At 44.1% G+C, this 141,818-nt stretch overlaps 6 protein-coding genes and 2 non-coding genes across 12 annotated transcripts; 4 read left to right on the top strand and 4 right to left on the bottom strand.

Moving 5' to 3' along the window:
* Positions 1-10,195: 10,195 nt before the first annotated feature.
* On the bottom strand, positions 10,196-28,503 carry PNLDC1 (PARN like ribonuclease domain containing exonuclease 1). Its single transcript, XM_044761366.2, has 19 exons — positions 28,191-28,503; positions 27,712-27,769; positions 27,342-27,415; positions 25,812-25,851; positions 25,142-25,265; positions 24,869-24,957; positions 22,935-23,035; positions 20,697-20,773; positions 20,362-20,505; positions 19,757-19,826; positions 17,732-17,817; positions 16,230-16,285; positions 14,979-15,043; positions 14,408-14,461; positions 14,179-14,221; positions 12,655-12,754; positions 12,159-12,334; positions 11,943-12,041; positions 10,196-10,453 (listed from the first exon to the last, which is right to left on the bottom strand). Exons 1-19 carry the CDS (start codon positions 28,264-28,266, stop codon positions 10,390-10,392), a joined length of 1,596 nt encoding a protein of 531 aa, XP_044617301.1. The 5' UTR covers positions 28,267-28,503; the 3' UTR covers positions 10,196-10,389.
* Positions 28,504-29,800: 1,297 nt separating this feature from the next.
* On the bottom strand, positions 29,801-34,662 carry MRPL18 (mitochondrial ribosomal protein L18). 2 transcript variants are annotated; one of them, XM_014858351.3, is made up of 4 exons: positions 34,330-34,662; positions 33,833-34,019; positions 30,695-30,926; positions 29,801-30,176 (listed from the first exon to the last, which is right to left on the bottom strand). In XM_014858351.3, exons 1-4 carry the CDS (start codon positions 34,379-34,381, stop codon positions 30,072-30,074), a joined length of 576 nt encoding a protein of 191 aa, XP_014713837.2. In that variant the 5' UTR covers positions 34,382-34,662; the 3' UTR covers positions 29,801-30,071. The 2 variants fall into 2 exon arrangements, with proteins under 2 accessions (XP_014713837.2, XP_044617310.2); XM_044761375.2 differs by having other exon boundaries at positions 29,967-30,176; positions 30,844-30,926; positions 34,330-34,503.
* Positions 34,663-35,126: 464 nt separating this feature from the next.
* TCP1 (t-complex 1) lies at positions 35,127-45,060 on the top strand. The gene is made up of 12 exons (XM_014858349.3): positions 35,127-35,572; positions 36,787-36,872; positions 37,081-37,209; positions 38,253-38,350; positions 38,726-38,836; positions 39,075-39,256; positions 39,649-39,775; positions 42,795-42,970; positions 43,339-43,462; positions 43,768-43,960; positions 44,114-44,277; positions 44,758-45,060. The coding sequence occupies exons 1-12, from the start codon at positions 35,509-35,511 to the stop codon at positions 44,972-44,974; spliced, it is 1,671 nt and encodes a 556-aa protein (XP_014713835.1). The 5' UTR covers positions 35,127-35,508; the 3' UTR covers positions 44,975-45,060.
* LOC123281913 (small nucleolar RNA SNORA29) lies at positions 38,507-38,644 on the top strand. The gene has a single exon (XR_006521709.1). It is a non-coding gene; the product is annotated as a small nucleolar RNA SNORA29 (small nucleolar RNA).
* Positions 43,522-43,651, top strand: LOC123281910 (small nucleolar RNA SNORA20). Its single transcript, XR_006521706.1, has one exon. It is a non-coding gene; the product is annotated as a small nucleolar RNA SNORA20 (small nucleolar RNA).
* ACAT2 (acetyl-CoA acetyltransferase 2) lies at positions 44,964-56,604 on the bottom strand. Its single transcript, XM_014858350.3, has 9 exons — positions 56,422-56,604; positions 55,628-55,762; positions 53,421-53,602; positions 51,978-52,095; positions 48,502-48,645; positions 47,594-47,716; positions 46,858-47,012; positions 45,784-45,894; positions 44,964-45,364 (listed from the first exon to the last, which is right to left on the bottom strand). The coding sequence occupies exons 1-9, from the start codon at positions 56,474-56,476 to the stop codon at positions 45,194-45,196; spliced, it is 1,194 nt and encodes a 397-aa protein (XP_014713836.1). The 5' UTR covers positions 56,477-56,604; the 3' UTR covers positions 44,964-45,193.
* Positions 56,605-62,923: 6,319 nt separating this feature from the next.
* On the bottom strand, positions 62,924-88,546 carry WTAP (WT1 associated protein). Of its 4 annotated transcripts, none has more exons than XM_070482358.1 (9): positions 88,342-88,504; positions 81,298-81,335; positions 79,040-79,095; positions 76,241-76,299; positions 74,496-74,623; positions 70,344-70,522; positions 65,367-65,521; positions 63,981-64,172; positions 62,924-63,857 (listed from the first exon to the last, which is right to left on the bottom strand). In XM_070482358.1, exons 2-9 carry the CDS (start codon positions 81,325-81,327, stop codon positions 63,589-63,591), a joined length of 1,068 nt encoding a protein of 355 aa, XP_070338459.1. In that variant the 5' UTR covers positions 81,328-81,335; positions 88,342-88,504; the 3' UTR covers positions 62,924-63,588. The 4 variants fall into 4 exon arrangements, with proteins under 4 accessions (XP_070338459.1, XP_044617307.1, XP_044617304.1 ...); XM_044761372.2 differs by lacking the exon at positions 88,342-88,504 and adding an exon at positions 88,076-88,216; XM_044761369.2 differs by having other exon boundaries at positions 62,924-64,172; positions 88,342-88,546.
* Positions 88,547-109,742: 21,196 nt separating this feature from the next.
* SOD2 (superoxide dismutase 2) lies at positions 109,743-119,383 on the top strand. Its single transcript, XM_014858346.3, has 5 exons — positions 109,743-110,104; positions 110,462-110,664; positions 114,152-114,268; positions 115,841-116,020; positions 118,242-119,383. The coding sequence occupies exons 1-5, from the start codon at positions 110,082-110,084 to the stop codon at positions 118,385-118,387; spliced, it is 669 nt and encodes a 222-aa protein (XP_014713832.1). The 5' UTR covers positions 109,743-110,081; the 3' UTR covers positions 118,388-119,383.
* Positions 119,384-141,818: the final 22,435 nt, after the last annotated feature.

Below are 141,818 nucleotides of genomic sequence, written 5' to 3' on the forward strand. Positions count from 1 at the left end.
GGACCTCCTGCTATTAAGGGTTGTGTGAGCCTGGGTCTTCCCAGAGGCAAACCCCAAGGCAGGATCAATGTGCAAGGCCAATATTTGGGGAACAGCTGTGCGAGAGAAAATGGGAAGAGGGCAGCAGACCAGGAGACTTCCCAGACTGCAGTGCAAGTCTGACTATGCGGGAAGGGGAGGGAAGGATGGCTGGTGGACATGCCTCGGCCTGCCTGAGAGATGCAGGAAGGTTCAGCAAGGCCGATGGGGCACCCTGGAGCCCAAGGTGGCTGTCAGGGGATTCCCTTTGCTCCGGCATTCTGTAGGCAGCCTTGGCTGGGAGCGGCCCCTGAGAAGCGCAGCCTGGGGCACAGGCAGAGGTGGATTCTATGCTGCTGACGCAGCCCCCCTCTCCAAGCTGTCACCTGATTTGCCAGTCTGTGCAGCACCCTCCACCTGGCTCTGGGACATCTCCTTGCTCCATCCCACCTCCATCCCCAGCACTAATGTAAGTGCTTGTTCTCAGTCTCCACAGTGAGGCAGGCCGTCATCCAGGCTGCTGTGCGCCATGCCACTGCACCCGCCTTCCTCACCACAGCCACCCCCTGCTACGTGCAGGACGCCCCAGGCCCCCCACCCAGGGCCCCAGGCAGGAAGCCCACAGAAGTTGGAGCTCGCTGTCAAGAGTCCCACATTCTAGGCCTCTCTCCTCCCCGGGCCCCACACCCAGCTCTGCGAGGGACTTCACGGCAGGCATCAGCCCCAGAATGTCCACAGTCCGTCTTAAATTAGACACTCCAGGTTTCAGTCCTCCAGGCCAGACCCACTGACATTTACAGCCTGGCCTTCACGTCCCCCGGGAACCTCTCCTTGTTTGTCTCAGCAATCAGGTCTTAAACTCCGGCTGGGCAGTGATGTCTGTCCCAGGCACGGGAGAGGGAGTCAGGGGCAACAAGCTCTCTGGAGAACAAAAATACAGCAAAACATATTTCCAAAATAACACCGCTCCCTCACATTTGGGGGGAAATGGAGTTTTAAATGACTTCACCAGACAGCGGGGAGAAGCCCTTCTGCGTTTCTTATTTTTTGGTGCCATCAAGTGGTGATTTAGGTTTTCACAAGATGGAAATCATTCTAATGATGCCTTTTACTCTTTTGTTTCCCTGCTTCTACAGGAAGTTGGATTTTTATCTCTTGAATTGTTACTTAAGGGGCATTTTTCCCAAAGGACAAGGGAAGATCCCTTTACCTTAGCAGACTCCAAATTAGTTATTAAAAAGTCAGTGAGGGGCTGGCCTGGTGGCAAAGTGGTTAAGTTCATGTGCTCCACTTCAGCGGCCTGGGGTTCAGAGGTTCAGATCCAGGTACAGACCTACACAGCACTCATCAAGCCATGCTGTGGCAGTGCCCCACATATGAAATAGAGGAAGATTGGCACAGATGTTAGTTCAGTGACAATCTTCTCAAGCAAAAAGAGGAAGATTGGCAATGGATGTTAGCTCAGGGCCAATCATCCTCACCAAAAAAAAAAAAAAAAAAAAAGTGAGTGAGATATTGCAAATTGCTAAGAGGCAGCCCTCAAAAGGGATTTAATGAAGTCCCTTCATTTTCTGCTCAAGACAACATTACGATATTCAGATATCACCCACACTGCTTCCCTCGCCCTCTCTCATTGATGTTTCTCCTGGTAACTGATCCAAAGAGCCAAGTAGAGATGGGTGCACTGCCCCTGCTTACAAGGGTGGACAAAGGCTGACCAGCCCATCCACTGCTCCTCTCCTACCAGGTGACCTGTCTCCCTCTCTTATGCCCCAAGATGACTGACAACAGTGCCATCCAGTTACAAGCGTCCCTCTCTCCTTGTGGGGCACTGAGAGGCGGGCTCATTGTACGGCATGGATAGAGACCTGACAAAATGGCATGCACGCTGAAGTTATCATGACGCAGAGAAAGCTCTAAAGACTGAGGAAGAGCTTCCGTTCTTGTTCCGGTTCGTGAGTAGAGCTCCCGAGGGTGACCTCCAGAGTACGGCACAGCCCAGGCCTTGCTGGGCCCAGCTCTCCCTGGAGGAGAGAACAAGGAGGAGGTTCCGTCCAGTGACCCATGAAGCCCCAGCTTGCTTCTGTCCAGGGTCCCTGGAACATCCGGGGCGACGGAAAAATTCAGAATGATCCTGATTAAAATTTTCACACCCAAAAACCAAACTTCTTACATTTATCTTTATTGCATTTCTCAGGCAGAAAACACAAAAGCAGAGCATCTGGGTCAAAAGTAGCCACAGGGCAGTCTGAAAGGGGAGACCATCCCAGTTTCTTCCAGGGGTGGGGAGGCAGAGCCTTCGGGCCTGGGGCAGTCAGGACTCCACATGGCCAAACCAGCCCAGGGGCCTGGGTGGGCGTGTCCATTAGTCCCCTGCCTTCTCTTCCCCCCTCATCGCAGGGACTCCCTTTGGCCCAGACCCATAGGAATCTTAGACCTGTTCCCATCACAGTTATATTACTGCAAGCAACAGAAAGGGGCAGCCAGTCAAGCCTAAAGACATGCAAGGAATGTCCTTCCATAAATATTTGTTTACTACCTTGTTTTTATCCGTCTTAATCACACAGGACATTTGGGATGACTTATAGGAATGCTTACAATAAATGATGTAGATGAAATTAAGATCTTAGAATGTGGTCAACAAATATTTGATAAGGGAGCCAAGAACACCCAATGGGGAACGGAGAGTTTCTTCAACAAATGGTGCTGGGAAAACCGGATAAACACACGCAAAACAATGAAATTGGACCCCTATCTTATACCACTCACAAAAATTAACTCGAAATGGATCAAAGACTTAAACATAAGATCTGAACCCATAAAACTTCTAGAAAAAAACATAGGGAAGGAGCTCCTCAACACTGGTCTTGGCAACAATTTTTTGGATATGACACTGAAAGCACAAACAACAAAAGAAAAAAATCAACAAGTGGGACTATATCAATCTTAAAAGCTTCTGCACCGCAAAAGAGACAATCAACAAAATGAAAAGGAAACCTATGGAATGGGGGAAAATATTTGCAAACTGTGTATCGAATAAGAGGTTAATGTTCAAAATATATAAAGAACTGATATAACTCAATAACAAAAACCCAAACAATTGATTAAAAAATGGGCAGAGGAATTGAATAGACATTTTTTCCAAAGAAGACATACAAATGGCCAATGGTACAAGAAAAGATGCTCAATATCACTAATCATCAGGAAATGCAAATCAAAACCACAAAGAGATATCACCTCATGCCTGTTAGAATGGCTATTATCAAAAAGACAAGAGATAACAAGTGTGGGCGAGGATGTGGAGAAAAGGGAACCCTTGTGCACTGTTGGTGGGAATGTAAATTGGTGCAGCCACTATGGAAACCAGCATGGAGGTTCCCCAAAGAATTAAAATGGAACTACCCTATGATCCAGCAACTCTACTTCTGGGTATATATCCAAAGGAAATGAAAACAGGTTATTGAAGAGTTATATACACTCCCATATTTATTGCAGCATTATTCACGATAGCCAACATATGGACAACGTTAAGGGTCCATCAACGGATGAGTGGATAAAGAAGATGTGGTATATGGATACAATGGAATACTATTCAGCCATGAAAAAAAAATGAAATCCTGCCATTTGCAACAACACGGATGGAGCCTGAGGACATTATGCCGAGTGAGATAAGCCAGACAGAGGAAGACAAAGACTGTGTGACATCTCTTAAATATGGAATCTAAAAAAACTGAACTGGAAAAAACAGAGAGTGGAATGGTGGTTACCAGGGGCTGGGGGCGGGGAATCGAGACATATTGTTTAAGGGGACATGCTTGCAACTAGGAGATAAATTAGTCCTGGAGATCTAACATACAGGGCACTGATTACAAACAACAAAACTGTACTGTGAACATTAAACTTGATGAGAGACTAGATCTGAACTGTTCTCACACTAGAAGAGATGATAATTATGTGATGCAATAGATGTATTAGCTAACACTACAGTGGCAATCATAGTGCAATATAAGTGTATGAAATCAATCTTATACACTTTAAACTTATAAAATGATATACATCAATTATATCTCAATTTTTAAAAAGATAAGTTCAGGTAAGATGAGAGATTTAGTTGAAAGGAAAAATTAAAGTGTAGATATCCAGACTGTAGTCCCACAGAAATTAATATGAATTAATATTTACATATTTTGATCTGAGCTTCCAGGTGGTCAAAGCAAAAAGGGAAATATGGTAGGGTACATGATTTGCATTCTACAAAAGAAAATATAGTAATGTTTCTTAGTTCTCCTTGCACTTGGATCTGAATAAAATTTCTCCCACGGTCTTCTTTGGAATAAGTTATGAATGATTTTGTAGCATAAAAATACTATAGTACATATTTACAAGCTACTTATCCGACAAAGGATTAATATCCATAATATACAAAGAACTCACACAGCTTAACAACAAAAAAACAAACAACCCGATCAAAAAATGGGCAGAGGACATGAACAGACATTTCTCCAAAGAAGATATAAATATGGCCAATACACACATGAAAAGATGCTCATCATCACTAATCATCTGGGAAATGCAAATCAAAACTACACTAAGATATCACCTTACACCCGTTAGATTGGCAAAAATATCCAAAACCAAAAGTGACAAATGTTGGAGAGGTTGTGGAGAAAAAGGAACCCTCATACACTGTTGGTGGGAATGCAAACTAGTGCAGCCACTATGGAAAACAGTATGGAGATTTCTCAAAAAGTTAAGATTAGAAATACCCTATGACCCAGCTATCCCACTACTGGGTATCTATCCTAAGAACCTGAAATCAGCAATTCCAAAAGTTCCATGCACCCCTATGTTCATCGCAGCATTATTTACAATAGCCAAGACGTGGAACCAACCTAAATGCCCAGAAACTGACGACTAGATAAAGAAGATATGGTATATATACACAATGGAATACTACTCAGCCATAAAAAAGGACCAAATTGTTCCATTTGCATCAACATGGATGGACCTTGAGGGTATTATGTTAAGCGAAATAAGCCAGTCAGAGAAAGACGAACTCTATATGACCCCACTTATAGGTGGAAGTTAGTATATTGATAAGGAGATCTGATCGGTGGTTACCAGGGAAAAGGAGGGGTCGGGGGAGGGCACAAAGGGTGAAGTGGTATACCCACAACATAACTAACAATAATGTACCACTGAAATCTCACAAGGTTGTAATCTATCATAATCTTAATAAAAAAAATACTATAGTACAAGAACGCAGCTTTTTAGAGGTCTATGTTGCAACATGGATAAAACCTACATTATCCAAGAACACACTGACTGACAGCCTTCAAAATATATTCCATAAATATAGATTTTTCAAGATAGGTTTCTGGTAAAAGTTGATCATTTTCCAGTAGACCAAGTTTCGGATGACATGAAACACAGCTTACATGAAATCTATCGCCTTCTAAATTTACAATTTTAAGTTTTTGTTTCATGCTTAGAAAGGCCTTCCTCATCTTCAGACTAAATATCTTTCATTTCCTTCTATTATTTATATGGTTTATCTTTTTTCAGCCTTAAAATCTAGTGCATATCTTCAACGTATTTTGATATAAGGACTAAAGTGAGGATCGACTTTATTTTTAAATGGCTAACTCCTCCAAATTGTCCAATTCATCTTCGCCCCAGATTTAATATGCCACCATTATTGTAGCAAGTTTTCCATGTGTACTCAGTGTACCTCTGTACCAATTTCTGTCTACTACTGTGCCAGTACCGCTACGCATGAATTATAGCTTTACGATGCCGTTGTGCCATCACCTCTGACACGCAATTACAAGACGCACCACTTTGTGTACATTAAGAAAAACGCTGCCAGTTAAAGGATGACACACCATTGATTGTGAGTGTCCCCATCTTAACGTGAAGACGATAAAAAGGGCACAGCTCCCATCAATGCACTCAAATATGGCAGGGAGGGGAAGTCACCCTGGTGATTATTCTTTCTCAGAAGTTTCTGGATTATTACCCATTTATTTTTTCCAAGTGAATTTTTTTAATTTGGCGAGTCATCACCATCAACCCCCCCCCCACCACCACCACTTGGAGGTTTTAATTAGATCGTACAGGATTTTCAGACAAACTTATGGAAAATTACACCAAGGATGCTTAATGGTTAGAAAGTAACAGGCTTTATTTTTCCCCTTGTCAGAAAGGATTTCAAAGTTTATCATCTCCACCACATTTTGCTCAAGAAAACTACTATTGCTGTCTTACCTAACGTGCTATAAAGACTACGGAGAAAGACGAAAGCTCTTCACAGACCCAATGAATGACTCTTATCTCTCGTACAGCAAAGGAAGTGTAGTTGGGGATATCAAGGGAAAGACCGGCTCATTTTAAGATGATCATGTTAAGACTGCTATTTCCAGTCATCCTCTTTCTCACCCTCAAAATCTCATGGAAATAGTTTAAACTACAAACACGCAGCATTCAAAGTTCTAAGAGCAAGGACTGGAGTCTCATCACCTCTCAATGGTCAGGACCCAGAGGGCCAGGAAGAACCGTGGGTGGGGAGATTCCCGGCTGCCACGTGTCCCTTCCCCCTGCTGCAGAGGCAGGACCACGCCAATCACGCAAAATGATGAGACTCGCCCCATCTTTCAGGTGCCTCAGTGAGCAGCACCGAAGAATTCAAACCCCAGTCCATGTAGCACTTGGTGTTCTAACAGGGGCAGGATGCCCGATCCCCGCTGGGGGCATCGGGGGGCAGTGACGATCCAGAAGCTGGAGGAGAGGCCAGGTGAACTGAGTTCCAGGCGAGCGGAGTGAGTCAGGTGGAGGGAAGAAGAAGAAGAAGAGAATGGTACTCAGTATGGCCATCACCCTGGAGCAAGCAGAAAGGGGATTTAGGTACCAAATCCACATGAGGACCTTGGGCAGGAGAGATGACCAGATGGGCCTTACGTCCCTCTTACATCTGTGAGGACCACAGGAGAGAGGGGTAAGAAAGAGGCAGGCAGGGCCACCAGAAGGCTCTGCTCTCATCCCAGCTGGTGTGAGGGGGTCGGGACAAGGGAAGCAGCAGCGAGACGGCAAGGAGGGCTGGGTGGAGGGAGAGGTTGAGGGTGGGTGACCAGTTGGAGCTGGGGTGGTGAGCTGGGAACTCTGGGAGCTGGAGCTGCCAGGGGGGCAACTGGAGGGACAGTCACTGCCTGCCTTCATCGAGGGAGGCCACCTGGGAGCAGACACAGGTCCATTCTGCCCCCGTCAAGTCTGGGGCACAGGTGACCTGACCCAGAGAGACGTCAGCTGGAGAACAAACTTCATCACCCCAGCCCACTGACCGTGCACAGCCCTTCAACACGGACAGAAGAGGAGCCTCGAGGGGTGTTTGGGGGGACAGGGAGGGGGCGGAGGCCAAGCTGCATGGTCTACGAGCGAGTCAACGGAGAAGGAAAACATGGCTGGAACGTGGGGAGCAGGGCCAGAGGCACCGGGGAGGGGGGAGTGAGGGGAGACGGGCAGAGGGCCCAGCTTCTCTGTCTTTTGCTTTGGTGTTTTCATGTAATGACAGGAGAACGAACTGCATGAAGAGAGCTGATGTGAAGAACGAGACCAGATGAGAGGGCAGGAGGCAGGGACAGAAAAAGGCCCGACGAGGGACTCAGCAGCCACCAGCGCCCAGGGCTCTCCCTCCAGGGACACAGGGAGCAGGGCACTGGCCCCACTCAGCACTTCCAAGCGTGCACACAGATAAAGAACCCATGGTGAATTTAGTAAACGGAGTCCCGCCTTGGCCACGGGCTTTCAGGTGCCACCGCCCTGTCATGCCTCCCCCAGGGAGGCAGTATGGGCCGTACGGGGCCATGTGGTCAGCTGGAGTTCCCACGACGGGCGGCAGGATGTGACCAACAGCACGGACACCCCACCGAAGGCCCACACAGCAGGGGCTCGAGAAAGATAAGAGTTAAATGAACAAGGTCCGATCAAGTCCCTGCAGGCTCTCCCTCACTCAGAGCCACACAGAACGGCCTGCAGTGCTGGGGGCCTGCTCCAGCCCGGGAAGTCAAAACGGGCACTCAGCGCCCTCAGCTGGGAAGTTTGTGGTCACTTTTCAGATTTGTTTACTCAATGCAGGGCTCATCTAAGCGTGTTTAGGCCCCAAAAGCCCACTAAAGAAAAGGCATTCTTGGGCCGGCCCTGTGGCTGAGTGGTAAAGTTCGTGCCTGCTCCGCTTTGGCAGCCCAGGGTTTCGCCGGTTCAGATCCTGGGCACGGACATGGCACCGCTCATCAGGCCATGCTGAGGCAGTGTCCCACATGCCACAACTAGAAGGACCCACAAGTGAAAAAAGAAAATATAGGGGCTGGCCCGGTGGTGCAGCAGTTAAGTGCACACGTTCTGCTTCAGCTGCCCGGGGTTCGCCGGTTCGGATCCCAGGAGCAGACATGGCACCGCTTGGCAAGCCATGCTGTGGTAGGTGTCCCACATATAAAGTAGAGGAAGATGGGCAGGGATGTTAGCTCAGGGCCAGTCTTCCTCAGCAAAAAGAGGAGGATTAGCAGCAGTTAGCTCAGGGCTAATCTTCCTCAAAAAATAAAAAAAAGAAAATATACAACTATGTACTGGGGGCTTTGGGGAAAAAAAAAGGAACAATAAAATCTTTAAAGAAAAGAAAAGGAATTCTCAGTGTATACAGGTACACCCAATGAAAATACAGACAGTCTCACTAGGACGCTGTTTGGGCAAACGGGTAAAACCTCCCACCCCACCACCTGAGAACCTGGTGTCACCAGTCTGACCACGAGCTTCCCCAAATCTCCTAGGGACAGCATCCCATTGGTCACTGTGCCACTCACATCCCCCAGGACAGGGATGAGACTTCCAGAATGGCAGCTCCCAAACTCTCCATCTGGATGGCTGCCACCACTAAAGCTTCTGTTTTTACAGAGAGAAAACCTCCCCACTGAACTTAAGGCTTCGCTGAATCCTTAGGCTCAAGGCTGAGCGAACAGTCAAGTTCAGCTGCCGATGAAGCCAAGTGAAGTGCGGATGCTGCAGAGGAAACGACACAATGTGATCACACCTCGGCTTTCAAGGTAGACACCTATGGTATGGGTCATTATTTTTGTTTCTAAAGTGAATATTAATGTTTTATGGTTTATATTACTTATGGAAAACATCAGCGATGCAACACCTCCTTCAGACTGATCTCAAGTCAAGACAATGGTTTTTTGGAATTGACACCAAAAGCACAGGCAACAAAAGCAAAAATAAGCCAATGAAACTAAATCAAACTAAAAAAGTTTCTGCGCAGCAAAGGAACCAATGAAAAATACAGCAACCAACAGAAGGGAGAAAATTGCAAACTATATATCCAATAAGGGGTTAATATCCAAAATATATAAGGAACTCTTACACAACTCACTAGCAAAAAAAAACAAATAAGAAATAGATAAATGACCTGAATATTTTTTCCAAGAAGACAAACAAATGGCCAAGAGGTACATGAAAAGATGCTCAACATCACAAATTGTCAGGGAAATGCAAATCAAAACCACGATGAGATCGCCTCACACCTGCTGGAATGGCTGTTATCAAAAAGACAAGAGATAAGTGTTGGCGAGGATGTGGAGAAAGGGGACTTCTACGCACCGTTAGCGGGAATGTAAAACGGTGCAGCCACTCTGGAAACCAGGATGCAGGTTCCTCAAAACATTAAACATAGAACCGCCACATGATCCAGCAAGCCCACTTCTGTGTCTGTATCCAAAGGACATGAAATCACTATCTCGTCTAAGAGAGATATGTACCCATGTTCATTGCAGCATTGTTCACAACAGCCAAGACACGGAAACAACCTCAACGTCCATCGCTGGAGGAGTGAACAAAGAAAATGCGATGTGTTATAAAAAAACAAAACACACGTCACCAACGCACATGCGCATTTAGCTTCCCTTTTCTCCTTTCCTAAACTTAGAAAGGCTATTTTTCAGGCCTAAATCCCTACCAGCCAATTAGCCATTAATGTCTCTCCAAGAAATGACGTGGCCTTTTGTCCACTTCGTGTCCAGATCCCATCCTGTCGGTTCATAAGGCACTCCGGAAGACGAGCTGAGGTCCCCAGAGGTGGCGACTTCTCCCGTGTCATTTATAGACAGAAAAGCTTAGGCCACAAAGAAATCCTTGGATATGGTAACTTTATTATCGACAGTATTTACAGAATTTCACATTCAAGACATAACAAAAGTCCTGGTAAGGACCACACAGATCCACCTGCAAGTAGAATAGGATTCACACAAACAAAATCCAGGCTGGCCGTTGGAGAGAGATGCAGAGATGGACAGAAGGACAGAGGCTGTGGGCGGCCTGCTGCGTTCAGGGGCCAGGCCTCCCGAGGAGGAACGCGAGAAGGGCCCAGGTGGTGACCACGCCACAGACTCTGAAAGACAATGACACAGGTCAGTGGGCACGGGCGTGGGTAGGCTGCATGTGTGATCTGTGACACGGGCCAGCGGCCAGAGTGTGGGCAGGCTGCGTGTGACCTATGACACGGGTCAGCGGGCCCGGATGCAGCAGGCTGTGTGACCCGGCAGGTCTAAAGCACTGACCCACAGGGTCGCCCTCCTATCGTCCTGGCTTTGTTCCCCCAATGTTATTTTCTTTCCCTCGTTCTCCCAGTGCCAACATGGAACTCCTGCCTCTGTGGGTTAGAATAGCTCTGGGACGCAGACAAGTCATATTTCCCAGTGATCAACATCAGAAGTTGACACAAGGAAAAAGGACTGCCTAGTTGACGTTTTTCTTCAAAAATGCTGTTTTCTGTTGACATGGCTCCTAAAAAGCAAGCCAAAACCTTTATAAAGTCCGATTAATAGCAACTCCACCTTTCTCGCTGCCCAGGCCCAGAAACTCTGGCCTGCTCCAGGCTGTCAGTGATGCCACCTTGACCACCCCCACTCTGCCACCAAGGAGCCCAAGCCACAACCGAACTGTGACTGCTGACTCGCTGGCTTGCCGACTCCCCCCCTCCCCGCCCTCTGTGGCCTCCACAGCCGGCCTCACCACAGACAGGACACACGTGGTCCCTCCTCGGCTGAAACCCCTGGCCGGTCTGTGTCTCCGCCGCAGTCCTGACCCCCAGCCCTCCACTCGGGCGGGACCTGCCTGCTCCTCGAGCCTTGTCTCCATGCTCGTTTGTTCCATCAGGGGCCTTCTCTCTGTCCCTCGACACACCAGGCACCTCCCACTCGAGGGCCTCTGCCCTGCTGCCCCTCTGCCTGGACGCTGTCCCCCGATCCCTCTGCCTGGCTCACTCCCTTACCTCCTTGGGGTCTTTAACGAGGGCCCCCCATCTTCTCCTTTGGCTGGCAACCTCCCCTCAGGTCCCCCAGCTCCACCTCCTGACCTGCTCGTTTTTAATCAACACTTACCACCTAATGTATCACCCACTACACCTGTCTATTTATTGTTACCTCCCACTGGAATGGGAGCCCTGAGAGCTGGGATTTTTTTGGAAATTTTTCTTTTGGTGAGGAAGATTGGCCCTGAGCTAACATCTGTGCCAACCTTCCTCTATTTTATGTGGGATGCCGCCACAGTGTGGCCTGATGAGTGGTGCTAGGTCCATGCCTGGGATCTGAACCTGTGAACCCCGGGCCTACTGAAGCAGAGAGTGTGAACTTAACCACTACACCACTGGGCCAGCCCCCAGGGATTTTTTTTTAGTTACAGACGAAGCCCCAGACCCTCTGACAGTGCCCAATACAGCAGATGCTCAATAAATAGTTGAGTGTTACTGAATCAGGTTCAGTTTGCCATACATGTCAACGACTCCTTTCCAACACACACCAGCTAGTGGCCTGTGCTCGACTCAGACCAAACTGGGAGCACAGGACGGGCAGACGGACAGCCTCAGGCGGGTCACTTACTGTAACACACAGTTGACGCTCGGGGAGTGTCTCCAGTGCCGGTAGAGGGAGACCTGCAGGGTAGGGTGGCCCCGGTACTCCCTCAAGATGGTGCGAGCACTGCCAAAACAAGTTCTCAGGTCAGACCTGCGGCTCCAAGGCGGCTCAAGGCGGCCACGCGCAAGGAGGCGGGGTGGCTGCAGGGAAGAGGGGACAGCTGGGAGCCAAGGCACCTACTCCTTAAACTTGTTGGTCAGCAGCAGGAACTGGCTCCGCGTGAGCCGCCTGACGTCGAATTTGCAGAGATTCTGAAACTCCCGGTAGACTTGCTGCTCGCTGAGCCCAGGCCACCTCCTGACACGGAGGATGAGGATGGGAGGGCGGATACTCGGGTAATCGGGACCAGAAAAATTCTAGAAGACAGGGAGGAGAGCAGCAGAGATTTTCCACGATTCCTACTGACAACCTACCAGTGTGAAAACTCTGAGAGAGACACTAGGAAAGGCTCTGTCTGGGGTGGGGGTAGGCAGGGGAGAAGGAAGGACCGAGCAAGTCCACATTGGTTCTGGCAGGAAGACATAAGAAAAAAAGAACAAGCTTAGTGGGGCACGAGCATCCTCTCCAAGTCTGATCTTGGTTATGGTCAGGATCCCTCTGAGATCTCCCAGAGAACCCAGCTGCTCCCCAGCCCAAGCCTCTGAATAGGAGCAAGAAACAGAAGGAAGGTACTCACAATCTTAGGGACGCCAGCTCGGATAAGATTCACCTGGTTCACATAAGGGGCCAGCACATCAAGGTACAGAGGGAAGGAGAGCTCCGGGATGGAACTGGCACTACACGGACAGAGAAAACCCCAAAGGACTCAGACACACAGGCGGTTATGCACATGTCCCCGGCCAGAGCTCAGGGCCTGGGGACAGAACAGTGGCAGCGGCTGCCTCAGACAACTCTCCCTCCCTGCACAAGTCTTGCGGCCTGTGTCTGTGTACTTCCCCCAATTGACCCATCCCCAAGAGCTCTCTCCACGGCCCAAGCCAAAGCAGGGCTTCCAGGTGGCCACCTCTGTTGGCGAGTTTGAAGACGCCGCCGCTGAGAAATGTCAGCAGGAGGCTCAGAATCAGTGAGAGGCCACCGCTCAGAGGAAGGGCCAATCTGTCACCCCTTGACAGGACATCACTCGTGATTCTGGATGGCTGTCCCCGCTCCCACAGCCTCGTTCTACCACCAGCCCCGCCTCCGTCCAGATACTGCCACGCACCTGAGCGCAGGCCTGTGAGAAAGCACAGGCCTCTGAGTCAGGCAGATCTGGGTCACTGTGAACTTCTCTAAATCCCAGAGGGTTTGGAGGTCATGAGGATTAACAGAAAGAAAGGCTTAAAGGCCCAGTCTCGGGGCATTAAGGGGCTCCCCCACTGTCAGCCGCCTTCACGGTCCGGCACATGTGTACCACCCGGCGGGCACTTAGATGCTTCAAAGCACAGGAAAAATGGAGACAGGGCGGCAGACCTCTTATTTAAGTTATAAGCCTCACATCAACATGTCACAGACTGTTTCCATGCATGACATCCAGTACCAAAATGGACAAATATAGGCAGTACCCAATTCAACAGATTACAGTCCAAAAACGTTTCCAAGTCAGCCCCAAAGAACCCACTGCAATTTGATTAGCTCCTTCGCCTGGCTTGCTGAATCCTATTTAACAAAGTGTACACCAAGGACGGTGCTACAGAATGCACATCTCAGGTGTGGAGTTGGTGCCCAGGAGCCCAGCGCTGTCAGCATCAAGGACCATGGGGCAGTGCATTCAAGATTCCAATGTGGGGTTCTAAGAATCTGCCCCTGTGTGCCTTATTCCAAGTCACTACCCTTCTCCCCAGCCTGACTGAGGATCCCGAGGATGCGTCATTTGTCCATCTGAACGCTTTATCCCCCTACCCCGCTGTTATTTACATGGTTACGAGAAAACAGGTGGTAACACGGCATGGATGTGGGTGGTGGAACCTAAGCCTGACCCCACTGCCTCAGCCTCCTGACATGTGAGTTCTCCCAGTGCTAAGGGGCTGGGACCAGCACAGGGGGCCCAGGCAGGGGCGGCAAGGAGGCTGCGGCCCCATCAGGGACCGTCTTTACACACCGACACTCTGCATCCCCCCTTCTTTGGGAGAGCCGCAGGCGCCCAGAGGTCTGGGCTTACAGCGAGGACCTGACAGATCCCGGCCACAGATGGAATCACAGGACGGAAAGAGAGAACACTCACCCATGCACCCTCCACAGGAGCAAGTGTGCCACTTTCAAGAGAACTGGAAAAAAGAAGCTGGAAATGTAACAGACGTTGAGGCGCCAGCGGATCGCCTCCTCAAAATACGCAAACTCATGCTTGATTTCCGTTAGGAGCCACCCGCCTGGAGAAAGACGGACAGCCTAGGGATGGGGGGCGGTCATCACGAGTAAGACGTGAGTCTCCTTCAAAGGACACCGAGCCTCACCTGAGCCGCAGAGGAAGGCATCGTATGCTGCTTCGTGGGGGTACTTGGTCTCAACTGAAGCATTGTTCCAGAAGCAGGAGAGAGTCAGGCAGCAATGAGAACACGGTCCTGGAAAGGAGTCTCTCCCCCTACCTGGCTCCATACCCTCTGGCCATGCCGAGACCACCATCCCGCCCCTGCTTCCACATCCGCGTCGGCTGCGTGTACACACAGCCACCAAATATTCCTCCAGAGATGTGCTCCCTCCTCCCCACCCACACCCCATTGTCACTCGGTCCTCCCCACGGTGGCATGAGACCCCCAGGAGGAGGGAGCACAGAGCCGAGAGCTTCCCGACAGCTTCCCGACAGCCTGACCACCACGTCAAGGGGGAGCAGACGGCCCCCCGGGACTGCCAACACATGCTGGGATTACCCCTTTTGAGGGAGGCGGTACACGGAGCATGGCACAGGAAGAGGATGGAGGAAACCCCCACGGTCCTCTCCCAACACCTGCCACACGGGCAGCCCAGGCCTCGGCTCTGGCACGTTGGTGCTCCGCCAGCTGAGCAGGAGTGCTCACGGGGACGTACCGTATTTTTCACACTTGCTTGCATGAATAATCACAGGCCCAGAATTCTTGCTGGGATTCAAGTCACTATCAGAGAAGAGGAACAAGATAAAGAACGTTCACGGGAAACACTCCCTTCTCAGTCTCCCCTCATCCTCTTAAGTTAACACTAATAAAAATGTCCTCAGTACCAAGATCCCTTAAAAAAAACAAAAAAAGCCCAGATCCATGCATGGGCATATGACGTCGTGGTGACCAGGCCATAGGACAGCTGAGAGAACAGTAGCGCAAGAGGCTCCAACCAGGCCATTTCGAGCATCTATCAAATGCTGAACCTGAGCCTTGGGACCAGGATAAACTCGATGCCGGCTCTGCCCTCGGAGCCTGCTGTCCAGGGGCCTGAAGGACAAACACAGAGATGCTCACGCCTGCATCCTAGACACGCAATGCCCGAGGCGTGAGCAGTGCACTCCCGGATACAGGCTGCAGGCATTTGGGAGGGAAGGCTTCCCGGAGGAGGTGGCACTACAGGCGAGTCCTGAACCACAGAACTCACTTGGCTGACATCACATGGGGTGGTGTCAGGCATTTCAAGCTGAGAGTAGAGCATGCAAAGACAGCGAGGGACAGAGAGCAAGGCTGACCCGGTGCTTCTGAGAAGCGACACATGGCTGAAGCCCCCATGTGAAGTGCAGGGGCCGATGAAAGAGCTCGTGTGACATGTGGGGGCTTCAGGAACACCAGGAAGACTGACCAGACAAGTGGCCCAGGCAGTTCCCATTTTAAAAGACCCGTGAAGGGGCAGTAGGGAAATGAGGCGGGACAAGCCACCAGGGTACCAGGTAGGGGCTCCCACAATCACTGGCATGAAAACTTAAGGCCTGGATGAAGGCAATGATCATGGGGGTGCAGAGAAAGAATCAATTTTAAGTACATTTAGGGAGTAAAACCAACAGGACTTGGCCACCTAGAAGATGCGTGTGGCTCGGTACACGGTCCCAGCCTATGAGGGAAGCAGGAGCTGCTCTTCCTACAGGAAGATCAAGGACTGACTGAGACATCAGGATCACTCATTCGTGCAAATGTGCAGTGGACTGCTGGAGGCCCACGAGAAACCTCAGGGTCTGAGAGAATAAGACCCTGCTCCCGTGGAGGCTATCACTCCAGCAATCAGAAACAGATCAAAAGAAACCAAAATGTGTCCTGCGGAGTGAAATCGCCCCGACTGAGAAGCCCTGCTCCATAAGCAGCACCAAAGCGATGCCTGCCTTACCTGTTGAGGACTTCATACACTTCGGAGAGATTTGAAACCCTTGGGAAATTCAGTTCCTATAATTACGGGAAACAAATCAGTGACAATAAGATACTTGTGCTCGTGTGTGTTATCTGTGTCAGGTATCACCAAATGGCCATTAAAACGACCTAGAAAACGCTAACTCCTACAACCTCCCCTTTCTCTTCAAACATACAGCCTTATTCCTTAATTATGACATCAGGTTACCTAGAATCCTTGGGTTTCCAAAAAAGGACCCAATAACCCAGGCTAGAAAAAAGTGCCACAAACACAACTCATACCACCTTCCTTCAAAGGCCAGTGTTTGAAGGGTTTTGGAAATACAGGGACTCCATGGTACCAGACTGTGGCCCAGGACACATCTGCAAGGGGCCAAGCATCCTAAGGACCCAAGGGCCTTGGGCAATCCCAGGTCACGGAGTCTTAGAGCTTGTCTCGTCCTGTGAGGGAAGGAGCACACACTGGTCCCCTGGATCAGCACCGGGTCCTTCCCACTCCATCTGAGGACTCATGGAGACCAGCAGCATCACAGGATGCCATCAGAGCGAGAAACATGTGAAGTACAACAATAAAGGCGTCTCTGGACAAAGATGCACCAAGTAACCCAGTCCCACTTCTGTGCTCCCTTCTCGAATACAGTCACGCACTGCATAACAGCATCAGTCATTGACAGGCCACACAGCTGACGGTGGTCCCATAAGATCCGTCCCATAGAGCCTGGTGTGTAGCAGGCTGTATAAGTCGTGTAAGTTCACTGTGATGGTTGCACAGTGACAAAAATCACCTAATGACGTGCTTCTCAGAACAGATCCCCCTTGTTAAGCGGCACACAACTATAATTAACTCTGAGTGATCAGCTTAAGCCTTTAAAACATTGATCCGACGCCTCTTTCTGTTCTTCAGTTTAACTTCTAAGCAGCATTTAAACCAGTTGGCTGCTTCTCTTCTCCATGTGTCGTGTACAACAGAAGTCACTGGGAGCTTTAGAAATACCACCTGTGGCCCCTTAACCAGAGGAGAAGCTGCCGGGGGAGCCCAGGGCTCAGTATTTAGCTTCCCAGGTGACTCTGATATGCTGTCCGGGTTGAAACCCCATGACTTTAAGGTTCAGGAGAAATGTTTTCAAGGTTTTTCAAGAGGGGACCCCACCCCCTACTCTCACCCCCCACCCTAACCCTGACGCTGTAAACATTTACTAGGTATGTATCAAGCTGTGAGACAAGTTTTCTGTTGTCCCATCTACATAAAGACACGAACTACACACAAATACGTCAAAACATGGGAACTTGAACGAGGAAAGGAGAAAAAAAAAAATCACATATGAGCTGATATGATGCCCCAGGGGCGCTAAGGAAACAACAGATGCTGGTTGTAAAACATGAGAAAAGGGTTCAAGGAAAAATTTTTTTGAGAGAGAGAGAAAGCTAAGTGTCACTGGGACAGATAAAGCATGTCTTAACCCAAAGTGATATCCTCAGTACCTTCCAGATATCCTTCGTCACGTTCTTGGTATCAATGAGAACAGGAAACAGGTTGTGGACGTTCAGCTTAAACTGCTCGTAGCTTTCTGCAGGGAAAACCCAGAGCGTCAGAAGTGAGTTTGTTGGTAAAAACGGGAAGGAAAGTTCTCCAACCCAGCTTGTGACCAAAACTGGTTAACCAACAAAGCAAACAAAATAAAATGGGAATTGAAAACATCCCTACTCCTAACCATTGAGGACTTCTAAGTCTCAAACCATCCTGCCATCACCATTTGTAACAGTAAAAGCCAAATGGGGTCTCATCAAATTGAGGACACTACTGCCAATATTAGTTAATGTAGTTTGCAAAGTGCTAGCTGATAGAAAAAGGAGAAAGAGGTATTACTGGAATGGGAGATATGAAGTCACTTGTAAACTACTGCTCAGAGAAAAATCTAAGAAAAATCAACTAAATATCACTATAATGAAAGTAAAGACCTCTGACAAGAGAAAAAAATGGGAACTATTAATTGGGATGTTTATCAAAATTACGCCTGCATGTAGTTTAAAGAGGTTTATTGCAAAACCAATCAACCAACCAAAAAAAAACCCCTGTAATCCTCTTCTCACCAGCCTCCCACTTCCTACTCCCCAAAGGCAACTACTTTCAGGTGCGTTTTTTTTTTTTGGTGTTTAATCCCATTTCTCTAAACAGCATCTTTATGTTGCTGGTGATTTCCCCAGTTTAGGCATTTAACTCTTGACTCCTCCCAGGTAAGATGATAATCACCTCTCTCCTTCCACCTCATCGTTACAGCCACCTGCACGTCACTCACCAAGGAAGGGCTCTGCCATGTCCTCCAATGACTTTCCTTCTTGCACAGCTTTTGTTCTCCCAGCAATTTTTGCTTTGCTGTTTTTTCAGTTTTTTGGTGAGTGATTACTATTACTTTGACCTCTAATTCTCCCCCAGTTCTCTCAATATGCTCAAACTAAGGTTTTATCAATTCATCTCTTGGGGAAATCTCTCCAGAACCTTCTCACCCCTTTTAGTCTAGACTAGTGTTCTCTGTACATTAGTTCATTTAATCCTCAAACAACTCCACATTATTGGTACCATGACCTCCCATTTTACAGGCACGGAAAAGGAGAATAGCTATGTTAAAGGAACTTGCTTGTGATCACACGTATAACAAGGAGAGAAAGGAGGACCCAAGCATGGCTTTCCGGTCCATGCTCTGAACTGCTACATGACACTGCTGGACATCCAACAACGGCAACAGTCAAGGGAAAGATGGTACAGCCATAAGACAAGGCCACACGGCCCTTAGAATGATGTTAGGTTAATGACATAAATAAGTGCTTTCAGTAAGTGAAAAAAAGCCCACATGTAAAATGAAACACTGGGGCCAGCCTCGTGGTGTAATGGCTAAGTTTGTGAGCTCAGCTTCAGCTGCCCAGGGTTTGCAAGTTTGGACCCCAGGCACAGACCTACACACTGCTAATCAAGCCAAGCTGTGGTGACATCCCACATACAAAATAGAGGAAGACTGGCACAGATGTTAGCTCAGAAACAATCTTCCTCAAGCAAAAAGAGGAAGATAGGTAACAGATGTTAGCTCAGGGCCAATCTTCCTCAGCAAAAAAAACCCCAAAAAACCAAAAACGAAACATAGTGTATTCGAAGATGTAAACACAACAGAGGAAAAGCAAAAAGTGCTGCTGATTATGGCTGGGTTAAAGAAGGCTTGTCTCCTGCCCACATTTCTGATTTTGCTAAGTTTTATACAATGAAACCAAACAACTTCTACAATGGGGGAGGGGTATCAATGCAACTGTTTAAGTTTTTCTCCCTGAGAAAGTCCCCTGATCTTCCACTCCTGGAAAATGATAACAGGCACAGAGCTTCCTGATCTCTCCGGAAACATGCAGACCCTGGGGAGGGGTGTACATGGAGGGGACACCCCGGGAGCACGACCCTGGAGCAATCCCCCTGCCAGATGGCAAACCGAGATCAGAGGAAGGGGAAGGCGGGGCTGGCCCTACCTGGGAGGGGTCTGAAGAACTTCTCATGCAGATGCAGCAGATCCATCATCATATTATGTCCCACTAAGGGCTACTTGGAGGAAACCGACAGGTGAGAGAAATGAGTTTTTAAAACTAAGAACAGACACCATCGACCCAGAGCAGGCTCTCGCCAAGCCTGCAGCTTTAGAGCCACCGCAATTCTGATGCCGCGGTAACTCCACCCCAGCCCTCGTTCCTCCCCGATGACAGCAGCCCAACTGCTGAAAGGCCAACGAAGAAGACAAGCAGCGAGCAGAGCAGGAGGGCCTTGAGGCCGGGCCCACCCTGGGACTCTCAATACTGAAGCAAATACACATTCTCCCCCAGGAATTTCAGGTCAACTAGTACTGAAGTGCTCGTGTGCCTGAAGGAGCAAGGAAACAGTAACGATTCAGACGGATGGTCTTTCTCCAGGCTAATCTATCAGGATTTGGTGAAAGTCAGGTTAGAGCCACAAAGCCCGTTGTCAACAAGGCATCACTTATTTTAAGGCATCATCTTACACTCTGGAAGGGGCCATCAGTATCTGTGGCCAGAAAGACAAACGACTGCTAAAGACCAAGAAGACAGAGATTTTCTAGTACCTTCTGGGCTTTCACCAGCATCTGGAAAAACACAGAGAAACCCCTGGCAGAGAGAAGAATCTTCTCCTTCCAACAGCTCTCTCGATCCCCAGACGTGTTCTCAAGGTACCAGCGATGCTGTTTACTCACTTTCTTCACTACCACCTGAAACGAGAAGTAGAGACAGGCTCCCTGAACCCTGGGCTCCCGGGATGAAGCCGAGAAGTCGTTCTTCATGTCGAGAGGGAAGGAGGGTAGGAAGGAGACAGAGAAGCCATTCACAGAGGTCAGATTCAGGTGAACGCGGGAGAAATGATGGAGCTGCTGAGGATGCCCCATCCCAGGGGAGAACTCACCCCTTGGTCTCTGAGCACCGTCCAGATGTCGGGGAGGGCCTGCCTCAGCACCAGCTGGACCTCAAAGGCCTGGAAGCCTGCAGCAAGGAGAAACAGGGCTTACATGGGACCACCGAGACCCTGGAGTGGCAGTCCACCTTCCCCTCAAGAGAAGCCCAAGAGATGGATGAACCAAACGGGAAAGCGGCTCTTGGGTGAGACTAAGCCCTCAAGGCCATGTGACAGGGATGGTATGGCCTGTCATGGCATGATCTAGGGCGGCATTCTCTTAAGTTTTTGACCTCAGGGACCACTCTTAAATTGAGGTCCCCCAAGAGACTTTTTGTGTGTGGGTTATAGCTCTTGATGTCCATGTTAGAAATTAAAACCATAAATTAAAACTTGTAAAAGTCTCTTTTAAAATAAACTCATTATACATTAACATTTTTACCAAAACATGTTTAAAATAACATTTATGAAAAGTAACTATTTTCCAAAACAGAAAACTTCAGTGAGAAGAGTGACACTGTTTTACATTTTTGCAAATCTCTTTAATGTCTGGTTGGGATCAGATAACCGCTTCTGCATTCAATCTGTTGTGATATTTTGTTGTTGAAGCACAGGAAAAAATCCACACTCAAACAGATAGGCAGATGGAAAGGAGAAAAGAATTACTAGCCTTATCAGATGATTCTGGATAGCTTTCTTCAAGACTATGCCGAAATTCAACGAGTGGTAGTTTCTTAAAGATCAGTTGCAACGTGGGATCGGAAACTGTTGTTAATGAGCTTTCTTGTACCAGCACAGTAAAATCCACTGGACTACCTTCCCCCTTTGAATGGATCTTTTGCCTGTGATTTTGTAATACCATGCCTCGGTTTTTTGGAAAACACTGGTTTGCTGGGTTAAGCAGATCATCCAAACGCTCACACGTTTCATTATACAACACCAATAAAAGACACTAGGAAATGTGGCCACTGATGTCAGCAGAAAGGTCTCAGCATTGGGAAGCTGTCAAGCTTATGGTGGCAGACACAAGTTTTCCAAAATTCCAGTCTGCGACTGAAAGCTCGAATTTGATCACTAGCAAACACTGAGTTACACTCCTTGAAGTGACAGGCTTACTTTTTTCACTTGGAAAAGATTGAAAACACCCAAGATGAAATAACCACAGTCAGTTCCTTCAGGTAAAAATGCTATTCCATGAAGGAAAAAAAAAAAGCAGCTAATTCAGCTCTCAGCTCAAAAGCTTGCACAAGCGCTCTTCCTCAAGACACCACCAGCTTCGGCCAGCAGCAGCAACAATGTCTTATGTATGCTTATATATATATTTTTTTAAAGATTTTATTTTTTCCTTTTTTTCTCCCCAAAGCCCCCGGTACATAGTTGTATATTCTTCGTTGTGGGTCCTTCTAGTTGTGGCATGTGGGACGCTGCCTCAGCGTGGTTTGATGAGCAGTGCCATGTCCGTGCCCAGGATTCGAACCAACGAAACACTAGGCTGCCTGCAGCGGAGCGCATGAACTTAACCACTCGGCCACGGGGCCAGCCCCTGTATGCTTATATTTTTGCATACTTATTTTGACACATCAATATTTAAAAAGATGAGCGAAGGTTGAGAGTGAGCAAAATGAAGGATTACTGCTTCTTCACCAAGTAGGTTCGTAAGGAAAACTGGACTGCTTTCAACTGAGCGTAAGCGGTAACAAAGAATACGATTACCAGCGTGGTTGACCCTCCACCTTACCCTGCAATCTGTGCTGAGGTGCTGGCGGGCTCACCCACCAGTGCTTCAGTACCGGCAGTGCAAATGGCACAATGACAATGGCGAGTGGTAGCCTGACAATAGTTTTGAACTTGTGGATCCCTTGGAAGGGGTCCCAGAGATGCCCAGGGTCCACTGACCAGGGCTGAGAACCACTAATCTCGAGATGTTCATTGTGATGCCAGCTTGCACCATCGGGGAGCAATCCAGAGATTAACAAAAGCAACTAAGAGAGGAGTACGTGGGGCACTCAGGATTGGGACGAAAATGATGGCTTTGAATGGAACTTTGCTTCCTCAGCCTTAACATTAAAAGTAGGTTGAAAAGCCTTCAACTTCCGAATTGAGGTCAGAGCTTTATCTAACCACAAGGACCACATGTCTGTTGAGCCAATGCCCAGGATCCACAGGAAGAAGACAGTATGCCCCCACCCCCTGGGAGGGGACAGTGACCACCTCCAACACTCCCAGGTAGGGGGGCAGCCTTCTGCTTACCAGCAATACCAGGGAGAGTCATCCAGTCACCTTCGGCTGCCAGGTCCAGCCACCGCGTCACCTCATCAATCACCACCTTGATTTGGTCTTTATCCGGAGAACTGGAAATGGGCACGTGAAAGTAGAAGCATTAGAGGACACCACCAGAACCGCAGGACGACGGTAACGGGGGAGGGGTTTCTGAGGCCACCAGTTTTAACACTGATCTAAGCAAGAAAAGGGACCCCAGGGGCTGGCCCGGTGGCACAGCGGTTAAGTTTGCACGTTCCACTTCGGCAGCCCGGGGTTCGCCGGTTTGGATCCCAGGTGCAGACATGGCACCGCTTGGCAAACCATGCTGCTGTGGTAGGCATCCCACATATAAAGTAGAGGAAGATGGGCACTGATGTTAGCTCAGGGCCAGTCTTCCTCAGCAAAAAGAGGAGGATTGGCAGCAGTTAGCTCAGGGCTAATCTTCCTCCAAAAAAAAAAAAAAAAAAAAGCGACCCCAAAAAGACCAGTAATTTTCCAAGTCTTGTTCTGTAATAAGAAGTCAAACACCTGGCCCATATTCTCCCACACGCTCACAGGAACGCACCATCCCTTTCTGTTTCACAAGGACGCTGAGGGAAGAGGTACCAGGAGCTAGCCTACACTGAGCACTACTGCCGGCCTGGCTTCTGAACTCAGCTTTCAGAGGTGACGAAGCACCAGCTGGTGAAATAAGGAAAAGACAGCACCTTGGTAAGCGTGTCTCCTCCCGTGTTAGAAACAGAAGAGCAGGATGTTATTTTGAGATAAGGAAAGACTTTTCTCCAACATTCGAAAATAACAGAAGATTAAGAATTCAAATTGCTTTTCCCTTACAAAAAGCTACATTTTTAAAGGCCAGCCTAGTGGCATAATGATTAAGTTCATGCCTTCCACTTTGGCGGCCCACGGTTTGCCAGTTCAGGTCCCGGATGTGGACCTATGCACCGCTTATCAAGCCGTGTTGTGGCAGGTGTCCCACATATACAGTAGAGAAAGATGGGCACGGATGTTAGCTCAGGGCCAGTATTCCTCAGCAAAAAGAGGAGGATTGGTGGCAGATGTTAGCTCAGGGCTAATCTTCCTCCAAAAAAACAGAAACAAAACAAAGACAACTCCAATATTACATAAGATAATTATGTGGACCAGATAATTATAACATTCCAGTGTTAAAACCTGTCTCATTTAACCCCCTTCCTGATAAAGCCGAAGAATGTACAGGCCAAAGAGCTTAAATGACTTGTTCAAACGATGCAACTAGCTGACAGCAGGGCCTGCCTGGCACCGGGTGGCCTGCTCCTTCCACCACACAACACTGCCACTCACTCCATCACTCCTGTCGCCAGCTCTACAGCAGTTCCAGGTTTTAAGTATGAGGACAGGCACTGGAGGGCAGAGAAAAAAGGCAGAGCCCCTGCCCTCGGGGAACACAGCAGGATCAAGCACGGGGGGCTATGTGTCCAAGCCAAGGTGTGTGACTGCACGGTCATGGTTACCCATGATTCACCCCTGAAAAACCCCTAAGATCACATTGAAAGCCAACATGACATCTCACGATAAGTCCAACAGAGCAATTTTCCTCCTCCAGCACTGGAGTGGAGTTCCTGCTTCGAGTACCTTTTCCTTTTTCCCCTCCACTTTTAAACACTAAAATCACACTCAACACAGTGACAGGCTTTTCTGCTCAGTCACAGGAATGGAATCACCAGCACTTCGAGCTGCTGCCCCGGGCTGAGCGCATGCCACGGAAGCCACCCCAGCTAAAGCTGACAGCCTGGGGTCACTGTGCATGCGCTCAGCCACCCCAGCTGAAGGTAACAGCATGAGGTCACCACGCTCTGGAGACAGCACGCCTACCCATGGGAAACGCAGAAAAACACCAGTGACAGAGAAACCTGCAAAGCCCCCAGAGCTATAGGCCTCACCTGTGAACGCTCCAGTTCCCAGTGAGGATGTTGTGTTTAATTTTCTTCTCCTGTTCTTCATTCATATACGGGATTCCGTTTTTGAGAAACTAAAGACGGGAACAGACAAGGAGACTAGTCAGAGGCATCCTCTGTGCTGGGTAGCAGAGTGAAAAGAAATCTTCCTTGTCTGGTTTCACGTGGAGAAGGAAGAAAGGGACAGGAAAGAGGACTCAGACCAGAGGGACCAGATGACCTCTCAGACCTCCCCGCTTCCCCACTCCGATGCTGTACCTTGTTGTAGTCGAAGCCGTACTGATTCAAAAACTGAACACTGGAAGCCTGGAAAGAGAATTCCGAATCCAAAATCCCAAACGTTGTAGGGAAGAGAAAGAAGTTACATGAATGGGCTACATACCTATTAAAAAAAGATAACCAGAAAAAGCCAAAATCGTTTTTAAAACTCTGGCTCATACAGCAGACTTCAGCGTGGGCTCCTCCTTTCACTGTAGGAGGATGTGAACGTCGGCGTTTCCTGTACCATGATTGGCACCGGGGGCAACGAAGAAAGGCAAAGATCCCGTCCTCGGGAGCAGAGCCTACCCCCCATCCTGAGCCCAGGAGCCTGCCTGTCGGTGTCTGGGAGATACGGCACCCTCACTGTAGCACTGTGTTAACTGCCACCCCGAAGGCAGTAACAGAAATGGGGAAAAGACACCTAAGATTCAGGGCAGGGGTGTCGGGGAAGGCCCCCGAAAAGGTGCTGCTTTGAGAGAGACTTCAAGGACAAGCAGGAATCTGGGCCAGAGGGCAGCAGTGGAAGGGCACAGAAGCAGGAGAGCATAGGGAATAGCCAGGGCCAAGGGGGTCAGAATTTGGAGCCTGAAGCAGAATTCGGAAGGAAGCAGGTGGAGAAGACAAATGGGCACAAGCCGGGTGTTTTGCAAAAGGTCTTCATACATACTTGTTTGACTCTCCTTCAATACTGGAGAAGACAGACAATCCTGGAAGAAAGACAGTGGAGGCAATGAAGACCAAGATTAGCTACCAGCGGTTAACTACAAAAACAAAACATTTTAGACAGTATTTTGCATCCAAAGACAATGTGTAGGCTTTAGAATAGGATAACCTCTTTGAACAAAACAAACAAAAAAACAAAGAGACAGATCCGAAACATGAGCACTGTCAACTGTAATTCACACTTACATTACTAAATGTGGCTGTGAATGGTTCTTCAAACATAGAAATATTGACATTTTTGTAGTTTTAAAACTAAGCCAAGGAAGTAGTAAAAACCATGAAGATTTATATATTTAATGGCTTTAAAGTGTCTGTACTGCTAAAAAGACCACACCCCAAGTGAAAAAGACTTCAGAGTAGGGGGAGAACAACAGAAACATACCTGAGTGCTGTTTCCCATATTTTTCAAAGAGGTCTTACAATAGGAAAAACAGAAAAATAGCAAAAGACAAGGATAGAGAGTAAAACACACACACACACTCACCATCATTCATAGGAAAAGCAAGGGTCAGTAAAATTTCTCTCACGACCTGTTTTTGGAAAGTTTTATTGGAATACAGCCATGCTCTTTCACTTATCATCTATGGCTGATTCCCTATTAACGGCAGAATTGAGTAGTTGTGGCAGAGACCACATGGCCGGCAAAACCTAAAATATTTACTGTCTAGCCCTTTACAGAAAGTTTGTTGACCTTGTATTACAGATGTAAATCAGTAATGATTAGATTGTTTTCCCTCTACCAGGTGGGCAAAAAATTTAAGACTGACTGACGACGCCCTGAGTGAGTGAAGGAGACAGGCACCTTCACGGCTGTTAGTGAGTCACACAACTCCGTGGATGGTTGGTAGGGAGAGGAAGAGTTTGGCAACACAAACCACTATTGTAATGCACACCGTCTTTTAACTCCACAGTTCCACTGCTAGAAGTATATCAAACACACACACTCACAAAAGGACCATAATATATAAGTATCGAGAGAGTCAATGCAACCTTGTTTTATTACACATAGGAGTAACCAAAGAATGCATCATTAAGCGACTGAATCAACAGGTACATTCACAGTCTGGACTACAACACAACTGTTAAAAATGAAGAAATCTGTATGTGTTGATAGAGAAAGATCTCTAAACCCCATTAGTGAAAAAAAACAAGATGCAGGACAAATTGTTTATAGGATGATCTTGTTTGTATAAGTTTTCTTTAAACACAAATCACACACACGTTTCCTTGAAAGATGGTACAGGTTCCTTAAGGCGATTTATTCTGGCATAGGAACAACACTGGAAAATTGGGTTTCTGCTTGTTCCGAAGTGTTAGGCCCCATAGGCATAACATGGCCAAAACCAAACAGGCACATAAAATGACAGCCAACATCCTTGAAAGGTGTCAAGGCTGTTTTAAGAGTAAGAATCATAAAGACAATAAAAATACCTCCTTCAGTTACTGATGACAAACGGCTGAAGATTACACTCACCGATCTGACAGATGGTGAACTGCTGAACGCTCTGGCGCGTCTTTAGATACCACTCGGATGGCAAGTCAAAAAGACTGTGGACAAACAGGCATCTCATCCTAGAGGCAATGAGACGGCACCCAGGCGCCACCCCCTCCACGCTGGATCAGGACCTTTCAACCAGGGGCAGCATTTTCCCTTGTTACAACAAGGAGGGAACCCTACCAGCATTCAGCGACAAAGGCCAGGTCCCCAGCCCCCATACAAAACGTTGTCCTGCCCGCCCGTGCTAACAGAGTGCCTGCTGAAAAGCAACGCTGGGTGGCCAGGATGCTCGGCAGAGCAGCCCCGGTGAGGGCGTCCAGCTGGGCTCAAGGCAGCTTCGCTTTACCTGATCTGCTGGGGTCGAGACAGGTTGGAACGAAGGCCGGTGAACTCTATGTCCAGACCTGTGGGGGAGGCAAAGAGGACAAGAGTCCCCTGCTGCAGACCATCACCACTGCTCTTCAAGCTGTAAATGCTGCAGGTGGCACACGGATCCGGCTCGCCTTCTTGGTGCTCAAGAGCCCAGGGTAGGTGAGAAAGGGAAAACGCAGGGAGCCACGGCAAGGACCAGCCAGGCCACCTCGTTCCTTCCACCCGGCTCTTAGTGAGGTCAAAGGGGTAATTGCTGCTTAACGTCCCACGGCCCAGGCCCGGGAAGGACTGTCCTCGTCCCTCGGAGGGGCCCCCTTTGAGCCTCCCGCGGCCTGGCGACCGTCCTGCCGGGCCTCGCCCCGCCGCCCCACCCATCCCACCCGCGCCACCCCCGCCCCAGGCTCGACCGGGCCTGGGGCTCCGGCCACAGGGCCCGCGATGCCGGCGCCTCACCCACGAAGTCCGCGCCCAGGACAAGCTCCTGCAGCAGCGGCAGGCTCTGCTCGAACTCGTCGGCGCCCACGTCCATGGCCACGTCGCTCGGCCGAGGCGCCCGGTGCGGCCACGCGCTTCCGCCGCGCCGCCGCCTTAAAGGGCTCGCGCGGGAAACCGGCCGCCCCCGCGCCCGCCAGCCCCGGGCGCGGCCACCTGCTCGCACGCCCACCCGCAGGTGCTGGATTTTACACCTTGCCCGCTGGGGCGAAGGGATGCTGAGGCTCCGGCTTTGCAGTCGGAGCCTATTGACCTCGCTTGGCACTGATTTCTTTGCAGTCCCTATATAAGATAAGAAGGTTATTTATGTAGACCTAGAATGTTAAGGTGCATGGTAAGACAAAGTAGACCGGTAAACAGCACCTGAAGGAGGCACAGCGAGTAGGGGATGGAGGAAGCATGGCTTGTTTTCTAAATCGGCACTTCCCAACTTCGCCATCATTGCCAATGTTGGTCTGTCCCCATCCCTCCCCGACAGCCCATCTTGTTCCCCACTTTATCAGCATCATTGCTGTCTACACAACACTTTGTATCAAACTTGCCACACAAAGCCTCCAGAATTGCCCATCAAACTGAGAGTCCTTGGTGCACACAGCTGATCTAGCACAATCATATTCTTTGCAGAACAGATTCCTACTTACAGCATCACTTACACGTGCATGCTATTTTTGACAATTTCCAAAGCCACTATTCCAGTCTTCTTTATATCCTCCCTTGAATTCTAGACTTGTTTGAACAGACTTCTAGTGCCGTGGTCCTCAAAGCAAGATGCTCCAACTAATCTTTAAGATGAGGGAAGAAAACAGAACTATAATATCCATTTTTATATGTCTCCACTGGGGTATTTATTGATCAAAAGGGGATTACTACACCATTGCATTCCAAAGGCCTCTCAGAATCAATCCTACCTTTTAAAAATGTTGGTGCATACATATTTATCTTTTAAAAATAATGTATTGAATACTCAGATTGACAGTAGTGGTGTTATTTCACATCTACGTAAATATATAATTGGGTACACATTTAAAAATGGAAGGGAAAATGCTCTGGAAGCCACCTTAACTGCTTACAGGTTCTTCCGCCCCAGATTCGTCTTAATTGCCAGAAAGAGTTAACACCTTACTTTGATTTAATCAACTCCTTTAAGAGAACTGCCCTGATTCCCACCTACCCCAGCTTCAATTTTAGATCAACTTCAATGCCCCTCAACCTCCACCTCTTATCTAAGAAATTTTCACTTCGTGGCAAATTTAGTATCCACTAACTCTGTCTGTCTCCACCTCCATTCTCAGTTCCTCACTGCTCCCTTGCAAATCTGGTTCTGTCTCGTAGGATCCAGGAGCCCAACTGAGGTCAGGATTTGCCCCTTTTATCTTCACATTACTGTTTATAATAAATTGATTGATGGTGACGTTGCCTATCAAAAAACCACCTGTAACCCTGAGCAGCAACAGCATCATTTATTGAGAGCACCCAGAACGAGGCCAACACGGTAACAAGTGCTTTGCATCAGCCTCATGCTTGTGTTACAGTGAGCTCAAAGGTGGAGAAAATTCCATGTAACCAGAAGATGAGTTCATAATGTGCCTTTATTCTTTAACTTATAAACAATGTTTAATTTGTTCTTCAAAAGTTAATTATAATTGGTGACAGCTTTTCTCAGAAACATGTCTCATGTCCAAGAGAGGGGAAAAATTTAGCCCTTGATTTAAAAAAACCACAAGGCGAGGACGGGATAACCTTAACTACTAATAACATTCCACCATCACATTATCGTCTAAAACTTCCAAGCCGGGTGTTCCTCCAGATGCTCTCTTCCGATGGACGTAAGAGCCAACAGCTTTACAGTGACCCGTTCCCAGCACTGCTTGAATTTCCTTCATAGATTCTCCGAGGCTCCTGCAGCACCACGCCGCCTTCTGTCATAGCACTCTGCAGTCGTTTCAGCTGGTTTTAAAGAGCAGGAAAAAGGAAAAGATCAAGTCAGCACCACCAGTGAGCTGCCGATCAACAGTTCACTTCCCCAGAGGAAGAAAAATAACAAGGAGCAAATGCTCCGTGGCACCACCTCAGGCTACATCAGTTTTTCAGAAAGAGATCTCAATGTCACAGATATGAAAAGAGAATGTAGAGATGTCAAGGATTAGCAGCATTTAAAAATATGATATAGACAAGACATGAATATACGACAGCGAAGTAGAGTGGTTGACACCGTGGCTATAGAGTCAGTCACCCTGTGACTCTGGGCATGCCAGCCTCAGGGTACTTCCATACAGAACAGAGAACACCAGTCCTGACCCATGGGCTGCTGTGAGGATGAAACGACAGAATGCAGGTCAGGATACTCACCTCAGGCTCTGACACACAGAAAGAACTTGATAAACAGAACTACTATTATTATGTGAGTATCTGATGTCGCAAACTCACACACCACCTTTTACACAAGTACATGAAAACTAAAATACCGAGTCTGAGGCTGCCTCCCAGGGAGTTGGTTGGTAGACCATGAAGTTGATTCCTGCCTCCAAGCATCGCTCTGCCAGCACTCGTCCTATACTCTCACAGGCCACCACATTTTTGGTTCGATAAAGGTGCTTTTTAATAGCCCATTCGCGCGTGGATGCTGAAACCACAACCTTGCCACTGCGATGCTCAACAAGTGCCTCTATGTGATGCTGAGTCTTTATGACTCGCAACCTAAAGGAGGTGAGAAAAGAATAAAGTCAGAAAAGAATCCTAAAGATAAATGACCTCAGGTGAATAAGCCTAAATCTTTCTCAAGACTGTAACCTTTGGTTCATTTACTTCAACATACTTAACCTGGATTTTACAGGAAAGGGTGTTTTTCCTCTGCATTTACGAGGACAGCCTCAATAATAATAAACCAAACATTTCCACCTCACCTCAAAAATCCAGGAGAAATTCGGTATTTCTGAAAGCTGAGATTTGTTTATACAGCATCTACTTCCCAAAGCATTTGAGGAGGCAGAGCTAAGTTGCTGATGCTTCGATGCGTAAGGATGTACTTACTCTATGCTTTTACTTCCCAGCTAACACCAAAATAAACATACGACGGATCAAAAGTTTAAATGTAAAAACTGAAATCGTAAGAATACGAGAAGCTGACGTGGGAGAATTTTTTGAGAGTTTCAAAGTAAGGCAAGCCTATTTAAATATGACAACAAACCATGTCATATGGCTGTTGTAAAAGAAAAGATTGACAAAGTTTTCTGCATGATAAAAGACAAAAAAACCAACAGTAAAATCAAGTCAAAAGGCAAGCAATAAAACAAAAATTTTAAACATATATTGTTCAAAGGATTAATTTCCAAAATATGTAAAAAACCTCCGACAATCAATAAGAAAGTGACAAATAATAGAATAGGCAAACGATTTGAACTGACTATTCATAGAAAAGGAGAATATTAATGACACAAACCCATGAAAATATACCTAATCTTACTGATCAAATGCATGGACAAGACAATTCATTGCAACACTGTTTGGAATCATAAAAGATGACCATCAATAGGGAGCCAGTTAACCAAACCATCCACGCAATGGTATTCAACAGTTTCTAAAAAGAATGAAGTAGCACTTTATGACTATGATGATGGTAACATTTATTGAGGACTTACTGTGCCAGGCACTGTCCTAACTATTTATAGGTATAGCTCATGTTTCAAAATGATCCCTTATTATTTTCAATTTTTTTTAGGCTGCAGAAACTGACAGAGAAAGGTTAAGTAACTTTAGCAAGATGACAACCAATGGTAAGTAATGGAGCTGGGATTGAAGTCCAGGGGTCTGGCTCCAGAGCCAATGTCCCTAACCAACACAAAGGACGTCCAAGACGTATTTTTATGGGGGATGCAGAACAGTATACGTGTGCTAAGATTTATGATTTAAAAACTACAATTTATACTTATGTGCATAGATTATCCCTAGAAGAGCATATAAGAAACAGTATTCCTTTGGATTTTATAACACGTGTATATATTACACATTTAAAAATTAAGCTCAATTAAAAAAAACACTGGAATTAGAGATTACACTAAGATTCTTAGTGTGAAATAGGAAAAAGAGCATTAGATTTAGAAATGTGGGTTCTACTCCTGGTCTTGCCAGGATCCCTAGTAAAAATCACAATTTCTTAAACTAAAGGATCAACAAAGTGTTTCTGTGAAGGGTCAGAGAGTAAAGATTTTGGGCTTTGTGGGCCATCTGGTCTCTGTCGCGACTGCTCCACTCAGTTACAGCAGCACTACAACAGCCAGGTGACAACGAGTGTGTTCTAGTACAACTTGCTTTGTGGATAATGAAATTTGAACTTGATGTAATTTTCACATGGCACAAAATATTATTCTTTAGATTGTTTTCAACCTTTTAAAGAAAACGTAAAAATGTTTAGCTTGCAAGCCAGCATTGGCCCATGGGCCATAGTTTGCTGATCCTTGACTTAAACCATTTGTTAAAAAAAGGGGACGGACTCATCACCTCTAAGGTCACTTGGTACTGTAAATGCCAAAATTCTATACTGATAATACTGTCAATAAGGCAGATAGGAAAAAAAAAGGGGGAAATAGTTTTCTAATTATTTAAATGATTCAAATATTAGGTAAAAGTAATAGGTTAAGTGTGGGAAAGAATTTTAGACTTAAAAGCTAGATTATTTAGAACTGAACTGCCTACTCCTTTCTTTGACTCCTCTCTGTACTCACTAAGTAAACACGCATCAGAGTGACTGTCACACTTGATTATCCCTATTCCGTCTTCCACTACAAAACTGTTAAAACTTTTGCTGACGGGCTGACATGACATCTACTTCATCTTTGCATCGCTTGCATCGAGCACAATGCCCATGAGCTGATATTGGCCTAATGTTTGCTGAACAAATCTGTCACACTTATATGATTTTTAACTTGTCCTCATATGGGGAAAATTATTGTACCTGCTACATAAAGTAGTTTTAAGAATCAAATGAGAAAAAACACATAAAGCAACTAGCATAGCGCCTGGCAAACAGAAAGTGTTCAATAACGAACAGACTCCTGACTGGTCTTCCTACTTCTACTCTTGCCCCCTTAAACTTCTCCCCAAGGCAATCACAATGATCTTGCATTCAGGCTTAAACTTCAAATCCTCTCCTAAAATCCCACTGCAGTGAAAGTGAAGTCTGTAATGCCTACTTCCCTTACAGCGCTAACGATGTGTCTCCTACCTCCCTCTCCATTTCCATCTTACACCCTTCGCCCCTTTGCCCACTGGGCTCCAAGTACGCAGGCCTTTTAGTTCCCAAACACACCAAGCTCATTCCCACCCTAGCTGTTTCCTCTGCTGGGAAGGCTCTTCTTGGCAGATAGTCTGGCTTCTTCCTATCTTTCAGGGGGCCTTAGTAGGCAACACAGTCAGCCCCCCATTCTACATCATCCCCTTTAGATTTTCTCCGTGACACCTATTTATTTCTTGCTTGCCCCCCTGCCCTCCGCAGTCGTGCTCCTCAGAGTTCCCAGCAGCATCTGGCCCGTGCGCCGAACGAACCGATGAGAACTCCGCAGGGCACCACGCACCGCTGTCCATCACTGAAGAGCAGCCTGCGTTACCTGTGCCAGAACTCGCGGGAGGGCCACACTGTCCCCCAGCCCCGCTCTTTCCTGGCTACAGCCAAGAGCTCCAGATTGCGGGGGTTCCGATTGGTGAACTCGGGGGCAACCGCTTCGTTGTCCAGAGGGTCCCTGTGAGGCTTCACGGCCGGCGTGGGTCTGGTGGAGAGCGCCGCGACCCCGCACCCTGCGGACGGAAACCACCGCACGGATCTTAAGGAACGACGAATAAGGACAGCGCGGGAATACGATCTATTACCCAAACCCACCCACCCCCAATCTCCGCGCCGGGAAGGGGGACAGAAGGGACGTTCGGTCACAGGCTGTAGTCCTCGCTCGCAGACCTTGGTCCTTAGCTCTCTGAGATGATCATCCTAATGCGGCTACCCCGTTTACTTTTCGGTGGGTATCCCGAACACAAAATACGACCTAATATGCATTTATTGTGCAGACGCTGGGGGGTCATCTGAGAGTTTAAGTGAAGCAAGATTCATTACCGGGGTTCCTGCAAACCGGCAACAACTCCCACAACCGCAACCGAAGCGCCATCGCTGGGGAGATCGCGGGCAAAGTCTCGGAAAAACCTCGCCTCCCCTCCTCACCAGGGTCCCTGCGACTCGCCGGCCGCAGCCATGTTAACTCAGGGAAGGTCTGCGGATCGCAGAGAGCATCGGCGCCGCGACCAGGGACGAACAAGCCCCCTGCTGCTGAGTGGCTGAGAGGGCAATCTGTTACCTCCGCTCCTCCAATCACCGCTTACGCTGGGGGCACGCAGACGCTGGGGGCAACCAACCAACTCGCAGTAACGCACTTGCGGGTGGGGCGCGACCCGTTAGTTTGAGCAGCGGCCTTCCCGGAGTTCGGCATGTAAGATGCTCGTTAACTTCCCTTTACGATTGTTTTTGGGCCATCTGGTCACAAAGCCTAGACCGACCATTGTCGGGCCCACGCACACCCCAGATGGGCACTGGGAGGAAACGGGGCAGCGCACGATGCACAGTTTTCAGACACGCCGGTTGTCTTCCCGTATGGCCCGTGGGAAACCCTGGCGTGTCCCACCCCGGTTGAGGCCTCAAGTTTATACTCGAGAGCCCAGAACAGAGCCTGCGACTTGCCGCGCGCTCTCCACCAAGCTGCGACATTGAAGGAGAACAAGGAGAACCCGCCCACGCTAGACTCAGAGGCTCAGCTCAACCTGAGAGCTCAACCCCTCCTGTCACACCCCAACTCCAAGCCCCGCCCTACCCACCACCTTTTCTAGAAGGCACTAGAATGCGCAAAGGCGCACGCGCAACCCATGCCTGGGGAGAAGCCTCAGCCCAGTGCCTCCTTCCTGCAGCGGCCCCAGATCCTGACTTCCGTTCTCCTCCCTTCGCGCCCTCCTCATCCGCTCTCTTATTGGGCGAAAGTGCTGGACCCGCCCTCTTCCGGCTGCTGACTTCCTGCCCACTCTCTCTTCTCACCCCGCCCCCTGTCCTTTCTTTCCCGCCCTGCCCTGCGGCGGGCCCGTGGAGCGGGGAGCGGTGTTCCCAGCAGTCCCCGCGGCGTCGCTCGGGCCCGTTCCACGCTGCCGCCGCTGCCGCCGCTGCCGCCGCTGCCACCGCCGCCCGGCCTCGGGACCGAGCCGCTCGTTGCCTGCGGTGTGAGCGAAGCTCGACGTGTGCCCTGCGGCGAAGATGGAGGGGCCGCTGTCCGTGTTTGGGGACCGCAGCACCGGGGAGGCCATCCGCTCCCAGAACGGTAAGGGCGGGCGAGGCCTGAGTGGGCCGGCGGCGGTGTGGGCCACCAGCCCGCCCTGCTGGGCCTGTGGCTGCCGGGCTTTCAGTTTCCTTCTCTTTCCTCAAAAAGGCCTCCTCCCGGGGCGGGGGCTCTCCGACCCCCGCCGGTCTGGCCACCTCGAGGGGGCGCGGCGGCCCGTAGGGGAGGGATGCCCGTGGGCACTCCACGTTTGGGGAGCTGCGCGGGTGGCGGGGTCGGCCGTGCAGGTCCGGGCCCTGGTGTGGGAAGAGCGCTTCCGGCCTGGAGAGCGAGTCCCGCGCCCCGGCACGTGCCGGCCACGCCGGGAGGCCCCCGCGGTCCAGTGCCTGTGCCCCTTCTGTTCCCCTTCTAAGCGGGTGGAGCGCGTGTCCCGGCCACGGGGCCTCGTTTTAGGGCCATTCACCGGAAAAGGCTGGGTTCAACTGCTCGTTTCCCTGGTGGGCAAATGGCCGCCAAGAGATGACTTGCCCGTTGCCCGCCTTCCACTCATCCCCGCCCTCCCCCGGGATCATCTGCAGTGGATGCGGGTCCACATCCAGTTCTCACCCCACTTGTCGCTGGCAGCTTTTTGTACTTAGCTGCCCAGATTTTAGTTGCATGTTAGCGTGAGCGGTGCTTGAGATGGATTTGTCGACGTAAACCTTAATACGAACTAAGGCATTTGTGGTGGTTGAGCCTCTCGAGAGCGTTTACCCGTTGAAGTCATGGATGCCTGTCGATCTTACCGTTGTTTGATAGGTTCTTAATTTTTGTCTTGGGCGAATTTGAAGTAAGTTAGAACCTTTGGATGGCCGATTTTTTGGTTCACAAAGACCATGTTGATTTTAACAGTGTAAAGGAAATAACTGTCAAAATCTGAAGGGAAAGGCTGATATGGATCTTTTTTCTTTTGCGTGGAGGAGTAGCTGGACCCGGAATTATAAGCAGTAGATGACTTTTATTCTATGGGGCAATGAAGTGGATACTTTTATATTAAAACACTTGGCATCCCATTACAGATGAATTCCAATGGAATTTTGCTAGTCTTTCCCTACCCATATTGGACTTTCAGTAGGTAATTTTTAAGTAATTAGGGTAGACTTGTAGATTTGGAAAACTCACAAGCTGTTGGATGTCGTTTACTTTCTTTAGGCCAAAACGGTGGCCTTTTGGAGTAGTGGATTTTTCTAATTTCATTTCTTTTTTTATTTGTACAGTTATGGCTGCAGCTTCTATTGCCAATATTGTAAAAAGTTCTCTTGGTCCAGTTGGCTTGGATAAAATGTTGGTGGATGATATTGGTGTAAGTACACCTAGATGTTTGTTACTTTAAAGAAAAAAGGTAGTTTTTAAAATATTTTGCTGTCAGATTATTTGTTTTTGTCAGAATTCTGGTGTGGGAAAGTGTAGTAGAAATGAATCTGTATCGTAATGGGGCTGTGTTAATGTAGAGGATGTCTTGTTTTTCCAGATGACTGTTGTCTTTCTTTCCTCCTCTGCAAATTTTTTAGGATGTAACCATTACTAATGATGGTGCAACCATCCTGAAGTTGCTGGAGGTAGAGCATCCTGCAGCTAAAGTTCTTTGTGAGCTAGCTGACCTGCAAGACAAAGAAGTGGGAGATGGAACTACCTCCGTGGTAGGTAGTCGCCGAGTGGGAGAGGGTAAAGCCTAGTGGTTGTCCTAGAATTGAACTTTCAGAAAGGGAAACTGAAGTCAGTCGTTTGCTTCTGTGTCAGAAATAAGTTCCATCCTTGAGAGGCAGGAAATTTAAGTTGTTGCTTGGGTAATGATTCAGAAACAAAACTTGAAAGGTGATGGTTATAGCTAGGTTGCACAAGTTAGGTAAAAAAAATAAAATGAAGAGAGAACAGTTCCCTCATTTTAAATGTTGATTTTCACAAGTTTTATGAGTTTTTTCCCCCTTCAGCTATGACAATATTCATAGATCACGCAAAGGTTTTTTTTTTTTTTAATAGTCTCTTTTTTATGTTTTGTTTTCTCATCCCCCTTTATGACCTGAGGCCTGGAAGTTTCTAAAGCCTTGTGTTTACAATTATCTAGAGAAAAAAATGTTACCAGTTTTTTAAAAAAAAAAACAAAGGTGTTTTTATATTTTAAATGCTGACAGGCAGTCTCATGAGTTCAGAATGGGATTGCAAGAAAGTCAGTGAACATGGGATCAATAACATGATATAAACTCTTTAAAGATCATCCATAACACCGATGTAGTAGAAACACTGTTATTTGGTAAAGAACACATAATTTGCTCTAAAGAAACAAGCAATGGTTTGTGGGGAAAATATTTTTTAGTGTCCTTAGGAGGATGATTTTTTAAAATAAACCAAGTAATAACTTAAAATAGTACAGGTCTTTGAGTACTCAGACTTTTCATTGAGCTTCTCTTGAGTGTTTAATCTTTAAAGGTGATGGATGTCTAGTCGTCTGTTGTACTGCAGAACTGGCTTTATTAGAGCATTTTTTTGGCTCCATCTAGTTTTGGCCATTTGTGTGTAAAACTGCAAAGAGTTTCCTTTTTTTTGTTTTCTGATAACCAGTTATTCGTTTCACCACCATCACCGTTCTGGTTAATAACATCTGAATCATTTTAGTATTCTTACATATGCGTTGCACATGTTGAATGTCAGAGTAACATTAGAGCAATGGATGTTTTCTCCACAGGTTATTATTGCAGCAGAACTTCTAAAAAATGCCGATGAACTCGTCAAACAGAAAATTCATCCCACATCAGTTATTAGTGGCTATCGACTTGCTTGCAAGTAAGATTCTTTGCATTCAGCGAGAATTTTATATTATTTGATATCAACAGTGTGTTCTTTAAATGTTTTGATTAATGACTAAATTTTGTTTTGAAAGAGTGTGTTTTATCACTCAGGTAGTAATATTTGAAGTAAGAAGTGGGACCAGTATCCTTTTTTCCCAGTTGACTACCACATTTTCTCCTAAATAGATTTTAGTGGCTATGCTTATGGGATAGACTAAAATTGCCATGATCTGAAGAGGGAGGATTTGTTTGTGTCCTCCTCCTATATGAAATGGCTGGACAAAGTTGGTGCCTGTGACATTTTGACACTGACTTAAGAAAAGTTTGAGTAGTGGATTTTTAAGTGTTTTCTCTCCCACATGTTAAACAGGGAAGCAGTGCGTTATATCAGTGAGAATCTAATTATTAACACAGATGAACTTGGAAGAGATTGCCTCATTAATGCTGCTAAGACGTCCATGTCTTCCAAAATCATTGGAATGTATCCTTGTGATGGTCCGGTCAAGTTTAGGCTATAAAGTTAGGGGAAGGGTGATATAAAGTGTGGGTAAAAGTCATATGTGTTATAAATAGTGATAAATAGGACTCTAGCATTTTGATGGTGTAAATAATGCTAGTTTCTTTGATGAGATTGCTAAGAGGAACTGCCTTTGAATTAACCTTGATTTTCATGTGCATCCATTGTCCAAGTTTCTTGTTCTCCTTAACTCTTGGCTTAGAAATGGTGATTTCTTCGCTAATATGGTAGTAGATGCTGTGCTTGCTATTAAATACACAGATATAAGAGGCCAGCCTCGCTATCCAGTCAATTCTATTAACGTCCTGAAAGCCCATGGGAGGAGTCAGATGGAGAGTATGCTCGTCAATGGCTATGCGCTCAACTGTGTGGTGGGAGCCCAGGGTAAGGCTTGGGATTGGGTCGCGTAACAGGAGTACGAAAGGTTAAAATTTGCTCTCTGTGGACTGCGTACTGTACATCTTCAGATGAAGTATTCAAGACGTGCTCCTGCTGTTCTTTAATGAAGCCCAGGGGGGAAAGGAAATTGTTTATTGCCTTGTCAGTTTCTCTTTTGTAGCTTAAGTGCATATAACTTAGGAAAAATGCAAGTTAAAAGAAAGTACATGCATTTAATGCCATAAAAATTTGTTTCTAAGGTTAAAAGTAAAATCTAAATTTGTATATTTACATATTACATGGTTTTTCTGTGCTGCTATTTATTATGCTTTGAGTTGTTTTATAAAATGTAGTCTTATAGTTGCTGTAAAGGAACTTAATATTATGTTTAATTATAGGCATGCCCAAGAGAATAGTTAATGCAAAAATTGCTTGCCTTGACTTCAGCCTGCAGAAAACAAAAATGAAGCTTGGTGTACAGGTGGTTATTACAGACCCTGAAAAACTGGACCAGATTAGACAGAGGTATGTTGAGAGATTATTTTTGGCCTTTGAAAGGGGTGTTTGTAAATCACCCTTCTGTTAGAACAGGTGACAGTTAACTGGAAAGAATGAGTGCTATATCTCATAGATGATGGCAGGTAACCAACCAGTCACTAGGTGGCAGAGTATGGTGATTATGCAACTGGGTTTTTTTAAGTGTGAATGTCTTGGAGGATTTCAAAAATTCACGTTTTTAACCAAACTATTTTCCGTAAATTTCCGGGAAAATTAGAAAATGTGATGGTGTTTAAAGAGATTTGGAGTGATAGAACTTACATGAAAATTGGGCTTTTTGTGGAATTTTGGTTTTATGGGTGGATTGATATTACAGATATATCCAGGAATGTGCTTCCTCCAATAAGCCTTACAGGAACCCAGCAGTGCAGTGTTGACTGACACCTGCTGCCCGCCAGGTCCTAGGGGCACAGACGGTGCGATTCATTGGTTGGCACGCCAGAGAGCTGGTGTGCACACGGTCGGCTACCACTCTGCACTTTGCCTAACACTTGACCCGTACCATTCAAATAGCTTTTTAAATGGTTAGTTGGTTAGTTTAAAAAAATGAACAGTGACTGAACTAAATCTACGGGAAATCTTTGCCAAGAGTCAGGAATGTTGTCATCTTTTAAATCTATCTGTATGTGTATACTTTCCTTCCCTCCTTCCTGATGTAACAAAGTGTCCTTCCAACAAAGGCCCATCCCTCTAGAATAGGCCAATCCTCTTGCCTCCTGCCTTGAAGTCTTGTTTCATGGATTGTTCTTTCTCAGCTTCTCAAGTGCATCTTCAGCTACTAATTCTCCTCTTCATTCCTTTCTAGCTTCCACTTGTAGCTCTCTTATCTTTCAGTAGAAGCCTCTTGCTCACATATCCTGCTCCAGTTACTCTGCGTCCTTCTCCAACTCTTATAGCCAGGTGTCCCGAGTGATTTACACAAAAACTTCCCTGGTGCTTTACTTTTTCTTATCCTCTTTTCTGTTCTGCTCTCCAATGGAAGGTCACTTGTTAAGGTCACTTGTGACCGCTTAGTGTTCACTACACACTTTCAGCTTTCACTTGACCTTTATCAGACCCTTGACTACTTGTTGAAAGACTTTTGGAGGGAGGAACGACTTTGTGATGCTGCCTTGTCAGTATTCCTATGCCTGGGCGGCCACCATCTCATTCTGCTCTCCCCAGGATAACTCATCATTCCCATGACTTCAGATACTGTCTCTATGCTGGAAACTCTAAAATCTAGTTCTCTGAGCTCCAAACATACCTGTGATTGTCTAATTGAGTGCTGCTTAAGCATCTCAAAATTAGCGTGTCTGGAACTGAACTTGTGCTGATACCCCCGCATCTGCTTTTTGCCCTGTTAGTGATGAGGACCCCTCTACTCAGGGAGAAAACTAGGAAATAGCCCTAACTCCTCTGTTTACCTAATACCCTTTTCCCTTCTCATCTGTCACCAAGATCACTTGATCTCTGTCTTCAAATTAAATCTCAAAATCACCTGTTTTCCCTTTCCATTCTCTCGCTCACGCTATTGCAGAGTCACCCAAACTGGGCATCTGGGTTTCACTCTTGTCCCCTCCCAGGCGGTCTTCCACACAGCAGCCAAGTTGATCTCATCACTTCCAGGGCCCTTAGAAGGTTTCCCATTGCCCTGGGATAGATTTTTTAATTCCTTACGTATTCTTTTCACTGTGGTCCAGCCACAACTGGGACTGGGGTCCTCCAAACTTCCTCCACGGGCCCCTAGGAAAGTTCCTGCCTCTGCCTTTAACATACTCTCTGCCTACTTGTTGACTGGTTAATTTTTTACTTACTCTTTAGGTGATCAGTCTCTCAAAGCAGCTTTTCTTTCTCCTTCCATCTAAATTATACTCTGCCGGGACTCCTATACTCCACCTTCCATTGGCTGCCTGCGGTCTCTAACCCTGTGTCTGTGTGGCTTTGACTGTAAGTGCTAAAGGTAGACTGATTCCCCTGATTTTGTAGTCCTGTCCTTAGAGTGTCTGGCACACAGTCTTTGTCAGTATATACAGAGAGGTTTATTTGGAGGTTCATCTTTAATTCGTTTCACTTTAAAAATTCTTTGATCTCATTGCTCTTCTTTGATAAGTGAAATGGCTTTAATTCTCTATATATTGACTATTTTTCAAATCTGTGTCTCTTCCGTCAGCTTTCTGGTGATTTCCATGCTCTATATGAGTGCCCCTTGGCAGCTTCACAGACTAACGCAGGGACCAAACTCATGTTGTCGAAAACTGAACTGTACTTTCTCATCCTGCCTCTAACCTGTTAGTATTTATTTCACTCCAGGAGTCAGTGGCTGAACCTCCCAGCTACCCAAGCCGTAAACGTTGACTTCTCTGTTCAGGCCATCTGTTCTCAGCGCAAACATTCCTGTCTCTCTAATTATTGCCTCCTTGCCTTTAGTCCTTCATCTTTGCAGTGAGGTTTCCACATTAACATTGGGATCCTTTTGAAACACAGATTCGATACCACTACTACTCCTATTTAAAAATATTAAACTTCTTACCAGTCCAGACTCTTTGACATCCCTACAAGGTTCTTCATTTTCTGGTACTACTGGGAATTTCAACTCTTGGCCCCTCTCTCAACTCCAGACTTTCCTTGTTCCACCTGCCAGGCTGGATTTATGCCTCTTGTGTGCTTGTAATCTGCATTCCACTGTAGTAACCCTTGTCCCTGGGTTGCAGTTGGCAGTCTCTCCCCCTGCCAGATCCTGGAAGGCAGGGACTCCTGTTTCCTTTCTCACCACAGTGCTTGGTTAGGAACTCAGATTGGGGTAAGGGAGAGCTAAGTGGTAATTTTTAATTCCTTGAACTTTTCTATAAATTGTCTGAGAGATATTCTGGTCATAGAAGTGGAGGAATGGTTAATATGACTTAATCTGCAATTTTGTGAAAAATACTTAATGGAACTTAGAGCTATATTGTATAAAAAACAGAAGACAACTTTGGGTTACTCCTCACATACTTGATCTCTGTAGAGAATCAGATATCACCAAGGAGCGAATCCAGAAGATCCTGGCAACTGGGGCCAACGTTATTCTCACCACTGGTGGAATTGATGACATGTGTCTGAAGTATTTTGTGGAGACTGGTGCCATGGCAGTTAGAAGAGTTTTAAAAAGGGACCTTAAACGCATTGCTAAAGCTTCTGGAGGTATGTCTTGTGCCAGCTCTCAGATACAATACTTCATGTTACTTTCTGTGACTATGTCTCTTTATATTGGAATGTTAACGCTTAAGCAGCTTCAAAAACAGAACAGTTTTTACTCAATGCTTTGTGCTACAAATACATTTATAGAGCCTTTTTTTTAAATATAACTGGAAAAATTTTTTAACTTAATTTCACCTTAAAATGACAGTTTCATCTTAAGATAAAAGGACAATTGCTTATCTGCTGCCTAACTGTAAACCTTCAACTTGTATTTATATATCAGTTTTATCATAAATGTTTCTGAATCTAAGACAGGATACGAAAATATTCATGGGAATATTGTTTACAGATCTTTGTAATTATCTTAATAGCAACTATTCTGTCAACCCTGGCCAATTTGGAAGGTGAAGAAACTTTTGAAGCTTCAATGTTGGGACAAGCAGAAGAGGTGGTGCAGGAGAGAATTTGTGATGATGAGCTCATCTTGATCAAAAAGTAAGAGCTACTTAGTAAATTATAAAGCTGCACGGATTTTATTCATAAGAACAGATCACCTTCCCATTGATTTGCTGCTATAGTCTCTCAGTGATATGAGCAGTTATACGCATGGGATAAAATAATACTGGGCCATTGTAAATTGAGATGGAATAACCATTTCATCTCTTCTGCATGGTCAAGACATGGCTTCTATGTCCAAATGTCCTGTGTAAGCAGGATTTAACCAAGACACTTAACAGTGAATTTCTGTGTAGACTTACTTTATGAAAGAATTAAGAATTGCACTTTATTTTTTTTAACAGCACTAAAGCTCGTACATCTGCATCAGTTATCTTACGTGGGGCGAATGATTTCATGTGTGATGAGATGGAGCGCTCTTTACATGATGCACTTTGTGTAGTGAAGAGAGTTTTGGAGTCAAAATCGGTGGTTCCGGGTGGGGGTGCTGTAGAAGCAGCCCTGTCCATATATCTTGAAAACTACGCAACCAGCATGGTAAGAACATCTAGAGACCCGTGTTCTTTTCGACATGGGCCTGGGAGGGATCATTTGGGCATTTTGTTAATGTACCTCATCTGAGACCTTAGCTGCTGCTTTGGGTGTTAATTTCTTCCTTCTGTGCAGATGGCTCATTGTCTGTCTTCTTAGGGGTCTCGGGAACAGCTTGCTATTGCCGAGTTTGCAAGATCTCTTCTTGTCATTCCTAATACGCTGGCAGTTAATGCTGCCCAAGACTCCACAGATCTGGTTGCAAAGTTAAGAGCTTTTCATAATGAGGCTCAGGTTAACCCAGAACGCAAAAATCTAAAATGGTAAGCATACAATCTCCCTGTCTTTTTCATTGTCATCTGTATAGCATCTACGGTAGTTTCGGGGGTTTTTAAAATTCATGAAGGATGACTAGTGATTATATTAGCATTGGTGTGTCTGGTTAACAACCCTGGTTCCTAAGCTCGCCCTGCCTCTGTGGGTAGAGTGACCTCCCCTACAGGAGGGTCCCACAGAGACCGGGGAGGTGACTTTTGGGTGAGCCATAGCCATTTTGAAGCAACTCCTTTATAAGATAAGTGATGTTTAGAAACAGTTTCTTTACTGCTATCTAGGCCTTTCTACAACTCTTTCAGTGCTGGCTTTGTTATTCATAATCAACTACTTGAATCCTAAAGGGGCCTACCATGAATAAGGTCCCAGCATTTCCCAAGATTAACATTTGGATGAAATAGCCTTTAAAGGGATGGGATGTGTGTGTATTATGTAAGAGGCCATTTAATAGTTTTTTCTTAAAATTGCAGGATTGGTCTTGATTTGGTCAATGGTAAACCGCGAGACAACAAGCAAGCAGGGGTGTTTGAACCTACCATAGTTAAAGTTAAGAGTTTGAAATTTGCAACGGAAGCTGCAATTACAATTCTTCGAATTGATGATCTCATTAAATTACACCCAGAAAGCAAAGATGATAAGCATGGAGGTTATGAAGATGCTGTTCACTCGGGAGCCCTTGATGGCTGATCTGATTCTCTTTTATTTATAACAATGTTAAATGCAATTGTCTTGTACCTCGAGTATTACATAATTAAAGTACAACAAGCTGTCAAGCCTGGGTTCTTGTGAGGTGGGAGATGGTTTCCATCCTCACTTTGGTCCTCTGACTTCACATATTATAGCTTAGTATCTTGTTTAAAAACAAATAAGGTTCAAGGTTAGTTTAAGCATGACATTTAAGCAATTTCATCCTCTCTGAACACACATTGCTATTCCCATCCCACCCCCAATGCAGAGGGCAGCAACACCACGATGGCCGCCCTGTCTCTCCAGTGTGTGTAACAGAGTAACAAGAATCCGACAGCCAGATGCTCCAAGAGGATGGCCCAAGGCTATAGCCCCTCCTTCAACGTTGACCTAAGGGGAAAAGATTTATATCATTTATTCTGTGGGCACAGGGTTCAAATTCTAAACTACTACCTTTCCTCTTAATGTTGTACCAGTAAACTATCCTTTTAAGTTCAATTTTTAACTGCTTAGGAACTGGTTTATACCCCTGTGACATCCATCCCAACTACCTCCCCTTCTTCTTAGTTTAAAAGATAGAAAAATGCCCTGTTCGTGTTGGAAGTAAACTAGTGCAGCCGCGGTCTTTTACCTTGGGGAGCAAGATGAGTGAACTCCGCGTCCCAACAGGACCTTAACCCAGTACCCACCACTGCTGCCTGGCCGGCACCAGGGCCGTGTCCTCTAACTGCACAGAACTGATGAAACTTAAAATTGCGCTGTGAATGGTCATTTGCAGGCTCTCCTCAGGACTGCGTGCTCATGCTTACCTTCTCTGGGTTTAATCCCAGTTCTTTAGCTATCGCAATGGAGAGGGCTGCAAAGGCTTCATTGATTTCGAATACGTCAACATCCTCCAGTGACCAGCCTGCTTTTGCGACCTAAAGGAAAGATGAACAGTCTAAAAAACTTGAGTGGAACCAGTCTTCACTGAAGAAATAAAAGCAGAATATATAGTGTAGGATAGTGAAGGGTCTCTTAAAAACTGTCACTTTGGGGGCCTAGTGATATCACGCATTTTGCCTTGCTAACACCAATTCTAAAGGGTTAAGGATAAAACTTCCCTTGGAAATTCTAAACTCTCTTAAATTTTGAACCAGTAACATCTGTTCCATGTAGGTGAGGTGAGATAATAGAATCGGTTCTAAAAAGCATATGATGGGACTGGCCCAGTGGCGCAGTGGTTAAGTTCGTGCCTCACTTCTGCAGCCTGCGGTTTGTGGGTTCAGATCCCAGGTGAAGACCTATACTGCTCGTCAAGCCATGCTGTGGCAGTATTCCACATACAAAATAGAGGAAGAGGGGCCAGCCCTGTGGCTGAGGGGTAAGTTCGTGCACTGCACTTCAGTGGCCCAGGGTTTTGCCAGGGCCCAGGGTTCAAATCCTGGGCATGGACATGGCACCGTTCATCAAGGCATGCTGAGGCGGCATCCCACATACCACAACTAGGACACAACTATGTACTGGGGGGCTTTGGGGAGAAAAAGGAAAAACAAAAGTCTTCAAAATAGAGGAAGATTCGCATAGATGTAAGCTCAGGGACAATCGTCCTCACCAAAAAACCCCCCAAAAAACATGATGCAAATGTTCATGGCTGCTCCTTGTAGGGAAAGAAAACTAAACATACAACTAAATGAATAAGCTTTAAGGCTAATGGAAAGAGTTTCATAAAAGGGAAAGAAAGCAAATGAAACCTATCATAGGAATAAATATGAAAACAAAATCCAGCTCAGTCTTGGCGTTTTGGAATGGAAAGGATCTGAGCAAAGGTTTAAAGAGGGCAGAAGTTAATATGGAATTAGAAGTTACAAAGGACAAGTGCCAACATTCAGGATTAAACTCACAGCTTGCTTTATTGCTGGAATTGGTCCTATTCCCATAATGGAAGGCTCCACGCCTGCTTGTGACCAGGAAACTATCTGTGCTAAAGGGGTAAGCCCACGATTATCAGCTTCAGACTTCTTCATAAGAACCACAGCTGCAGCACCATCATTTATTCCTGTAAAATACGAATGTCTTGATTTCTAAAAAAATGTTCATTAACTTCACTTAGGTATCTATGTCTACTTTGTAACACCTGAAGATGTGGGTTAAATTATGCTTAACATCTTGGCAAAGCCATTTGCCATAGTTCAGAAAACAGTGTAATTACAAATGGTAAGTTTGGCAATATGACATAATTGACCCCAGAACATTCTAATGGGAGAAGGCGTGGAAAGATTAAAGCAGTGGGGGAGGGGAGATTAATGAAAAGAAATGGAAGAAATAATCCAGATGGCACAGGAGGTATTGGGAATTTGGTTTTGGAAAAGTAGAAAGGTGGTAGATAAACTTGTGGGTTCCTAATTTGCTTTTTCATCCATATGTCTTGTTAGGACGCTGGGAAACCAAATCCACTCTTTCAGTGTCTATATAGGTTCAGTCAGTAATCAGATATGGAGAAACTACGTTTTTCCCTAAAGCAACTAAGACAAGGTTTTAGAATAATTTGCGTATAAGTAAAAAATGGAATGAAAGAAGGCATAAACTTGGTAGACACAGAAGATGGTACGCCTCCCACTGCCCTTCCGAAAGCCTGACCTGAAGCATTAGCTGCAGTGACTGTTCCTGTGCCATCGGTGAGAAAGTAAGGCTTCATCTTAGACACAGCTTCTAGGTTGCTCCCATGGCGAGGAAACTCATCTGTTTTAACTTCAATACGACCTAAAAAAGGAAAATCAATTACCCAAGATAAGTACAGAGATGGCAGTCAATGAGCTAGGAATGGTGGATTCCTCAGATACAATACAAGGATTCATATTTGGAGAAAGGTTTATTAAAAAATATTTTCATTCCAACAGGAGGAAAGTACACACAAAAATCGTATGTTAAAATCTTTTATGAGCGCTGTCTCCATGAGACTTGGAGCGTTTCCCATATTCACAGCCCTGTGTGAGGAAGGCTGCTATGGTTTGGGGCCAAGGACTTGGCTGGTGACAACTGGCTGGATGGGGGAGAGTCAAAGCCAATCTCATAGGGACTGGACACAGATGTCAGGGACCAGTAACAGAACTTGACTGGGACACTCCATTTTACACAATGGCAACGTGACCCCAAAGATCTACCCTCAAGAAATAGGAAATGCACACGGAAGCCACAGGAGGTGATGGATGTTCACTTCTGAGGAGATGTAGCCTGTAGGGGCAAAAGGTCAGCCGCTGCCTCCTAACAACCGTGAGCCGACGCTCCAGTTTCTCGAGACCAGCTGCACCCACATAGCCATGAGGGCACTCTGGGACCAAGAGTCTAAATGCTGACACGGCTTCCCCTCACCCCATAAACACCCCCTGCCCCATATTCAGATGTATCCAGGACATGGCTTTTCTTTGCAACCTGAAAGCCATAACTGAGACAATTTATAAACATTCCTATATATTATCCTTTTGGATATTACCCTTACCTGTAAATAGCCACGTTGATGTTTAAAGCATTATGATGTATATACCCACCTTTTCTGGAAGATACAAAAACTGGTACAATCTCTTTGTCAAAATGGCCGGCTTTCTGTGCATTCTCTGTCCTGTTCTGGGACAGAACTGCAAGCTTGTCCTGTTCTTCTCTACTCACTTGCCATTTTTTGGCTACATTTTCAGCTTTTAAAGAAAAAGATAATAAAGCAAACAAACATCAGAGGCTTTCCTTTCCCCATTTCATCACATTGGTACTTCTGTTGAAAATCAGTATTTCAGTTTGGGTCTGTTTCTGAGCTCTGCACTCTGTTCCACTGGTCCACCTGCCTATCCTTAGGCCAAAACCACAGTTTTGAGTACTGTAGCTTTATGCTAAGTGTTAAAATCAGATAGCCTAAGTCCTATTTTCTGCTTTGTCAAAATTGTTTTGGCTATTCTAGGTTCTTTGCATTTCCATATAAATTTTAGAATCAACTTGTCAGTTTCTAAGAAAAAGTCTGCTGCAATTATGATAGGATTGTACTAAGGCTATAACTCTGCACATTTTTTAGTGACTGTGGGATTACAATATGTACCCTTATCACAGTCTGCTTAGAGTTAATACTGTACCTCTTCACATACAATCTAAGACCCTTGTGACAATATAGTTCTACCTACCCCATCCTTAGTGCCAATACAACCACATATGTTGGAAACCCTACAATACAGGGCTATGTTGTTGCTCTACACGGCCATATGTTTTAAAGAAATTAAGAGGAAAAAAGACCACCTTTTATATTTACCTGCATAGTTATGATTTGTGGTGCTCCTCATTTCTTCCTGCAGATCCAAGTTTTCATCTGGTGTCAGTTCCCTCCAGTCTCGGGAACTTCCTTTAGCATTTCTTGTAGTGTAGGTGTGCTGGCAACAGATTCATTTTTTTTTAATCTAAAAATGGTCTTTATTTCACTCTAATTCTTGAAGGACGTGTTGACGTGATGTGGAATTCTGGGTCGACAATTTCTTTCAGTACTTTTGTCCCCTGGCTTTCACTGTCTTCGATGAGTTATCTGTCATTCATATTGTTGTTCCCTTGCCCATAAATATGTAGTTTTTTTCTGGTTGATTTCCAAATATTTTTACGTTTAGTTTTCTTTTTCAGTAGTTTTACTGCAGTTTCCCTAGGTGCAGCTTCTTTCTTAACCTTCTTGGTGTTTGAACTTCCTTTTTCATGAGATTTGGGAAACTTTCAGCCATTATTTCTTCAATATTTTTTCCTGCCTCGTTCTCTCTTCTGACTCCTATTCCACCCATGCTGTCCAGTTAATTTTGTTCCACAGGTCACTGAGGCGCGGCGCTGTTTATTTTTTCTGTGTTCTTCAGGTTGTATATATATTGCTCTATCTTTAAATTCACTGGCCCTTTCTTCTGTCCCCAATTTCCTGTGTAGGCCTTCCAGTGAATTTTTCATTTCAGATCGTGGATTTTGCAGTTCTATTGTTCATTTTGTTCTTGTCCATATTTTCCCTTTTACTGCTAAGATTTCCCCCATCTGTTCCTCCACTACAGTCATGTTTTCCTTTATATCCTTAAACATAGGTAAAATAGCACCTTTAAAATCCTTGTCTTCTAATTCCACTATCTATCATTGTAGGGGTCAGATTCTATTGACTGATTCTCATCCCCTTCCTGGTTATAGGATACATTTTCCTATCTCTTTGAATGTCTAGAAATTTCTTACTGCATGCTGGACATTACAGTTGCTATATTGTTGAACATCTGGATTTTACTATCTTTAGCAAGTATAGAGTTTTGTCCCAGTGGTTTAGCAAGTATATTGAGTTTGTCCAGTGGGTTCAGTAAGGTCTCACTCTGGTTGGTCAGAACTCCTATGTCTCCCAGCAATCTAGGAAATCTCCATTTGATTCACAGCTCCCTAGCCCTGTTTTCTTCTAAGTTTTGTGGGGTGTTACCCTGCATGTGCACAGTGAAGTATAGGACCAAAGACTTATGGGGACCCACAGCAGATTTGTGGAGCTCCTCTTCTTTGCAGCTCTTCTCTCTAGTACCCCACCCCACAAACTCCAAGCATCTCAGCAGCTCCAAACTCCAATCTCTGCCTCCCCAGGTCACTGTGGCCACAGTTCCCCCAGGGAGAAAGCCCGTGAGAGTGGGGCTTTCCCTTTTTTCAAGAATCTCAGCCTTACATGATTGTTGGTTGACATGTGAAAACAGTTGCTTGATATATTTTGACCAGTTTTGTACTCGTTTCTAGTAGGAGGTCTGGTCTTCACTAATTACTACATCATGGCCTGAGCCACTATCTTTTCTTTTAAGCAACAGGAATTTATTTTCTCATAGTTCTGGAGGATAGAAGTCCAAGATCAAGGTGTCAGCAGGTTTGTTTGCTCCTCAGGTCTCTCTCTGTGGCCACCTTCTCACTGTGTCCTCACACGGTCTTTCTTCTGTGCCCACATCTCTGGTGTCTCTTCCTCTTCTTATAAGGACACCAGTCAGATTGCATTAGGGCCCACATTAGAGATCTCATTTTAACTTAATTACCCCTTAAAAGGCCTTAACTCCAAATACAGTCACATTCGGAGGTCCTGGGGGTTAAGGCTTCAACATGCAAATTTTGGAAGGACAAAATTCAGCCCATACATCTTGGAAAAGCCTTGAGAGCTGAATTTTTCATGACCATCTGTGGTGATGCCGAGACAGTTAGTTGGACCCACACTCTGACAAACTGCCCTAGAGCTATGACAAGTAAGACCCTGGTACGGCACACAGCACCTTCCGTGGTCTGCCCACAATCTCCAGCCTTCTCTGCTGCGGATCTCACTCACACAGTGATGGAGATGCCTTGAGCTTCTCACTGTTCCCACATCTCCAAGCTCTTCCCTCCCTCCCTGCATTTGCCCACACTGTTCCCTCGGCTTGGAATCTTGCCCTTCCCCCCCCATCCTTTTCATATGGTTTTTATTCCCCATAGGAGCAAAGCCATTGCCACACGCATTTGAGCAAGATGCTTAACTCTAAAATTAAATGTCCCTTCTGTTCTTAAGTTTTACATTTACATGCAGTAAAGACATAAGTTCTTTCAATTTTCCAGTTGCTTTCCCAGTAAACGTAGACCACAGGAGCTTTCCAGATGGATGCCTAATGAAGTCCTGATTGTGTAATGCAAAGAATACAGCTGGGTACCAGAAATACTAGTTTATCTCTGACATTGCCTCTGCCACAAAACCACTATTTGTGGGCTCTGGTTTCTTCACGTGGTCAAACGAGAGATGGATACAGAAGAACTCTGAGGTGCTTCCCACCTCTAACATTCCCTGATAATCAAGGAGTCACAAAGGAGAGAGGGGCTATTTCCTCATTTCATTCATCAAAGGGGAACCGTCTCTGTCATCAGGGATACAAAATGATCAGGACCTGGTTGCTGCCCTTGAAGAGGAAAGCCCCGCAAAGCGGATTATTATCTGACCTTTCTAACCTTTTTACAGTCCGTATGTTTTCCGCTATATCTGCCTTACCTGTAATGCCCATATGATAGTTGTGAAATGCATCTGTAAGCCCGTCGCAGAGGATACTGTCAGTGAGTGGCGTTTCCCCCATCTTGACTCCTGTCCTCAAGTGAACCAAGTGAGGAGCCTGGAAACAAGAAAGACAAATGGATTTAGGCTTGGATGTAACCAGCCCTCTCCTTATGTTCCCACTGAAATGATCCAGTGGTTCCTCAGTCTTTGCCTAGCCCCCCTTGTGACTCCGCAGTTCTGGCCCATCCTCCTCCTCCTCACCCAGGGCCCAGGGCCTGGGGCCCCGGAGTCAGCTGACTACTCCACCCTGCCTACTCTTGGGAACCTGTTACTCTCCTACCTACCCATTTCCATTTTTCATCAGACCTATCCATTCTGTGTCTTACTTCCTTAAGAATTTCATTTATTCTTTCCAAAGAGGCGACTTGTTACCTGTTAAATGAAGAGTTCATCTAAGGCCTTAAGTGATGATAACAATGTGCTACTTATTTTGATGGGAGACATAATGCCTATAGTGAGAGTAACCAGGTTGCCTAATTAAATGATGGGAGTGATTTCTCGGTAGGGGGTCCTCTTAACTCCTACCAATTCAATAGCAGCTATAATAGAATGGAAAGTCTTGGAGTCACAAGATCTGTACTCGAATCCTGGCTCTGGGCCTCAGTCTCCTAACTTATAAGTTTGGAATGATGCCATCTACCCCGTAAGGGCTGTTGTGACTGCATGTATGAAAACACCTCATAAAGAACCACAGAGATAGCAGTGTGGTCCCATCAGTGTCACTCTGAAGTGTGTGCCACCTTCAGCCTACCTCTTCCTGGGCCTCAGCAAAGGCTGGGCTGGACTGCCTCTGCCTAGGGCATCCCCCGCTCAGACCCTGCACTGCCTGTAGGAAGCAGGGCATATAGTTTTTCCTTTCCACCACTGTGCCAATTTGAGGGCTGGAACTTGGTGAAACAGACTGCACCTGGCAAACCTACTGGAGAAGGGCACCACTCAGTGGTCCTCTTTCCCATGTTCTACACCCCCAAAAGGTCAACCAAATTTGGTCCCTAGGTCCCTTGCCATGTGCAGGAAGGTAACTGGCAACATCTGTTTTTGACTTTTCTTCACAAAAAGAAAGAAATTTAAGACCAAGGATATCAAGCAACTAATGCTATATAGGTTTAGTTCAGAAAATATTTTACACTTTGGTAACATTTTCAAAAAAATATATTGTGTTCCAATCACACTGGTTGACAGGCTTTTTCTTCAACCTGGATTTCTCATCCACTTTGAAGAATAATTAACCTTCAGGTAGGGATCAAAGTTTAACCCATTTTCCATTGATTTGCTTACTGTTGGGCTCCAGCTCTGATATGCGTCAATTAACTCCGCGATGGCAGGGACATGAGTTTATCAGCAAGAGGTCAGGGACAGCCATCTCTTCAGAGGCCTTACCTTGCTCATACTTTCCATGCCTCCTGCAACCACGATGCTGGAGTCTCCGATTGCTATCGACTGGGCTGCAAGGCACACAGCTTTCAGGCCTGACCCACAGATCATTTGGCAGCTCCAAGCTGGAACAGAGTAGGGGATCCCTGCACCCATACTGGCTTGTCGAACAGGATTCTGCCCGCAACCTGGAAGAAGAAACACAGAGGCCTCTGAGCAACCAACGAGAAAAACAGCAAGTACACACAAAATCCGGAGACTGCCAACTGGGTCTCCTGCCACTACTCAGCCAAGCCACGTTCCCACGAGAGGCGAAAAGGCAGGTGTACTCTCTACATATCACAGTCTAGCCTTTGAATACATACTCTCTGTGCTGTTCTACAGATATTTTATGGATATAAGCTCTCTTCTCCACAAAGAAGCTATGAATACCTTAAGAAGGAACTGTCCTCTTGATCTTTCAATAGGATGTGGAAAAGCACACACTCCCTCATACACACGGGGCAGAACTTGGGCATTGTTCATGTTTCTAACTAGGGCTATTGCTTCCATGATCGTGGCTTACGACCCCTGGGAAGGTAAAGGGTTGTTTACATATGAAATCCTCTGATAAGAATCACTTCTTTGGGGGGCAGCCTGGTGGCATAGTGGTTGAGTTCACACGCTCTGCTTCAGTGGCCCGGGATTACAAGGAAAAATAGGGAGATTTGCAGAGCTAACATCTGTGCCAATCTTCCTCTGTTTTGTATGTGGGATGCCACCACCACATGGCTTGATGAGCAGTGTGTAGGTCTGCACCCGGGATTGGAACCCGTGAACCCCAGGCCGCTGAAGTGGAGAATGCAAACTCAACCACTGTGCCACCGGGCTGGCCCCTCAAGGTTCCTGCTTTTTAAGCTACAGTGAATTACATATGCATTTAAGTAAATAATTCCTTTATAAAAATTTTATGTATATATTCATAATCCCCATCTTCAGGTACTTAGAGTTGAGAAATGAGTGCTGAATATGATTAATCAATACTCCTGCATTTAGCAGAATATGAGCTCCATGAGAACGAGGATTTCTATCTGATATGAACATTGCTTATCCCTAACTGACAGAAGAGTGCCTGGTGCACAGCAGGGGTCAGTGAATATTGTTACATGATTGTGGAGGGCACCTGAACACCTGAGGACAGATGTGGGTTCAAGTGCTAGCTCCAGTTCAACCTGTGACCTTGGATAAGTGACCTGACCTCTGAAAACCTCACTTACTTCTTTGTAAAGTGGAGATAATATGATGCAATAGACTTACTGAGAGGATCAGAGAGAAGTCAACACAGCGCTATAAAGGCCCAACACTTAGCAGGCCCTCAATAAACAGAGCTATGATATTTCTTACAATTATGTGGAGATACTGTAGAGGTGAGATGTTGAAGAGATAACAGAGAAACCAGAGGTGGAGCCCCCTGGGGCCACAGACTAAGTCTGAGCTACGGATGTGAGAAGGAAGAAAGGAGAGGCCGCCCGAGGCAGCCGGTCTGAGCGTGTTTCTCATGTTTTAAAGCCTTGGAGAGTCACAAGAAAGTGGCATGCTTTGACCTTAATGTCCAGAAGGACAAGCTGAGAAAGGAAAATGAGGAAGAGCAACTACACAACTAAAAAATAACAACACACAAAAATGGGCCAGGTCTCAGATAGGGTAAGGACAAGAGTAAGTTATAAGTGAGCATTACCAACTGTCACTATGAATAATCAGAATTTATGCCTCTGAGTGAGCATGAAACTAGTTATTAATAACTAATTAGGAATTATCAGAGATCGATAGTCCATAAACCCAGTGTGACTCAGAAGTGGGACTTGGGCACTCTGGTGACTCACCTATGCCCACCCAGGGAGTGATAGCCTGAAGTGCCACCTACCTTACCAGCTCACGAGAAGTGAGCCTTATGGGGCGAGGGCCTCCGGGTGCTATGGAGCCCCATCCCCAGCATCTAGCACAGGGCGAGGCACAAAGGAGGAATTCGGGACACTTCGTGAATGTGTGATCCCTAGGGAAACAGGGAGGGCGGTGCAGACTCTGCCACGTGCCTGGCTGGCCCTGCTTCTAGACATGGGAGGCAGTGGAGGACGGCGGTCTAGGTTCCGCAAGAACACAAGTTTCCGCGTGTGCGTTTGGTGATGGGCTGCTTCTGAGAAACCTCATCTCTGTCCAGGTCACTGACCAGTTACCTGCTGCCAAAACGTGTCCAAAGATGACCTCTGACACGTCTTCGGGGGCCACGGCGGCCCTCTTCAGGACTTCTTTGATGACAGTCGAGCCCAAGTCATGGACGGGCACGGTGGACAAGGCACCATTGAAGGAGCCTAGGACAGAAGGGAAGGCGACAGAGGAAGAGGGATACCCCCGCCCAGGCGCCCGCGCAGCTCGCAGGGGTGCAGAGCGGACCGAGCAGCCGACTCGCAGCAGCCGAGACCCGGGCCCGGGGCCCCCAGAGCGCGCCTGGAGGCCGCGGACCCGCGGGAAACCCGCCCATCTATTCCCCAAGTCCCAGCGGACGGGCGCAGCCCACGCTTCCCTAACAAAGGGGGCGACCCTCCCGCGCCCGCACGGGCTTTAAAATGATCACAGCACTGAGGAGATGGAGGCAATTCTAATCTGGTTCTACCAGCGCAACCCCTCCGAGCGCCACCGCTCGGACCACCCAGCCGCCCGGCCGCGGCGGCCACACGGCTGAGGTGGCGCCCCACCGAGCTGGCCGATCAGGGGCCTCGCGAGAGAGCGCCTCTCTCCGCCAACCAATGGGAGAGTCGGGCGGCGGGGTGGCTCAACACGGGCAGCCAATCAGAGCACGCGGAACGGAGAGGGTCTGACCGGGTGAGGAAGAGGCTGGGCTGTCCCGCAGGTTTGAGGAGGCCCGAGGCGTCGGGTTCCGGGGATCCCAGGGGCCCCAGGGGTCCCAGGGTCCCCGCGGCCAGGCCGGGCCCGCGGCTCAGACCCCGCGCCAGGCCCGCCGGCCACTCACCAATGATGGTCCGCGCCGCCGAGACGATGACCACGGGGTCTGAGCCTGCACTCATCCTGCCGCGCGACTGCTTCTCGTGCTGCTGTCGGCCCCGCGTCGCTAGCGAGTGAGGCAGAGCCCCGCCGGGCCGCGGGCGGACAGGGGGCGGAGCCGCCCCGCCCACCGCCTCCGCGGACGCCGGTGCGCAGGCGCGAGGGCGGGGCCAGGCGCGGGCTCCGGGGCCGCGGGCAGAGGGCGGCGCCGCGGACCGGGGACTAAGACAAGCACGTCCCGCCACCGTCTCAGAGCGTCATCTGAGTCCCCCGGTGTGGTACCTTCTGTCCTGATGTTTTTGTTTTGGGAGAGAGTTGGATTTTTTTGAACTTGATGTTTTTTGGAGCAGTGAAAAGGGGGGGGGGGGACAGAAGAATGTCCCGCGTTCGGCCGCGGCCTCGAGTTCCCGGGGCGAGAGTGTCGGGAGCGAACGCGGCCCCCTGCAGGCCTGCGGGCTCTCTCATGGGTGCCTTTGCCCTCGGGGCTTCCGAAGTTCCTCTGCTTCTTGCCTGGGCGCCTAGCATCATTCACTCGCTTAGGGGTTCACTCTGTTCTCCACGGTGCACACCCCCGGGAGGACTCCGCGCCCTTCCGTGCGGTTGGCACCACGTGCCTTTCTTGTCCTGGGAGCTCAGCTCTAGCGGTGGCTGTGCGGGGAAGCCTGAGTGTCGTCGTGTCCCAGCGATCCAGAGGTTTCCTGTGCTTGACAGTTTGGACAAGCTGAAAGGAGAAGAGCTGTAATAACAAGTTGGGTCACTCTTCTGTTTAAAACCCTTAAAACTTCCTGTCCCCTTCTGGGCAGAGTTCAGCATCTTTCAGAGCGCTCTGGGAACCTCACGACCTGGCCCCAGTCCCCTTCCAGCCTCAGTTCTGGCTGTTTTCCCCGGACACACCCCATAGTCTTGCTCTGTCTTATTCTCTCTAGCATCTAGAACAGTGTCATGTACATAGAGACTTCATTAATGCTTATCAAATAAATGTTAGTGAATTTTCATGATATTATTCAAGAGCTCTAACAGTCGCCAAGAGCTGCAGGAGGCCCCATACAGAGAGGCTAGAGTCAGCCACAGGTATGGAGTCTTACATAAGTTTGAATAATAATTAACATTGAACAATCATCAGTTACCAATATTAGTAAGGTGTGTTTGTGTAAAGGGTAAACACCTGGGTGGGGTGATCAGTGACGGCTGGAATTTCATCACTATTTAGAATAGAGGAGGGCGCCGGGTGGCGCAGAGGTTAACACACGTTCCACTTGGGTGGCCTGGGGTTTGCCGGTTCAGATCCCTGGTGCAGACATGGCACTGCTTGGCAAGCCATGCTGTGGTGGGCGTCCCACATATAAAGTAGAGGCAGATGGGCACGGATGTGACCTCAGGGCCAGTTTTCCTCAGCAAAAAGAGGAGGATTGGCAGCAGATGTCAGCTCAGGGCTAATCTTCCTTAAAAAAAAAAAAAAAAAAAGATTCCTTTATAAAAAAAAGACCAGACGATACTTTCCACCTCTTTCCCTGGAAACAGTTACAGTGATCCATTCTCAACGTCCATTTGACTCCAAATAATTAGTCTTAGTCCTGGCCAATGGTTTCAGAATGGACACGTGACCCAGTCTTGGCCACAAAAGGTGAAGGGAAGCTTGCTGGGTGGCTCTGGGAAGGGTATTCTCACTTCTAAGAGATACAGAGAAGTTGGATCCTTTCTCCCTTTGGACGGTGTGGTGTCTTGGTGTGAGGGTTAGAACTGCTGCACCCACCTTTTCAGCATGAGGGGAGCCAGCATGACTGTAAGGCCAACACATTGAGGACAACAGAACAGAGATGGAAAGAACTACGGTCTTTGAGGACATCTTTGAGGATAACCGTGGTGTCCATTCAACCTCTGGTCTTCCAACTCTGTGAGATCAATTTTCCTTATTTGTTAAGCCATTTTGAGTTAGGTAGGCTGTTCTGTTGCATGCAACTGAAACATCCTGATTCATCCGGGCTCACTTCCTGGCAGGAAGCGAAGATTTTTAGATGTTCAGTAAATCAAAGAGAAACAACCTAATATGCTAGGAGGGAAAGGGTTTCTAGGCAGGCATGCAGCTTGTTGAGAAGAACACTGGAACAAGAGAGCTGTATCGCCAGGTTGTGTGGACAAGGTTGACAAGCCTGGGGAATCCTCCTGAAGAGCTTTCAAGTAGATTGAAAACTCGTTAGGTCCTGGGAACCTGCATTAGGACTTGGCAGAGATATGTGGATGGGCCACAGACAGCAGAGAAGATGGCTAAAGCACAGGCCCTGTCGGTGGGCTGATAGAGAAGTTTCGAAAAGCCTGGATAACTGTTTCCTTGGGGAGAAGCCCTTTGGGTCTGGCATAGTGATGGGGTCAGCAATGCTCCCTAAGAACTCAGCAGCACACTCTAAGCGTCTTCTGTCTAGAACGTGTTCCCTGTCCCAAAACACGAGAATCCAAGGAATTTCACACACTTGTTCCTAAGCTTCATGCTCTATTCTAGATGTAAAGTCCCCTTATATCTCTGACCACCCCTTAGTCTCCTTCATGGACTTCCTTCGACTGCCCCTTAATATATCTCCCAAGGTTCTTACTCTGCCCCAGCACCGGGGTAATACCAGTCACTGCCCTGGCTTCAGTTACCACCTATAGACTGACAACACTGAAATCTCTCTAACCTAGTTGTCTCCTGCGCAGACAGGCCCTCTCCATTAAAATCTCCCACAAGCACAGCAAATTGAACACATCTGAACTCATCCCAGCCACCTTTTCCAGCCTTTATTGTTTCTCCTCTATTCAAAATCTCACTGAGCAGTGTTAACTGTCTTCTGTTAACCAACCTACCCTTTGTAGCACTCCTCTTAGACATCACCTCCTCCAGGAAGCCTTCCTATCTCCCGCATTTGGTGCCCCTTGGTATCTTCTCCCTATCTTTCTACTTACCATGTGTTAAAATTCCTAGTTTCATCTGTCTCCTCTACTATCTAAGACCGTATAAGCTTCGCAAGACAATCTTGTACTGCTTTATGCACAGCTCCTAGCACATTAGAGGCATTAAATATGAATGAATACTAATACATTTGTTATGCCCAGTGCCTAACACTGGATGAATATGAATATATCCTTCTGGATGCAAGAAACGTATTCAGGTGTTTCCGACCTGGAGGCTCTGTCCAGAACCAACTTAATAGGAAAAATTGAGAGTACTGCTTGCTTTCGTTGTGTGGCCACACGGCACCTGTTCTCTGGGCCAGAGTCTTCATTACCACTGTTCTTCACTATCTACTCAAAGCTATGTACAGGCCAGATGGGGACTGTGAACAATGAATAGCCAAAAGAAGAGGAAAAGAATCATTTCTAAAAGTACATCTGCTTCTGGGATCATATGCTGCGTGGGCTGGTGAGTGAGTGGCTGCGTAGCCCCCATAATCTCTAGTGCGGAGGAGGGGCCCCCGTTACAGGAGTGCTCCTGAGCCAGTTTCTCCTGAAGCAGCCTTGCCACTCTTCTTGGTTGTTTCACAGCGTTGCAGGCGTCCAGCGTGGATTTGAGCCAGGCAGAATTCACCAGCCAGCCGGGTGGCAGACTCCCTCGTTGGTCTGCAGGAGCAGTCAGTCCATCACCAAGTGGACTTGCCACAGCTGGAGTTTGTGGTGCTTATAACACGGGTGGCCAACACTCCCTTGGCACAGCTCCCCCAGGATGGGACCAGATCAAAGGTAATGACATTATCCAAGGTTGTACAAAGTGTTAATTATAACCACGGGAATAAATGAAGTCCCATGAATGTGTCATCAGAGACATTGGCAATGATTGGGTACAGGGGACAACTACTATTAATGAAATCAAAGGAAGACGTGAGAGAACACTGTCACGAAGAATGGCTTGGCATTGTTTCCAAGTGTCCCAGAAACCAGAGTGGCCAATTGCATCAAATACAGCTGAGAGGCCAAGGGAACTATCTAGTGAGCCCTGTGACAAGCACTTACACATTTCTGTTCTCACTATAATCTTCCTAGCAGTAGCATCCACTGAAACTTATGTGAATTGATGGCAACTGGTACATCCTCCACTAATGCCAGGACTTTGCCTAATGTTCTCATTCCTCTTGTGCACAAACTGACACCGTTTGCGTCAAAGGCCAAATTAACCACTTCTAGGACATGATTCTTAACTACCCCTCTCAGCTTAGCCAGCATCTTGAACCATATACCTAAAATGTTGCTAATTTGCTTTTTTCCCATCACTGCATTGCCATTTCACGTGATTGTTTCCAACTTGTACGTTTTTGGCACAGCAGCCAGACTGCTGGTGAAATGCCATCTGCAGCAGCTCAGAACATTTCTTCCTCGTCTTCGAGAGGATGAAAGGAGGCAGAATGACACGGTGCCGAGCCCAGGCTCTTGGAATCAGATGTGGTTCGGCTGCCAGCTTTGAGGTGGGTACTGGGTGTTGCCTGCGGACCTTTAACAACTGCAACCTAGAGGGCAGCTCCAGCACTGACTTACCGTTTGAAGCCCACTTCCTGTTCTGTAAATGGGGCTAACAAGTGACCATCACATGGAGTGATAATGAGAACAGTAATGCATATAAAATACCTGTCGGTTTCTGGCATCTAAGTACTCAATGGATGTCAAGAAATGGTTAAGGCATTTTTTACTACCTTCATGGTACAACTCTCTCTGGAATAATGCTGAAGTAGAGGCATTGAAACTTTCTTACTAACCTTGGGCTTTATCCAAGTTGACTGCCCTTAAAACTAGCCATCTCAGGAAGTACTCCTCAAGCTTTTGCCAAATGCTGGGTTTCTTTTTTCAGGACTCATCTCCTACTTGTCCCACTTAAGAAGTAATACACTTTTTACAGAGACAGGAAGTAATCAGAGGCAGCTTTGCACTTTGACATTGAAGACATCACAGTCCGTTTAATTAAAGCTATCTTTTCTCTTTCAGTGGAAACTAGCCAAACGATAAAAATTTACACTTGGAGTGGTTTGACCCAGGGAGATGGTCTGTCATCAGGACTGGAACTTCACTTCCAGGCAGCAGTAATGGCTAACATTTACTGAGCAGTCACTATGAGCCTGGCACTGCTGTAAGCACTTCCCATGCTTTAACCCATTTAATGCCCTTTACAGGGAAAAACGGAGCCACAGAGGGATAAAGTGGTTTGCCCAAGCCGTGAAGCAGGTAAGCGGTAAATCCAGGATTCAAACCCATCAGTTCCAGAGGTCACTCTCAATCTGGAGTATGACTCAGCACCTCTCCTATCACAGTCGTACCAGCAAATAAAGCATCCAATTCCAGAAATGAAGCCTACTGACTGCACAGTGTCAAGCTCCCCCTGCCCAAATTATTCACCGATCAGTACAAACTCAACAGAATCATGAAGACTGGCAATGACGCAGAATAGGGATATATTAAATTCAGTCATGAAATTATATCACCACTTAAAAACTGATTTCTTATTGCACACCAATGATTACATAACACCAAAAGACAAATTACATTTTTGTTTGACCTGGGCAAGTTAAAAGCACGTACATATCAAAAACCAAAGCCAAATCAATAAATCAACAGAATATTATTTAGTATTTTAGTACACACCAAAATGTTTTTCATAAGCAAATTTATTTAAAATTGTGTAGGATTTAATACTGTACAAAAAGTTAATCAAGAGATAGGAAGTGCAGTATTTTAAATATACCACTGACGACCAGATATACTTGTATGCCAGTTGGACAAGTCAAAACACTGGAGTTATTTTCAAATAAGTTGTACATCAGTTTTAAGAGTCATAACTCCACCTCTAAGGTTCCTTGATTATAAGTAATATCTCAAAGTATTATGCTTTCAGCAAAAATCACATCTCATCTCAACCACACGTATGAAAACCTCGAGATTCTAAAGCCCTTCAAGACCACAGACCTTGAGAGTTAAGTGTTTAAAATGGCAGAAAATGAAGCAAACCTGAGTCTTCCATCTTAAGAACATTTTCTCCTTCATCCTAACAGCCACAACCTTCCTAGGTAGCATTAGCAGACATGCTCTGAGTACAAAGCAGCAGCAGTGGCCACGTTTTAAAACAAACATCACTGGCTGCACAGGTACCCTCATTACCAGAACTACCCAATCAGCTGAAATCATTTCAGAAAAACAAACTCTGCTTTTCAATTAAAACCGAACAAAGAGTTAGGTAACTATTTCCTTCTTTATGTTTTTCTGTATTTTTGAATATTTTCTAACAATTATTTTTACAAGTCAGGAAAATGAATTTAAAGTATAGCCCTAAACTCCAAGTTCATTTTGCAAAACATGGCATAAATTAAAAAAAAACTTAAGTGCACGATTAAAACTGATGCATAGACCTAAGCTCACCTTTGCGGTATGCTGAAGGATAATGAGCAGAAATCCAGCAATCCAAAGAAAACGAATGGCAAACGCTAAACACACTAACCAAAACAACAACAACTCGTGCAAGGAGTTACAATAAAAATCTTTATTTAGGTTTGGTCAGTACAGGTAAGATATACTGGAGTCACAGAGCAATAGGCATTAACAGGATACAACAGTTCATAAAAACTGAGTAACTATGCACACAAATTTCTTAAACATTCAGTCACCTAAAGAGAAAATGCACAGACGTATGGTGGAAAAAACTGTATCTAACACTGAAACTACTAGAGGACTCCATCAACAAGTCCAACTTTCAGTGATAAAACTACTGTACTGGGCAAACTCGGCAGTCATACACCCACATCTACTCTAACAAGTCTGAATGGTGCGCGAGTCTAAGAGAACAGCACGAGTAGGATGCCCGTACACAGCACAGGCTCTAGGAGAGACACAGATTTATAGACATCATCGTGTTATACTTTAAGGAAGGATTTCCATTTACAACTTCACATTAACTCATATAAAAATAACTTGACCCTACACAAAATGTCCTTTTAGCAACATTCAAAGTAATTAACTATTACAATTTCCAAAGTGGCAGAGGTATTGAAGCAAGGAAAAAAAAAAAAAAGAAAAAACACACACACCCACAAAAAAGGCAAATTGTGACAAAAGTATGCGTTAATTTTCTGGACAGTATCCTCTCCCAAATTAAATGACACTGTATAAAAATTTGCTGGAAAAAATATTACAAAACTGAACCCTGTACATTTACACTTGAGTCCAAGCCATTGTGCACGTGGCGGGAACCCGCAGTTCGGTTACCTTTCCCACTCACCGGCTTCTCCTCGTGAGGGTCGTGGTTGGAGTCTGTGTCATTGGAGTGCTGTGTGAGAGAGTTTTCACTGCCCGTGGGAGAGTCTACACTTTCATAACCCGCACTGAGTTGGTTTACGTAACTACTACCTCCTCTGCCAGTTCTCTCCTCCGAGGTGTTGGAGGCCTTATTACCATTCCCTGGAGAAGAAGGAAAGTCATCTTCGGTTGTGTCCCCCTCCCTGTGAAATCCAGACCCAGACGTCCTCTGCCGGGAGGAACTGCCATTACTTGGTCCATTGGCCAGACGACTGCAGTCTTTACCTGCGGCCTCTGCCTGTCCTACGGGCTCAGAAGATGTAGTCCTGCTGGTACTTGGGGCTGGGGCTTGAGACTGCTGCTGTTGGTACTGAGCCAACTGCTGGCGTGTCTCCCTCAGTTGCTGCTGAAGAACTAGAATGGTACTCTGCATACCCTCTACTTCTTCGTCAAGCTGGATGATGAAGTCATTCAGTTCTGTGCAAAGGAGAGTCAAACCTACTTTAATATTTCTTGTAACATATTTTAAACTATTTCTTAGTGCCTGCCACAAAGCCAGGCTGTCAATAAATGTTTAAGTTAACAAATATAATTCTAAAATCACAAAATATTTTAAAATTTTGCCTGGAATTTTAAAATAGCCATACGAGAATAAGTTTGCTTTGGGGGGAAGACAGATGCTTGGAATAAATATATTAAAGCAACCAAGTTCAAACGGACTCCCATCATCTAGCCGCATACGACTGGTCACAGCCCACAGCATCTGCTCCGACTCCTCGCCCTCCAGGCAGTGTGTCTCAGCTCCACAGCAGGTCTGGCTCCAGGCAACAGTGTGGCCCTCTACTCTAACACACCAAAGAGGCCAACGCTGTAACCAAGGACCATTCCACGTAAGAATGAAAATCAGAGAAAATAACCTTTGCAAATTGATAAACACACGTCCATTAAGTTCTAAAAAGGCTTTGATGTCACCACTATACAAAATCTCCTATTTGCTATGTGTACAAATAGAGGAACTATCACTTTGAAACGGTAGTTTTCAAAGATATCACTTGACTACTGATGTTCTTTGCAACCAACTGTCAGATACACTAATTCTCAGTTTAATTTTTACAGTTAGGATATTTTCCTTACTATTAATTTCCTCACAAAGAAGAGAAACAAAATGGATGCAGTGTCACTTGCCAAAAAAAGGGATGGCAGGAGACAGTTTGGTTTGTCTTAGGAAATTTAAATATTGCATCTTATTCATAAAATAGGACCTTAATAGTACAATCAATTATATATTTTTAGACCACTGGAAATAGTCAAATACTTCCAAGATTTACACATAGAGAAACTGGTTACATGAAGATATTTCCCATTTTAAGCACTGAATATAAATTTGGATTTCCATGTAATGCCTTAGTAATACAACACACTTTCACCAAATCCCACCCCTGAAAAACAAAAACTTCTTATGAAAATGCATAATAAACAATTAGGAGAGTGCGGGGAAAACACTAAAATTAAATGGCTTTGTTTGCTGACTCAACTAGAAATGTTTCATTCATGATTTTATAGAACAACTGGCAGAGATGAGCATGTACAGAATCTAATCTATAATATTCATGCCTGGCAGGTTTTTAAAGCCAGTGCAAAGTCAACCAAACTTTTCAAAAAACCCCTTACCATCCTGACTGCTTTTAAGCTCCTCACTATATTTCTTCTGTAAAGCCAACTCTGCTTCAAGTTGTGCAATACGGCCCTGGGACAGTTGCCTTCCAAGCTCTTGATTCTCCTGGATAAGCATTCGACACTTCGCCATTAACTTTTTGCCTGTTTGGCTGCAAAGGAAAGAGCCATCCATCACAAAATGAAAACAAAACTCTCTACAATCTTCTTTGTTTGCAATGATTACAGTGATAGATGTAACACATACAGAACATAACTACGTCACAGCAGATGCCTCCCTGTAATTACCACCTTCTTTTCTGGAACACATCCATCTTCCCCATTTCAGTATTTTGCCAATACAGCAGCAAAAATAAACTCTAAACAAAAAGTGCCCAAACGGCTACTTTTTGTTTCTATTACATTAATAATCGATTCTGAAATCTACATTAATCACAAATTATCATCTGAGGTAGAAAAAGGCCAATTAACACATGCCTGGGATATACTAATATTAGTAAAATACTAGAGTACTTGGCTTTATGGAACAGAAAAATTTTTGAAAAGGTAAATGCAACATCAATCACAAATGTACACTTCTTTAAAATAGCTAACATAGGAAAATCAGTACTTGTAAATACAAATGAATCAGAGTATATTTATTCTTGCTAGAACAGCATTTAACAAAGATGCCTCAGCAGTTCTTACAAGAATATTTACTGTACTGAGGCATGTTCAGTAATTGTTTTTAGAGAGCTTTTAAAAAAAGCACCTTAAGACTATTTGTCTTAATTCCTCATTTAACTTTTTTATATGATATATATTCTTTTGAGGTGTCAAACTGTGAGGTAAGTTTTTTTAAATTTAATATTGATATGTGGTTATGATTTTATTCATGATTATCCTTAGGACACAAAAAAAGACTGGGGTTACTTATCACAAATAATGCAAATATGTAAACATTTGCCAAATTAGGCGTGTCAGACTTTCAACCAATTAACTACCAAGTGCTAGTGCAACATATTATAGACACTACATGCGTATACACAGCAATTACAAAAATGCCATCCTAAGCCCTAAGAATAGTCTCTCAATTAAACTACTCTTGTGCTTTAGCCTCAACAATAACAAAAGGCAGGATCACTTTAAAGGGATCCAATTTAAGTACGTGACTGTGCCGTCACCTCTGAGCCTTGGATAGGGACAGCTGGATATTCTTCTCAGTCAAGTTCAGAATGACCTTACTGGTTAAAAACACTTTTTCTGCTGACACTTTCCATTCTTTCCTTCTTTTAGTGGGGCTTTCAGTTGTCTAATATGTTATTTAAGAATGTATCTGACCCTAACAAGCCTTAGCACTTTTAAAATGGGAGCACTTGATAAATGATTCTCAGTCTTGGACTCAGTGTTGCAAGGTTCTGTCACCTATAAGCACATGTTCCAACCTAAGCGGAAGTCTGTAATTTAAGTTTCCTTACACAAATTTATGGCACAGTAAAAGCTGGCTTACTACTGCTCAAAGGAGCCTCGAGTGAAAGCCGTGAGTCGGCACGTGGTAGGGGTTTTACCCTTTTTATGGCAGCTTTACTAGCTGGTGTCCCTGTTTCCTGCTGCTGTAGCTCCAGATATCCCCCTTTCCCCTCAGCAATCCCAGACTTCACCCTCTACCAAACAAGAGTTTAGAAATCAAATGAGTTAAGAAATGGGCACCACTGTCAAAGGTAGTGGCGTTCCTCCCACTTTACTGCCTAGGCTCCCACAACTTTGTTTTCTTGCAAAACATACAGCATTAGTGGTTTCCAACTCAGGTGAAAAATCTCCTTTTACAGGAATTTACTAAAGATTAGAAAAAAAAGACTGAAAAATCAATACATTAATTTGTGACCTGAGAACTTCCTATAAAGTATCACAAATTCTAACGCAAAAAATCGTTCATTTATAAAGTCATATCATTTTTTATAACTAAATGCCTGTTCTAAGATAATCCTAACACTTCTGAATTTAGTGATTACCAAAACAAATTATTCTGTAATTTTACATCATTTTACTATGTCATATAAAATTTGTGTCGTGTCCATCACATCATAAAAAATGACAAGAATTCAATTATAAGTAACTGTTTTGGGAATAATTTTTTAAAATAAAAAAAAAAACCCAATCCACTCTTAAAATCAACCCACAAGGAAAATATAATAGGATAGCTCAAGAGAGTAAGAAAGGATGGACATTGAACATTGCTTTGTTACTGAGGGGAAGGAAAACAGCATTTTGGAGAGGTGTACACACAATTACCTAAATGATTCAATGCAAACTGAAAACTGTCAAAATACTGAAATATAGCCCTCTAAATAACTCTAAAATATATGCATTGTCATATGCATGAAATATTTCAACCAAACTGCCCAAGATAATTCCAGGAATCTTTCTCTCTCAAAATTAAAATAGAAAAGCTAAAAAAAAAAAAAACCCACCACCACCAAAACACAACCCGTTCTATTGAATTATTCCAGTCAGAGTATTGACTGAGCACTATATGTTTCAAATTAATGATGTATTCACGGTACCTGCTATTCTCTGGTTTAAAGACTTTTTTACAGAACAAAAGTCCATTTATAGGTGATTAAAGTAAATTATGATTCATTGATACAATGGAAGTATTATATAACCATTAAGAATGAAGTAATCTAAATGTACTAAAAAAGGGAAAAAATGCCCAAGGGATAAAGTGGGGGGAAAAAAAGCCAAGCTGCAAATCATCTTTATGTATATACGTTCACTTCTGTTTAAAATCAGTACATATAAAATGACTGCGTATGCCTAGAATTATCTTGATGATATCCAAGAAATTTAACAGTGGTTACTGCTGGAGACCAGAATGGGCAAGGGCAAGGTCACATCCACGAGTCACTCATTTTCATCTCCACCTTTCTTCATGCTATTTCCATTTTACACATGAGCATGTATTATCTTATTAATTAAAGAAAAATTTTTTAACAGTAAGAAGAAAAAAACCCTAGAGACCTCAAAGTGACTGTTACCTAAGTGGCAAAGAAAAATGCTGGCTAAATTTGAGTATATGTTAATAATACATTTTATGAATTATTTCTTGACCTACTAAAAATATGTAAGCCATTTCTACTGTGATCTTAAAAGGCATAAAATACATACAAAAGCCTTAACGCGGGCACAATAAACTAATTTCAAACAGATTTCGTTACTTACCCTCCAACCCCCACATGTGGTGAGAATTTTAGATTTCTTGCTGTAGTCAAACAAACCACTTCTTCAACCCACCCTCTGCCCCACAATCAGTTCCCTAAAGCACAAACATACAAGATACTTACAATTGATTTGAATGATTAAGAGAGAACTTAAGTCACCCTTGTTAAAACTGCACTTAAACCGTTGGGACAATCTGGAACATTTATCTTCCACTCATCTTAGATTCCATTATCACCAAGGGAAAATTCGAATTGGTGACTTATAGAATGATCTGACGAAAAAAATTCACCTCCAGGATTGGATGGAAGCATGAAGAACAATAATGCCTCATTTATCTAAATGATCAAATGAATTTGCTAGAAATGATCACTATATCTTTTTTTCAATTCACAAAAAGTCTCACTTAGGCCAGCCCGCAGTTCCAATACATATTTCCCCAATCTTCTGGCAGGCACCCTGTGAAGCTGTCCCACGTTAATTTCTAATGCAAAATCCTGGGACAAGGTGTCAAAAAGTAACAAGTGTCAAGTCTCCTTGTCTTTTATGATACCAGCTGGAAAAAAGTAGGTCTTTTAAAAATGAGACACAGCCTTTTCCTTCACTTTGAAGAGCACAGCAACAATTTTTCCAAAATCAGTCTGCTCTCCACAGCCCCCCAAAATCAAAATGTTAAAAGTACAACAAAATCATCATAGTATTCCTTGAACTTTAAAAAAAAAAAAAACCAACTATTTCAAGGCACATTTAATTTAATATCAAGAGTGCAATACAAAAGGCCCAAATACAATGAAGGAACACATTCCCCCATTAACACCAACGACAATGCTCTTTCCACATGTGCCTGTTAATGGAATGGGGATTTAGCAAATTTCACTACTGAAAAAATATCGCAGTGAGTCTCATCACAGCCAATATCCTTATACAGTCTAATTGTGAAATGAATGTTAGAACGCTCAAACAGTTTAACCTAAAGTTTGATAGCACACCTTCCAGTTGTACAGTCCTCAGTGAGAGCATCCACAGCATTAGCAACCATTCAAAGAACAAACCATTGATTAAAACCACATTGACTGAAGGCTCAAGTGAGTAACAGAGAGCCCCAAACTAAATGGTAAATATATGAACTACTTGTACTGACATCTATTATTTGATTCTCTCAGGACTATTAAGTTGGTTCTTACCAAATAAACCCTTTAAATGCAAAATTCACCTCATTGGAGTTTTGACCCAGAAGTTCAACAACAAGCACGAAGTCCACAGTCTTATTGGCAAAACTGCTATACAGTGTCTCTAAATCACTATGCTCAAGGGTAAGAGCGATGCATATTCCATGTTTACATTTTACTGGAATTTTACATGTTCAACTCATGATTTTAAATCTCTAGGTTTTCATTCCTCCAAACTGTCTGAAGACACAGTGTGCCACAGACTTAAGACTTGTGTTTCTCCCTCTATTTTCTTCAAACAGAAACATTTCTCAAGTGTCTACATGTTCTAGAAGGGGAATTTTTCGGAGGTGGCCACTTCTTCGGAATAGTCCGACGCCATCAGGCCTCTGAAGCAAGGGGAGGGGGAAGAGAAAAAAGCTGAAACACAAGGTTCATCTGGTAAGTTTTACATTAACCATTACAAGCTGGATAGTAAAAGAATGTGGCTTTTTTGGCTCAAAAAGTCTGAGTCTTGGTGTGGAAACGAGTACTTGGCTGTCCCACCACAGCTTTCTCGTAGTGGGACTGTCAGGGAAGTCTTGACTGGGGAGTATGATTTGTTTACCTATCAGGCGTAAACTTCCAGGCACTCAGTTCATTTTGGGCTTGTTCCAGTTTGTCTTTAGTCTGTTCCAGTTCACCTTTCATTTTTAGGAAAAACAAGTTGATCGCTGGGTCTACCATTGTTGATCTCAGTTGGGCAACGCTAGGCTGCTGGACTTGCTTGAGGTACTGAATCTGAGTCTGTGCAAAGCAAAAGAAACAATTACTACCCAATCAAAGGAAACATATTGAGAAGGTGGGGTAAAATCCCTTTCATCCACTGTATTTACCAACTTGTTTATTTTATTTTTTAATTCTTTTTTTGAGGAAGATTAGCCCCAAGCTAACACCTGCTGCCAACCTTCCTCTTTTTGCTGAGGAAGACTGGCCCTGAGCTAACATCTGTGCCTATCTTCCTCTACTTTCTATGTGGGACGCCTACCACAACACAGCTTGCCAAGTGGTGCCATGTCCACACCCGGGATCCAAACTGGCGAACCCCGGGCTGCCAAAGTGGAACGTGCGCACTGAACTGCTGTGCCACCAGGGTGGCCCTCCAACTTGTTTGTCAAGCAGACTGCTGCCCCCCGCTTTGATCTTAAAATCCTCTAGATAAAGTACAAATACAAATTAAAAACAACTGTTTAAAGTTATTCACATGGGAATTAAGGCCGCTTGATTGTATTTCCCTATTTGGAAGCTTTAAATCTTACTTTGCAACCAAAATGATACCAAAAAAGTCAATGTTATATTTACTAAAAATGCTGACACCCACTGGAAAAAGCCAAGTTGAAACTATTAATTATATAAGAGTACAGTGATTTACTCATTCAAATTTGTGCCCTCAGCAATTATCTATGTACAAGTCCCCTAAAAATACAGGTACAAGACTATAATTTAAAACAAATATTTGCATTTCTAAATTTAAAAATATATAGTACTTATATTTACATGAGTTGGCATTACAACTTTATAAATGGCACCTTAAGCCAAAATAAGGTGTACGTTCATTTTTTTTCCTTCTGAGATTTCAATCACAGAATTGTAAAGCCGGAAGGTAACTGACCTAGTCCAAACTGCTTATTTTGGAGAGTAAGCCAATTGTGCAAGAATACAATTAGTTCAGTGCCAGAACTGGGACTAGAATTCTAGTTCTCAAGCCTCCTCACTCCCAGTCTAGGGCTTTTTCCACCATACAAGAACCCCTCTACTTACATATGAAACCTTCAATTTTGACTTCAGTTGGACTATTTACTAGCACACTAAAAATACATTTCTAAAATATAAAATACAGTTTATTAACATTAAATGCATCACCTTCTTCACACCCAAAATAGATCTGGTTTAAGATCCTGCTTCACACTAAGGCTTGAATAAGATTAAACTTAACATTTCTTTTCTTTTTTAAAGATTTTATTTTTCCTTTTTCTCCCCAAAGCGCCCCAGTATATAGTTGTATATTTAGTTGTGGGTCCTTCTAGTTGTGGCATGTGGGACGCCTGCCTCAGCGTGGGCTGATGAGCAGTGCCATGTCCATGCCCAGGATCCAAACCGGCGAAGCCCTGGGCCGCCGAAGCAGAGCGCATGAACTTAACCACTCCGCAGTGGGGCTGGCCCCAACATTTCTTAAGCAGTTAACTTCTACCATAAACTTAGTAAAAGACACAAATACAGTAAGTGGACTGGGAATATACTTAATTACTATTTCACTGAAAACAGATCTAATTTTTATTTAGCTCAGGGAGATTTTTTAAAGTAAATCATTTTAAACGAAAAAGTTCAACTGCTTATTCAATGTAAGGCCAGTTGCTAACAAATCAACAGGAATAAAGCATGTCACACAGTATAAACCATGTACTCACTATCATTAAAAGAAACACTGCCTCTCCAGGACTGACATAGTTACTATTCAGATTTACAAAGTGAACTGCCTTCATCTGCCACGTATAATCTTGCCCTTTCCTCGTGCTTTTGTTCATGCTGCGCTTTCTGCAAAACCTCACACTGTATTTTAACCGAAAGAGCAGCAAGTTGTTCAGCTGGCCTATGCAGGGAAGAGCTGTAAAAAATGTGGCTGGAAAAGGATAGATTCTACTTGAAATAACCTTAAAATCTAGGCTGAGACAACAAAAGAGTGATGAGCCATCACCAAAGGCTTTGATTGGGCATGATACGATCAAAACCACCAGTGTTTATAGGACAGCTAGAGAATCAGGACAGTCAGTAACACACATTGTCTAGGCAAGAGGTAAGAAGTACCTGAGCTAAGATGTCAAGAGCAGGACTCAAGAAGAGTTCAAGACACACTGGTGTTATGAGCTATCCATCAGCACTATTAGGGCACACTCCCTCCACCAGGTGGTAGCACTCTGCAGGTAAGATTCATCCTTGGCACGTGTGAGCATCTAGCACAGTGCCACGCAAACGGGGAGACCTAAGACTATTAAATGAGTAAACGGCAGAATCTAGAATCCTGAATACCAGAAAAAGTAGAGAATTAAATGAGAGAATTAAATGGTTCTCATTCAACTGTGAACTTGAGAGGTAGGGTCTACTCCATTAGATATCAAAATCATCAAAGAAAAAAAACTTTTTTAGAAAGTGGGTATTACATAAATAGAAAAATTTATATTCAAACTACTGGTGAGACTTACTGGAACCAAGTGTTCAGGCAAAAAAACAGCCAAAGGTGGGGGTTGGTCATTAGTTGAAAATACAGAAAGTGACGGCTTATGAGTACTGAAGAAAGAAAGTTATTAATACATTTATTAGTGACCTTACAGAAAAAATACCAGTGGTAGTAAAGATGGAAACTAAACTGGTAGAAACAAAAGGAGAAAAAGTGATAAGAAAATGACAGAGGCTACTCTTTTCTTTAGCAAAGTAATAGGTGAGTCATCATTTTGAAAAAGTGTAGGAAGAGGGATTCAAGACTTTTGAGGAAATGTGGACAATCTCTGCATGGGAAGTAAAAGGACTGTGACTGAGCCCCATATATTACGGGAGTCTCCAGTAACCAGAATATTGCGTTATACATTAGGTTTTAATAAATATCATCAAATGAATAACGATTAGACAGAAGAATTCAAGAAAATTTCAGATTTTAAAATTAGAAACAATAGGGATAGAGCTGCCTCTGTTTTATATAACTTATATACACAAACACCAAAAAGGAATGGCTAAGACTGTTGAAAACAACATCAAATTGAATCTAAATTCAACCAGAGCTAAACAATCAAATACGTCACTAGATTTCAGATCTATGTAGACATGGCAAATAGCACAAAGGAAAGCTGTAACCATTAAGAAGGAGACAGAGTAGAAGTTGCTGATACTAAGAAAAAGAGTTTTATGCACAAAGGGGTAAAGACAGCAGAGGAGAAACTAATCAGATGGCTTGCTTAAGTAAAGCGCAAATGCTCCTTATACCCTCACATACCAAGATACTGAAAAATATCTGAATCAATATACTAATTATCATAAACCATGGAGATTTAAGAGAGTAACTTAAAACTTCTGACTTCTTGGCCACAAAAAATATTTTAAATCCGATGATGAGAAAGGCTATCTACCAACTTTACATTTAACATATTTACAGCTCAAAGTATATTTACCTAAACAAAATGTGCATTTATAATTAGCATTAAGCACACAAAATTAGCTTAATACTAGTTCTATTGTTATTAGTGCTGTCAAGTTGATTCTGACTCCTAGTGACCCTGTGCACAGCAGAGCAGAACCCTGCCCAGTCTTTCTGCGTCATCCTCTCCCCTTCCGGGGCTACAGCAGACAATGTTCTGCAGCTATTCACAGGATTTTCACGGCCAATTTTTTCCGAAGTGGGTGGCAAGGTTCTTCTTCCTAGTCTGTCTTAGTCTAAGAAGCTCTGCTAGAACCTGTCCACTCTGGGTGACCCTGCTGGTATTTGAAATACTAGTGGCCCAGCTTTCAGCATCACAGCAACACGGAGCTGCCACAGTATGACAACTGACAGATGGTGGTGTGGTTCCCCGACCGGAAAATGAACCCAGGCAGCGGGGTTGAGAACGCTGATTCTTAACCACTAAGACCACCAGGGCTGGCTAATTAATACATGTAAATACAATTAACATATGCAATAACATGGACTAAAGACCAATTCTTCAAAAAGACTTAAAACATTTGAAATACTTACAGTACACTCTTGCATCTCTTGTTCCTTGGTTGCTAGTCGCATTACAAGGATGTTTTCCCTGCGTGCAGACTCTTGCTGTTGTTGCTTTAGTTTTTCTTCAGACTCCCTTAAGCCAGTTACATCATTAGCTGATGATTAAAAGAAAAAAATTCTCCAAATTATGAAATATAATTTCAAAACCAAACTGAATTAACCAAAAGAAAGTTCTAATTGCCTTTGTCAAGGATAATAAAAACCAGGGTAAAAAAATTCATCAAGTCTTTAGTTTTTATCTTAACTACTTTTATTACAAGGAAATTTGTTCCTGATGCCGAGTGCTCTTTTAGGAGGTAGTGGTGTTATACTGGTCCACAATCATCTAACACTAGACAGAATTAAGTTCTTAGAGTCTAGTCTGTTCCCAACAGAACACAGGAAACTTCATTAATATTTGCATTTGTTGATACTACAGCTGGCCCTCCGCATCCGGAGTTCTGCATCCGAGGATTCAACCACTTCAGATGGTGGAGGCAGAACCAAAGCCCCCTGCAGATATCGAGGCACGACTATATATTGTTCACAAAGTCCCGATTAATATTGTTTTTAACATAGTCAATATAAATATGGCAATAACCGCATGGACAATTATTACTTTAAGATTTCATAAAGTTCATAACTTCTACAGATTATCATATAGTCATATAATAATTGAAATTTCAGGGTATTAAGCTCTCTGGACTTAGAAAACTATATTGGGTTGGTTTTGCGTGCGCGCGCGCGTGTGTGTGTGTGTGGGGAAGATTGGCCCTGAGCTAACACCTATGCCAATCTTCTTCCACTTTGTATACTGGATGCCACCACAGCACGGCTTGATGAGTGGTGTGTAGGTTTGCGCCAGGGATCCAAACCTGCAAACTCTGAGCCTCTGATGCAGAGCGCACAAACCTAACCACTACACCACCAGGCCAGCCCCACTATATTGGTTTTTATACTCAAAAATAGTATGTTACTCTAACTCAGCAAAAAGTGACAAAGATGGGGCTGGCCCCGTGGCCGAGTGGTTAACTTCGCGCGCTCTGCTGCAGGAGGCCCAGTGTTTCGTTGGTTTGAATCCTGGGCGCGGACATGGCACTGCTCATCAAACCACGCTGAGGCGGCGTCCCACATGTCACAACTAGAAGGACCCACAACGAAGAATATACAACTATGTACCAGGGGGCTTTGGGGAGAAAAAGAAAAAAAAAAAGTGACAAAGACTAAAATGGTTTGAAATTATAAACTTCACTGACTTTATTTTGACCAGATTTTTAAAAATCTGTAAATATACAGCTATACCCTGTTGTTACAATTTAAGTTCTCATAAATTTATTACTGCTTGCTTTTACATACCTCCCTTCTAGATAATTCACGCTTCACTTCAAATTCCGCTATGGAAGGTGTCAGGGACAGATCAAGCAAAGTTTCAAATAGCTGTGCATTTCCCTAACTGTGCTCTCCCAGAACCTTGCATACAATTCTTCGAAAACAGTCATGCTACGATTATTGTGTGTCAATCTTTCCCAATGACTGGGAACTCAAGGAGAGAGATCATGTCTCATTCATCTTTCTCTTTCCTAGCATATACAGTGCCTGAACATAGTTCTTTAATAAAATACTTGAATAAAAGTTACACTTGCTTATTAGTAAAATCAATTACCCTGTATCTATCACAACAATCTAAAGGGAGATATTCATATAGTCTTTAAGAAGCTAAAACTCAAACTTACAGTTAAGATCTGTGTACTTGCCCTCCAAAGCTTGCACATATGCTTCATACTGTTTCCATCTAGGACAAAAATAAATTCATATATTAGTTGTTACACTGAAATTGCTTTTATTAAATATACTACAAAATCACATCCATAAACTTATAAATTTAAGTAACACTGAGAATTCCATTGCACAATTTTTAAGGTCTCTTCCATTTTGAGATAATTATAAATGTAGTTCAACCAATAAAAAATTAGTCACATCATTATTCCTTCTCAACTTATAGGAAAGCTAGGCAAGGGGAAATACAGAGAACAGCATTCTCTGCTGAGAAGATACCAAGTGTGCTCCTCTAGGTCCGATCACACACCATAGAGGACTTTCTATCATTGATGCTCAACACGATGGCTGGATTACAGAGGCTGAGTGAAAAACTTTCCACTACTTTCAGATACAGTCCACTTCAGACAAAAGACAGATAAGAAACGTGCCTAATTATAAAAGACTAAATGCTCTTTATCTTGGCTTTTTTTGGTGAAAATACTGGGTGACTCTCTCAAAGCAATGTTTATTTTTACCTATAAGAAAAGGGGAGAGAATATACTATTTTTCAAGACTTAAAAAAAAAATCATATCTAATTGGCAGAAACAACTTGTCTAAAATGCCATATGCTCTCAGAGGGGGATGAGCACAGCTGGGCTCTCAGAGCATAAGGGGACCTTTCTTCTTCATTATATTCCTCTACCCACAAAATATGGGCTACATTAGCTGCTCTTGACAATTACTGCAGATAAACAACAAAGCTTTCCTCAGTCTTTTGTTTAAGCAACTGCTAATGGAGAGGAACCTGCCCTGAAAGCTTGCTATCTTGCTTTCTGAAGAGCTATGTCTTCAACCTGATCTTCAGTTACAGCCAATCAAAATGAACTTCAATTTCAGAAAATCTTTTAATAAGCTTACAACTTTTAAAAATTGACAGGTTTGCTATGAGATTTATTAATATTACAACATAATGAACAAAAAATATTTCATAATACCAAGCTAATGCACCTTCTAAATAAAGATTACTGTTCAGCCAAGGGCATGCTCATTTTTATGGCCCCTACAACCTAGGACGCAGACAGGAATTCATTCGATGTTTGGGGATGAATAAAGGTCTTTTGCGGAGACTTCATAAGAACTATCTACACAACCAGAAGGACCCACAACTAAAATATACAACTACGTACAGGGGGATTTGGGGAGAAAAAGCAAAAGAAAGAACTATTTATTTTAGAGGAAGAGAAAAATATAAAAGCTCAACCAAGAATATCACTATCAAGAAGACAGAAAACAAAGACTAGTTAAATAGGTAGCAGGTGATTTAAAATCACCAAGAGAATGAGGAGGAAAACACACTTAAAAGTCATAAATGCGAATTCTCTAAAGAAACAAGTTAAACTGACCCCAAGAATACAAACTGCACATGATTTAAAAACCTTGAAGGTAACTTGCTTATAGTACTGATCTTGCCCCTACAGTTAAATCAAGAAAAAGACTGCACGTACTAACCAGAGGAATTACCTAAGAAGGGATGAAAGGCAAGGAATGTACTATATCAGAGGCACAAAGAGAACATCAACATGTGAGTGGCAGTATATCACAAGCGTCTACCTCAGCAGGAGAGGACAAGAGAGTCTTAAAATACTATAGATTTAAATTTTATGAGCAAGAAAATAAAAATATGCAATAAAAAAAAGGTATGCAACAAAATAAAGTCATACATGAGATTACGGCAAAGGAAGATAAACAGCACGTCCACAATAGAGTAGCTCCGAGAGTGAGGGTGGGAAATTATCAGACTCTAGGAGATAACGAAACACATCATCCGTCTCCCCCGTCTTACAGAACACCTCCCCTCTCGCCCCCTACTTCTAGCCTGTTAAATTTACTTAGTTCTTCAAGTAAAAATTCCTTGAAATTTCTAGGAAAAAAAGTTCAATGACCTTGTAAAGGTTGCCCTGAAAAATATTCATTTTTATCTAAAAATTATGTAAAAATGACAATTTCACCAACCATATTAAAACAAAATGCATAAAGAATATACTTAAGTTCTAAAACACAAAACACGTGTGATCTCATTTTCTGATTTCTTATCTATAAAAAATGAATACTATAATGCTGTACTTGACAATCTGCTTTTGCAAGACATTTATAACATAAGCACAGAAATTCAGAGCTGGAAGTGACCTTTAAAAGTAATTTAATCCAACTCTTTTAATTTGCAGTTGAGAAAATGAAAGATATAAAGTTAAACGAGCTGACCAAGGTCACAGTTACGAGAAGGAATAACTTTGATTCATCAGTAATGCATTTCCTCCATAACTAGAAGTGTATCCTTTAGGACTACAACTTTTTCATGTTAAACAGAAAAGGAAAAAACAACTACATCAAAAAAAGCCTACTTAGTGGTTAAACTGAAAGCTTTCCAAGAGCAGGGTCTTCCCTACAGCAAGTCACACACAGGAAGTACAAATGCTTTTCAAGTTAAACTTCTGAGTATGTTCCCTTGGAAGGAAAAAGCTCAGGTTATCTGTTCGTCTACAAGTTCCCCAAGCTGGTGCTCTAGTTCTTTCAACTGCTATGCTTTCCTCATTCATATATAATGAAGAAAACAGCCCACCGGAAATAGGTTCAAAAAGTACATTAAATGATTTGAAGATGCATTAACATTAAAAACAAAACAATATCTGACACAAAGGTAAACATTATAGCATAGAATGACAATATAATGTTCTATAGAAAGATTTTTACATTTTTGATAAAAAAATTTTACCTTAGAATTAACTCATCTCGTGCCATAACTTTGAAGTCTGTTTCACTCAGTCGAACCTATAAAGAGAAGAAAATTAAAATATGAACTGAGTGCTCGTCCTAAAAATGTTAAATACCACCGCCACTTATGCTCTTCATCTTCTTATGAAGACTGGATCATAACTTTTAATCCCTCAATTGCTGGTTTCTGTTATTAGGAATTCCCTTACTACTGAAGACATACAAAGCCCCTCCCAACAGGAACTCTGTACTAAGACACATGAAATGTCTCCAGTCTGAGACTTAAATGGCTCAGGACACATTGCGATTTTTTAAACAAAAAATCTTATTTTTTTGGAAAGAAGTTTTAAAAAGCCGAACTATTTGGTATCTTTAAAATGAACATCATCATTAGGGAAGTGCAAGTTTAAACCCCCAAGAGTTATCATCACACACCAACTAGAATGGCTAAATAAAAAATAGTGGTAACACCAAATGTTGGGTGAAGCTGCAGAGAAAATGAACTTTCATAGCCTGCTGGTGAGAATGTAAAATGGTACAGTTGCTGTGGAAAAGTCTGCTCTGGTTCCTTTTAATATTAAAAATGGATGTGCCCTACAACCCAGCAGTTGCACTCTTAAGCACATATCCTCAAAAAATGAAAATTTATTTTCACACATAAACTTGTACATGAATGTTCACAGCAGCTTTATTTGTAATAGCCCCCATCTGGAAACTACCCAAATATCCTTCAACAAGTGAACAGTCAAACTATGATACATCCATACCACGGAATACTACTCAGCAATAAAAACAAACAGACTAATGATATACGCAACAATTTGGATAGACCTCAATGAAATGAAACTGAGTGAAAAAACCCATCTCGAAAGATACATACACTGCACGATTTCATTCACATAACATTTGTGAGCCAGCATAATTCTGGAAATGGAGAACTGATCAGCAGTCGCAGGGGGTTAGGGATGGAGGCGGAGGGGATGGGGAGGCACAAAGGAGGCTCGTAGTGATGGTGCAGTCAGCTTTTCTGGTTGTGGTGGTAGCTACACCGTCACACACGATAAAACTGCAGAGCTACACACACACAAACACACAGAAAGCCGTATAACCAGTGAAATCTGAATATGCTTTGTGGATTGTACCAATGTCAAGTTCCTGGTTTTGATATTGTTACGCAAGACAGTGACAGTGAAGGAGGTTGAATAAGAATGCACAGAACCTCCCTGTACATTTCTCTGCAACTTCCTGGGAGTCAATAATTATTTCAAAATAAAAAGTTAAAAACGAAAACCAAAAGACAAACAGGCATAATATTCTAGAGCTAGTTGAAACTGCTTTGTAAATCGAGAAATATTAAGTGTTTTCTTTATACCAAATGAAGATCGTAAAGGTGAGGCATCTCTCCTACTTGAGTATAATATTAAGGCTTTATTAGTCTCCATTATAAGATAACTAAAAAATTTTTTTCTTTATAAAAATGTTTCAACTTGTAACATTAACCAGTAACAGTAGTGTTATAAAATTAAAGAGGGAAAATCATTATACCAGACTATATTAAAAGTCTAACAGCACACAGTAATTCTCAGATTATAAAGCTCTGTATAATTATTTCATGCATAATTTGACTTCCAAACTTAAGACAGATATTTCCATTAACACTTATTATCTAAATTGCTCACTTAAACATTCATTAGTTAGTAAACACTTACCCTGCTTTCCCAATGGAATTACAAATTCCTCTTAGAAACTATGTTATTTCTTCAGTAACCTCCTTTGTGTGCGTGCAAGAATGACTAAACTGAATTAAGGCAAGGAATACAGAAGAGGGGGAAAAATGGAAATAGAAAACAAAACTTCAGAGGAAAAGGCAGAATCTAAGAACTAGCTGGCTGTAAACTTTTCTTGAAAAACAGAGAAGTGGTTTTACATTACAACCAAAAGGATTTAAATTAGGGAAAAAAGAAAATAAGTAACTTATAGAAACTTGCAAGTAATCTCTTTTAACATTATTTGTAGTTATGTAGCTGGAAATATTTGTATAACAAAGGATAAGAGTAGTAGACCATGGGGATGTCATTATAATAAGTTTCCAAAAGCTGAAAATACTCTAAAAATACATTGCATATATGCTGTCTAGCACATTAGACAACCACAACACTATTTTTGTTCTAAGGCAAAAGCGAACAATAAGCAAATATAGTCCCTTCAATTCTATTATCCAAAAAAAGGGTACTTAAAAACTGCTGGAAGAAAACAAACCTTTTTCGGAAGAGGCTCCTCGTTGGTCATCTTGAATCCTAGAAAAAGGGGCAGAGAGAAGACGTTTAATTGATTTTCTTCCAGTTAAGGTAGGAACAAAAATAGTGGCCATTTTCAAACCAATTTATTAGTGAACTGAGTTATGACCAAATCATTAGGTTATTTTTTTAATTTAAATAAGCCTTTTGTTTTAGAACAGTTTTAAATTTACAGAAAAGTTGCAAAGATATGACAAGGTTCCCATTTACTCTGCACCCAGCTTCCCCTTTGTTAATATCTGTTACTATTGTTCTTAGGTTACTTTTAAGAAATCTTTTCTAAAAAAACTTGATTTTTTTTTTTTGATGTTGAAATATAATTTTTCAGTCCATTCTTACACCTGCCCTATGAAAGACAAATCTTATGGCAGGAATGATAGCTTTGTGCTAACGTCAGATACTGACCTCAGGCAGCAGGCCCGGCATCTTGCTGAAAGGATACAGAAGGGCAGTACCAGTTGCTTAGCCTTTCCTTTTACAGCATTATGCTGTTATACTAAAATAGAATCTATCATTGTCATAATTCACCACTGTATAATACCTGTATGATATATATACTCACATCTTAATAAAGTATTTCTACACTGTTTAATTTCATGTCACAGGATAATTTGTATCTCAGAATTAGTTTCTTTATACAAAATTCACTTACCCTTATTGTAAACGATAGGTTGATGAGAGAACTACTCTCATTAACTTTATTATGCTTACTGAAAACACTTTTTCTTTTTTTTGGCTGAGGAAGATTCGCCCTGAGCTAACATGTGGTATCAATCTTCCTCTTTTTGTATGCGAGTCAGTGCCACAGCATGACCACTGACAAGACAACTGGTGTACGTCTGTGCCTAGGAACCTAACCTAGGTCACCGAAGTGTAGTGTGGGAAACTTAACAAGTAGGCCACCAGGGCTGGCCCTCTCTTCTGCTACTTCTTAATATTCAAATTTAACAAGGAGACAAGCTAATTTAAAGTTATTCCTAGGGGCTGGCCCCATGACCTAGTGGTTAAGTTCGGCATGCTCCAACTTCAGTGGCTGGGTTCAGTTTCCGGATACAGACCTATACCACTGTCTATCAGAGGCTATGCTGTGGGGCAGCTCACATACGAAATAGAGGAAGACTGGCAACAGATGTTAGCTCAGGGCAAATCTTCCTCAGCAAAAAAAACCCCAAAAAACAAACCTTAACCAAAGAACTTATGGTGTAAAACTGAGTTTTTAAAAGCTACTTGATTTCTTAGTGAATACTTGACACTCCTCTAAAGGAGATGATCTTCCAATATCTTTTTTTTGGTGAGGAAGATTTGCCCTGACCTAACCTCTGTTGCCAATCTTCCTCTTTTTGCTTGAGGAAGATTGTTGCAGAGCTAACATCTGCGCCAATCTTCCTCTATTTTATGTGGGATGCTACCACAGTGTAGCTTGACAAGCAGTACTAGGTCCGTGCCCAGTATCCAAACCCATGAACCCTGGGCTGCTGAAGTGGAGCACATGAACGTAACCACTTAGCCACCAGGCCAGCCCCCCAATACCGTTTTTTTTATGTTATGCACAATCCCAACTCTGTAAGTCAGATTTTCTAACCACATTGTCACTAAACCCTAATTTTCGGATTAGGTACATTGTTTTGAAGAAACTAGTATGTTTTAGGAAAAAATCATACATCATATAAAATTACTGACTTAGTTCTTCCCTCTTTAATAATCTTATCATTGGCTGTAGTAAGCAAAAACCTGAGTCTATCATGTTTGTGAGCTGATGGAGTTGATCAAGTCTCTCTGACCAACCAACACCTATGAAGACATGACCATATTTCTGTGATTTTAAAGTCTGCATATTTTTCTGTTTTTTCCATTAAATCGGTCCCTGCCTACTTTAGGCCCCCTGGTGCCCAGTTTATAATCTCTTTTGCAAGTTAGACTGCTGTTTAGTGACTATCCTACCGTGATATCAGCGATTCCAATCATTTGGAAACCACCCCCCAGTACGTTTCATCTCCACAAAGATCTGACCACAGCACTTCTACTCTAGCACGGCTTTAATGTGCATGCACCCCACGAGACTGCAACCTCTTGGAACCCAGAAGTATGGCATTTCCTTGGAATTTCCCATTTGTCCAGAGCTAAACAGAATAGGTAAACAGTAACATATGTAAACTAGAAAAAACCCTACAAGACAATTTTAGCCATTTGAACTTTTAGCCATATTTAACTAGTACATAAATATATATGTATGTATGTCACTATTCTGGTTAAATTCTTCTAAAGGCTTCCCATCTCAAAGTAGTGCCTGCCAACCCCTTGCTCTTATTCCCTCATACCAGGGTCTTTTTTCTTCACTGCTCTTGATCACAACTTGACAGTTTATATTCCGACCTGTTTCTCCCAGTTACAAACTGAGAGAATTGTTTCATTCATTGATCTACATAGTAGCCACTCAAACATTTCCTAAATGAAAAGTATGAACAAATGAATTTGCTTCAGTTACTATTAATATCATGAAAAGAGCTAAGTCAGTCTAATTTTTATGCAAAAATCAACCAAAATGACCACACTGTAAAATTGTGAGAATGTGAACTTAATATAACAGGTACTGTGATAGACATCTATGAGTGAATTCGAAAACAGCTAAATTTACCACCTGAATAGGTAGTCTACCTGTTATCTAGTTAACTGGGCACCATAGCTACCCACAATTTTAGTTATAAAATGTAAGCATCACGGATGTTACTCAAAATAGATTAAATTCCAGTTTATAAACTAGTATATACTTCTACAAGCTGACACTCTCCCCCAGGTTTATCTGTTCATTCTTTTCTTAATACACAGTTATTCAGATTCTGATGCCATTAAAATTAATTAGCAACAATTAAGCTAAATTTAAAGGGCATTTAAAGGACTGAGAAACACATGAAGGAAGTTCTAATAACCCTGCTTTTCTAGAAGAGGACGGCAAGCTCTGAAAATAACGCAGCAGAACCTCTAAGCCTCAGTTTCCCCATCTCAGAAAAAGTTACTGCCACCAAGACTCAAAATTATTTTGCTATTTTTGAAGATAAACATTAGTCTTTAGCATGGTAAGCGGCACAAAATAAGCATTTAATTATTAGTTTCTTTCTCCCCATCAAAAAAACAGACACTCAATCCCTACCTATTGAAGAACCTGAAGGGAGAATTTACAGCTTGAGGGTACCAGTCACAACATGCTCCTGTCTTTGTTTCTAAGCCCTACTGTAGAATCTTGGTGATCTCCAATTTTAAGCATTCTTAACAGCGAGTTACTTGAATTTTCAACATTGGTTTACGTTCTCTTTCCTTTTAAAAAGTTTGATGCCAGGTAGATTTTAATTGCACACTGCTTAGAGGATATCTGTATTTTCTTTATAAAAATAAATTTCTGGCGCTGGCCCTGTGGCTGAGTGGTTAAGTTTGTGCTCTCCGCTGCGGCAGCCCAGGGCTTTGCAGGTTTGGATCCTGGGCATGGACATGGCACCGCTCATGAGGACATGCTGAGGCGGCGTCCCACATGCCACAACTAGGAGGACCTACAACTAAAAATACACAACTATGGACCGGGGGCTTTGGAGAGAAAAAGGAAGAATAAAATCTTAAAAAAAAAAATTTCTAAATTTGTAACACAAGTCAGGGACAAATACAGGTTTTGTATAAATGTTTGTGTTTCATATGTCGACTCTCACAGGTTATTCCATATGTTATGGGATCTGTGACTTGGGAATTCAAAGTATAAGCATTTAGAAAGAAATTCTTCCCTTATCTTTGACGAAAACTCAGTCTTTCTTTGAGAGCACAAGATATGCCACAATAGTTAAAGGGACAGTCAGACAAAAGCCAAATTAGAAAAGGTTTAAAATTTAAAAGCATCAACGTTTCAACTATAGACAAAAATAGAACCTGTTTTTCAATTTTGTCTTTCACATTGCATGAATGTGCTAAGAAATTTATTATTCCCCAAGGCAATTTTTTTTAGCACAACTGACAAGAAGAATAACCATCTAAAGCCACGTCTAGATTCACAGACAATGGATATCCCATGGTCTTGGAAGAATCTATTCTCACATCAGAAAAACGGAACGACTGAAATATCATTTGGATTTGAACCCTGAATCTTGAAGGAAAAAAATGAATGAATACTCAGTGCTATGAGCCATTTATTTAATAATCACAGCTTTTCAAAGTCAAAGTTAGTCTCTATTTTCCAGAAGATGCAAATGATTATGAGTCATTAGGTGATTAACACAGATTAAAACAGCTATTAATTAAAAAACTGGGGGTTTGGACCCCAAATTCAGTGCCTCTCCAAAGCCAGTAACTGATGAAGATGGATAATTCTTCCATTCCTCCATCCTCAATAAAGATTAAGCTTAGCTAAAGTAGAGAATGCAAAAAGGCAAAAGAGAAAAAATTCAAAATTGGCCAATGTAGCTACCTTTTAGCAGATTTCAGATTGGTTAAAACATGGTTTTAAAATTATGTAAAGGTTTCAGTTAAGCGTGTGGAAAAGTCAGAGATAATACTGCTCTCAAGTTTAGAATGTCAGAACCATCATCTACTCTTGATGCCTTAACACTGAGAAACAGCTCTCAGTTTCGGTTGGTTGGGTGCCTAGCACCCCAGATCCCAATAGTTCCCTGGCTCTTAGCATTATGATCCTGAGAGGCAAGCACTGGTTAACAACCTCAGCGAGAAAGCATGTACCTCGCTGAACCCAAACATAACTGAATGCAAAAAACTAACGTGACACTATAGGAGGCACAGTACTAGGCAGGAATTGGAAGACTACCTTTCCTCACTCTTGTACATATGTCATGCAGTCCTGAGCAAGTCACTGAACTCTGAGCTACAGCTTCCCAATCAGCCAAAAGAGGATACCAATTTTGCCTGCCTCACAAAGTGTTGTAAATCTCAACGTGCTTTAAGTGCCATAAAAATGCTATACCAAGTACTTTTCAAATAAAATACTGACATTAACATAAAACATCATTTTAATGTGCATTTAGGAAACATTAAATTCCACCCAACTACACTTTCAAGAGTGAAGAATCTTTATTTACAGCATTGAATTCTAGTCTGATGTATCACCTCACTACCCAATAGGATATATACAGTTATAGGAATCTTGAAAAGCTTTTCTCTGAGAAGCTTAGTAAAAGAAAATATTTAGAGGCAGAAAATGTGGGAGGTAATTTTAAAAAATAAAACCAAATACTACCTAGGTCTTGTTTTGTTAAAGGATCTACCAACATAAAATTTTTAAGAAGAAAAAAATTTTTTCCAAGAGCAAGATAACACACAATTACATGAAAACGATCAAGACAGCTAAGAATACTTCCAAGGGGATTCTATACTACATAGATACAGGGCTCTAAGAGATTTGGAAAGCCACAATGTGCTATGCAAATGTAATTATCACAACTCTCATCGCTACATCATACAGCTGCTAGAGATTTTCTGTATCATATATACCAAGTCATTTCTAACAAATAATACACAAAAAGGTTCCGAACAAGCGTGACTCAAAATTGAACTGGGAAAGCTAGACATTATGAAGTTCTATGCATTAGTGCCTGGGACACACATATTATTACTTCCATCCTCTGAGCCTTAGAAATGTGGGTAGTTTGCCCAAGTTCCACACTGAGAAGTGAAAATACCCATCACTTAGCTATAGCTGTCTGTTAAGACAACGTAAGATCTAAAAAAACCTGTAAAAATACACCCGTCCAAACCCTTAAAATTTAACCTCATCCTTATCACAAGCCACCTTGTGGACTGCAATTTCTTTCCCCAACTTGCCTAACCACATGCTACCGAAAACATGAGTAAATAGATAAAATTTAGCCATCTTGAAAAGATTTTCGCACGTACTTTTAACGGGGTTTTAAATGTCTACGGTACGTTTACTATAGGACACTTGACTGTCAAAATTTAAAAATCGATAAAAGGGTACAACTTGAAGTGACAGACCTGTGACTTCCACTTCTCCTCCTAAGCAATGGAATTAACGAAATTCTAAGAGAGGAAAAACTAGACGGACAACCTACGGCTAGAACACGCTCATGGAAATATTTTTCCACTTCGGGCAAAAGAATCACTTTTTACTTTATAAACACAGTTATTTAGGATTTTAACAGAGTCCTTTGGGATCACATATCCAACTGACTTCATCAAAACAAGAACCTGGACTTTTCCACTCTGTGTTCCCCACTGACTAGTGAAATACGGTTGGGTGGGGGGGGGGGGAATCAACGAATAACAGCCTGACAGGGATGCAAGAGGACACTTTAAAATTTCGCGAAAATCGCCAAGTAATTCAAGAAAGAGTTGGGTTTTTTCCTGCCCCCCGCAGAACGCAGGCGATCATTTAAAAATGGAAGCCTCCGGGAGGACGCAGCTGCAGGCCGGGCCGACTGCGCGATGGGAAATCTGGGCAAGCGGCGCGCCGCCCTCCGCGGATCCGGCCGACCGGGTGGGAGGGGGCGACACCGAGGCGGGGACAGCACGCGCCCCGAGGGGGCGGCCTCCGGGCTCGCCGGTCCGCCCGCCTCACCCCCGGGGACGCAGAACGGAGGTAAAATGGCCTCGGGGAGGCGGAAGTGTCCCCGCAGGGGGGCCGGCGGCGCGGGAACTGGAGGCCCGGGCGCCCCGAGCCGCCCCTTCCTGGGCCGGGCGGCCGCGCCTCAGCCCTTGGGTCCCGGAGGTCCTCGCGGCCGCCCCGCACCTACCTCTCCGGACTGAGGCCGCGCCGGCGCCGCTCAGTCACATAGGCCGAGGCCGCGCCGCCCCTGCCGCCCGCGCGCGCTCCGCCGGCCCCCGCGCGCCTCCGCCCGCCGCAGCCCCGGCAATCCCCTTTATTTGCGGGTCTCGCTGCCACAAAATGGCGCTGAGGGAGGAAGCGAGGCCCCGCCGCCCCACCCCCTTCCCGCTCCTCCCGCCGCCCCGCCCCGCCGCCCGCGTCCCCGCCCCGCCATGTTCGCTCCGGCTCCCTCACCGCCGAGTGGCCCCCCAGATGCGGCCGCGCCGCCGAGCCCCGCCGCGGGGAGGAAAGGCTAAGGGACTGCGCCCGGCCGGCGCCTCGAGCGCTCAGGGAGGAGCTACGTGTCGGCGGCACGCCCCACGGCCGGGGCGGGCGGGGAAGCGGACCGCCGGGAAGTGGGGGGGGGGGCCGCGAGGTCGGAGGTCAGCCGCGGGGCATCACGGGAAGGGCGGCGGGGGGCGCGATTGGCGGCGCGGAGGGGACGCGCTCGCCGGGCCACCTGCGGCTGCGGCGCGGCCTCTGGCGGAGGAATCTGGGCGGGGGCGGCGCGCGATTGGCCTCTCAGCGGTGCAGCGTCCGTGGGTGATGCCTCCGCGCGCGGGTGGGCCAGGTGCAACCTCCGCCGCGAGGCCGTGGGCGGGGACTGGGGTCGGTTTAGGCTTCGCTCAGCCTCGCTGTGTAAATTTTGAGAACTTAGAAACCGAGCCTCTCCCTTCCATCGTGGAGAGCAGCCTCCCGGCCGCTTGGTTCGTCCCCGCCTTGACATCTCGAGGCGAAACGGAGGAGCTATTGTTTAGCAGATGGAGGTTGTGCCTGTGTCAGCTGCGCTAGGGGCACCTGCCAACTCAGAAGCGAGGGCAAGGCGAACCCTGCGAGGTTTTAAGGAACCTGGTACAATAAGCTTTGTAATTCGAATATGCTCCCCCATGCAAGACTTTGTGTCATGCGGACCATTGCATAAGAACGATGGAGTTACCTGGTAAACGTGGAACGGGCTCTTGCACTTGCTGCGGGGGTCAGGTAACGCTTTTGATTGGCCTGCCTTTATCCGGCTTTACCCGAACTCTTTATCCGCAAAGGAGGTGTCCTGGAGTGAGGTGATTTATGAGGACTAGATTATGCTCCAGATGGTCAAAGGGATCGTGGTGTATTTCCAGGAAATCAGATCAGTATGGAGAAAATATTTGTAACTTACATCACGGGAACTCTTAAAAGAGTGAAAAGAAAAAGACCAAAATCCGAAGGGAAAAGTGGGCAAGGATGTGAAGAGACAGTTCACAGAAAAGAGTAGCAGTGGTCCTTAAACGTAAAAGGCTGTTCGTCCTCCTTATAACGGAAATGCATTGAAATGACAAGGCTCTGGAGAAACGGTGCTCATAAATTTCCTGGTGGGAAGGGGAAAATCTTTCAAGCCCTGTGGAGTACCAAAATTATATGTGCATTTATTCTCATATCTTGCAATTCCCCTTCTAACCCTAACCTTATTCTGAAAATACACCTCCAGAAATAGAAACAACACTTAGGCAAGGTTATTTGTTGCAGTGTTATTTGTCATAACAAAAGTTTGGAAATAACCCAAATGTCTGTTAATAGGCAACTGGTTGGACATGATCCATCCATACAATGGGATATAATGCAGCCGTGAGAAAAGAATGAGGATGATATTAATGTGTTGCTTTGGAATGAGTCCCAGGTTGTGTGGAAAATTGGAAGGATATCCTAGAAACAATAAAAATGGTTACCTGTAGAGGGCAGTGGGGAACGATGGAGGGGAAAGAAATAGAAGAAAGACTTCTCTGAACTTTTAGAGTTTTACATAGCTAAAAGTAAATAAAAAAGGAAACAAAGTAAGCCCAAAGTTGAAAGCAAATGGCAACAAATGAACTTAACTCTAAGTAAAAATGGCAACATAACTATGCTGTTACACAGAGAAGGGGTATATTCTAAGGATGAAAAAGAACTGCAAAGGAATCTTCCCGTTGGCTCAGTAGTTTATAATTAATGGTAGTATGGTTGCTGTGGTTTTGAAACTATGTAGGATAACACAAATAAGTATTTTAACGTGATAACGTACCCGACCTTCACTGTAAGAGAAAATGAGATACAAATATAAGATCAAGGAAGTTCAGGGAAAAAACCTGCAATATGTTTAAATTGGAAATATCAATTTGAGCACATGATTTTTAAAATAAATTTTTAGTTCTGTGCACTGAAAGGGCCTAGAAGCATTAAGGTAACAAATTGTCCCAGTTTGCTGGGGACTGAGGGGATTTCCCGGGATGCTGGACTTTCCATTTTAAAACTGAAACTGTCTCAGGCAGAGCAGCATGTTTAAATCACCTTACAGTAATAATGAGCACACTTGGCACCCAGATCATTGTTTCTAAATTCCATTTCCCCCTAAATAGATCTAGAGGTGATTCCAGTTCTGAGACAGGGAAAGTACAAGATGAGTTAGACATTTTTTTTGTGGCTGAATGCAAAGAAAGGGCTTTGGCTAATGAAGATCTGTCAACAGGACTTAGGAGAAAAGGCAACACTAATCTATAGTGATAGAAGTCAAATCTGTGCTTGGCTGGGAGGAGAAAGGAGCAGAAATTGGAAAGGAACATGGGGAAACTTTGGGGTGATGAAAATCTTCTATATCGTGATTAGGATTGTAGTTACCCAGGTGTATACATTTGTCAAAATTCATCAAACTGTACCACTAAAATGGGCACATTTAATGTAAACTACACCTCATATAAGTTATACATAAATTGTACTTAAAGTGTGGAAATAAATGACTAACCAAATGAGAAAAGCAAAGGCTATTTATTCAGAGCTGGCTATAGCAAGAGAGTCAGCCACCATCACTTGTCTTGGCAGAGACTTGAAGGCAGGCAGAGGAGTGGGAAAGCTTCCTAGTGGAGGAAAGGGACGACTTCAGATGTGTCCTGATGGAGGCTGTGGGCACGAGAAGCTGGAGGCAGCCAACTAGAAGCTAGGCATCCACGTGATTGGTTAGGGGTGCGTTTTCTCTGTGTGTTAGGGTTTTCTCTGTTGGTTCAAAGTTGGAAGTGGGGACAAACATTAGGGAAGCTGTCACTTTCTGATAGAGTCCTGGCCGTTTTGAGCTGATTGTTACAGAGTTATTGTTTAGTTTCCTGGATTGTTACTTGTGATAGCAGTCTGGCTTCCTCCAGGTTTGACTTATTGCAGTCTGGCTTCCTGGCCTGGTTATGGATGAGCCGGCTGGTGTCCTGGGCAGGTTGCTGAGGTTGGGGCTCAGAATTCTATTTTTATATGTGGCTATGTCTATTTGTATATTCAAAAGTAAATAGTCTTCCAAAGTAAATTTTAAAAACACACAGGAGCCAGCTTGAAAGGTCTCCCACAGGCCAAATTTAGGGCCATTTTAGCATCAAGAAGAAAATGACAATATTGAATAGGTAAGCTCTGTGACTCTATAGTTAACGCTTGATGGGTGAGAAAGTGGGGCGGGGGACTATTTTTCCGTCGTTGGAAGTGACTATCACACCAACTTCTTACTCTGAAAATTAGTTATTAAAGGGAAAAAATAGTATTTGCCCTGCCTTTTTAACAAAAGAATTGGGGTTCACTTCCAGTTGTTGAGGAAAAACTCTTCTTTACAATAGGGTGCTAGCAAATAAGTGTAGAATAAATGATATAATTAGAAAAGAACCATTATGTAAATCCTAAAGAAATCATTGACTCAGGCAAGGATCATCAAGGGACTTCAAAACCTTTAGATGACAGATTGCTGGGAAATGGGATTATTCCTGTGGCACCAAAATAGGACTCCACTATTTTATTAGATAAATAAAGTGAGTTATCTAATTGTAAAGAGAGCACCCTTGTATAGTGGAGCCATCTGGTGGTCACCACCTGAACCAAATGATCAAATTTAAAATCTGTGATTGTGGGACAATCTCCAGTTTACAGAAAATACGGGAGAAAGTGGTAGTGCAAATCTAACAATACTAACAAAATTAATTATTGCCCCAAAAAGCTTTATGAAACTAACAAACAGTAAATATTTATTGAGCACCTGAATTAGGCCTAGCACAGTCCTCAGTATCAATATCCGTCCAGCTTCAAGCTACAATTTCAAAGGAAATATCCAAGTATGATAAAAATTACTTACATATGACTCTTTTAAATAGCACATACTATTGAGTTAGATTGATGTGAAGTAAATTGGCTACTTCTTTCCCATCAGCCTACTACTTAGCCTGTAATTTATATTCCTACTACTTTCATTTAGGAGCCACCTAATAAAATATTAATAGGCAGACCAGAGGGAAGAAGAAAGAGGCATTTGGAGTGAGTCTGGCCTTTGTCATTGGTACCCAAGAAGTCCAGGAAGCCTGGGGATGAACAGCTGTGAGCTCAGGAGAGCTCAGAGCTGGTGTGACCATGACCCTGAGCATATCATGCTCTTCATAAGTCTGTTCCTTTGTTCAGTCCATATTTTCTGTCTGCAGTGCTCTTTCCACTCTTTCTTACGAGATTATCTCCTATTCCTCATTAGCAATTAGCCTTAGAGACATTATTTGCTTAGCTTATTATGTGTCAAAGCTAGAGATATGTGGTTTTACAGCTATGGGAGCTAAACCAAGCTTCCTAGATTAATTTTCTCTTTCTAAGCTGGTGGCTTTTTTTTGTGTGCGTGAGGAAGATTGGCCCTGAGCTAACATCTGTGCCAGTCTTCCTCTGCTTTATGTGGGATGCCACCACAGCGTGGCTTGAAGAACAGTGCTAGGTCCACACCCAGGATCCAAATCCGGAGACCCTTGGCCTCTGAAGCAGAGCACGGGAACTTAACCACCATGCCACCAGGCCGGCCCCAAGCTAGTGGCTTTTACTCTGACTTTCTTGTAAAATTTTTCTGTGAGCAGCAGTGCAATATGCCAACCCAGTGTATCTAATCTTTCAGATTTAGGTAACATTTAAATTTTTTAACCACCCTTGAAGCTAATGATGTGTAATGATTCATTTTCTTTGCAGCCCACAAAGAACTCCACTGGCACTCTAAAAAAATTTTTTTTAAATAATATAATTAGATTTCTGTCATAATTTTTACTAGTACTATTTTTTTAATGCTATTCTTTGCAGTTGTCTCCTTGAATATAATGCTGAACAATTTTCCAGGCTTTGTTTCCTTGTGTGTTTTTTTTTCTTTTGAAGATTGACACCTGCGCTAACAACTGTTGCCAATCTTCTTTTTTTCTTTTCTACTTTTTCTCCCCAAATCCCCCCAGTACATAGTTGTATATTTTAGTTGTGGGTCCCTCTACTTGTGGCACGTGGGATGCCGCCTCAGCATGGCCTGACGAGTGGTGCCATGTCCGTGCCCAGGATCCGAACCAGTGAAACCCTGGGCTGCCAAAGTGGACTGCACGAACTCAACCACTCGGCCACGGGGCCGGCCCCTCCTTGTGTTGTTTTGAATCAATGTATTTGTCATATACCCAAGAGACATTTACTAAGTACCTGCCACATTGTATTAGGTACAAGCTTTACAAAGGAGGTTTTATTCCCCAAATAGTGGCTATACAGTTGGGTTTTAATCATTCTGAATCCTTGGTGGGAGCAGGGAGCAGAGATAACAGAGGTGTGGGGAACTCAGAGTCACTTGTTCTTGGAAACAGCCTTGTCTGGTTACTGGGAGATCCTTTCATTAAGAAAAATAAAGGCAGCCCTTGGAGATAACATCCCTATCTTGATCTCTGTAATTTTTTTCCTTATCACCCATTCAGTGCAAATAACAGCATTCTCTGAAAAGAATTCAATGTACCAGCATGACTAAGCATCTCTGTTCTCCGTCCGGCTTCCACCAGGGTACCATGGCACACCCTGCTGGGAGCCGTGTTCCTCTTCTTGCTGATGGTCCCCTGCTTGTGTTTGAGTCATATCTTCAGCCCAGGGGATGAATTATGGCTGGTACAAGCCAATGTTTCTTAACAGGAGTGCTACTGGTATTTTGGGCAGAATGAATCATGTTTTGTGTGCAAAAGTGTTCTGTTGCATTTTAGGATGCTTGTCATCCCTCGAGCAACCCACTAAATGCCAGTCGCACCTCTCTATTTGTATGACAACTGAAAGTGCCCCCTCTCTATTTCCAGTACCTCTGGATGGGCAGGATGCCTCTGATGAGAACCCTTGATTGGTTGTGGGTATCGTGGTCTCCTTTACCAAATAGTGATGCCGAGTCTTGCACGCAGAATTGGCCAGTGGACCACTTCTGGCCAGGACCAGAGGAAATTCCCTGGGGCTGCTGAGAAAGATTTTCCTCTCTAATAAGAGAAATTTGCATGAGGAGAAAGTGCTTTTCCCCCTCTCCCTTCCTTCTTGTTAAGAGGCTGGGAGAGGCTGTGATGCTTGCATAAGACACCATCTTATGACTCTGAGGCACCAAGTGGGAAAACAGAAGCCAGCCTGCCGAGAAGCCAGCCTGCCCAGAGGGTGGAAAGTCCCTGGATCCTAGATGACATTGTCAAGCTTCCAAACTAACCAAGGGAGTGCCAGCTGTTGGGCTTTTTATGAAGTAAAATTAAAATGTCCTTATATTTTAAACCACTGCGCATCAGGATTCCTATTACTCATTGCCAAACTCACTCTGACTTACACAGTTAGAGTAGAAGGGTATTTCCCTGATAAACAAGTTAAATAAAATGCAAAGATATCAATAAAGCTAAGTTTTTCTCAGGAAAAAAAATATAATAAAACAATTCACCTGCAGAGAGTTGAATATTGAAAGTCTCAAGATATGAACTATGTTTCCTTTACTGAACCCATGCTTAAAAATAATTTTTTTTAAAGATTTTATTTTTCCTTTTTTCTCCCCAAAGCCCCCCAGTACATAGTTGTATATTTTAGTTGTGAGTCCTTCTAGTTGTGGCATGTGGAATGCCGCCTCAGCATGGCCTGATGAGCGATGCTGTGTCTGGGCCCAGGATCTGAACCGGCGAAACCCTGCACCATCGAAGCGGAGCGCGCGAACTTAACCACTCGGCCACAGGGCCAGCCCCCAAAATAATTTTTCTTCCTGCGGCATTTTGCTTTATTGTTGCTATTTTTATGTTATATTATGATTAAAAAACTCATTGTCTAGTGATTCGATAAAGCAGAAGTTTAAATACCAGTATTCACTTCCAGAAAACCAAACTTTTCCGTGTTCCTCTCACAAAGCACAACTAAAAACCCTGGACTTTACATATAAAACAAGCAAAAGAAGACCAAAAGGTGGAGAGAAGGATGCACACAAGCTAGGGACCCCCAGGACCAGGGGCCAACACAGGGGCACGTTTCCTGGGCTTTCATTTTGCCTCATAAACCCCAGAAGCAGGCAATCTGAAAATACCAACAGGCCCCCCAACAGAAGCCTGCTCCCTAAAACCAAAGGACTGGGGAAGGGGCAGCCCAGCAAGACAGAAAGCTTTAGACAGCAACTGCTCTCTCCAGCTGACACCCCACCCTGGATCCGTGCCAGCACAGGCTTCTGATCAAAGCACCAGTGAGCCGGGATGTGGTTCAGAGGGGAGACACTAAGGCAGGATTCTCTCGCTCTGGGGCCTTCGAATCGGAGTACTTTGGTACACCTTGTCAACAAATTGCAAAACAGGAAGCGCTTGTCATAGTCTGGGAAAGAGCACCACCTAATGATGAAACGAAAGCAGAAAATCTAAACGCTGTGTCCAAGCCTTTGGTCAAAGCCAAGTCAATGGGGGCCCTTAGCAAATCACTGCCCGGGCCCAGCCTGGGAGGGAGGGGAGAGTGTACTGTCAGAAGGGATGATGGGGCCCAAACAGAATGTACTAGGATGTTCCAGTTCAAAGCCAGGTTTTTCCCTCTTGAGGTGGGAAAAGTCAGTATGAGACATCTCCCAGGGGAGGCTCTGGGGAAGTCCAGAGTTGCAGGGGTTCTGGAGAGGAAAAAGAATACGGGGAAGCATTTAGACAGAAAAATGGGAGATGATGGCTAACACTTTGCTGAGTGCTTAACATACATGATGTTGTTGGTCCTCACCACCAGACATGCAAGGAAGTAAGGGCTTGTATTAGTCCCACTGGACAGATGGCACAGCCGAGGCACAGAGAGGTTAATTAACATCACAGACAAGAAGGAGTGAAGCCTCACGCTGGGTGAAATTAAGCTGATTTCAGAGTCCACTCTCTTAAACATACACAACAGGCTTCCCTTAGGGACACACATAAAAACAGAAACCTTTAGCATAATAGTTTCACTGTCCACTGAAATTCTATCAGCCCCTCAGTACATAGTTGTATATGTACTGAGGGCCTCTGGTTGTGCTATGTGGGATGCCGCCTCAGCATGGCCTGATGGGTGGTGCTAGATCCGTGCCCATCCAACTACTGCAGAGAATGTGACTCAAAGTATGGTTAATCTTGTAGACTGATATGATAAAAGTAAGGGTGCCTTATTTGGGACAGCCTTATTTTATGCCTGTAGACCCTGGAGCTGAATAACTAGCCTCCCTTGCAGTAGCAGAAACCTCAGACAAGGGGGGGGGGAAATTTTGTTCTTCTTCCCTAGGAAATAAATGCTGGATGCAGCCAAATGACCCAAGTTTGAGTTGTGCTTCTGCCCCAGACAGAGGAATAGCCGAATGGTATTGAGGGCAGGTTTGGTGGGAGGCGATCTAAACGGGCTGTGTGGCCACGGGGTCTTTCATAGGGAAAACCAGGCTGTCCAAGGCCATGTCCAGAAGGCCTGGAAACTTTAGGTGTGTGTAGGCAAACAGATGTTTCCAGAGGCCCATTCTCTGAGCAGGGCTCAGCAGTGAGGGAGCCCTGGTGGTGGACAGTGGATGGGGGATGAAGGTGGAACCATGTGGTGGCGCCGGCTAGTTTTATTCCAAGTAGGACCCCAGGTGGAAGCCCAAATGAGAGAAGGGGATCCAGCCTCTAGAAGAAGGGCCCAGCGGGGGCCAGGAAGTGTTCGCAGGCCTCAGACATTGAAAATAGGGAATGAGCAAGATAGACGGGGTAAATGCCAGCAGATAAATATGCTTCTGTATAGGAATCTTACTAGAAGCCATTACAAAGATAATAAATATCTGCTAAGTTTTTTAAGGATAAACCATGGAATGGCTTTGACCTAGTAATTTTCCAAAATCCGCTATGTACATGACTTCAGCCTTGACTTCTGGGAAGCTAGAGTCAAGTGCTCCCTTCAGTGTCACTTGGGCCATCCCTGACCTTGTGCTAGACCAGTGATTGTGTAAGAGCTTAGCTTATTATCATATTCAACCAGAGCGGTAACATCAGTCATATGATCCATGCATGCTGTCCAGATTATTTCCAACGTCTAGCTAGTCACTAGATGTACCATGAGGTGAAAATCTTCTTAGGTTGTGTGTTCACTGAAATTCTATCAGTTAGCGGTATAAATGTATATTCATTATGCAAGAACTGTAAGAAAGCTAAATACATCTCTCATTCTGTTTAATGTCATTATTTAAACTTATAAACATTTATTTATTTATTTTTAAAGATTGGCACCTGAGCTAACATCTGTTGCCAATCTTCTTTTTTTTTTCTTCTTCTCCCCAAAGCCCCTCAGTACATAGTTGTGTATGTACTGAGTGCCTCTGGTTGTGCTATGTGGGACGCCGCCTCAGCATGACCTGATGGGTGGTGCTAGATCTGTGCCCAGGATCCGAACTGGTGAAAAGCCGGGCCGCTGAAGCGAAGCGTGAGAACTTCACTACTCGGCCACAGGGCCAGCCCCCTTTATAAACATTTATTGACCCAAAAGAATATAATGTTCTTCCTAAAGTTTTCTACCTAATATTTACTATTATTACCTATTATTAACTTACAACCTATCTTCAAATGTATTTAGCCTTTTAAAAGTCCTTAATAATTTTTGTACATAAAATTCATTACTAAAATGAACTTTCACAATCACCATTAAATATTATGGGATTTGACTCTTGTAGTAAGAAATACACACTTAGACTTCAGCTGACAATGACAGTTGTCATGAACAATGACCTCAGCAGTAATCTAGCAGCTGACATGCTGAGAAATTATTATAATGTCAAGTATTTAAAATTAATTTCAATTTAAATTACTACTGCTAAATTTTTTTTTTTGAGGAAGATTAGCGCTTAGCTAACATCTGCTGCCAATCCTCTGATTTTTGCTGAGGAAGGCTGGCCCTGAGCTAACATCCATGCCCATCTTCCTCTACTTTATATGTGGGACACCTACTGCAGCATGGCTTGCCACGTGGTGCCCTGTCCGCACCCGGGATCCGAACGGGGCAAACCCCGGGCCGCCAAAGCAGAACGTGCAAACTTAACCACTGCGCCACCGGGCCGGCCCCTACTACTAAATTTTTAATGAGAGAATAATTTTGTTTATTTTGAATAAAACTTCAGTTTATTCGTGAATTTCTAAGTTTATTCTGTGATGGTGCTATTTGTCTTTGACCAAATACTGATCATAACAAAGTGTGAATTTATTGAATTTCTCAATTCTTTAGAAAGTGGCTAATAGAATTAGGTCATCACATTTCTTGATATCCTGTGGATATTAATTTACATTTTAACATTTATTGTAATTACCAGTTGTAAAATCCTTATTTTTTGTGTGTGTCAGAGACTTGTTAAATACTCTCCACGCCCATTTCCTCTTCTTCCTGGTCACAGAGGTGAGCTACGTGGTCCTGCTTCTTGATCAGCCAGGTGTGGCCACGTGGCTGAGTTCCAGAGAGTGGTATATGGGCAGAGGGGATGTGTGGCATTTCCAGGCTGGGCCCATAACAACCTTTCTCATTCTCTTTCCCATCTGCCAGCTGGTGGAGAGGAAGGCAGGGACCATGACTGCGATGGGAATGTCAACCCTGGAGAAGCAGGAGCTTATCTGTTGTAGCAGCTAGCATCACTCTTAACATACTCTTCTAAAGGAATTTCAAGGAACCTTGGAAAACAGATCAGGAAGCCATCAAACGTCTACAAGAATCTAAGTTGTAACTCTGCCCACTGCTTTCTAAATTTAAAGGTCACGTTTGGGCTGATTGGGGGTGGGTGCTCCTAGGCAAGTTGGTGGCATGAGCACAGGTTTGCCTCTAAAATCCCCACCGAGAGGACCCATGGGACAGACTCATGAGGAAAAAAATCCACATCAGTGCTAGAAATCTGGAGTGCCACTCAAATACTGGGAATATGGGAGAATTTCCGGCAGACATCGTGTTGATGTGCTCCTATCACATGGAGTAGCAATGACTCACCTGATGTGATCGTAAAGTGACTTCCCTTTTGTCACCTACTGTGTCGTTACATTGGCCTGATGGGCTCGTGGTTTTCTTTGCCCCTAGACCATAATGCCAGTCCCATGACCGTTATTTTTCTTTTTTCTGTTTTTTTAATTCTTAGGGAATAGAAAGTCATATAATCATTTAGGTCAGAACATAGGCTCCATCTTAAATGCCCCATCCTGTGTAATAAACTCTGACACTGATAGACAGTCGAGACTCCTTCAGCGCAGGCCGACAAGTAAGCTAGCACTGAGAGGAAGGGGTGGGAGCTGGTGGAGTCTTTGCTTCCTGCCTTCTCCTTCTGCTCCTCCCCTTCTAGCATGCTAATCATGGTTTGTGACTTCTCCAGGATGAGCTGCAGGAGGGAGCAGGTGTGGGGTTCCTGTTCATGGTGGGACATGGGGGTATCCTGTTTGACTACTGTTGTCTCGCCTGGCAGTGTCTGAAGCTGATTCTTTCTTTCGTGGTTGTGGAGACCACCGTCACTGAGGATTTCTCACCTGGAGTTCAGTCTGAAAACTGAGAGCCCACATTGTGTCCCAGGGAAACTTAAGAGAACCAAATCTCTGCCTTGGACTTGAAAAGTTTACCCTCAACCTGAAAAAAAAGAGGCCAATGGAAAGTCAAATTTTAACAAAAATAGACGGTATGCATCCAAAGCCCAGACATTTAAACACAACTTCCATAGTGCACTCACAGAGGTATCTGCTCTTCATTCAGCACTGAGACATGAAATCTTTATATCCCACAGGATCAGAAAACTTGTTGGGGGCTGGCCCCGTGGGTTAAGTTCACGCACTCTGCTTCAGTGGCCCAGGGTTTTGGCAGTGGGGATCCTGGGCATGGACATGGCACCACTCATCAAGCCATGCTGGGGCAGCATCCCACATAGCACACCTAGAGGCACTCACAACTAGAATATACAACTATGTACTGGTGGGCTTTGGGGAGAAGAAGAAGAAGAAGAAAAGAAGAAGATTGGCAACAGATGTGAGCTCAGGTGCCAATCTTTAAAAAAAAAAGTTGTTGGGACAGCCCTGGTTGCCTAGTGGTTAAGTTCAGCATGCTCTGCTTCAGCAGCCTGGGTTCAATTCCCAGGCATGGACCTACACCACTCATCTATCAGTGGCCATGCTGTGGTGGCAGCTTACATACAAAAATAGAGGAAGAGTGGCAACAGGTGTTAGCTCAGGGTGAATCTTCCTCAGCAAAAAAAAAAAAAAAAAAAAAAAAAAATTTGGAGTCTCCTCATCAACTGATGAATGGATAAAGAAGATGTACTATATATATACAACAGAATATTACTCAGCCATAAAAAAAAGACAAAATTAGGGGCTGGCCCAGTGGCACAGTAGTTAAGTTTGCACACTCTGCTTCGGCAGCCTGGGGTTTGAAGGTCCAGATCCTGGGCGCGGACCTACACACTGCTCATCAAGCCATGCTGTGCCCCATATCCAAAGTAGAGGAAGATTGGCACGGATGTTAGCTCAGGGACCATCTGCCTCAAGCAAAAAGAGGAAGATTGGCAACACAGATGTTAGCTCAGGGCCAGTCACACACACACACACACACACACACACACACAAAGACAAAACCATCCCATTTGCAACAAGATGGATGGACCTTGAGGGTATGATGTTAAGCGAAATAAGCCAGTCAGAGAAAGACAAACATTGTATGATTTCACTCATATGTGGAAGATAAACAAATACATGGACAAAGAGAACAGACTAGTGGTTACCAGAGGGGAAGGGGGTGGGAGAAGGGCGAAAGGAGTAAAGGGGCACATATATATATGGTGGCAGATAAAAACTAGACTATGGGGGGTGAGCACGATGCAGTCTATACAGAAACTGACATATAATAATGTACATCTGAAATTATACAATGTTATAAACCATTATGACCTCAAAAAAAAGTAGGATTCAGAATAGTCTGTCACATACTTACCTCGAACAATGCATTTTAACTTGAAACATGCAAACGCATATTCATTCAATAATTTTCGGAGGAACAGCCAGAAAACCATTGGTGCTCCCCATCCCCACACTAATGATGCACTGTCTGTGAGTTCCATTCTCAATTCTCCAAAGGAGAGTGGGAGCTGAAAGACCCTGCAGAGTGGCCTGATCCTTTAACTACTTAATGATTTTCCCAATCTTGTATGTTTGTTTTGCCCACATCTAATTAAACAGTGATTATGTTTAGTGGCTCATCTTTAGAGTCTTCACAAAGCATTCGATTTAGTTTTCATTAAAATAACTTCCTTTCCTTTTCACACTCATATTTTGTCAGTTTACATTGTGCTTAATTAAATTACCTAATTTCAATAACTAGTAAATAAGTAAAACTTGGTAAGCATCCAACTGTTGGGGGCAATAGTGAGTGATCTGGCCTGATCATTCCTGGACATCTTATTACATACTACATATGGACTTGATAGTTTTAATTTTGCTCTTTCTGGATTTTTGACTCAGAGGACAGTCAGTACGTCATGGTTTAATGAATAACAATAGAACTTGACGGTTAAAGCACCAACTGAAATCCTTTCTCATCTACCCTCCAACGCCAACTTGTGGAGTCAGCAGCCACTAAAAGCAAGATTATGAATTCCCCAAAGCCTGGATCAAAGGTGGAGAGGCTCTTGTTCTGGGAAGGCTGTGTAGGTTTGGTAGCTTTTCCCATCAGGATATATAGAAGACAGATTAGGGAGGAATAAGAGCTGACTTAGGCTTTTTTTTAGAAAAAAATTTTTCTCTTACTTTTTTTTTTTTTTGGTGAGGAAGATTAGTCCTGAACTAACATCTGGTGCCAATCTTCCTCTTTTTTTGCTTGAGGAAGATTGTCCCTAAACTAACATCTGTGCCAATCTTCCTCTACTTTGTATGTGGGCCGCCACCACAGTATGGCTGACAAGTGGTGTAGGTCTGCACCCAGGATCCAAATCCATGAACCCTGGACTGCCAAACCAGAGTGTACTGAGCTTAACCACTATGCCATGGGGTCAGCCCCTTTCTTGGGTTTTAACAGAGTGTTGGGCTCAGTCCTTTCCTATTTTGCTCCCCGCCATGCCCTTTGAAGGAAAGGACATTGGGGGTGAACTTGGACACTGGTACCCACTTTCCATCAGGACATTTCTGAAGATGGAGGCACCAACTGGTCATAATGGGACCATGATGAGGAAGCATGAACCAGGCTGCCCTGGGGGCTGCATAGCAGATCAAAGAAACATTCACCCAGAAAAGGGGCCAGGGGCCCAACAGAGCCACGGCCACTCCTGAGCAGGGGCAGGGGCTTACGTGACAGAGAGCCGGCTGGAGTGAACCTAAACTAGACCTGTCATCCATACAAAAACTCCCACATATTGGGGGAGACCATTAAAATGAAGTTGAGGCAGACCAAGATAGAGCACGCCTCCTCTCTCTCAACTCTGACTGTGGCTGGAGCTGGTGGCACTAGTACAGGGGGCCAGATGACACCAAAGTGGGAACCAGCTGAGAAGGACCATCCCTCTTGCATGCAGACTCCCCTTGCCCTCCCTGCAGGTGGGTGCCAGCAGCTCTCTGAAGGAGCAGGGCAGGGAGGAGAGGGGAGCGCAGTGGGGAAGTCCCAGGTGGGAACAAGACCTGTGATTGTGATGACAAACTCAACAGTGGCTGTCATTTTGATAACCAGATGGGATGACAGAAATCACTGAACTGCCGCGTTCGCTTGCTTGGGTCGCTATAACAAGCTAACACAGACTGGGTGGCTTAAGGAACAGAAATTAATTTTCCCACAGTTCTGGAGGCCGGAAGTCTGAGCTCAAGGTGTTGGCAGGATTGGTTTATCCTTCGGTGTCTCTCCTTGGCTCATGCAGGGCTGCCTTCCTGCTGTGTCTTCACATGGTCACCCTTGGCCTGTGTGCATCTGTATCCTTATCTCCTCTTATAAGGAAACCAGTTACACTGGTTTGCTCTCATTTTGGCTTAATAACCATTTCAACTTAATTGATAACCTTTTTTAAAGGCTCTGTCTCCAAATACAGTCACATTCTGAGGTCCTGGGGGTTAGGACTGCAACATATGAATTTTGAGGGCCACCACACAGCCCATAATAACTAGATAAGTTCTAAACACGTCTGGGACAAAACTAAGATATCCGCTCAAGGGGGATGAGAACGTTCAGGGTCAGTGTTGCAATTAAGAGAGCTTCCGGTTTGTACATCACGGAGAGAACACTCTTCAGACCGAATCCAAGAGTAATTGATCAGCCTTCTTTCATAATTAACCAGAGTATCTTGTACCAACATATAGCTGACGAGTTCCTTAAACTAAACTAATATTCTTAGGGTGAAAACACTCATAGGCTTATTTTACATCATCTTATCCAATTTCCCACCAAAAGGCCAGTGGAGATGTAAGCCAGTGTGAGGGAGGTCAGGACGGGTGGTGCTCTGGGACATGCCCGAGATGGGGCCCAATGTCCATGCTGTTCCCAGTGGACCAAGTTCTGGCATGAACCTCTGTGGTATATGAGGCTATGCCTTCTGCATGCTTACTCTGATTCCTCAGAGTGGGCCTCATGGTGTGGGGTACAGCCCCTGGCACAGAAGATGTGGCCAGAAGATGTGGCCAGCCTGGGGTCCTCGTGCTGGTCATTGCTCTCAGTGGTCTGGGTCGATTCATTTTGTGTAGCTCTTGAGAGTTATTTTTAGAACTGTGCCCATGACTTCAATCTCACTCCATGATAAATCCTGGGATATTAATTGGAATTTTGTGGTATAAAGACTGACAGATCTCCCCACCCCTTACCTGGAATGCATTAGCCATGTTGTTTTTTCACCTGGGGTGATGATTAGTTTCATGTGTCAACTTGGGAGGGTGTTTTGGATGACTTTAACATTTAAGTTGGTGAACTTTGGGAAAAGCAGATTGCCTTTCATAATCTGAGTGGGCCTCATCCAATCAGTTGAAGGCCTAAATAGAACAAAAACTGACCTCCGTCCCCCCACCCCCGCCACTCCCCCCAAGCAAGAGGGAATTCATCATCAAATTGCCTTTGGACTGAACGGCACCATCAGCTCTCCTGGGTCTCCAGCCTGCTGGCTCACCCTGCAGATTTTGGACTTGCCAGCCTCCATAACCATGTGAACCAATTCCTTCGAATGCTTCTCTTTCTCTCTATACATACACATCTTACTGGTTCTGTTTCTGTGGAGGACCATGACTAATACACCTGGAACTGGGATGATGGTTGGGTTGTTCATTCTCCCAAAGGGGCAGATGTTGCATAGTCTTCATGGAGGGATCTGCTGGATTCTAAATATGGTACAACCTTTCTCTTCACCCTCCCTCCATTCTGTTCTGTTTTCCCAGGTTCATGGCCAGCAAGTCTGATTCTCTCCGTAGGCATGGGTGGGAAGAGTCAGTGAGGTGGGCCAGTGCCAAGGGGAGCTCCAGGAGGGCTAAGCTCCAGCCTCACTAAGTCTAAGAAGCAAAGGGGATTGAAGGGATAAATGACCCAAGGTGAGAACCAAGGAGCAATACCAAGTGTCAGGTTCAAGAGTTCTGATCTGAGCCACCTGCAAGAGATGAGGCCAGAGATTGATCAAGAGTTGAGAGGACAGGAATAAGCTGGGAAGCAGCACAGGAGGAAGAAGAAGGGAGGCAGTTTCAAAAGTTGGGCTACACACAAAGAAGGTAGGGTGGAGCTCAATTCTATTGGGTGCAAAGAATGTGGGAGAGGGTGTGGCAGCCACTCAAAGGCACGGAGGTCCGTCAGGATTAACAGAGACAGCAAGACATCCAAAGGCCAGCTCTACTACCTACTAGCTCTGTGTGTGACTTTGGTCAAGTCACTTACTGTCTTTGTGCAAAAGTGGAATAAGCCACTTCACAGGGAAGTTGCGAGAGTTGAGAGCTGAGGTAGAACTTTTGACCTAGTACCTGGCACACATTGACAATCTGCTCAGTAATGTTGGTTCTCCTCTCCCTTTATGGATGCAATCAACCCACCATATGTCTTCTTCAATAAAATACTTTTGGGAGCTGGCCTGGTGGCATAGTGGTTAAGTGTGCACACTCCACTTGGGTGGCCTGGGGTTTGTGGGTTCGGATCCTGGGCATGGACTTACACACCGATCATCAAGCCATGCTGTGGAGGTGTCCCACACACCAAAAAATAGAGGAAGACTGGCACAGATGTTAGCTCAGGGACAATCTTCCTCAAGTAAAAAGAGGAAGATTGGCAACAGATGTTAGCTCAGGGTGAATCTTTCCCAGCAAAATAAATAAAATAAAATAAAATACTTTTGTTCTGAGCCAAAATCCCCCTTTCATTTCCAGTAATTAATGTGTTCTTTGAGAATACAATCTAATTATAATTTGCCTGATGTTGGGGTCCGGGGGAAGCTCACTTTGAAACCTTTGTTAATGATATTGTATCTTTGTCGTCACGTTCTCTTTTAGCCTGGGTCCTTGATTACTCTTGGTCCTAATAACAATCCCAATTATGCAAAAGAAAGTTGGCACGCCCACTTGCAGTTTTCACTTCATTCCTGTCTGGGTAAGATTTGTGATTCAAACGGTGGGAAAAAAAGGAAGAAAGAAAAAAAGAGAAGGTAGGTCATTCCATTAATGGTCAGAGTTCATGCCCAAGCATGCAGAGATAAAGCCACATCAAAGGATCTGTTAACCGCTATTTTCTCATTTTCTAATTCACTACTCATTTCCCCTTTAGTTACACTATTTCACGTTTTTTCAGACTGGAAATGTCACAGCTAAATGACAACATTTCCTAGCCTCTTCTGTTGCTAGGTGTAGCCTTGTACCTAAATTCTGAGTGGAATTTGTTGGGTGAACCTACCACAAAGGATCCTTAAAAGGGAGACAGCTGGGGCCCACCCTTTTGCCCTCCCCCTTCATGGCAAGGAAGGTGAGATGGCTGGTGCTCTAGAAGCTATTAAGGATCATGAGGCAACTCTGAGGATAAAGGAGCCTGGGTCCTTGATGATTCATGGCACTGTCATCCTGGCCCTGGACTTCCTACTCAAGAGCTCCTTTACTTACGTGAGAGAATACACTCTTCTGCTTTTTTGTTTTGTTTTGGTTTTTGTGAGGCAGACTAGCCCTGAGCTAACATCTGTTGCTGATCTTCCTCTTTTTGCTGAGGAAGAGTGTGCCTGAGCTAACATCCAATCTTCCTCCATTTTGTATGTGGGATGCTGCCACAGCATGGCTTAATGAGCTGTGCCTGGGTCCACACCCAGGATCTGGACCCGTGAACCCCAGGCCACTGAAGTGGAGTGGACAAACTTCACCACTACGCCACCAGGCCAGCCCCTACACTCTTCTGTTTTTAAGAGACTGTGGCTGGATCTCCATTACTAGAATATGAATGCAATTAGTTAATAACTGGCTCAAAATGATTTCATCTCCACCCAAATTTTGCCTCCTCCAGCCAATATGTTGGTCTCGACTGCTGGGTCTGAGGATGGCCATGAAGCAGCCTTGGGAAGTTTATTCAAGGGAAATCCACAGTCACAGTGCCCTGATGTAGCCGACGGGATCCTGAGCTGGCCGGAGGAATTTAACCCCAATCAAGTATAATCTAACTCCTTGGCTAATTGAACGAGTATTCTTACAGTGGCCACTCAAAAAATGAAAATGTAGCCTGTTTATTGGACGTGGTAAACTAAGAAGATAAGAAACTTCTCGTTACCTCTCACAGCCTCCAAACCCTTGGTCTCAATCCTGGATCCTGTCAGTGTCCGGGTTGTCGTCTAGAAGGATGCAGCTGATGGTAGGATGTTAGAGACTCTTCTACTTGACTGTCACTGTCACTGCCCTGCTCCCCAATCTTTGTTGCTTGTTTATAAGACCGTATCCTGGGGTTCAATTTAAGTCTCAAAGTATCATCATCTCTACCAACAAATACATCGACGCAGCCTGGCTCAGCTCAGTCTCCTAATAGTGATGTCTTGTTTTCACTGGAACAAGCCCTTTTATGAGTGACAGATCTGTCACTGAATTCTGTGGTTTCATCCTTCACAATGCCCTTTTCTTCCAGTTCCCATCGCTGGTACCCTAAAACTGGCTCTTAGTACCTCTTGCGAGAGTTCTTGCAACAGCTTCCTAACCAGCCCACCCCTCTTGATGTCAATGCCAGACTGCCTTGCCTGAAAAACTACTTTCAACATGCCTCACATCAGCTAAAATGCTTCTCAGCTTCCTGTTACCCACCCCATGTTTGAGTTTTAAGGGCATCCATAACCAGTTCCCAACCTGAATTTCCTCCTTCACCCGGTCACATACCCTTGGCTACAATCTCCTGATTTCCAGTAAGCCTCAGCCCTCTTACTGTGAAACCATGCTGGGTGTTTCCCCTTTGGGTTTGTTATTCTCCTAATCCAAAGCCGAGTCATCCTTGGCGGTGAGGGGTGGAGATTGGGGGTGGAAGGTAAGGGATGGGGGACTTGCGAAGAGGGTGGAAGAAAGTCACTGAAACTCTGACATGCTTTGTTCAGCATCTACTGTTTTATTTTCTTTTATTCTATTCCATAAGGGCCCAACTCAGGCCACTAACAGTGTAAAGATTTCCCAACTTCTATACAGGGAGGATTTACATAATTCAGGAATTTTTTTTAATTGTTGAGAAAACATCTGATATTTACAGCTTATTAGACTATAAGACACTGTCGGAATGAATCTTCTGTTGTACTTTTTATATTCTGCTGAGTGGTTGGTTCATGAAGTCACTCCAAACACATGCCCAAAACTTGACTGGTAGGGCTTAGTAATCAAGATAGTAAAGGAAAATGTCTGCTCATTTCCTCTGCCCATTTTTTGATCAGGTTGTTGACTTTTTTGTTGTTGAATTGTATGAGTTCTTTATTTATTTTGGAAATTAACCCCTTGTCAGATGTATGATTTGCAAATATTTTCTCCCAGTTGGTGGGTTGTATTTTCATTTTGTTGATGGTTTCCTTTGCCATGCAGAAGCTTTTTAGTCTTATGTAGGATATGAACAGACTTTTTTTTCCAAGGAAGATATACAGATAGCCCACAGGCACATGAAAAGATGTTCAACAACACTAATTATTAGGGAAATGGAAATCAAAACTACAATGAGATAGGACTTCACACCTCTTAGAATAGCTATAATTAACAAGACAAGAAATAACAAATGTTGGAGAGGATGTGGAGAAAAAGGAACCCTCATACACTGCTGGTGGGAATGCAAAATGGTGCAGCCACTATGGAAAGCAGTATGGAGATTTCCCCAAAAATTAAAAATAGAAATACCACAGGATCCAGCTATTCCACTACTGGATATTTATCCAAAGAACACGAAATCACTAATTCAAAAAGATAAATGCATCCCTATGTTTATTGCAGTATTATTCACAATAGCCAAGACTTGGAAGCAACTCAAGTGCCCGTCAAGTGGGGAATGGACAAAGAAGATGTGATATATATACACAATGGAATACTACTCAGCCATAAAAAAGGACAAAATCCCACCATTTGCAACAAGGTGGACGGACCTTGAGGGTATTATGCTAAGTGAAATAAGTCAGACAGAGAAGGGCAAACGCTGTATTATTTAACTCATATGTGGAAGATAAACAAACACATGGATAAAGAGAACAGATTAGTGGTTACCAGAGGGGAAGGGGGTGGGGGGAGGGTGAAAGGGGTAAAGGGGCACATACTATGGTGACAGATAAAAGCTAGACTATTGGTGGTGAATACAATGCAGGCTACACAAAAGCTGAAACATAATAAGGTACACCCGAAATTTACACCGTGTTCTAAGCCAACATGACCTCAATAAAATAATTAAAAAAAAAAAAGTATGAACTTTGGGTTCTAATCCTGACTCTTTCACTTATTAACTGTGTTACCAGGGCAAACTTCTTCACCTCAGTGAGCTCGTTAACTGTCGCCTGGAGTCAACGATAGGGACCCTAGGGGTGAAATAAAGATAAATGCGTGTAAACCCTGCAGCGCAGTCCCTGGTGGCACATCGTAGGTGTTCAGTAACCGCTATCATCAGGCCGCCCTTGACCTGGCTCCGGCCTGCCAGAGGTCCCAAGGTCAGTTCACTGGGAAAGAAAGGTCACTCTGGGCAGCGGTTAGAGGGGCACCGGCCCCACATCTTACCAGCGCCCAAGACCCACCTTCCGAAGGACCTCAGCAGCCCGCGGGGCGCGCCAAGGCCGCTCAGGGAAACAACAGCCTTTCCCCTGGAGACGTTGCCAGCCCCGTGGCTGCCCAAACACGGCCCGGAGGGGAGGGGCGGGGACGCACCCGGGCGCCGACCCAGCCCCGCCCCCTCCTCCAGGACCTGCCCCCGGGCTCCGTGGGGCGGTGCTGCTGCGGGGCGGGGCCGCGGACCGTACCATCTCACCCGGGGGACGGGGGGGGGGGGGGGAAGGCGGCCTTCCCTTTGGCGACACGCCCCGAAGCACGGCAGGTGAGCGTCGCGGGTCCCGCGACCCACTGGAGAAGGTGGCCGGCCGGATCCCCTCTTCTCGCGTCCCCTGAGCCCAGGGCCCCGCGCCCCCCGGGGTGGTAGCGGCGAGCTCAGGGGGCGGAGCCGCGGGGCTGGTGGTGCCCTTGAAGAGCGGCCGGGACGCGCGTCCGCCGCGGGCCGTGTGTGCGGTGCGATCTCCGAGGTGCTTTGCCATCTGGACGGTCACCATGTTGTGCCGGGCGGCGTGCAGGTGAGGCGCCGGGGACGCGGTCACGGCCCCAAGGACGAAGGGGCGCGGGCGGCGGGCGGCGGGCCGGGGCCGGCTTCGCGGCCGCAGCTGCCTCCATCGTCCCCGCACTCCTTCCCCGCTCAGCCTCTCCGGGGCTGGGGGCGCGGGGACGCGGCGGGCGGCCCGGCCTGCCGGCAGGTGTCCGCTGAGCGCGTCCAGGTGCGGCGGGGGCGCAGGGCGGCCGCGTTGATTGAATGCTTCAAAGAACGTGAAGGAGCCAACGATCCGGAAAGGTCCGCTGCGCTGGTTCTTCCGCAGCCTCGTCTGCGTAGACAGGTGCGCGCGGTCGAATCGGTCTGTGCACGCTCTCTCTTCCAGCACGAGCAGGAAGCTGGTGCCAGCTCTGGGGTCTCTGGGGTCCCGGCAGAAGCACAGCCTCCCCGACTTGCAGTATGATTATGGCGCTCTGGAGCCCTACATCAACGCCCAGATCATGCAGCTGCACCACAGCAAGCACCACGCGGCCTATGTGAACAACCTGAACGTCACCGAGGAGAAGTACCAGGAGGCGCTGGCCAAGGGTAGGTGCCCGGCTGCCTGGCTTTGAGAACCTGGCTAAACTGGGAGTCATGACAGCGGGGCGTGTCCCCTTAAGGGAATGCCTCGCTAGTCAATAGAACCACTTCACCTGTTCTTGTTGACTTATGGGCCCAAACTTGCAATGAAAATATCCAATTTGTGGGAAACTGAAACGAGCTTGTATTTACTTAGAATTCAATATTATAATACAATGTGGAGTTACTTTTTTTTTTTAACAGCATAGTTGACAAAAGCAGTAGCTGTGGACATTGTGTGTTTTGTGTCCGGGGGTGTGTATGGGAATATTATAATGGGAATATTTCCCTATTGTGATAGGGAATTCTATGATTTTGTATAGAATGTCTCTATACAAAATAGTATTACACTTTTCAACTATTAGTTAATCAGTAGTTTGCACGAGGAAAATAATTAACAGTCGTGTTTCCAACTGCATGTATGGCTTAATAAGCTACACAGGTAAAAAAAATGTATTTGAAAAATACTTTGGAGTGGCAGTCCTGTGAAATTTGTTGTGTAAATTTCAAGACAGTGACATCTTGTTGACTGGGGGCATCTAGTGGAAAAGTGTAGTATTTCAGCCCGATTGTTTATGAGGTAATTGGCTCAACAAAAAGAAGTGGAAGTTACAACATTCTGGAAGATTTGCTTGTGCAATCAGTTCCCTCAAATACGGGAAAAGTTTTGATGATTTAGGAAATAAATCCAGGAAGCCTGTGGTAATGAGAGGCTGGGGAATAGGCCCGTTGTGAAAGTGTTTCCTACGTGACGTCTGGCACCCGTGAATCTGTCTGTCAATATTTTAAAGACAGCTTAATGTTAGTCTGCTTCTTGCGCAATCAAAGCTGCACTTGTTTAGTGAAAACCACTGGAAAAAAAGCTTTACATGATATTATACCATATTGCCTGTAAATTAGTAAGTCCCTGCATAGGTTTCTTTTATTTAAAAAATTATATTTTAAAAATTATTGAAGAGTTAAGTTTTTGTGTTTGAGAATTTGGGAGAAAAGAGGAATGTAAGTAAAATAACATTAATCTCATCACAAGTGAGTAACATCAAACAAAAATATTTAACTTTTATTGCATTTAACAGAGGAAAAAAACAGGTGAAACCAAAGAAAATGTTGAACTTCAGGAAAGTTCTTCAAAGCAGATATTAAGCCCCCAAATTTCTATTAAAATTTAAAAATGATTAAGTGAACTTGGAGATCATTAAACTGTTTCTCAGTAAGCATATTTCTTTCCCATTCGAAAAATTTGTTACTGTTGATTTATTAAAAAGCAATATAAAACCTACATTTATTTTTAGGGTGACTCTTCAGGAAAAATTAATAAAGGGAACACTGATCTGTAAGAAAATTATTTTGTAAACAACAAAAAGTTGGCATCAGAAAAAAACTCTCAAAGATTGTCTGTGTGGGGCTGGCCCGATGGCGTAGTGGTTAAATTCGCGTGCTCCACTTTGGCGGCCCGGGTTTCTCTGGTTTGGATCCTGGGTGCAGTCCTAGCACCGCTCCTCAAGCCATGCTATGGCAGCGTCCCACACAGAAGAACTAGAAGGACGTACAACTAGGATATACAACTATGTACTGGGGCTTTGGGGAGGGAAAAAAAACAGAAAAAAGAGGAAGATTGGCAACAGATGTTAGCTTAGGGCCAATTTTCCTCACCCATAAAAAAAAAAAACCCTAAGAAACAAAAAAAAAAGATTATCTGTGTATTCAGATATCACTAGGTTCTCTCCTTCTTTCTGAATTGCTAAACAACTGGAGGTTTGGCCTGGTAGCTTCAGAAAGCGAGATTTCTTACATATGAACATAAGTAGCGAACTTTTTCTATCTTTAAGCTCCCTAAGAGCAGAGTTCTCAGTGGTTCTTTGTGTTCTTTACTTTGCCTCTTGTATCTTGTGAATAATAAGCACTCAGTGTTTATTGAACAAGAGATTTCCCATTTTTCCTAAGAGTTCGGTTAATTTGTAGCTTCTTGAAAGCATAGAAAAAATTTTTCTTTCCCTGCTTGTTTAGCAAGGTAGAAAAAAATTCTTCAAACATAACTTTTTTTTTGAATATAGGTACCAGGGAATTAATTTTTTTCCCTTAGAAACTACGTTCAATGTATTCAATTATCTAGTCAATCAACAGACATTTATTGAGTGCCTGTTACATATGAGGCAATATATTGGGCCCTGGGGATACAGCATGCACAGAAGTCCTTGTCATCCCTGGAACTTTCATTCCAGTGGGGAGACAGATGAACAAGTAAATATGTAGTATGCCGGGGGTTGTAAGTCCTATCGAGAACAACAAAGTAGGGGAAGTGGTCTGGAGGGGCTGGCGGGGAATTTCCTATTTTATATTGTGGTTAGAGGAGGCCTCACTGATGAGGTTGATGTTTCAGTAGAGACTGGAAGGAGAAGTGGGGGAATGAAGCGTGAGGCTGTCTCCAGGAAGAGCATTCCAGCACAGGCAACAGGAGTCAGTGGGAGCCCTAAGCTGGGAGCACGTGGAGCTTCTCATGTCAGTGCGGGGAGGCCGTTGTGGCTGGAGCTGGGCCAGCGAGGACGTGCGGAGGGTCAGCTGACGTGCATTGCAAGGACTTGGGGTTCATGCTGAGAGAGAAGAGCAGCCTTTGCAGGGTTTGACTAGAGGAGGGCCGTGATCACCTTGGCGTCTAGAGGAGCCCTCTGGCCACTGTGTTGAGAAGAGACTGTAGGGGACAGACATGGAAGCAGGAGACCCGTGAGAGGCGGAGGCTCGAATGCAGGTGGGGATGCTGCTGGTGTGGACCAGAGGGAGGAGGTAGGGCTGGGATCCTGGATGCGTTTTACAGGTAGAGCTGGCTTTGCTGGTGGATAGGATATGGAGGGTGAGAGGAAAGAAGTAAAGAATGACCAAGTTATCAAAAATGTCTTGAGCAAACAGTTGGCACTTACAGAGATGGGGAAGGCCATAGGAAGAGTAAGTTTCAGGGTGAACATCGGGAGTTCCATTCTGACTATGTTCAGTTTCTTGCTAAGGTAGCATTGAAATATTCCTAGTGAATATCTAGTGAAAACTAGAAATGAGAATTGAAAATTTTCCATATAGTCTGTGGATGGAACCCTACATTTTAGCATTGCACTGTTTCCTAGCTTTGTTCTTTCTATTATTTCATTGGCTAAAATCTTTTCTATCCAAGAAAGCTCTTGAGTTCTTTGAAGCTCAGGAGTGAATTTTCTACCAGCTTTGCCCCCTGGGCTGGGCCTCTCACTGGTGGTTGAGCACATTCTGAATTGAACTAAAAACCCATGGGACAAATAGTTTTGGGAAGGTGTTTTTTTGTAGAAGCTTTAAGTTGTGGAATTTTAGGATCAATAGGATGTTACCGATAAGCTGATCCAATTATCTGACACTTTACAAAGAAAAAAGTAGTGTATAAAATGGTTGAAAAAGTAAGAATTTAGAAAAATGTGTTTGCATTTTAATATTTCAGGGGACGTGACAGCTCAGATTGCTCTGCAGCCTGCACTCAAGTTCAATGGTGGAGGCCATATCAATCATACCATTTTCTGGACAAACCTGAGCCCCAATGGCGGGGGAGAGCCCAAAGGTTGGTATATATTGGTGCAAGCTTGGCGGCATTTTGGGCACCATAGGAACGAATGTTGATTTTCTTAAGTTGCCTTAATTCTCCCTGAGGTCTCATAATGGCGTATTTTTCGTAACAAGGAGTCCAGCAAAATTCTAACTTTTAAAGGGATATACGTAAGAATGGATAATACATTCAGGGAGTTATAACATCAGATTTTATACTCACATACACATAATATCATGTACGGTGTCTCTTTTTGGTTGAATTGTACTGTACGTTAGCGAAAGCCTGGGGAACTCAGGGTTCAGGAAGGACGAGCTTTCCCTTACTAGCTCTGGGACCTAAGGTGAGGTCCTTAACCGTTCTGTGTCTTACCTTCTTCATCTTTGTGCTCCTGGGTAATAATAGGGCTGTTTTGAGAATGAAATGTTATTATATGTGAGGTGCTCGGAATAATGCCATTTGCCATTATTTTACTACTATTATTTTACTGTTTCCTAACTGATAAGAAGTCAGTAGTCCCAGAAAATTAGGTTTTCCAGGACAAGTGCAGGTGATGAGGGGGTGCAGAGCCGATGGGCTTGCTCACTGTCCTTGTTTACTTGACTTCCTGTGTGGCGTGTGGTGGCCCAGGCGGCTTTAATTATCCTCCTCAGCCCGGGAAGATATGGGGCTTAAATATAGCTCCCCTCTCTTGTCTCTGGGCTTCTGGCGGGTATATTACGTTTCTGTGTTTTGTTTTTTGTTTGTTTTTAATCATGTTAGAGAAGGCATCTTATGCACTGAAATAAGCGGTTTCATTTGGAGGATAAAAAGATGAATGGGGGAGTCAGTGTGGGAAACTGGACATTTTATTTTTTCTGAGTTAGGTCTTCAGACCAAGGCTTAATAGTTTTGAGGTTTTGTGAGTTACCGGAATCTCACATACCCCCACGTTCAGCCCGCAGGTTTTGGTACTCTCTGCCGTTTTATGTTATCTGTCTCACTTTATTCCATTATTTCTGCCTTTAATAGAGGATTACCTTAAGCCGGTAGAATCAGAGAAGTAATATTTTTGGCCTAGTTGATGTGCTCGATCTAGAATTGTATTCTATATTGCTACAGAATAAAAGGGCTCATCTGTTACAGTGTCCCCTTAGTTTAGTAATAGAAGAGAAATCGCTCTTTTAAAAATGATATAATTGAGGTAGGAAAGATGTAGGCTGCCTTCGAGAAAAATCAAATAACAGCCATAACATTTTACTCCCAAATTGAGACAGAAGAGATAAGGTAGAAGTCAAAGTAAATTCTCTATTGAGGGAAAAAGAAAGCTAAAATATTATTTCTTTCTTGATAGCCCAGTGAGTGAAGAAATCCCTGTGGCACGCTTCAGTGACAAACGTGTGAATTAAAACTGTGAGACCTTATGACACGACGTAACACGGTGTTACGTAGTCTCGCTGGGTTATGCTGTGTCTTCTATATGACGTTATCTAGTTGTATTTTGGGCCGTATGACAAGCATATTTAAATATGTAATAACATATTCTATTGTAATAATTGTAATCTATTTATTTGTGGGTTTTTTTGTTTTTTTTTTTTTTTTAAATAGGGGAATTGCTGGACGCCATCAAACGTGACTTTGGTTCCTTCGACAAATTTAAAGAGAAGTTGACCGCTGTATCGGCTGGTGTCCAAGGCTCGGGTTGGGGTTGGCTTGGTTTCAATAAGGACCAGGGACGCCTCCAGATTGTTGCCTGTCCTAACCAGGATCCCCTGCAGGGAACAACAGGTGAGATTTGAACATTGTCACATGTTCATTTGGGAGAGATGTTCACTAGAAAGCATTTAACTTGAGGGACTGGCCTGGTGGCGCAGTGGTTAAGTTCTCAAGTTCCGCTTTGGTGGCCCACGGTTCATTGGTTTGGATTCCGGGTGCGGACACGGCACTGCTCAGCAAGCCATGCTGTGGTAGGCATCCCACATATAAAGTAGAGGAAGATGGGCATGGATGTTAGCTCAGGGCCAGTGTTCCTCAGCCAAAAAAAAAAGAGGAGCATTGACAGCAGATGTTAGCTCAGGGCTAACCTTCCTTAAAAAAAAAAAAGAAAGCATTTAACTTGAAATAAGAAAAACTAGCGGCATTTAAACCTATCTTGAGTATGTACTAATTTGAGCAAATCTTAACAGACGATGCTCAAGTCTTGTGCAAGCAGAAAATGCTTTAAAAGTCCTTGATATTTTGAAGTGTAAATCTTATCCAAAATAAGCACGTGTAATTTTACAGACACATTAACCAAAAAATGTTTTAAACATAAACTCTGCTTTATCTGACAGAGTTCCTACCGGCTTACATAATTATGCGCACTAAAATTAGATAAACGAGAGGGAGGAAAAGACGTGTGAACCGAGGCTGACTTCAGCCCCGAGTCTCTTGTCCCCTCTGCTGGGCGCTCGTCATCAGTCTGGAACTAGAGTTCCAGACGGCTGCTTTTCTGGGGGTTTTGGTATATGAAAATGCTTGGCTTAGAAGCTCCAGCCTGGGCTCACCAAATCCTTCTTGATGTGGAGCCAGATTGCATTAGAAGCTCTTTAGGAAGCAGAGTCCTAAGTCATCCAGAGGTTAGCTTCAACTTTGGTCTTTCATGTCACGAGCCCACGGTGACGCCTTGACATCAAACCACAGCAGTTCTCAGCCACTTTTTCTCCCCCTACACACGTCAGGAGACTGGGTTATGAGACCCACTTCCCTGGATGTGCTCAGATTTTGCCAGAATCTAAACAGCTCTTTTGGGAAAGTGAGATGCCACAGAATTTGTAAAAGCCACGAAAGATTTGTGAGCCCTGCCTGCTGTAGAGTCACGTGTGGCCGTGAAGGTGCCTGCCTGGAAAGGCTGTGATTTCTAGGTGAATCCCAGCTACCCCTCCTTCCCTCCCACTTGAAGAAAGCCCCTTGGAATGAAAATAAGTAAAAGTCATGGCAATTTCTTTATGGGAAAAAACTTTGATAAATTTCATTACCTTAATTATTAATACTAAGTTATTAGTGGCATACCTCACAACTGATCAAGCTGTACTGGTTGAGAATTGTTTTCTTAGAGAAGAGCTATGATTTAGTTTGAGACTTTTTCTAAATGAGTGTGTTTTTAAAATTTTATTTATTTGTTAAATTTTGTTTATTTTTTTTGGTGAGGAAGATTGGCTCTGACCTAACATCTGTTGCCAATTTTCCTCCTTTTGCTTGAGGAAGATTGTCCCTGAGCTAACATCTGTGCCAGTCTTCCTCTATTTTGTATGTGGGATGCCACCGCTGCATGGCTTGATGAGTAGTGTGTAGGTACACACCCAGGATCTGAACCCATGCACTCCGGGCTGCCAAAATGGAGTGTGCAAAATTAACTGCTATGCCACTGGGCTGGCCCTAAATGAATGTTTTAAAGATACAGCTAAGTCTTCATTTATACTGTTTAATTTCTGGAAGCAGTGTATCTTTTTCTTTAGTCCTATTTAGTTTTCTTTGTTAATTTATCCTTTCTGCTAGTGTCTCATTAAATGCGTTCTATTCTTTAAGACTAACGTTAGCCTTGGGGAGCAGAGCAGGTTTCTCATAAACACCTCTGGATGCTCAGGTCCTGGGAGGTCCTCAACAGCCCCCACAAACATAACATACCTTGTAAGACCCCCACTGAGGACCACTGAGAATTGTCTGTTGGGTGCATCTGTTGGTGTCTTAAGAACATCTATTCAAATACTGTAGTTAATTGATTTTCCCAAGTCTACTTTAATTATTTTTACTATTCATCACATTTTCTTCCAAAGAGTAAAGTTTAAAATCTTTTTATAGGAATACTTAGTCTTAGGCCGTTTTCCTATTTATATAAGAAACTGAAAATGGATGCGAATGTTGTAAAGGATAATTTTGTATGCATAGGATGAAGTTTAAATTGAGAAGCTGCAGTGTTTTAGATGGAAATTCATAGTGTTTTGCTTTTTTTTCCCATTCTTTCCAATAGGTCTTATTCCCCTGCTGGGGATTGACGTGTGGGAGCACGCTTATTACCTTCAGTATAAAAATGTCAGGCCTGATTATCTGAAAGCCATTTGGAATGTGATCAACTGGGAGAATGTATCTGAGAGATACATGGCTTGCAAAAAGTAAAGCATTATCGTTACACCGAGTGCATTAAGCAATTTCCAACTATTTTTGTAGTAGCTCGAAGTACCACAGTATACCAGTAAGCTGCTCTAGGATAGCATTTCTGAATGTGGCTTATTCAGATATTTGATAAACGTAATGCTATGAATAATTTCCTGTTTTACAATTTTGTTATTGGGCAACTGTTTGAAAATATTAAATGCTTTGTATGATTCGGTCTTTTCACTGAACGTTTCCTTCAGAGAGCTAGAATGGCTAGGAGGGTTAAATTGTCATCATAAAACCATCAAAAGTATCCCATTCCTATGCTGTTAGGGGTCTGTGGAAGCCTTTCTCATCCCATTCTGTTGTAGGAAATCTAGTCTTTTGCCCCAGTTGTTTAAGAACAAAATATTAAATTTATTTCCCAAGGGGAATAGTTTTCTATTGAAAATTGCTCTTTTTGTAAGTAATCCTCCATGTAGTTTTGCTTCTGGCGGTGTCACCCAATGGTCTTTAATTGTTTATGGTCACATGTAACACTGGGTAATCACCATTTTGTCTTTTTAAAAAATATTACTTGATTGCTAATTGAGAATTGCTTTATAATGAGAAAGAAATAGTCGTGCATCTGAATTTTTGGCTAGGGAGAAACACAAAGACTTGATGTGAAATGTTGTCCTCAAACCTAGAAATGTGTATTGTCTAACTTCTCAAAATGGACAAATTAGGGCCAAGCTGATAAAGTCCATGAAGGGAGGAGGTCACAGATGGTTCTGGCCGGGCGCTTGGTCAGGTGCTGCCTTCGTGGGTAGAGACAAGTGGTTTCCAGATGAGGTCAGCCGCGTGCCTCCCTCAGAATGGAGGGAGGTGCCTCCCTCATTTATTTCTAAACACTTGTTTTTGAGTTATTGTATCCCATTTGATGTTTTGCTTTTCTTTTAAAAAATGTACAGTCCCAACAGAAGCTTTGTATTGAGTTTTTTCAATAAAGGGAAAACCATACCCTCAATACAGTGACTCAGCATGTCAGGTTGTGTTCCTGTTTCTTTTTTGCGGGTGAAGCTGTTTACAGGTCACAGGTTCTTTCTGTATTTGGCTTAACATGGTCGTGCATTTCCCATATTTCATCGTCTTCCTCTTTGTCTTGAATGACTGCGTACTATTTTGTCAATTGGACATTTCCTAATTTACCTTACAACTCTATTACCAAATATCTCATTTGTTTCTAATGGTTATTTACTACAATAATGCTGTGGTGAGCAATCCAGATGGGTTTGCCCTTCTATTGGAATATATATAAATATATAAATATTATAATATATATATCTATAAAGGTTTTTTCTCAAACCTATTTTTTAACAGGATGTTTTCCCAAGTTTATTTTAACATTTTTCCCCCCAACTTTATTTTTCTGTTTTTTCCTGGAAAAATGGAGTAAGTTAGCAGTTTCAATATTGAAGACTGAAGTTTTTAAAAGGATTTGAATTCAAGGCACTTTTAGAATTCAGTTAGAAAAGGATTTAGGTTTTATGAATTGTCAGCAGTGTTGATGAGGTTGGTGATAACTCTGTGTGTGTTGATGCTTGTGGGTTGAAAACACTTCAAGACTGAACAGTAAAGTGACTTACGGGGAGTGCAAACGGGAGTCACGTGGTTACTGCTCACCTACACAAAGAAGGCGGTGACCTGTTTACACAGACCATCTAGAAAAGTGGGACCTTTTTGAAAGATGGGCTTTTGAATACAAGTTGTCTGCTACACCCTGGTTTGTACTGAACTGACAAAGATGCAAAGACTCCTGATTTATATAAAGGTTTTGGGCTCTTACTAAGCTTTAAGATTCCAAACAAATCTAATGTTGGAATTTCTATGTGCCCCTATTTTTGCTGTGACTTTATGTCGAGGGAATGAGGGACAGCAGGGTCCTTCACTAAGATTGTGGGTTTTCCTCCCTGGCGGATAGATTTGAAGACACTAAGATAATTTACGGAGTAAAGATTTTAATCTTCCAGTGGATAGTGTCTGTTTAACCCTGTTCTTCATAAAAGAAAAGAAACAGGGAAGGTAAAATAGCCATTTCTTCTGAAAAGAACCAGTATTGTCTATCCGAGAAGGACTTTGTGGCCGAATCAGTGGTGCCCGCTCGATTCGGAGATGTGCTTTGAAAACATCCCTGTGATCAGTGCTGGGGGGACACAGGACCCCAGACGCACGCTGTCCAGGAAATCATATCTGTTGCTTCAACTGCTGTGTAATAATTAACCGTTGATGTTGAGAAATTACAACTTCATCGCACACTTCAAGTTCACGATCTAAAAATGAGTTTTGAATTTCTGTTGAGTCCCTTTAAAAAAGTAACATCAAAATCACAAAATTAAGATTGATGCGTGTTGAATCATACCTAAAACCAGATATAAATACAAATTTTATTTCCTGTTTTAATTTCAGGAGAACTGTCTGGGAAATTTATTAGGTAACTTTTATGAATTACTGTCTCATTTTCAGTCGTACCCTGTGATCCCAACAAGCTAATGTCCTGTCTTCCAAGATACGCATAGTACATATTAAAAATTCTATAAGGTTCTGTATAGTTTTCATTTAATTATTCATTAAAGAAACATTTATTTTCCTATTGTAAGTGTGAAGCTTTTTGATTGTTAATAAAAGAATCTGTCAACTACCAAAAGAGGTCTGTATTGTGCATATGTGTCAAAACATTCATAATCCTACAATGTGTTATCATTTGTACTAAGAAAGGACTAATCAGTGATGGGTGGTTGAAATGTTACCCTTAAAACCCAGAAGGCCTGTGACCCGTATCTCCAGTCGTATCTGTAGTAACATCATCTGATGCTGTAACAGCATAGTATTTTATACACTAAATTAGAAAGCGATAACATCTGAGATCATTAACCAAATGTGGAATATTGTCTTAACTCTTTGAAAAAAAAAAGAATCAGACTTTTGTCACAAGATGCATTTTACATAAAGTTGTGGACTGGTGATATTTTTCACTCTGGTGTTGGAAAGTATGAGCTTACCTAGTACAATTTTCCCCAGACTGCGGTATCACGTTTTTGGAAGGTGAAGGAGGGCCGCCGATGCTTGGGTTCTCCTGGTTTGCCACATGCTGAGTCTGCCGTCCACGGCGGCTCTCATCATCGTCATTAAGCGGGTGGAGCGTGGAGTTTTGTGGGCCAGTTCTAGAGATGGCGCATGTGCTTCTGCTCATATTTCAAGGCCGACAAGGTCACGTGGAACTGCGAGGAAGGCTTGGAAACGTAGTTTAGCTCTACTCCTGTATCTGGGGAGAAGATGGAGCAGGTTTGTGAACGGCCAGCCTCTAGACTGCTTTGGGACTTTGAGCGATTTATTTGACCTCTCTGTGCCTCAGTTTCCCCAGCTGGTGATAATGGGTTGCTGTGGGTTTTAGATGCCTTAATATGTGTGAGGTGCTTCGAACAGTGTCTGACATGTAGTAAGCGGGACGTGCAGCTGTAATAGCCGTTGTTTAATGTGTCTTCTCAATTTTTACTTGTGTGACTCCGACACTCTGCAGGGGAGGCAGAGCACACAGACTCAGCGACAGATCCATACAGCCCTGCCCCGGGCTCGAGTGGCCGCACTGGACCCTCTGCCTGCTTGGTGTTCTTTCCACCACAGTGCATGATATCCTGAAAGAATGCTTTTTATTTGTCCCGTATAAGCCGGCGTGGGGGGAAGCTGCTTCATTTAGGAAAAAGCTGTGATTTCTTGATTTAATCAAGCAGTTCCACCCAGGTTTTGACTGACTTGTCTGTATGCACATTTTAAATGGATCCTTTCATTTCCATCCCAGTACCAAAGTATGGAATTGTTTCCAAAGCAATTTTTTCTAAAAAGCTTATTTTTATTTTTTGGTTAATCCTTTTGGAAAGAATGCCTGGCATAAGCCAAAAGTGAGTGTACCCCCCCGCAAAGAGAGCAGATGGGAAAGTGTGTGGCTTTAATTTCTATTTTTCCACACACTTAGCCACCAAATCATTAAGGAGTAAGATTCCTTACAGGGTCTTTGTAAGCAAATAGAGATTTTCTTTTTTGTTTGTTTGAAAGTGAGATTTCTCAGACAAAATGGGATATTTGGGGGCAAGTTCTGGCCTGTGTGTACCAGCGTGTACTCTGATTCGTTCTTGCCCTCCGGGCCTTCCCGACCTTCTCGCACACGGTGACACCCCTTCTCCAGGGCTTTCTCCATCAGCTGTGTCTCCTTTTCCTTTGTGCGTCAACTTGGGTCTTCTAGGAATGGTCTCTGTGTCATGTATTCCCTTCCAGGGCAAACTGCTTGAAAATGTACTATTCACAGTGCTCTCTCACCTCCCGTGTGTCAATCATGCTGCTGCCTTTGGGGTTCTGCTCTGCGCCCCAATGATCCAGTGCCGCGTCCAAGGTGTGCTAATCATGGTGGCGAACACTGGTAGGTCTGCCCGACGAGTTCTTCACTGACTCATCCCTCAGCGACACTCTGTCCTCTAGTGAGGGCCGCCAGCCCCAAGATGGGCTCAGCAGAGTTCTCTCGAAGTTTTAAGACCAGAGTTTTAAAAGACAGTTGGTCCCTCTCTTCAATACTTAAAACTATTAAATGTCTTTCCTTTATTTAAACCAAATGGTACTCAATCCTGGCTGCACACTTGAGTCGTCTTCCAGGAACTTCACACAAGTAATGATGCCCAGGCTCTACCCACAGGAGACTGATTCAAGTGGTCCAGCATGGGTAGATTTTTTAAAAGTTTCCCTGGCCTGGTGGCGTAGTGGTTAAGTTTGTGAGTTCCGCTTTGGCAGCCAGGGGTTTGCCGGTTTGGATCCCAGGTGCAGACCTTCTCACGGCTCATCAAGCCATGCTGTGGCAGCATCCCACATACAAAATGGAGGAAGATTAGCAACAGATTTTAGCTCAGGGCCAGTCTTCCTCACCAAAAAAAAAAAAAAAAATAAAGTTTTCCAGGTGACTCTAATGTGCTTCCAGGGTCAAGAACCTTGGACAGAGCTCCACTGTGACAGGCAGGGACCAGCCCACAGAAGCATGGACTGCAGCAGGTGCACGTTTAGCATTTTGCCCCCATGCAGGACTCCTGTGGGGCTGCCTGAGGTGGTATCTGCTGCCTTTGCCTCAGCACCTGCAACAGAGATGGCCTCTGCCCACTGAAGGTCTAGGTTGTTGCTACAAAGTGGCCCCTCAGCCAGGGACTGAGCTCCTTATACCTAGATGGGGCCACCTGGCTAGTTCTGTTCTATGACCAGAGGTGGTTAAGAAGTGGGTGAACCTTCATAACCCTCCCGCGTCCCTTCTGCTGGCTTCTGGGCGTGAGCGCTGCTCTTTTGGAAGCCACTTGTTTTAATACGGTGCTGATGCAGAAGAGAAGAAATCGGTAATTCTTGAATCACTGCTTCAGGGGGGAGCTGCGTGACCAAGACACCAGTGAGTGAGGGTTCTCAGATCACGAGATGATGTAACGAAAAAGATTTGTGGGATTTGTTGGTTACAGCAACTAACAGTAAGTCCTCTAATAGCTCGGCAGCCTATCCTCTTCTGTCTGATGTAGCACCTGTTATTCTTTGGGACATCCTTTTCGCTCCATCAGGGCTTCGTAAGGCTTCTGTTCCTGTGCTCTGCCGCTCCCCTTCCCAGTTTGGCTCACAAGGTGGCCTCAAGAACCAGACTAGTCAAGTTCTCTGCATTTTTGGATATCTCTTTCTTTTCTTTTTCTTTTTTTCTTTTGAGGAAGATTAGCCCTGAACTAACATCTGCTGCCAATCCTCCTCTTTTTGCTGAGGAAGACTGGCCCTGAGCTAACATCCGTGCCCATCTTCCTCTACTTTATATGTGGGACACCTGCCACAGCATGGCTTGCCAAGCGGTGCCATGTCCACACCCGGAATCCAAACCAGCGAATCCTGGGCCACCGAAGCAGAATGTGTGAACTTAACCGCTGTGCCACCAGGTCAGCCCCTCAAGTTCTCTGTTTTTTTGAACGTGTCATAACTTCAGGGATGGTTCCATGACCCAAACTGGGTCAATGAGAATCTTCCCTAAGCTTCCGTATAGGGCCGATGGGGAAAAGAGTTTTCCTCTTCCTTTGGACTCCTGTTTGGGAGGGCCTGCAAGATGACGGCCTCTCGTCCACGGCGGTGGAACAAGCTGGCTGCAGAACTAAGTCAGTGAGTGGAGGAAGGAAGAGCTGAGAGACGGAGGGAGAGGCAGAGCCCCACGTCACTGTTTGAATCTCTGAATCTGGTGGTACCTGAAGCCAGAGCCTGGGTTTACTGTTGATGTGAGCTGAAAAATATTAAAATTATTGTACTCGTCATTTAGTTGCTCCTTCTGCTGAGGCTGGTTGAGTTGGATTGTTGTCCCTGGCTAACCTTACTCTGCCCCTTTAAATGCCGGCTCCAGCTCTACCCTCCAGACGTGCAGAGCCAGCTCCCATCTCGCTGTTCCACTGGAGTGGCTCAGAGGCAGCTCCCGACTAACCTGCCTCCAAAGTGAACTCTGGATTACGCCTGCTCCCAGATCTGCTCATCTCAGGGTCCTGTCCATCTCAGTAAACGGTCACACCTAACGGCTCGAATCCGGGACCTGAGTTACTCTTTTTTTTTTTTTTTTTAAAGATTTTATTTTTTCCTTTTTCTCCCCAAAGCCCCCCGGTACATAGTTGTATATTCTTTGTTGTGGGTCCTTCTAGTTGTGGCATGTGGGACGCTGCCTCAGCGTGGTTTGATGAGCAGTGTCATGTCCGCGCCCAGGATTCGAACCAACGAAACACTGGGCCGCCTGCAGCGGAGCGCGCGAGCTTAACCACTCGGCCACGGGGCCGGCCCCTGAGTTACTCTTAAGTCTTCTCCTTCTCTCGCTCTCTTTATCCAATTTAGCAGCAACTCTTGTCATTTCCATTTCCAAACTATAGCCTCTCATCCATATACTCTCTCACCTGCATCTTCCCCAGAAGCGCCCCAAATGCCTTTTCAGCTTCCACTCTTGCCTCCCTGTAACTGTATTCTTATGTGGCAACCAGAATAATCCTGGAAGTGTACATTCTTGTTCTTAAAACTCTCCCACGGCATTCCTTTGCTCTTAGTATAAAGTGCAAATTCTTTTTTCTTTTTTTGAGGAAGATTGGCTCTGAGCTAACATCCGTGCCCAACTTCCTCTACTTTATATGTGGGATGCCTGCCACAGCATGGCTTGACAAGCAATGTATAGGTCTGCACCTTGGATCCGAACCAGCAAACCCTGGGCCGCTGAAGCGGAAAGTGAGAACATAACTGTTGCGTCACCAGGAGGCCCCTAGTGTCGAAATTCTTTACCAAGACCTGCAAAGCTTTGCATGGTCCGACTCTTCTCTCCTTTTTCAATCTCATCTCACATCACTCTCCCCAACTTCTTACACTTCAGGGGCCCTAGACTCCGCATTTCAGAGACCACCCTCCATTCTTTTGTACCTTTGGGCCTTTGCACCTGCTCTTGCTCCACCTGGGAAGTTATTCCTCTCTTTCTTCACATGGCCATACTTGCTCAGAGAGGCTTCTCCGACCATCCCATTTAAAGCTTTTGTTTTCTTCCTGGGAGAGTCTGTAATTACCTTGGCTGTTTATTCCTTTGCTTGTTTACTTCTTGCCTCTCCTCACTGGAATGTGAGCTCCAAGGAGGTGGAGACTGTGTGCCATTCACAGCTGAATCTCTGAGTCTTGTGTCTAGCACACAGTTGGTGCTCAATAATTAACTCTTCTCTCCATGTGGCAGGCCCTCAGCGGGTCCTCACAGCGCAGTTTGAAACCCCCTCGACTAGAAATTCTCTATGGTCCCTGTTGGTTCCAGAGTTTGTGGTCCTCCTGAGCTAAGTGCCCATCAGACATAACATCTTGATTAATATTCCTCGAGGCTGGAGTAGGGGCTCCAGTAGGGACACAGAGCCAGGTAATTTAGAGCTGTAGCTGTCTTTATGGAATAGGTTTGCCACCAGGAAGTCAACACTATGTCTCAGTCTGCTTGGGCTGCCGTAACAAAATACCATAGACTTGGCTTAAAAATAAGAAATGCACGGGGCTGGCCCCGTGGCCGAGTGGTTAAGTTCGCGCGCTCCGCTGCAGGCGGCCCAGTGTTTCGTTGGTTCGAATCCTGGGCGCGGACATGGCACTGCTCATCAAACCACACTGAGGCAGAGTCCCACATGCCACAACTAGAAGGACCCACAACAAAGAATATACAACTATGTACCGGCGGGCTTTGGGGAGAAAAAGGGAAAAGTAAAATCTTTAAAAAAAAAAGCAAAGAAATTTATTTCTCACAGTTCCGAAGGCTGAGGATCCAAGATGGAAGCTCCAGCTGACTCGGTTCCTGTGAGAGCCCTCTTCCTGGCTTGCAGACGCCACTTCTTGCTGTGTCCTCACATGGTGGAGGAGAAATCTTGCCCTCTTCCTCTGCTTAGAAGGCCACAGTCCTGTCGAGTTAGGGTCCTACTCTTATGACTTCTCTGAACCTTAATTACCTCCCAAGACCCTGTCTGCAGATACGGACACAGCGGGGGTTAGCGCTTCAACATACGAATTTTGGGGGAACACAGTTCAGTCCACAGCAATGTCTAATCTCTTTAAGCTTTTTTTTCTGTCTTTTTTTGCGCTACCTCAGTATTCCAGGTGAGTAACGGATCTTTATCTAAATCATAATATTACTATAAACAGGTCAAGTTCCACTGATGCAAGAAATCTGGCAAAGGAAATAAATTTACATCTTTACTCTTAAGACAACTGTATAAAACCTTCTCATATACTCACACACCTGGTGTCTGTTTAAGGAATGTTTGCACTCAGAGAATTTTAACATGGAGAATTTCCGGCCTTTTGAGGTTTTAAACTAAGCACAAGTTTTACTTGTTTTTCTTACCGAGGATAAGATTTCCTGCATATTTCCTGATTATAGAGGTAGGAAATAGATGAAATCAATGCCCCACTTTTGTTTTAATTGAATACTTGTGAGGAGCTCCCTTTTCTTGGCCCAAAGGTTGAAATTTAACCCAAACACATGAATTTGTAACACTTTAAATGCTGGGAAGAAGTGGACAATTATATGCCCGATTCTCTATTATTCTGTCTGATTTGGCTATATTTAGTTGTCATTATCGTTATTGGTGAAACAGAGATGGAATTTAAAAAAAAATTTTTTTTAAGTATTCTTTTTTTGAATTTATTTTTTATCGTGGTCATAATAGTTTGTAACATTGTGAAATTTCAGTTACACGTTATTTTATTTGTCAGACACCGCATAAGTTTGCCCCTTCACCCCTTGTGCCCACCCCCCAACCCCTTCCCTCTGGTAACCACTAAACTGTTCTCTTTGTCGGTAAGTTTATGTTCCAGAAATAAGTGAAATCATATCATGTTTGTCATTCTTTGTCTAGCTTATTTCACTTAATATAATACCCTCAAGGTCCACCCGTGTGGTTGCAAATGGGACGATTTTGTCTTTTTTCTGGCTGAGTAGTATTCCATCTGCTTTATCCAGTCATTGGTCAATGGGCACTTGGGTTGCTTCCACATCTTGGCTATTGTGAATAATGCTGCAATGAACATGGGGGTGCATAAGTCTCTTTGTATTGTTTATTTCTAGAGATGGAATTTTTAAAAATAGACTTTATTTTTAGAGCACTTTTAGATAACAGAGAAACTGAGTAGAAATTACAGAGATTTCCCATTTACCTCCTGCCTCCCCCACCACCTCCCCGGCTATCAACATCCCCCACCAGTGTGGGACATTTGTTATAATTGATGAACTTACGTTGACACATCATAACCACCCAAAGAACTCAGTTTCCATCCAAGTTTGCTCTTGGCATTGCACATCCTATGGGTTTGGACAAATGTACAATGACATATGTCCACCATTTTACACACAGAATGCTTTCCCCACCCTTCAAATCCTCTATGCTCCACCCGTTCATCCCTCCCTCCCCTAAATCTTTGGCAACCACTGATCTTTTCACTGTCTCCACAGTTTGCCTTTTCCAGAATGTCATATAGTTGGGATCATCCAGGTTGTAGCCTTTCACATTGGCTTCTCTCATTCAGTAACATGCACTTAAGTTTCCTCCATGTCTTTTCATGGCTTGACAGCTCATTTCTTTTTAGCACTGGATAATATTCCATTGTCTGGATGTCCCACAGTTCATCCATTTGCCTACTGAAGGGCGTCCTGATTGCTTGTAAGTTTGGGCAATCATGCAGAAAGCTGCTATAAACATCCAAGTGCAGGTTTTTGCGCTGATATAGATTTTCAGCTCCTTTGGATAAATACCAAGGAGAGTGATTGCTGGATCATATAGTAAGAGTATGTTTAGTTTTGTGGAAATGGAGTTAAAAAAGCTTATGAATAACTTATAGATGGTTAAATGTTCACCCAGCACAGAGAGGGTCTTACCAGCAGCTGGGGCCTTTGCCTGTGATTGGCAGGCTGTGCCCCACATGGGTGTCAGGCCAAGCTGTATCCAGCCATCTTCCTGCCCTGGAGTGGAGCTGCATCAGCTCCATTTCCACAAAGCTGCCCTGGGAACTGCCTTAGATCCTGCTAGCAGTCGTCTCTCTCCTTGGGTCCTGGCCCGGTATCCTGTTCTCAGGGCCAGTTCTCCCATTTCTTCTCTTTCCTAGAGAATTCATCTTTTCCAGGGCTGCTGGGTGTGGGGTGGGGAATGGGGAATTTTGTGTCTGTATTGTACCTCCTAAATACATCCCTTCCTCTTAAACTCCCCATTCTGCAACATGCCCTGGGTTCATCTGAAACCCAAGGAGCCACCTGCCACCTGCTCCGAGCCTCAGATTTAGTTCTTATGCAGGCCTCAGGGTGAAGGACCTGTTTCCCTTGCTCTTCCACAGCCTTTAGAAGTCAGTCCCCATAAAAAGCTCTATTCTTCCCCGGAGGAAATCTCAGAATTGTTTTTCGCATTATCCTAAATATATTTGCCCTGCAGCCAGTAGGTGGCAGTATTTCCATGCTTTTCTCCCTTCCACGCACTCTGCTAAAAACAGGATTTCTGTAAAAGCAGAGTGGCTTCAGGGTGTTGGAACAGTCCTAAAGAAGATCTCCATGCACACATTACCTGGACCATTTTCTTCTTTTGTTCATTTGAGAACAGATAATCTTTGACATGTTTTTCGTTTTAAACTTTTAAATTCTTTTTATTTTGAAACACTCTCAAATTTACGTGAAAGTTGCAGTTCTAGTACAAGAACTTTAGTTTTTTCAGAATCTTTTGAGGAAGTTGTCGATGTGATGCCCAGTCATCATTGAGAACTTTCTCGGTATTTCCTGCAAACAAGGACATTCTCCTACATGGCCACCAGACAGCCTTCAAGATCAGGAAATGAGCAATTACACATTACTGTCCTCAGATGCCGTTCAGATTTCATCCATTGTCCCAGTAAAGCTCCTTATAGCAAAAGGATCCAGTTCAGAATCACCTTTGTATTCAGTTATCTTGTCTCCCAATATCCTTCAAGCTCAGAATGCTCTACAGTCTTTCCGCATCTTCCACGACCTTGATACTTTTGAGATTACAAGTGTTATTTTATAGAACGCCCCTCAGTCGGAGAATATCTGTTTCCTTCTATTAGATTCAATTTATGCATCTTTGGCAGGAGTATCTCAGAAGTGATATGTGTCTTTTTCGCTGCATCCTCAGGCTGCACATGGTTTCAATTTGTGCCATGACTGCTTAATCGATGTTAACTTTGACCACTTGTTTACAGGTGTCTGCCAGGCTTCTCCATCATAAAGATATTCTCTTCTCCTTTTAACTATCAAAACTTTTGTGAGGCAGCACTTTGAGATTATGTAAATATCATGTTTATCATCAAATTTTCAAATTATTCACTCATTTGTTTACAGCCATATGGACTGATGAATTGCTACGTTATTCAACGGGTTATTTATTTTGATGCTCAGTGAGAACCACTTCAAGATGTCTTCTATGTCCTTTTGACCTGCCCCGTCATTAATTTCTGGCATAACATGTTCAAAGCCCATATTGTATTTTCTCTACCCCCAAATCAGCTATTTCTCCTAAGAACCCTGGGTCTTTTTACAGGAGAACAGTGTTTGGAAACCAAGATCCAGGTGCCAGCTGAGCTCATTGCGATTGGAATATCATTGCTCCCAGGATTTTTTTTTTTTTAAATTTTATTTTTTCCTTTTTCTCCCCAAAGCCTCCCGGTACCTAGTTGTGTATTTTTCGGTGTGGGTTCTTCTAGTTGTGGCATGTGGGACGCTGCCTCAGCGTGGTCTGATGAGCAGTGCCATGTCCGCGCCCGGGATTCGAACTAACGAAACACTGGGCCGCCTGCTGCGGAGCGCGCGAACTTAACCACTCGGCCACGGGGCCAGCCCCGCTCCCAGGATTTTTTGACGGACAGAACTAAGGACTATGTGACTGTGCATGTGAATATGTATATATTATATATGCACACACATATGTGCACACATCTGTATATATCTGCATGTATAGATATACGTATACTAGACTATGACATCTAAATTTACTTCTGAAATAAATATATATACTGAAAACCAAGAGTTCACACCAGAACTGACTACATAATTTGCGGGTCCCAGTGCAAAAGGAAAAGGTCATGTCTCTTGTTCAAAAAACAGGAAAAACATGCTGTTTAAGGTACTAAAATATAAAGCTATTTCGTATCTTTCACAGTCTCTTTCTATCCGTCATGGTGTTTTTTAAATTTGCTATTGAATGTCATTCCAAGAAAAGAATAATTAAAAATTAAAGTGTTAGCGTGAATTTTACCATTCATCTTTATATTGTGCAATGCCAACTTTCAATGCCAATGTCAGGGCATTGACTTGTATGTGGAATCACCCATAATGACAAAATTCCTATTTCGAGCTGTGTATTTTGTTCTTGCCAGAATAGTGGTGACACTGCACAAAACTAACTCAGCTCCTTTTGATACCGACCCTGGTATCAGTTTCCCCACATTAAACCCAGCATATATGGGGTTAAAACCAAAACACTCATTCCCTGCTTACTCTCTGGCTTCCTGCCTCCAGAATCCGCTATCCTCCATGGAGACAGACACCATCAAGGACAAGCACCTGGACCATCTCCTCCCTATTAAGAGATACGAGCTGGTGGGAAAGCTGCTGACCAGCAAGGTCACGGGCTCCCTCCTCTCTGCAAGTGTCTCAAGGCCAAAGACAGGCTGGTGGGAAAGCTCTGACCAGCAAGGCCATATGCTCCCCCTCCCCTACCTAAAGCCCCAAATAAAAACCCTTCCTTTTAGCTTTTCGGAGAGTTTGGGATTTGAGTGTTAGCTGCTCTCTCTCTTTGCTCAGCACTGTGCAAAAATGAAATTCCTACTTTCTTCCACCACACCCGGTGTCAGAGATTGGCTTGCTGCACAACGGGTGAGCGAACTCACTTCAGGTTCGGTAACACTTTGATTTCACCTCCTGCTCTGTGCACATTCGACTGAAACTCTCTGTTGTAGACTTGGCTCACTGGGGAGGAAGGAAGGACTTAAAGGAAAAGGAACTGAGTGCTGTATCTTTCCTTTTCCTTCTATGTCACCACTTTCAGCATAATTGGTTGGCTAATACAAGACAACATGAGTAAGAAAGAACATTATGGGGCTCCTTGGTCTTTTAGGTTCCTTAGAATGCCATAGCCTTATTTATGTTGGACGCAAGTTCTAGTCTCCTCAAATGGAGAGCGGCTCTCAGAGTTGTCAGTTGTCTGTTACTCAGTCATGAATGGGACACGCTTACCTTGTGCTGGCTTCGGGTATTGTTGAACTCCCGCACATCGTGGGTCCACGGGAATTCTGTGCTCATGGGGCATGGCAGATGCTCCATGTGATTGGGACATCAGGGAACAACAGACATATGTGCCGCGTGGATCTCGTCTGCTTATTCCAGGCTCTAGTGTCCTGTTGGACTTCATTTCCAAAACACAGTTCAAAAATATTAAGAATTCCGAGGTGGTGACAGCAGAGCATGAAACAAAGCGTGGGGCTCTTCTGAGCTCAGGATTTGTGCGGGTCATACCTCCAGGAAGCTGGGCTTGGCTCTGGCATCTGACACTCAAAACAAAACTCACTTAGAGCCTACCTTTGGGGCTGCCGTGGGTTTAGTTAGAAGGTCCCCACATCATGGACCCTGTGCAAATCGTAATCCAGGGAAACACACTCATTTCTTTGTTTTGTACATCTGGTACGTTTGCATAGAGCATTTAGCCTACATGCATAGTCTTGTAAAGACTCCAACAGGAAGTTTCTAAATTTGCCTGAGGCGAGTTTCTGTGGAATGCTGATTTCAGTTCACTATTATCAGCTCTCTTTCTCAACCATCTGAAAAGTAATTCCCGTTGGGCAAGAGCTCACATTTCATGTTGTTTTCCAAACATTTTGTTCTGACTTATTTAGGATGCCAAGATGTCATAGTCAGTTTTCAGACATTTTAAGGAGGACCCCAACCGCAGTTGAGGAAAACCATGTGTGGGTGTCAACCATGGTGTGGCATATTGACTTTATCTCCTTCTTGCCAAGGAGTTTCTTCCCATGAGAAGGCAATCAGATTTGGGTAGGTTATAATTTTCAATTCCTATTTCTTTAAATATTTCACTTGTGTCTTCCCCCTCTTTCTCTTCCTGGGAAAATCCACTTATTCTCTAGGACTCAGCGTAATGGTGCCTCTTCTTGATACCCCAGGCCAAGTTGGTCACTCCTCTGCACTCTCTCTGCTCCTGTCTCTGTCCTGGTACTTACTGGTTTATACGATAATAATCGGCTTCGTGGTCTGTTCGCTCCACTAAGCTTCAAGCTTCTCCAGGGTGGGGACCAGGTCTTTATTCATTTTGTATCCCTAAAGCTTATCACAGGGCTTGACATCTGGCACATGGTCAATTTCAAAAGGGGGTACTTAATAGCTCTTTCCTTTAGATTTTTTCTTCTCACATTTTAGTCTAGAACTTTTCTCAGTTTCACTGGCATATGTTTTTAGTTGTGGAAAATGGAATAGAAAGCATTATCCCATATGTCGATGACATGTTTTATTATCAATAACTAGGAGTTATTTTCTCTTAAAATTGGCACCTGAGCTAACATCTGTTGCCAATCTTTTTTTATTTCTTTCTTTTTCTTCTCCCCAACACCCCACCCCAACTAGGAGTTATCTTTTATTTTTTTTTTGAGGAAGATTAGTGCTGAGCTAACATCTGCTGCCAATCCTCCTCTTTATGCTGAGGAAGACTGGCCCTGAGCTCACATCCGTGCCCATCTTCCTCTAATTTATTTGTGGGACGCTCACCACAGCATGGCGTGCCTAGCGGTGCCATGTCCGCACCCAGGATCCTGCGAACCCCGGGCCGCCAAAGCGGAATGTGCGCACTTAACCACTGAGCCACCGGGTCGGCCCCAGGAGTTATCTTAACAGACATCTAATTATTGTCAGAAAGCATAACATAAGATAGTCTCTTCAAAAATTGGAACTATTGTTTTAAAGGTTCATTGCAAACCACTCTGCATAGTTTAATTTCTCTAAGCTTCTTGAAAGTTAAACTGTTTCAAGACATTTCCAGCTCTTTCCTAAGAGTTTTTAAAAAAATGGTACAAATAGCTTTTGGTAAGATTCATTTAAAAACACTTGCTTGGCGTGCTTTCTTGTAGTATCCTTAATGGCCTACAACTTGAACTTCAAGGGTCCATTGGTCCGTGTGGACCTAGAGTTGTCCTCTGGGGAAGAGAGTGACCCTGCCTGCTGCTGTCCCCTGAGCTGCCTTCCTGTGGCGTGACTGGCCTTCTCTTCATGCACACTGCAGTTGATTCGACAAATCCCATCTCAGGTCAACTGACGCTGGAGGCATGTGCACCTGCCTGTAATTTGCAGCATATAATTTGCACTTCAGATAGTCGTCAGAGTAAAACCCCAAACTCTCTGCTGATTGATATCTATAAAAATCAAGAAACAATATCTATAGAAGTTTGTGTGAAGCGTGACAGCTTCGTACGTCACCTGGAAATCCTCCCTAAGTCATAGGGTTCGCTCTCTCACCATCGTCATCTGCTTCTTCCTCCTTCTTATTATCACCACAGTTGTGATATTATGATAAAGGTGATGCAGTCCATCTGTCCTCTAGATTTTACAAGATCCTCTAAAAAAATCACTCCCGGACTAGACACACCATTGGATTACTGCCCATGCGCATGCACTGTGTTAATTTTTTAAAAATTTTTTTATTGAGTTTATGATAGTTTACAACCTTGTGAAATTTCAGTTGTACATTGTTGTTTGTCAGTCGTTGTAGGTGCACCCCTTCACCCTTTGTGCCCACTCCTAACCCCCCCTTTCCCTTGTAGCCACTAATCTGTTCTCTTTGTCTACATATTAAACTTCCACATGTGAGTGGAGCCAGACAGAGATTGTCTTTCTCTATCTGGCTTATTTCGCTTAAGATAGTACCCTCAAGGTCCATCCATGTTGTTGTGAATGGGACGATTTTATCCTTTTTTCTGGCTGAGTAGTATTCCATTGTGTGTATTCCACATCTTCTTTATCCAATCATCAGTTGATGGGCACTTAGGTTGCTTCCACATCTTGGCTATTACAAATAATGCTGCGATGAACATAGGGGTGCATGGGACTTTTTGGAATTGCTGACTTCAAGTTTTTTGGGTAGATACCCAGTAGTGGGATGGCTGGGTCATATGGTATTTCTATTTTTAATTTTTTGAGAAATCTCCATGCTGTTTTCCGTAGTGGCTGCACCAGTTGGCATTCCCACCAGCAACATATGAAGGCTCCTTTTTCTCCACAAGCTCTCCAACATTTGTCACTTTTTGCTGTGGTTATTTTTGCAATTCTAACAGGTGCAAGGTGATATCTTAGTGTAGCTTTGATTTGCATTTCCCTGACGATCAGCGATGATGAGCATCTTTTCATGCGCCTATTGGGTTAATTTGGTTTTTGTAGACCTCCCTTCACCGAACAGGGCAGCAACGTAAGACAGTGGTTGAGAGTTTAGGCTTTGGAGACAGACGTTCCTGACTGAACCCTTCTCTAATCCTGGCTCTTCCTCTTGCCACCTGTGGAGCCCCTAGTAGATTCCCTGATCTGTGTAAGTCTCAGTTTCCCCATCTGTAATGTAGGGTAAGAATATACTTGTTAGGGTTGCGGCTAATGATTAAACAAATAATTCACACGCAACATTTAGCACAGCGCCTGGCCCATAGTAAGTACTCAATACATATTTAAAAACTATTTAAAAATTTTGACATAATTATTAACTGCGCATTGGTGTACCATCATTGGCCTGTGTGGGGATGACGTTATAAGATGGGATTCCCTTATGGTACCGTGGTGGGGATTTGCCAAGATGCTCATTCATTGATTTATTCAACAAGTATTTGTTGGCTGACTATTATTGCCAGGTACAATTCTAGTTGTGGGTGGCAGAACAAAGAACAAAATGTTAAATAGTCCCTGCCCTCAAGGACCTTATATTCTAGTTGCTGGTCGGTGGGGGGAGGCAGTAAGCATAAAAAATGGGCCAATTATTTAATACGTTAGAAGGTGAGAGTGCTGTGGAAACAGAGTCAGGGCAAGATAGCGGGGTAAGAGGATGTATTTTAAGAATGTGTTCACAGTGGGCCTCACTGAGGTGTCCCTTGAGTGAACTCTTGAAGGAAGTAGGGCCGCGGGGTGCAAATATCTAGGAGAAGAGCACCGCACTAAAGGCATGGTGTGGGAGCAAGTTCCTGGCATGTGCCAGGAATAGCCAGAACAACTAGCTGGAGAGCAAGGGGCCTAGCAGTGGGCCACAAGGTTGGGGTGGGGGTGGGGAGCAGTTCGCTTAGGCCTGCGGGCCTCTGGAAGGTCATTGGCTTTTGCTCTGAATGAGATGGGAGCCATTGGAGGGTGTGGATGAGGCATAGCTTGCCCAACTTGTACCTCATAGTTTCTTCCTCCCTTCACTCCCTCTTTCCCTGCCCCCTCCCTCTCTCTGTCTCTCTCTTTTTCTTTCTCTTCCTCTCTCTTCTTCTCTCTTCCTTCCTTCCTTCTTTCTCTCTCTTTCTTTCTTTCATCTCTCCTTCCTCTTTTCCTTCCTCTTCCTCTCTTCCCCCTTCTCCTCCATCTGGTAGATCAACAGGAAAGCTTTTCCTCAAATTGCAGTATCAGATCAGCTACGTCCCTGAGCAGCTCGTTGGTTTTCAGATCAGATTATGACGGGGGTGAGTTGCGTGCCTTCCAAGGTTGTGTTCTTTGTGTTAACAGTCAGAAAGCTAGTCTATATCAACTTTGGGATCAGAGCAAGGGCCCCTTTTTGGCAATCGAGTATTGAGCTGATGGAACCTGACTGGGTCATCTGTGCGACTTCCTCATAGCTGTAGGTGACTTCAGAGGACATGCCGTGGCTGGCTATTGCTGTCCTGGATGCGCCATTGTTTGGTTGGTAGCGATTTCCCGCTAGACCATGAGCTCTGCGAAGGCAGAGGGCGCAGTGCTGTTTTAAAACCAGCATCGTATCCCCACAACCCACTGAAATGCCCTGTCCACTTAATAGTCTTGGTTGAATGAGCGAATACATCGACTCAGTGTGATCCTTTCCACTTTCTTTACCGCCACAATGCAAGAACTACACATTATGAAACCCGTGTTCCGAGAGCCATAGGCAGTTATATTATTGGACAAGAATCCATTTAAGAATACATTACAAGACTGCCTGTCGTGCCAGCAAGATGTGGGCCATGGGGCCCAGCTTTTGTCATGATTTAGCAATTGTCTGAAATATTCCCTCTCTACCGATTTCTTAAAAAGTCAGATTAGAAGATCTCAGAGGAATGTTAAGATTTGATAAGGAAACCCACTTTTTGTGTGTGTAAACGAAAAAATTCAGAAAACTCTTTTTTTAAACTTAAATGGTTTTTAATATGAATATGTAAAAATACAAGCCTATATAAAAATCTCTATTTTTACAGATCTTATGTAAGTATAAAACCAAATAAATGGATCCTTTAATACAAACACAATTTTGAAACCAATGCAATTTAAATGATCCTAAATTGCTCCCCCATCCCCCATGAGCATGACACTGTCTCCTCCTCCCACCGCCCTCCTGTGTTTTTCTTGGCAGGTTTCCTTCCACACCATTCCCTGAGGCAATGCAATTGCCCTAACACTCTCTTTTACTCATGATATTGCAAAACATAATATTCCTTCTGCCGCCTGCAATGCAATTTATCTTTTAGCTTTACTGGGTTAAAAATGCCTCATTTATGTGTTAAGTCCATTTCTGCTTAGCTCCCCAAACTTAAAGTGTTATTCCCTGATGACCATGTCATCAATAAGCACAGCCACAAAGGAAACCATCTCGCCATCCTCAGACATAATGCAGGCGTCAAATAGTCTGGAAAGCGCTTACATTAAAATTGTTGGCATTACTACTAAAATTGGAAAAAAAATTAATAATTTACTAATTTGTGTAGAAAAACTTCAGAGTTCCCAAAGACATATCAGAGGACTGTAGCTTAAAAACATTAGGCTAAATAGTAAATTACTGCTTATTTATTCAGACTCAAATATGAAATCAATTTAGTATTTTTTCTCTGTGTGCTTGTGCACGTGGAGTGTGTGTTGTGTGTGTGTGAGAGAGAGACACAGAAAGAAGGAGAGAGAGAAGGGAGAGAGGAGTTATTCTTTAAATATAATTGTTTATTTAAGCTGGTCTTTAAATTTTGATGAGTGCATAATCTTACAGAGATCTTTGAGAAGAATCAGGCAGAATGTTTGCCTCTGGTTATTTTCAAAATTTTTAACATCAAGTTGAAATACTTGAGATGAAAAGTACTGTGTAGTTCTAGTAAATAAATACAATAATTTAAGAATGCGTGTCAGGCAAATCCCAAGACTATTGCTTTTTATTTTCCACTTAAGACAAATCTTTTTAAATTTTGTTTGAAGATGGTATTTACCATTTTGTCATACTCTAGATTCTTCATTAGATGGTTTGTCTAAAACTTATTGGTGTTTAGATTATAATAAACAGGTTAATTATCTGTTTTCAGTCCTTTGTAATTCTCTGAGGCAGACCAGTTAAAATGTCAAGTTACTTTTTTTCTTGACTTTACACAAATATTTTCTGAGATGTTCTATGAATTCTCCAGAAATAGAGTATATACTTTCCTACCGCCAAAGAATGTATGTTCCATAAATTTGAGCTTTTGAACTCTACCTTGAATTTGATCTGTGAATGTTTGAAACACATTTCTGTTTCAAAATCAAATTGTGAAATTAATGTGGAATCTACATCTTGAAACTGTCTGAAAGTCTCAATATTTAGATGACCATAGCAACAAAAAGTGTGGGGACTTCAAATCCAGCTTCGTGTTTGATTTACTAGTTCTGGTTCTAGAGCAATTCTAGTAGTTCACACGTAAAATGCGTTAGCTCTTACTGAGCAAAATACACAAATGTGAAAAATTAGTTTTAAAATTTAATTCTGACTTTGATAAAGAGCAAAACTGTATCACAGTTAGACTGTGGAATACAAATTTTAACGTGAAATTCTATTTCATATTCTAAATCCAGACTATTTGGAGATATCCATTATTATTTGGTTATTTTTAGTTTTCAACCAGGTGTTTGGCATCGTGTGGGCCCCACAGGAGTGTAGCATAGCTTGTGGACATATTCGCTCGTGTGGGATATTTGTCATTGTGACAGCTTGGTGTCATGCCTATGTACCACAAGTTTTGTTCACTATTTGTGTTAGGATCTTACTGGTTATGGGATGGCTTTTACAATCCCATCCTAAACTTTACCCCTGTCGACGAAAATAATCCATAACCAATCTATAAATGAAAATTTGGGTGAGTTTATTCTTAAATCTTAAATCTGAGGATTATAACCCGGGGCCTTTCTTCCTGAAGGAAGAAAGGGCACCAAAGAAGTGGGGTGCACATAGTGGTTATGTACCCCCAGAGAGGATGTTTCACAGAGAATTGAAATGTCCGTTTTACAATAGCCACGAGACTGCTCTGTTGGCACAGCCGATTGATGGACACAGCAGGTAGATCTGCTGTCTCAGTGAACACAGCAGGGTGGCAGTCTGTTGTCTCCAGCTGAGTGGTCACAGGTGAGCTGGGTGGTCAAAGGTGAGTGCAGCAATCAGTTCCTAGCTTAAGGAAAGATGCTTATCCCTAAGGAAATGCTAATGTCGGGGGAAGTTGCACCTTTATCTCAAGGGCCTTTGTTCTGGCCATAGGAAATGTCTAAGCAGATATACAATGCGTGCTCAACAGCCACAGTCAGGCCCTTTTGGAAACAACAAAGTCAGGCCGAATTAGGTTTATACCAAATGGCTTCCTCATATACTCCAATATCCTATTGCTTGCCATTTTTATTTGTCACCCCAAAACATTCAAGTTTTACTGTCACAGGGGGATACAATTAAAGTAATTTTGGTAAAGTGTCATTATTCATGACATAAAACACTGACATTTCCCCTGGTTAAGATTAAGCTAAGTGGGCTATATTTATGTGTGTGTGTGTGTGTGTGTGTGTGTGTGTGTACTTGCAGTTATATAATGTTTATTGTGTATAGTATCACTATTGAATTTGTTGACATTTGTGGAGTACACAAATAGAAAAAAAGTCATATACTATAAGTTTCAGTTTGCATTTTATGTTTTTCAAGGTATTTATATGGGTGTAAAGACAAACACACTCTCAGACGAACATTTGGCGACACGTGTTGAGCCATGAGGCTGAAGGTCGGTCCAAATTGAGCGCGGATCAATTAGGATGTCTTAGTTGCAAAGAAAAAGAATCTCAACTCACATTGGCTTAACTAACAAGAACACTGAACAGCTCATGTGACAGAAATCCAAGGATATGGTGTTCTTCGGGGATGGTTGATCCAGTGGCTCAGTGTGGTCCTCAGGGATCCAGGTATTTTCTGTCTGCTCTGACATCCACAATATCAGCTTCACGCAACGGCTTACTTTCTGAATAGCTGTGCTTTGGCTGCAACTCAGTCAGGGCTTCACGCTTCTCTATTCACACCCAGCAGAGAGAGGTCTGGTGTCCTGCGGTTCTTTGAAGAGCCAGAAACCTAGAAACCCAAACTTCTCACATTCCATTCATTTGAATTGAGCCACATGCTTGTTTCTGAACCAGTCTGTTCACTGATGGGCTTAGGCCTAGGTTCCTAAACCAATCTCTGGTAAGAGGTCTACCCTCTTAGTATGGACCAGTTAGAGTCCATCCCTGGAACTGGGAGCAATGCCTTAAAGCTAACCATTGCAACATTAAAGGCGAGTCAACCATAACATTCGTTACAGGATGGGGATGGAAGGGAGGAAAGATAGGTGAGCCGTGAATACCACTCCTTAGCAAAAGGTCCAAACCCAATCCAAGATCCAGGCTTTCTCTTCAAAGAGCGAGTCAAGGATTGCGCAGAGATGTCAAAAACCTGATCTCATGGGGTTGGTTTCAGAGACAAGAATCTAGTCATCGTGGCTAGGAGAACCAGAGTGCTGGGGAAAGAAGGTAGTGGAACACAGGACATCTTAGATGGGAAGAGTAGATCCCAATTTCAGGAACCTGAGGATCCCAAGGATGAGTAAGAAGACTGACTTAATATGGAGCTGATGGAATCTGACATTAGAGCTCTTCATATCTTCCTGCGTTTCTTTAGAACGGGTGTCAGAGTGAGGCTGCAGATACTGGTGGGGGTTACGTGGCCCCAGCGGTAAAAGTTAGAAGGCAGACCAAAAGCATGATACTATGCAGAAACATGTGGTATAGACAGGGGATTATTCTGACCTGAATCTGTTGATTGAATTGAGAGGCAATGAAGAAATTCAGCTAATGGGATAGGCTGAACTGAATACAATCCACAGCAGGATGTTAAAACGGGACTCTCTTAATTTCAGTTTCAGCAGAGGCCCCAAAAGCCAGAAACAAAACCCATATGCCAAGTACTCCCACGATCTGAAGGGTGGTATAGACCATCTATGTGAGACTTGCAGAGGGAATGGCCTCAGATCGGTTCTGCATCAGTGCATCGCCCACCTGCAGCCTAGAAGATAACTGAGGTGTGAGAGATGATGAGACAGGAATTTTCTGGAGAATGGCTGGAGTGCTGTGGCCTTTCCCCTCCTCCTGCAGGAAGAGATGGGGGCGATGCCCCTCACTTCAAACCAGGTGATAGAGGAGGCTATTAGTTTCCTGAGCTGCTGTAACAAAATGCCTTAAACCAGGTGGCTTAAAGCGACACATATTATCGTCTGACAGTTCTGGAGGCTGGAAGTCTAAAATCCGCGTTGGCGGGGCCAGGCTCTCTCTGAAGGCCCTAGGGGAGCATTCTTCCCTGCCTCTTCCAGCTTCTGGTGGTGGCCAGCTACCCTCAGCAATTCC

The sequence above is a fragment of the Equus asinus genome, chromosome 1, assembly GCF_041296235.1.
Source record: "Equus asinus isolate D_3611 breed Donkey chromosome 1, EquAss-T2T_v2, whole genome shotgun sequence".
NCBI lineage: Eukaryota > Metazoa > Chordata > Mammalia > Perissodactyla > Equidae > Equus > Equus asinus.

Coding starts and splice junctions, on each gene's coding strand:
- WTAP (XM_044761369.2), bottom strand. CDS start 81,327: ATGACCAACGAGGAGCCTCTTCCGAAAAAG. Junction 74,624..76,240: donor CAAGTACACAGATCTTAACT/GTAAGTTTGAGT, acceptor TTTAATCATCAG/CTAATGATGTAACTGGCTTA. Junction 65,522..70,343: donor TGGAAGTTTACGCCTGATAG/GTAAACAAATCA, acceptor TTTCCTTTGCAG/CCAAACAGGCAAAAAGTTAA.
- SOD2 (XM_014858346.3), top strand. CDS start 110,082: ATGTTGTGCCGGGCGGCGTGCAG. Junction 110,105..110,461: donor TTGTGCCGGGCGGCGTGCAG/GTGAGGCGCCGG, acceptor TCTCTCTTCCAG/CACGAGCAGGAAGCTGGTGC. Junction 116,021..118,241: donor TCCCCTGCAGGGAACAACAG/GTGAGATTTGAA, acceptor TCTTTCCAATAG/GTCTTATTCCCCTGCTGGGG.
- MRPL18 (XM_014858351.3), bottom strand. CDS start 34,381: ATGGCGCTTCGGTTGCGGTTGTGGGAGTTGTTGCCGGTTTGCAGGAAC. Junction 30,927..33,832: donor TCCCGCGAGTTCTGGCACAG/GTAACGCAGGCT, acceptor CACCTCCTTTAG/GTTGCGAGTCATAAAGACTC. Junction 30,177..30,694: donor GGGAGGCAGCCTCAGACTCG/GTATTTTAGTTT, acceptor CTTTAAAACCAG/CTGAAACGACTGCAGAGTGC.
- PNLDC1 (XM_044761366.2), bottom strand. CDS start 28,266: ATGGACGTGGGCGCCGACGAGTTCGAGCAGAGCCTGCCGCTGCTGCAG. Junction 23,036..24,868: donor GGGAACTGGAGCGTTCACAG/GTGAGGCCTATA, acceptor GCCCATTTCCAG/TTCTCCGGATAAAGACCAAA. Junction 20,506..20,696: donor CGGTGCTCAGAGACCAAGGG/GTGAGTTCTCCC, acceptor TTCTCGTTTCAG/GTGGTAGTGAAGAAAGTGAG.
- TCP1 (XM_014858349.3), top strand. CDS start 35,509: ATGGAGGGGCCGCTGTCCGTGTTTGGGGACCGCAGCACCGGGGAGGCC. Junction 37,210..38,252: donor GAGATGGAACTACCTCCGTG/GTAGGTAGTCGC, acceptor TTTTCTCCACAG/GTTATTATTGCAGCAGAACT. Junction 38,351..38,725: donor GGCTATCGACTTGCTTGCAA/GTAAGATTCTTT, acceptor CATGTTAAACAG/GGAAGCAGTGCGTTATATCA.
- ACAT2 (XM_014858350.3), bottom strand. CDS start 56,476: ATGAGTGCAGGCTCAGACCCCGTGGTCATCGTCTCGGCGGCGCGGACC. Junction 47,013..47,593: donor CACTGCAGCTAATGCTTCAG/GTCAGGCTTTCG, acceptor CGTATTTTACAG/GAATAAATGATGGTGCTGCA. Junction 45,895..46,857: donor TTCCAGCAATAAAGCAAGCT/GTGAGTTTAATC, acceptor TCTTTCCTTTAG/GTCGCAAAAGCAGGCTGGTC.